Source organism: Bufo gargarizans, chromosome 4, assembly GCF_014858855.1.
Source record: "Bufo gargarizans isolate SCDJY-AF-19 chromosome 4, ASM1485885v1, whole genome shotgun sequence".
Classification (NCBI taxonomy): domain Eukaryota; kingdom Metazoa; phylum Chordata; class Amphibia; order Anura; family Bufonidae; genus Bufo; species Bufo gargarizans.
The window spans coordinates 282797122-282941300 of record NC_058083.1 but is presented as its reverse complement, the minus strand read 5'-3'; the positions used below and the strand labels follow the sequence as shown (position 1 = coordinate 282941300).

Here is a 144179-nt window from a genome sequence, read left to right as displayed (position 1 = left end):
ACAGGGACAATTTTCAAATCGCTCCCAGTCGCACAGATTTTAAACTAAAGTCACCAAACTTGGGTCACTTAGTCATGGGGTCAACGCGCAATTTGTTAGCACATTTCGGAGACCCGAAAATTTGGGCGGGGCCACACAGAACCAATCAAATTCTCCCCATTGACTACAATGAGACGTTCAAATTGCTACTCCTCCCACAGATTTAGGAGTATAAATACCGAACTTTGCACTCTTGGTCGGCACATACCCGAGTATCTTGCTTGTGCTTTGTTAACCGATCCCACCCTCCGGGCCCCTGGGGCGGGCCCCCGAAAACCTCTTTTTTCTCCCATAGAGTTTTATTGGAAAAATGCAAATGTTTGTCACTCATACAGCTTCGGAGTGAAACTCACCAAACTTGGGTCACTCAGTCATGGGGTCAACCTGGAAATTTCTGTCACATTTTGGGGACATTAAAAAGTGGGCGGAGCTACAAACAACCAATCAGATTTTCCCTATTGACTTCAATAAGAAACCTTTAAATTGCTGTCATTCTCACAGTATTTAAGCCAGAATACCCAAACTTGGCACCGTAGGTCATTGGGTGACTGGATTCAAAAAATAATGAAAAAGTGGGCGGAGTCTACAATGGCCAATCAAATTTCAGCCATTTGTTTAAATGGGAAAAATTCAAACTGCCGCTGCTCTTAGACTGTTAATGGCAGGTTTCCCAAACGTGGTACAGTTGGACAATTTAGGATTAGGATTAAAATTTTGAAAAGTGGGCGGGGCCAAAAACAACCAATCAGATTTCTTTCATTGATTTCAATATGGAAAAAAAAAAAATCAGAAAATTGAAAAATGCTGCCATGATTGATGTCAGGGGCTTCAAATCGCTGAAATCAGGTGATAGATTACTTTGGATTCAAAAATTTAAAAAGTGGGCAGAGCCAACAACAACAAATCAGATTTTCCCTATTGACTTCAATGAGAAACTTTTAAATTGCTGTCATTCTCACAGTATTTAAGCCAGAATACCCAAACTTGGCACCGTAGGTCATTGGGTGACTGGATTCAAAAAATAATGAAAAAGTGGGCGGAGTCTACAACGGCCAATCAAATTTCAGCCATTTGTTTAAATGGGAAAAATTCAAACTGCCGCTGCTCTTAGACTGTTAATGGCAGGTTTCCCAAACTTGGTACAGTTGGACAATTTAGGATTAGGATTAAAATTTTGAAAAGTGGGCGGGGCCAAAAACAACCAATCAGATTTCTTTCATTGATTTCAATATGGAAAAAAAAAAATTTCAGAAAATTGAAAAATGCTGCCATGATTGATGTCAGGGGCTTCAAATCGCTGAGATCAGGTCATAGATTACTTTGGATTCAAAAAATTTAAAAGTGGGCGGAGCCAACAACAACAAATCAGATTTTCCCTATTAACTTTAATGAGAAACCTTTAAATTGCTGTCATTCTCACAGTATTTAAGCCAGAATACCCAAACTTGGCACCGTAGGTCATTGGGTGACTGGATTCAAAAATTTATAAAAAAGTGGGCGGAGTCTACAACGGCCAATCAAATTTCAGCCATTTGTTTAAATGGGAAAAATTCAAACTGCCGCTGCTCTTAGACTGTTAATGGCAGGTTCCCCAAACTTGGTACAGTTGGACAATTTAGGATTAGGATTAAAATTTTGAAAAGTGGGCGGGGCCAAAAACAACCAATCAGATTTCTTTCATTGATTTCAATGTGGAAAAAAAAAATGCAGAAAATTGAAAAATGCTTCCATGATTGATGTCAGGGGCTTCAAATCTCTGAAATCAGGTGATAGATTAATTTGGATTCAAAAATTTAAAAAGTGGGCGGAGCCAACAACAACAAATCAGATTTTCCCTATTGACTTCAATGAGAAACCTTTAAATTGCTGTCATTCTCACAATATTTAAGTCAGAATACCCAAACTTGGCACCGTAGGTCATTGGGTGACTGGGGTCAAAAAAAATTAAAAAGTGGGCGGGGTCTACAACGGCCAATCAAATTTCAGCCATTTGTTTAAATGGGAAAAATTCAAACTGCCGCTGCTCTTAGACTGTTAATGGCAGGTTCCCCAAACTTGGTACAGTTGGACAATTTAGGATTAGGATTAAAATTTTGAAAAGTGGGCGGGGCCAAAAACAACCAATCAGATTTCTTTCATTGATTTCAATGTGGAAAAAAAAAAATGCAGAAAATTGAAAAATGCTTCCATGATTGATGTCAGGGGCTTCAAATCTCTGAAATCAGGTGATAGATTAATTTGGATTCAAAAATTTAAAAAGTGGGCGGAGCCAACAACAACAAATCAGATTTTCCCTATTGTCTTCAATGAGAAAATTTTAAATTGCTGCCATTTCAACATTGTTAATGGCAGGGTTGTTAAACTTAATATATTCGGTTAATAGGTGACTAGAATTCAAATGTTTTAAAGTGGGCGGGGTCTACAACGGCCAATCAAATTTCAGCTATATGTTTTAATGGGAAAATTTAAAACTGCCGCTGCTCTTAGTCTGTTAATGGCAGGATCCCCAAACTTGGTACAGTTGGACAATTTAGGATTAGGATTAAAATTCAGAAAAGTGGGCGGGGCCAAAAACAACCAATCAGATTTTCCCTATTGACTTCAATAAGAAACCTTTAAACAGCTGTCATTCTCACAGCACCCAAACTCGGCAAGGTGGGTCAGTGTGAGACAAAGGTCAAAATTTATAAAAGTGGGCGGAGTCTACACTCCACCCAGTTACTCCGCCCACTCCAGTTGTAAGCTACTGGTGGAGGCAAGAACACATCACACAATTTCCCCAGAAATTGTACCTTTTCTAGTTCTTATTCTTATTATAGCCAAATTTGCCACCCTAACTCCTCCCACAGCTTTTACACTACATAGACAAAAATTTACCAAAACGTGCAGATTGTTCCCGATCGGATTGCTATTACTTTGTGGAGCGATCCCACCCCCGGGGCCCCCGTGGCGGGCCCCGGAAGCCCCCTTTTTTCCCATAGACTTTGACAGGGTACATTTTCAAATCGCTCCCACTCGCCAATCTTTGACACTAAAGTCACCAAACTTGGGTCATGGAGTCAACCCGAAAATTTTGCGCTAATTTCGGGGACCCCAAAAAGTGGGCGGGGCCACACAGAACCAATCAAAATCTCCCCATTGACTTTAATGAGAGCTTCAAATTGCTACTCCTCCGACATTTTTAGGAGTACAAATTCCAAACTTTGCAGACTTGGTCGGCACCCACCCGAGTACCTTGCTTGTGCTTTGTTACCCGATCCCACCCTCCGGGCCCCTGGGACAGGGCCCCCAAAATCCACGTTTTTCCCATTGACTTTGACAGGGACAATTTTCAAATCGCTCCCAGTCGCACAGATTTTAAACTAAAGTCACCAAACTTGGGTCACTTAGTCATGGGGTCAACGCGCAATTTGTTAGAACATTTCGGAGACCCGAAAATGTGGGCGGGGCCACACAGAACCAATCAAATTCTCCCCATTGACTACAATGAGACGTTCAAATTGCTACTCCTCCCACAGATTTAGGAGTATCAATACCGAACTTTGCACTCTTGGTCGGCACATACCCGAGGATCTTGCTTGTGCTTTGTTAACCGATCCCACCCTCCGGGCCCCTGGGGCGGGCCCCCGAAAACCTCTTTTTTTCTCCCATAGAGTTTTATTGGAAAAATGCAAACGTTTGTCACTCATACAGCTTCGGAGTGAAATTCACCAAACTTGGGTCACTTAGTCATGGGGTCAACCTGAAAATGTCTGTCACATTTTGGGGACATTAAAAAGTGGGCGGAGCTACAAACCACCAATCAGATTTTCCCTATTGTCTTCAATGAGAAAATTTTAAATTGCTGCCATTTCAACATTGTTAATGGCAGGGTTGTTAAACTTAATATATTCGGTTAATAGGTGACTAGAATTCAAATGGTTTAAAGTGGGCGGAGTCTACAACGGCCAATCAAATTTCAGCTATATGTTTTAATGGGAAAATTTAAAACTGCCGCTGCTCTTAGACTGTTAATGGCAGGATCCCCAAACTTGGTACAGTTGGACAATTTAGGATTAGGATTAAAATTCAGAAAAGTGGGCGGGGCCAAAATCAACCAATCAGATTTCTTTGATTGATTTCAATGGGAAAATAAAAAAATGCAGAAAATTGAAAAATGCGGCCATTTTTGATGTCAGGGGCTTCAAATCTCTGAAATCAGGTCATAGATTACTTTGGCTTCAAAAATTGAAAAAGTGGGCGGAGCCAACAACAACAAATCAGATTTTCCCTATTGACTTCAATGAGAAACCTTTAAATTGCTGTCATTCTCACAATATTTAAGCCAGAATACCCAAACTTGGCACCGTAGGTCATTGGGTGACTGGGGTCAAAAAAAATTAAAAAGTGGGTGGGGTCTACAACGGCCAATCAAATTTCATCCATTTGTTTAAATGGGAAAAATTCAAACTGCCGCTACTCTTAGACTGTTAATGGCAGGGTTCTGAAACTTGGCACAGTTGGTCACTGGAGGACTGTGCCAATGTATATCTCATTTTGGGGACGCTAAAAAGTGGGCGGAGCCACAAACAACCAATCAGATTTTCCCTATTGACTTCAATAAGAAACCTTTAAACAGCTGTCATTCTCACAGCACCCAAACTCGGCAGGGTGGGTTAGTATGAGACAAAGGTCAAAATTTATAAAAGTGGGCGGAGTCTACACTCCACCCAGTTACTCTGCCCACTCCAGTTGTAAGCTACTGGTGGAGGCAAGAACACATCACACAATTTCCCCAGAAATTGTACCTTTTCTAGTTACTAGAATGAAATCCTCCGAGTCATGGTCAAACCTTACTTTTGTGCAGTAGACCCTGGGTTCCTCCTGGTGCAAGACAATGCCAGGCCTCATGTGGCCAGTGTGTAGGCAACTCCTGGATGACTAAAGGTATTGATGCCATTGACTGACCCTCACGTTCTCCAGACCTGAATACAATTGATAACGAGACACTCTGAATACGGAGTACACCCACACACTGAGTTTGCACACTGTGTTATCTGTGGTGTAACATAGGACTACAAGTGACATCTACTACATTATCTGTACTCAGAACATTATCACTTATTTGTAGTGAAATAATCTACCAATGAGTATGACCATGACCATGATGCCAGTACTACCACATAGCATAGTTAACACACCTAAACCCCTATAGGGGTTTTGCGTGTGACCCCAAGTGAACACTAGAAGAAAGTCCTGGTGAGTTTAACCCCTTCATGTACGGTGGATCCCGGGCTTTAAAGATGGTGCCAGCTCCGGTGCGGAGGAAGTGCCTTAGCTACTGGGCGCCTGCTGTTTCATACAGCATAATACGCACAGCTAATTTCTGTGATCGGTGGTAATGCCGATTGCAGACATTTAACCCCACAGATGCTGTGTTCAAAGCTCTTCGTGGGAAGGAACGCCTCCCCCTGGTGTTGATCAGGGAAAGCATTATATAAGTAATGAGCCTGAGTCTGTACTAGGCCTCCAGGTTTATTACTAGTGTTGAGCGAAGCGAGCTTCTTATGCTTCATCCAAAGTCATTTCGTTCAAAACTTCGGAATAATACTATACAGGGATTTGTCTCCGTACAGTATTAGAATGTATGGGCTCTGATGAGCCGAAGTTAGTTATTCACAAAATCGTACGTGACTTCGTTGAATAACTTCGGTAGTTGATTTTTGAAGTGGAAAACCACTTTAAAACATGAAAACGAACTCGGGTTCTGTTCAGACTAGTACCTCAGAACCGAAGCCAAGTTTTAAAGCGGTTTTAAGTTTTAAAGTGGTTTTACACTTTAAAATTCAACTACTGAAGTTATTCAACGAAGTCAAGCGCAACTTTGTGAATAACTAACTTCGGCTCATCAGAGCCCATACATTCTAATACTGTACGGAGGCAAATCTCCGTACAGTATTATTCCGGAGTTTTGAATGACGCCACTTCGGATGAAACATCCAAAGATCGCTTCGCTCAACTCTACTTATGACTTGTATATTACAATTCAGGACAGCAGGTGGCAGCACTGAATTGTAATAGCGATTTCTATATAGGATAATTGAGAAAATTCCATTACTCTATACGAATTGCAATCTGATGATTGCATGTTGTGGTCCACTAGGGAACCTAATAAAAAGTAAAAAAAAAATGTTTAGAAAAAAATATAAAAATTCTAATCACCCCCTTTCCCCAAAATAAAAAATTAATAAAAAAATAACATCATGTGCTGCGCTGTGTGCGTGCGTAAAACGCTTAAAAAGAATATCCCATACGGTGGATGGCGTAACGGGAAACCAAAAATGGCAGTTTTTTCATCCCTTTACCTCCCAAAAAACTGAATAAAAAGTGAATTAAAAGCATACACACCCCAAAAGGTATTAAAGGGGTTTTCTCATCATAGACAATGGGGGCATATCGCTAGGATCTGCTCCCATTGTCTTATAGGTTCGGGTCCCCGCACCTATATCGAGAACGGAGCCCCGTAAGGTGGTGGCTGGAGGACTCAGGTCCGGCCACCACCAAGCCTGCTCCCCATAGAAGTTAAAGGGGGCGCATGACCGGCCACTGCTCCCATTCACTTCTATGTGCTCAACGGTAATAGCCGAGCCAGTGCTCGGCTATTTTCGCTGGCCCCATAGAAAATTAATAAAGGGTGGCTGCGTCCTCCTTCCCTTTTGGGGCTCCGTTCTCGACATAGGTGCAGGTCCCAGCGGTGGGACCCGCACCTATAAGACAATGGGGGCATATCCTAGCAATATGCCCCCATTTTCTGTCATGAGACAACTTTAACAAAAACTAAAGATCATCTCGCAAAAAATTAGCTCTCAAACATCACTGTAGACAGAATATGGAGATTACGTTTTTTTTTCAGTATTAAAATACACGAAAAAGTATACAAGTGTGGTGTCAGCGTAATCATACTGACCTGAAGTTTTACTGGGCTGGGATGCAAAAAATGCCACTGCTAGAACATTGCTGGTGAGTTAGAATTTTATATTTAAAATATGCAGAAGTACTGTACTTCTTTAAGGGACTGCATTAGAGATGAGCGAATTTCATATTTAGAAATTTGTTCACGCTTTGTTTACTGGTAAAAGGTGAATTGCGTTATGGATTCTGTTACCACAGACCATAACGCAATTCTATGACGGAATGTATAACGGAATTCCTTTAGAGGCATTCCGTTATTCATTCTGTCATAATAGAAGTCTATGGCCTGCATAACGGAAACGGATGGATCCGTTATGCAGGATCCGTCTCGTTTCCGTTATGCAGGGGAGTCCTCTTCTGCATAACAGAAACGGGACGGATCCGTTTTGCAGCCCATAGACTTCTATTATGACGGAATGAATAACGGAATGCCTCTAAAGGCATTCCATCATAGAATTGCGTTATGGTCCGTGGTAACGGAATCCATAACGCAATTCACCTTTTACCACCAAACAAAGTGTGAACGAATTTCATAAGCTGATGTTCGCTCATCTCTAGACTGCATATTTTACTGACTTGGAAAACCCATGCTTGTGAGCACTTATTCACATAATAAATGCATCTTCTGAAACCGTACCGTGTGAAAAACAATTCCTGACTTTTTGACAATTTTAGGAACATTATTGCCAACTGTATAGGGTTGTATGCCTGTTCTAGTTAATATACCGCAACCTCAAATATAGTAAAAAAAAAAAAGAAGAGAATCCTGCTTCATGAGTTAAGCTTGCTGATGTGCTCAGGCTGAGGAAAGTTTAATCAATATAGAAACATGTTGCTATGGTAGCAGTAGCCCTAAAATTGGTGCTTATTTCAGTGGTTCAAGTACATGAATCTATTTTACAGTTTATCAAGCGCTGTCAGTGAAGTATCTGAATCAAAGGTTCCACTCAATGTTCTGATGGTAGACTCATTGGGGGACATTTATTGCTGGTCTTAATCTCTCCCCTGCTTGCTTTAGATGCACTGCATTTATTAAAGCGAACTTGTCACCTCTCAAAAACATCCCAAGCTGGCAGCAGTACCTTAGAGTAGCCAGCAGCATGTTTGTAACGATCATTTCCTTTCCTCACTGCGCCTGCGCCGAATACTGAACGGTGAGAAATTTACACTGCAGACACGGCCGGCGACAGGAGAGCAGCGCTGCCTGGCCCTGTCAATCAAGAGAATAAGGGCGTTAAAAGAGGTGGGCAAACGGAGCCTCTAGGAGCAAGTGCAACGCCCCCCCCCCCTGCTCCTAGAGGCTAATTAGCATATTATAATAGTTTGTTTTTAAAAAAAAATAAAGGCTTCAGGCAGTGAGATGGCACTAATATAGTTATGTTCAGCTGACATTAGCACATCGCTAATGTCAGCCAGCTTAATACCCATTTTTCAGGTGACAGAAAGCCTTTAAGAAACAAGTAGGTTTTCTTTCCATTTTTCTCACTGTCACATTCCAAAAGCCAGATCACCATAATGTGTTAAAAGCCCACTCCCAACATATATCTCGCCTGCTATCCCACTTAGACGACATTGACAACCGTCACCGTCGGAACAACCTACGGATCAGAGGGGTCGCGGAAACGGTCCAGCCTTGTGACCTAGAGTCCACTATTCAATAGTTATTCGGCTCCCTATTGAAAGGGTCCGTTACACTCCCTATCGAGCTTGACCGCATACATAGAGCCCTAGGGCCGAGATTGGTTGACCCGGCCAGGCCATGCAACATTGTGTGCCGTGTCCACTTCTATAAAATTAAAGAGGCCATTCTGAAAGCTGCCCGCCAAGCAGAGAAAGTGGAAATTGGAGGTTCTCAGATCCAAATAATGCCGGACCTATCCAAAAGAACACTTCAACTCCGCAGAGCGGTACGGCCCATCCTTACCCTGCTAAAGGACAACCTATAGATGGAGATTCCCACAGCTCCACGCAAAGAAAGATGGAAGAGCGGCGACAGGTCTCATCTCGTTGCCACAGGTCTCCCTTCCAGACTGGCCGACAGTCCCATCTCAGGTGGAGTTGCCAGACAGAGAGCAATTGTCTAAAGTGTCCCCAAGATCATCGAAGCAGAGGAAGACGTCATGACACCCTTCGATTTTTCCTCACTTTGTTTTATTTTAGCTGACTTCTCTATTGTTAACTTGCATCTGAAGTTAGGTTCTTGTGTTTGAGGAGTCCGCTATAGGGCCCTCCTTCGGGGAGCATTATGTGCTCCATGCAGCCCATGAGACGGCAGGAAGGCGGGTTACTCCCTAGGTTTATATCTACTTCATATGAGGTTTATATCTACTTCATATGAGGTTTATACCTGTTAGGTTAGTTAATACTATTGTTGGATAGTTTTGCTAAATTTAAATAAATCAGGTTCAGGGATGGTGGGTAGGCGACTTGCTTCGTCTGGGCCTTCACTTCTCCCTTTTCTTGTACCGGGTAGCTGGGTTACCCCTAATAGCTACTGGGTTACTTGATTAGTGCGCCATAAGTAGATGGCTCACAAGAGTTGTATGGTTTGTTTGTCTGTTTCCCCTGTTTTGTTCTGTCTACCCTCTCGTCTTTCCCTTCCCAATCCTTTTCCTGTGCTGCGAAGTATACGGTTGATCACCCATATATTGCTCTATTGGCTTCTATTAAGATTAGTTCTTATAATGTAAACTGCCTGAATGACCCTGCTAAGAGAAACCAAATATTGTGTAATCTTCATAAACAGAGGATTTCTATAGCCCTTCTGAAACTCATTTTAAGTCAGGTCGCGTTCCTTCTTGCAAAAATAGGTATTTTTCGAATTGGGTACACAGCACATACCGTGAGGCTAAATCCAGAGGGGTGTCTATAGCTATACATGAGTCGGTTCTTTGTAATATTTTAGGTACAGAGGTAGATAAGTTGGGTCATTATCTTTTCCTTAAGATGTCTTTTCACTCTAAGATGCCGGTAATAGCGAATGTCTATTTTCCTAACACAGGTCAGTCCTAGTTCGCTTCTACGGTATTTGCTGCTCTAGATGAATTAGTTGACGGTCTGCCGATCATTTTTGGTGGAGACATAAACTTCCCCCTAGATGCATCTATAGATGTCTCTTCAGGTAGGTCTTCTGCTCCTGCTGGGGCAGCCCGTGGATTTAAGAGAAACCCACAGTCCCTTAGATTGGTTGACATTTGGCGTATCCTTCATCCTACTGTCAGAGACTACACATTCTTCTCTGCCTCTCATAATAATTATCACAGTCTTGCCTACCTTCTTCACGCTCACTCCCTCTTGGATGCTCGCCTTTCAGCTGGTATTAAACCCATTTTATTTTCTGATCATTCCCTTACTTGCGTGACCTTAGACATAGGGGACCATACTCGTTCTTAGAGTTCTTGGAAACTTCAGGATAACAAACTCAGAGACCCGGTATGTGTGGCAGATATTAAATCTGTTATCTCAGACTTTGTGGAGTTTCATAAATCCGACCCTTCTAGTCCAACCATCCAATCGGAGGCTTTGAAATGTGTAGTGCGGGGTAGACTCCTCTTACATGCTTCTAGATTAAAGAAGATGAGATCTGAAGAGATAAGGTCACTATTACAGAAGTTGGCCTTACTGGAGCGGAGGCATAAGGGTTCCCTCTCTTCAATGGTGTACCAGAAGTTGTGTGATACACGTTTGGCTCTTAAGAAAATAATTGACCAAAAATACTTTTTGCGGTCGGCCATTTACGCCGCCACTTCTATTGCCCTACTTGAGTATATTGCCCATACTCATATTTTGCTATTATGCTGTTTCTCTGTTGAGTGTTTCTTAGAATTGATATTCAGGACAGGTTGTTGTACTTCATTTTGTTTTTCTTCTCCTTCTTATTAATAAAAAAAAACTTAACAACATTCCAAAAGCCATAACTTAAAAAAACAAAAAAAACTCTACTGGTTTAGCTGAGTGAGGGCTTGTTTTCTGCAGGAGGATGTATATTTTTCAACGGCACCATTGTGGAGTACATATACTTACTAATTAAGTTTCTTTAATGTTTCACAGGGGGAAATAGATAAAAACATTGGGGCACATTTATTAAGACCTGCATTTTAGACGTGCTGGCGGTGGATCCGAAGTTATGAAGAGGCGGATCCACCACCGCTTCTAAATGTAAGCCAGCCTCCTTACATTTTCTACACCTAAAACAGGCGTTCCCTTCCCCGCTCATGCCACGCCCACTTTTTTAGACCTGGTGTGAGCGGGATGAAGTCGCAGATTGCGGAGAAAAAGCCCTGTGCACTACAATCTGCGCCAAAAATACACCTAATATAGCGATATATATTGATGACTTATCCTAAGGATAGGTCATCAATATCTGATCAGGATGGGTCTGACACCTAGCAACCCTGCCGTTCAGCTGTTTGAAGAGAAGGTGGTGCTCCATGTGAGCGCAGCTTCCTGTTCATTACACTGCATTTTGTCTCAGAAGTGCAGTGTAATGACGAGTACTCGTTGTTGGACTGAGGATAGGTCATCAATATAAATTGCTGAACAACCCCTTTAAATATGGTACCTGTCACGAGGGTGTCAAGAGCCACGCCTGACTCCGTTGTACCCGGGGTCAGGAGGTCGCAGCGGTTGGCTGCACGCTCTATGTCAGATAGGGAAGTTTCCTTGTTGTAGCTTTCTGGGTTTGCTTTACAAACCCTTTTGGCTCACTCAGGGATCCGTAGCTCCTTCTCTCAGCTGTTCCTTGTCCAGCACTCCCAATCCTCCTTATATTCCCCTCTCACACTTCTCTGGTTGCCAGATATAGAGCTTCCTGCCTGGACATCTATTCTGACCCACTGGAGCTGTGTTGCTGCGTTCTCTGAGTGTTGCCTTAGAACGCTACCCTCCGGATCCCTGTTGGACCTTTGTGGACAATTGTTGCCGTCCACCTGGGTGTTTGTGTTTGTCTGTGTTTGTCTGTCCTCTCCCTGGTGTTTCCCTCTTAGTGCAGTGGTGAGGACTAGCGATCCCACCGGCCCGTTCATTATCTAGGGCTCATTTCAGGGAAAGCCAGGGTTTAGGCACGTGATCGCCGCACGGGTGCGGAACCCGTCTAGGGACGTCAGGGCAGGCAGGTGCCAGCTGCAAGGTGAGTTAGGGGTCACCACCTTTCCCTCTCCCTTGGGCAGGGCTTTCCCTGTTTTTCCTCCCTGTGCGTGTTGCCGGTCATTACATTATATCTGGCCCTTATTTTTGTGTAATAAAATTTGTGTAAAAAAAAAATAATTTTTTTTTACCTACTTAGAATCCAGTATGGATCCAATTGCTGCTCTGTCCGAACAATTTCATGGCCTGTCTTTGGAGGTGGCAGGATTGAAGGCGTCAGTCCTCCAGCAACAGCAGCAATTACAACAGACCGCAAGCCCAGCGGTTGCTACTGGTAACCAGGTTGTTGCGGAACCCAAGGTCCCTCTCCCTGACAGATTTTCTGGGGGAAGGGACAAGTTTTTGACGTTCCGTGAGGCCTGTAAACTATACTTTAAACTGCGTCCTTACTCCTCTGGTAATGAAGAACAGCGGGTGGGTGTTGTTATTTCCCTGCTGCAGGGGGACCCGCAGTCCTGGGCGTTCTCTTTACCTACTGATTCCCAGGCTCTTCGGTCAGTGGATGAGTTTTTCGGGGCCTTGGGTCTCATATATGACGACCCTGACCGAGTCGCACTGGCTGAATCAAAATTACGGAGACTCCTACAAGGAGAGCGGCCGGTAGAGGAGTATTGCTCTGACTTCCGTAGGTGGGCTACGGATACCCAATGGAACGACCCGGCTCTCAGGAGTCAGTTCTGCTCTGGGTTATCCGAAAGGGTTAAGGATGCGCTTGCATTGTATGAGACCCCCTTTTCCCTTGATGCAGTTATGTCCCTTTCTATCCGTATAGATAGACGCCTTAGGGACAGGTTGAAAAAACCGGAGCCATTGGTAACCCCTCCCAAGCAGCAGTTAGTCTGTACGGACATAGACGAGCCTATGCAGCTAGGAGGAACTACTCGTCAGGTCCGTCCTCCTGAGGTTCGCCGTAGGCGTGGGGGTTGTTTTTTTTGTGGGGAGAGGGGTCATTTCATTAACGTCTGTCCTTCTTTCCTCAGAAACAAAAAAACCGTCGGAAAACTACTAACCCCAGGCTGTGTGGAGGATGTCAGCCGGGGGGTATACGTTTCCTCCATACGTACATCGCAATTTGTGTTGCCGGCGGTTATTGTTTTTGGTGATAAGACAGAGACTGTTTCTTTCTTTCTAGACAGTGGAGCAGGGGTAAATTTGATAGATGCCCATTTTGCCCGCACTATGGGTTTGTCTCTCTGTACGTTACAGAGACCTATTCCCATATTTGCTATAGATTCTGCTCCTCTGTCTCAGAGAAACCTCACCCACATCGTTTATAATTTACACCTTCGGGTAGGGGACCACCATAACGAGATGCTCTCATGTTATGTTCTGGAGGGGCTTCCCACTCCGGTGGTGCTGGGCCTTCCCTGGTTGGTAGCGCACAATCCAGTGGTGGATTGGCAGGCCAGGGAGATATTGGAGTGGAGTGAGCCGTGCAGAGAAAATTGCTTAAATAGCAATTGCTTAGTCGCCTCCATAACTACCCTACCTACATTTGTTTCGGACTTTGAGGATGTTTTTTCTGAAAAGGGTTGTCAGAAGTTACCACCTCATCGTCCTTATGATTGCCCGGTTAACCTTATTCCCGGCGCAAAATTACCCAAGACCAGGTTATATAATCTTTCAGGTCCAGAGAGACAAGCCATGAAGGATTATATCTCCGAGAGTTTGGCTAAGGGACACATCAGACCCTCTTCTTCACCCGTGGCTGCAGGGTTTTTCTTTGTTAAAAAGAAAGATGGGGGCCTGCGTCCTTGCCTAGATTTTCGTGAATTAAATCGGATAACCATCCGAGACCCATACCCTCTTCCTCTCATTCCTGACCTGTTTAACCAGATTGCGGGTGCTAGGTGGTTCTCCAAACTCGATCTTAGGGGGGCCTACAATCTGATTCGTATTAAAGAGGAGGATGAGTGGAAAACAGCTTTTAACACCCCTGAGGGGCATTATGAAAATCTAGTTATGCCTTTCGGCCTGACCAATGCTCCTGCCGTCTTTCAACATTTCGTTAATGACATTTTTAGTCATCTAATCGGCAGGTTTGTGTTAATATACCTAGATGATATCTTAATTTATTCGTCTGATCTGAAAACACATGAGGAGCATGTCAGACAAGTACTACAGGTCCTACGGACGAATGAATTATATGCTAAAATTGAAAAATGTGTTTTTGCCGTTCAGGAGATACAATTCCTAGGTTATTATTTATCTGCGTCAGGTTTCCGTATGGATCCTAGGAAGGTCCAGGCAATTTTGGATTGGGATCTTCCTGAGAACCTCAAAGCACTACAACGGTTCTTGGGCTTCGCGAATTTCTATAGGAAATTCATTAAAAATTATTCGGTGATCGTAAAACCCCTTACTGACATGACTAGGAAGGGGACTGATTTTTCTAAATGGTCTGACGCCGCTAAAGTTGCTTTTTCCTCTCTAAAAGAGAGGTTTACCTCAGCACCTGTACTAGTCCAACCTGATGTCTCTCAGCCTTTTATTGTTGAAGTCGATGCATCAGAGGTGGGAGTGGGGGCTGTGCTGTCTCAGGGTCCGTCTCCTGGCAAATGGCGTCCTTGTGCTTTCTTTTCTAAAAAACTATCTGCAGCAGAACAGAACTACGATATTGGCAATAGGGAACTGTTAGCTATTAAACTTGCGTTTGAGGAGTGGCGTCACTTTTTAGAGGGGGCAGTCCACCCCGTCACTGTGTTTACGGACCACAAAAATCTGCTGTACCTCGAATCAGCTAAGCGTCTCACCCCTAGACAGGCTAGGTGGTCGCTATTTTTTACCAGGTTTAACTTTGTGATTACCTATCGTCCTGGGGTAAAGAATACCAAGGCTGATGCACTATCTCGTTGTTTCCCTGGAGGGGGTAATGTGAGTGATCCGGTACCCATTCTACAAAGAGGAGTAGTTGTCTCTGCGGTACACTCTGCTTTGGAGGGGAAGGTGTTAGAGGCCCAGGGGGACGCCCCGGTCTCTTGCCCCTCAGAGAAATTGTTTGTACCGTTGAACCTACGTCTCGAATTATTAAAGGAACATCATAATTCGGCACTTGCTGGGCACCCGGGTAGTAAAGCAACCTTAGAGCTATTGTCTCGTCGTTTTTGGTGGCCAAGGTTGCTTCAGGATGTATTGGATTTTGTGTCTTCTTGTTCTACCTGTGCGCGCGCAAAAGTTTCACATACACGTCCTGCAGGGTCTCTATTACCACTCGTCATTCCCAATAGACCATGGACACATCTGTCTATGGATTTTATCACTGACTTACCTTTGTCTGCGGGTAAAACAGTGATTTTGGTAGTAGTGGACAGGTTTAGCAAAATGGCACACTTTATTGCGTTACCCGCACTACCTAATGCTAAAACTCTTGCTCAGGTATTCGTCAGTGAGATCGTGAAGCTTCACGGGATCCCCTCCGATGTTGTTTCGGATCGGGGAACCCAGTTTATTTCTAAATTTTGGAAAGCTTTTTGTTCCCGTTTGGGGGTTCACTTGTCCTTTTCCTCAGCTTTCCATCCTCAGTCGAATGGACAGACTGAGCGTACCAACCAAAACCTGGAGACATATCTAAGATGTTTTGTGTCTGAAAACCAAGAGTTGTGGTCGTCATATTTACCGTTAGCTGAGTTTGCCATAAATAATCGCCGTCAGGAATCCACTGGCAAGTCACCTTTTCTCGGTGCATATGGTTTTCATCCCCAATTCTGTACTTTCAAAGAGGGGGGGTCTTCTGGGGTTCCCGAAGAGGAACGGTTTTCGTCATCTCTTTCATCAGTATGGCAGAAGGTGCAAGCTAACTTGAAAAATATGGGAGGTAAATACAAATGCATGGCTGATAAGAGACGGTCGCCAGGTCCGGACCTAGGAGTGAATGACTATGTGTGGTTGTCTACTAGGAATATCAAGTTGAAGGTTCCCTCTTGGAAACTGGGTCCTAGGTTTATTGGTCCTTACAAGATTGTAGCCATCATCAACCCCGTGGCTTTTCGCCTGGAGTTACCTCAGACTTTTAAAATCCATAATGTCTTTCATAAGTCGTTACTCAAAAAATATGTTCCACCTCTAGAACCGTCACCGCTGCCACCCCCTCCTGTTGTCGTGAATGGTAGTTTGGAATTTCAGATATCCAAAATTGTTAATTCTCGTCGGGTCCGCCGCTCTCTCCAATATCTGGTGCACTGGAGAGGTTACGGTCCCGAGGAAAGAATGTGGGTTCCTGCGTCTGAGGTAAACGCCGACAGGCTAGTCCGGATTTTTCATGCCTCTCATCCTGAGAGACCTGGTCCTGAGTGTCCGGAGGCCCCTCGTAGAGAGGGGGGTACTGTCACGAGGGTGTCAAGAGCCACGCCTGACTCCGTTGTACCCGGGGTCAGGAGGTCGCAGCGGTTGGCTGCACGCTCTATGTCAGATAGGGAAGTTTCCTTGTTGTAGCTTTCTGGGTTTGCTTTACAAACCCTTTTGGCTCACTCAGGGATCCGTAGCTCCTTCTCTCAGCTGTTCCTTGTCCAGCACTCCCAATCCTCCTTATATTCCCCTCTCACACTTCTCTGGTTGCCAGATATAGAGCTTCCTGCCTGGACATCTATTCTGACCCACTGGAGCTGTGTTGCTGCGTTCTCTGAGTGTTGCCTTAGAACGCTACCCTCCGGATCCCTGTTGGACCTTTGTGGACAATTGTTGCCGTCCACCTGGGTGTTTGTGTTTGTCTGTGTTTGTCTGTCCTCTCCCTGGTGTTTCCCTCTTAGTGCAGTGGTGAGGACTAGCGATCCCACCGGCCCGTTCATTCTAGGGCTCATTTCAGGGAAAGCCAGGGTTTAGGCACGTGATCGCCGCACGGGTGAGGAACCCGTCTAGGGACGTCAGGGCAGGCAGGTGCCAGCTGCAAGGTGAGTTAGGGTTCACCACCTTTCCCTCTCCCTTGGGCAGGGCTTTCCCTGTTTTTCCTCCCTGTGCGTGTTGCCGGTCATTACAGTACCATTCTGGAATACATATGACTTGGGTACTATTCTGGAATACATATGACTTGATAGCTTTTTAGTAAATTTTTTTGCAAAGGCGGGAGGAACAAAGACAGCAATTCAAAAAAAAATTTTTTTTATATTTTACAATGGTATGAAGAACAAGAAATATCGTGGCCGGCACTGCCACATGTGTCTATGCGATCACTAAAATAACCATTTGCACTGGCATTCAAGAAACTTCATGGTTGTGCTCTGTCGGTGATGTAGTCCTTATAGTATTTTGTATTGAGTAAAAAGAAAGCACCACGGCAGTCACCACCATTATTCTCAAATTGCAGTTGCAGTTGGTTCCATTGCTGCACAAAAGTAGTGGACGCGGACGATACACAGGTGCATGAATCGGCTACAGCTGTTTCGCACTGTCTTGCGCTTTGTCAATCTTGATGTATTTGGGGATATGCCAGGGCTCAGAAGGGAAGGAGCAATAACTTTTTTATTTTTTTGTTGACTGAGCGGTGTTAGGGCTTATTTTTTGCGGGGCAAGCTGTAGTTTTTATTGCTACCATTTTGGGGTACATTTGTCTTTCTGATCACTTTTTAACTCATTTTTTGGGAGGTGAAGTCACAAAAAACTTGTTTGGTTTCATTTTTCTATATATTTTTTTACACTGTTCACTTGATGGGGTAGATCATGGGATATTTTTTATAGATCCAGTCATTACAGATGCAAATATACCAAATATGTCTAGAGTTTTTTTTATGTTTTACACAATAAGAACATTTTTAGAAAAAAAAAATCATGTTTTTGTGTTGCCATTTTCTTAGAGCCATATTTATTTTATTTTTTTCTGGCTGTGGTCTTGTTTTTTTGAGGTGACATTTTTAGGGTGCATATCACTTTTTAACTCATTTTTTGGGAGGTGAGATGACAAAAAAAAGCTGTTTTGGCATAATTTTTATGCTGTTCACTTGATGAGGTAGATCATGTGATATTTTAATAGAGCCGCAATGAGACCAAATATATATATTTTATTTTATTCTATTTTTACAAATGTTTAAATGGGGGAAACTTTTCGTTTTTTTATAAAACATTTTATTATTTCTATTTTTATTTTACACTTTGTGTCATACAAGACCTCTGAGGGACATTTAACTTCCCCTTTTTTTTTTTTTTTTTTACTATTTATTTCTCCTGTAACTGGGACATAGTAGCCCCAGTTACAGAGGAAATACACCCCCAGAGAGGCTGTACAGCACTATACTATACTGTACAGCCTCAGCGCAGGGTTGATCAAGGCCTGTGGAAGACCCGGCAGCTCCTGCACTCCTCCGGCACCGGCGGTCACATGAACACCGGGCCGAGACAGGAAGCAGCACATCTCTTCCTTGCTGTATACACAGTGCTGTCTATACAGCGATCAAGAAGGCAGGGTAACACAGGAACGGTCCCTGCTTTGTCTCTGGGGTGCCCTGCTGTCACTGACAGCGGGCCCCCGGCACAGCAGCTGTACGATTAGCGTGCAGCTGCGATCTCTGAATAGACATTTTAAAACGTCCATTCAGAGATAAACCCGACCGCTCAGGATGTTTATAGACAATGGGCGGTCGGGAAGTGGTTAATATGGCTGCATTATTGTTGCGACACATGCATTAATGTTTCAAAATACGAATCCGAACTCGGGTTCGTTAATGATCATGGTACACGCCACGGACCCGAGTTCGGATTCGTATTTTGAAATATTAATCAGATTCTAACTTTTAGTTTCCAAATGAGCTCTGAAAAAGGTAAAATCTAATTGGTCGTTATTGGCAACTAAGCCAGTTTTCCTTTACATCAGTTTTGATAAATCTCCCCCAAAGAGTGTATTCGACCGGGAGTAAAAGTATACATGACTTATACATCAATTCTCTTGTATCCAACCCTTGTTTTGGTTAAAAAGAATAGATCAAAAGCTTCACCAAACTGGCTAAAGTGAATCTGTCGAAAAGTGATTTTGGATTGAAAATCCTGCATGTAAGAGATCAGCATATAACAGATGCAGTAAAATGTCTCTCATAGAGAACATGGTTAAAAACATAAGATGAGGTGAACTGCGGTAAATAGCAGGCAATTTATGAGAATTACTTCTGCCATCTGCTGGCAGCCATTGGAAAAGCGATAATGTCAGCACATGGCCCACAATTATTAATGCTGTGTCAGATTTAGAGAGCATACACAATCTAGAGCAACTTTAGTCACTTGTGTATATATAAGACCCCTTAATGACCAGCTACGTAATACTATGGCACTGGCAGGAGTTTTTGGAGGTCCAGCGTCATACTGTTCTTGCACTGTGATAACTCCAATCCTGGCCATTGAACGCCCAACTTGCGGCTCTCCAGCTGTTGCACTACTGCAACTCTCAGCATTCAGGTACGATGGATGTAGTTTTGCAATAGCTGGAGAGCTGAAGGTTGGAAATCCACAGTCAATAGTGATGGTTGCTACGCCAGCCAGGGGCCCCCCATTCTACCATGTACACATGCTAAATAGATCCTACTAGAGAGTCTAAAACATTGCCTGTCAGTAAAAGGACTTATTCACACCTCACTTATTCACGTTCTTTTACTGTCTTTGTGTGCTTTTTATGGACAGCACACTCATACACTGAATTCTAGATATTTATTTAGATGATTGTCCACAGGAAAACCATAGAAACATACACTACATGGGTCCCATTCGTGGACAGAACACATTCTTTTCGTTGGGTTCATGAAAATCACACATATGCTATCCATGCGTGGTTCGTTTTTCACTGATCTATTGCATAGAACATTTATATAAACTTTAAATAAAAAATCTGCCTGTTTTCTGGTACACAAAAAATGGATCAACCAGGGTAAAAAACAAAGACACTGAGACATGTCCGGAAATCAGACCTTTGCAGATAAGCAAAATGGTCCAAATGTTTGTGTTCGCAAAACAGTCATGGATGTGTGACTAAGGACTCATGCACACAGCCATTGCCCGGCCGTAGCCATATTATGACCCGCATACAGCCTGATCCACAATACACGGGCACTGGCCGTGTGCACCCTGCATCACGGATGCGGACCCAGATGCGGTGCGGTAGCACGGATTGGAAGCCCACTGAAGCACTGCAGTGTGCTTTCGACGTGTTTCTGTCCGTGCCTCCACACTGCCAAAAAATAGAATATTTTTTTACGGTGCCGGCGGATCACGGACCCATTCAAGTTGAATGGGTCTCGTTCTGTCCCGGCTGCCGCACGGATGTTGCCCATGCATTGGGGACCGCAAATTGCTTCTCTAGGGCCTCCACAGATTTTTCTATGGTGGTAACTCTGTCCCGAATTTTTGAAATATTGTCTCTTGTCAGGGCCACACCGGTCTGAATTGGCCCAAATTGAATAGAGGTGCTTTTAATTAGCTCCATTTTTTTTTATCGCGTCTACAATTTCACTCAAGGGTAAGGGTTCGCTTTTTGGCAAAGGAAAATCGTCGGTATTATCATCTCTCTCCACCCCCACCTCCAGTACAAAATTATGAGATGGTTCTTCCACAATGGATCCACCGCCTTTTTTCACATCCACCTACTTTATGTCCCGCTCTTGTAGTGGGCGCCTTTGAAGACTGTCTATTTCTGACCAGTTTTAACTGGTATGTATTCAGCAGCAGGGCCGTCTTTAACATTGATTGGACCCTGGGCAAAAATTTACTTGGGCCCCCTGGATCCCGCCTTCCCACACCTTAGCAGGCAATCACGCCCTCCACCACAACACACACACAAAAAATCCACACATCTGGTAGAGTACAGTGAATGACTGTAAATACTTCCAGTTCTGAAGACTCCAGCGGCAGCCGGGCTCAGGCTGGAAGTGGGCACCGCTCTGCAGGAAGGAGACCAGGGCTCGGCTCACCCTAGTGTTACAGTGCACCCCAGCACCCCACAGTATGCAGTATAGCACCCTATAGTATACAGCACCACACAGTATGCAGTTTAGCACCCCACACTATACAGTACCCACAGTATATAGTAGAGCAGTATAGCAGCCCACAGTATACAGCACCTCACAGTATACAACACCTCACTGTATACAGCACCCTAAACTATACACGATACAGCCCCCAACACTATACAGTACAGCAGTATAGCATGCCCCCCCCACACTATACAGCCCACCACACAGTATACAGGCCCCCACACAGTATACAGGCCACCCCCCCCCACCCCCACAGTATACAGCCCACCACACAATATACAGCCCATTACACAATATACAGCCCACCACACAGTATACAGCACCCCACTATACAGTAGTTTACAGTATATTAACATAACAGCCCCTGTCACCTTTTTCTGATGTAATCTTTACACAAAAAAGCTCCACAGTTAACTTCTGCAACACTCCACAGGACCTGTGATGACCTCATAGCCATGTGACCAGTAATTGCTAGGTTACTGGTAACATGGTAATGATGTCATTAAGGTCCTAGGGCAAAACTCATTAAGGTCCTAGAATTAAGATCATTAACACAGTACGATCATGATGCCTGTGTAGCCGACAGCCTGACACCCGGGGCAGTAGCTAGCAGGGCTCAAGAGGCAGCTGCCTTGGGCCCCCCAGGAGCAACTGGGCCCAGGGCAGCTGCCCCTTTTGCCCCTTGGTAAAGACGGCCCTGTTCAGCAGAACACCTATTTTGCTTTGGGGCCACCTCTTTAATGGGTCCAACCTCTGCATTTGCAGGCAAGAATAGGACATGTTATATCTTTTGCAGAATGTACATACGGATGCGGAAAGCATCCTTCTCTGCATTAGGTGCAAGGAGTAGAGAAGACACTGGGCAGGATAGGACCAGTTGGATCAAGTCTAAAACTCCTAGGGACCAACTACCCCAGCCAGGCGCACCCTGCTTTGGGCGGGCACCCACCGTAGCAGCAAGCTTAGGGAGCCGGCCGAGACATGTGTCCCAACCTGGATTCTCCAACCAATCCTATAGGCTCTAGTTTGGGCACAAGTGGTCAGGTTAAATAAATAAATAAAATAGTCTCTGGTATGTTGCCTTTTTCTGCGTCGCAGGTCCCAATCGTGAAGTGGGTACAGTTCACATAAATCTCAATCCTTTTTTCCAGTTCGACAGCGCTCCTCCAGAAGGCAGGAAAAACACCACTTTAGACTCCTTCCAATAATCCGTGAATATAGGGAAGCAAAAGGCCAAAGAAAGCAGCAGAGTCTCCACAATAGTGAAATACCATCACATAAACGGAATAACAGTATTTATTATACTCACAAAAGTGAATAGAAGACAAGCAGTATAAAATTGCATACAGCCGACCCGGGTTTCGCTTCGAAAAGCTTTGTCAGAGATGCCCCTGGCTGGTGCTTTTTCCTATAGTGTGCAAGTAGGGCCACCGGTGCTGGATTGCAGGGTGATCGTAACCATGGAAACGAGCAGTGTATAATGTGATGGAAAAATGAATCCAGCCAGCAAAGGAAGCAATATGGACAATCACAATACATTAGTGTCTTGTTTTAACTTCATCTACGTGATAAATGCTATTTGCTGAAGTGAGACAACCCCTTTAAATATACCACTTATTGTTGATTTCACACGTCATAATGAGGAATCTACAATAAGGGTTTGCTGTAAAATGTGTAAAATGGGAACTAAATGACACTGTATCCTTAATCAAGACTCCACTGTGTTTAGTGGGAGCGGAAGTACAAAACACATGATGGAATTTTATATGAGAACACTTAGGGGGATTATGATGCTAATAGCCATAATAAGCTAGTGAAAAAAGCTGTGAAAACACTCAGTATTGCCCATAATGTACGCTGTATAAAAGTATGCCCACAGGGCCCCAGTGCGTAATTTAGGACTAGAAGCAAGAGTAAAACAAACAACATAAACCATAATAAAAAGGAATAAACCATCAAAAAAGCCCATGCTGCTACTAGGGCACTGCATTTATAACATTAGGAGGAGAAAAGTGAGCATTAGAACTCTTGACTGCTAGCACGTGAAGGTACCTGAAAGGAAACAAACAGTGATGTTAAGCACGATCAGGTGGTACACCAGTCTTGACATCTGGGTTGCCCAGTAGGACATTCTTATAGAGGTAATGCACCAAATTCCACCTACGTATCTACGTAGGTGAGGGTGTCTTTTGGAGTAAGAACGACATAAGAGCTGGCATTTCTGGACATAAGCTTGAGGAGGAAGCCCCAATTATATTTGACTTGTCATGGAGGTAACTGGTTAAAACTGTCGACGTAGTTGAAGACTGGTAACTGAGAAAGCTCTTCTTTAACGCCTCTGATTTTAGTGTTATTCTGCCTTGACCTCTTGGTCAACAATATCGGTAAAGAATAAATCAAGGCAACTGGACGTACTGTAGATTTCTTGAAAACGTTTCACTCGTTCTTCCAACGAGCTTTCTCAATTCTGAGTGATTGTACAAAAATTATCTGGGAATAAATATGTAACTGAATCCACATCTGGTAATTAGACCCAGCATTGGGTCAAAGGTGTTGATTCCATTATCCTAATTGGCGTCAGTAGGTGATAAAGACTTCCCAGAAAAAGGTGTCAAGACAGCATTGTATGTGGCAGACAATAGATGTCTAACCCCGCCGCCTCTATTCAAGCTTGGCTTCTCCATTTTTACGTAGATGGGCTCCTTCACGCCTCGTTTGTACCAATCGGCCTCCTTATCCAAAACACGTACTTGACTGTCTTCAAAGGTGTGACCTGTTTCTTTTAGATGTAAGTACACAGCTGAGAGTGAAAGCTGGGTGAACCCCTCTCTGGATACCCCCCGGGTTTAGCTTGGCTGCCATTAATGCCAAATAATACATAACTAAATACATAACATTCTGAACTTAAAAATTAGACTGCTATGTTTGGTTAAAATGGCGCCTGTAGCTGAGTGTATGTGTGTGTATGTCCGCTAAAGGAATCCGCACCGTCGCATTTACAATCATGACATTTCTCACACAGGTACATTAGATGTCTGACGAAGCTGAGGCGAAACGCACGTCAAGGTTTTCCAGCCTGTCCTGTGCCTGCTGTTTCTGCCCTCCATCATGTCTTGTGGTATGTTGTAACTCTCCATCAGGTGCCTATGAGCTCTGTTCATAGCCTTCATTTGAAGGTTTGGTGCATGGGGTCTCACTTATTTGAGTATTCTATATAGACATTACTCTGCTTATGTTTTCATTTGTGTATTATCAAGATCCAGTGCCTGAGACTCAACTAGGGGCTATGCATTAGAGTGATGATGACAGTTACTATATTTTAGTGGTTAGTATTGTATACCACTGTCCTGCGAATCACCGTACTGCAAAATATATACACACCTGATAGGTGTTCCATCTTTTTGGCGGGCTACAGAGACACAATTGCCGGAGGACTGCGGCATCCAGGTTTTTTGCTGACTCTTCAAACTTTTTTTGTTATCTCTAATACCTGAATAATCATGATCTGTTTATTATGAAATAAAGTATATATTTTTTGAATATATTGGGCGTTCATTGGTTGTTTGTTTAACAACACTTTAGGTTTACATGTCATATATTTGGCCGCAAATCACGTTCCGTGGCTTCATTAAAGGGGTTTTCTCAAGACGCAGATTCATACTTACCTGCTCCGGCGCGCCGTCCACTTCCTGGTTTCGGCAGGGGGCGGGCTCCATCTTCATTGATGGCTTCTCCCGGCCGGGCCGCGCGCTGTACTGAACTCGCACGCCGAGTTCGCGCATGCGCCCTGGTGACTTCTTCCTGGCCAGTATAGTATACTTGCCAGGAAAAAGGCACTAGGGCGCATGCGCGGACTCAGCGTGCACGTTCAGTACAGCGCGTGTAGTGTACGGGAGAGTAATACCCCGTCACTACAGAAGGGTCACTTGGGTACTGTCGTTCCCCCTGTATTTATGGGGAGGTTGGTATAAAACATCTTGTCAATGTAATGCTATGTACTTCCTGTTACTGTGAAATGTGCATGTGCAGGCCGGCTAGGGTGTCATTCCAGCTCTGAGTCACTAGAGGGAGCTAGGGAACCCTAGTTTATATAAGGCCCAGTCAGGAAGTAGTAAGCAGGCAGACAGTGGGAAAAGGAGTCAGAGATGATCCTGTGTCTGAGTCAAGGCCAGGCTATGGGCCTGTGAGAGCAGAGCAGGCCTGAAGCCTGCCGACTAGGAGAGGGTAGTATAGGCCCTGTAACCGGGTTCCGGATCCAAGGAGAAGGTTCCCCTCCTGAGTCATCATCCGTTTTATCTGAAACATCATAAGCAACCAGCCGGGACACAGAATACCACAGAGGCCAATCTGATAAAGCAAGAGGTACTCAAGATAACAGAGGAGGTACTCAATAAGGATAGCTTCAAGGATAAGCCAGAGATAGGGCATTGGACCTTGGAGAATAATTCACATGTGGCAGGACCAGTCAGGAATAGTGTGCAAGCCGCCTGTACTGCATCTCCTGTAATCAACACTCTGTAAAGAACATTGCTAAAACCGGCCATTCTGTACTTCTAAGAACCAGCTGTATTCAAATAGAAACCAACTGTCTTTCATGGAACTGCGCTTCCAACTGCGTCCATGTATTATAATCACTGACATTCAGTAAAGTTCCAGTTTTGGTTGGCTATCCCGTGGTTGCTTCATTCTTCTACATTACTATACACGGCGTGTCACCGTTTAATTGACACTGGCGTCACGAACATTGAATACCTGCCTGTTCCAGTATGTGCCCAGATTTGAAGACGACAGTGGATCCCAGGTTAGTGGGTTAATCTGCACTACTAAGCCCAGCATACACTACTGACCCCCTGGGACACTGCTTCGCTCTTTTTGGCGTCACGAACAGGATCCGCATACTTCTGAAGTGCAGAGAAGTGTGAACTATGTGCTTTAACTATTCCACCACCGTATTGCAAGGACTGTAACCTTTATTTCTAAACCTGTGGATTACAATTGTGCCTGGGAGGAATCAGAGACGCTGTACTGTGTTGCGCTACCCCCAGAGAGAAAATCGTATTTATGGACTGTGATTTATTGGACTTTTCATCAACCTGCTTGCTGTCATTGAATTGCAGCATCAGGACATCTAAAATGGCCGCCGACGCCATGAGGCTTTTTACTGCGCCATCACGATGCACAGAGGCGCGAATATTTGCCGCCCAAACCCTCCAAGAAGGAGGAGGAGATTGTCCTGGAGCGCCACCCACCTTGAGAAGTGATGATGCGGCTGACTTCCCTGAAGAGTTACGCCTGGGAGGCGGGCCTCAGATGGAGGTAGACCGGCCCAGTGTGTGGGAGGAGCCAGTGTCGACTCTGCACCCAGTGAGAGAAGAGATGGCGTGCGCTGAGGAGCTGGAAGTTGAGACCACGTGTGAGTGGGGCGCCACTCCACCGGACTATCCCGAGTTAGAGGCATGGGACCCTCTAGCCTGGACGGCCACCTCTTGGGAACAAGCCATGGATTTGAGCATAACCCGTCCCCGGTCCCCACCGATCCGTCGCCGGCACGCGCAGTGGCCGACTATCATGGCCGAATTGAAAGCCGCGGTGGCTAAGAAAAACACCAGCCGGAAAAAGAGGTTCGAGGAAATGGCCAAGTCCATCCAAGGGGACTCCTTCCCGGGTAAGCCCCAGCTGGAAAGGCGCCGCGGGATCGTGGTGGCCTTTGATAAGGAGAGGGGATACGGGTTCATCCAGGAGTTGGGAACTGGCCGGGACTTTTATGTTAACCGGCGGTCGGTGAAGCGTCACTACCTCCCGGAGCATCTTCACACTTTAACCATGGGAGAGATAGTGGAATATACACCAGCCGAAAGCTTACGGGGCCCCTACGCTACCGCCGTCACTCGCCCGAAGGCGCCGGCTGAGACTTGGGACCCAGAGAAAGAGGAAATAAACCCGAGTGAGGCCGAGGAACCGAAAGATGGGCCGGCCCGAACCACTCACCGGCACAGTCAGATATATTTAAGCAGCCATGTCTTCTGGGAGCCTATCATCTTGCAGGGGCCAGAGGAACCATACCCCCCTCCCGATGCGGTGAGGCGAGAAGAAGAGAGAGAGAGGCTGGACAGCTGCCAGCGGGCGGAAGAATGTGCAGAGGCCCGACGTCAAGCAGCGGCTGCCACCGTTACCCCAGAGGCCACTGTCACCGGACCTCCGGTAGCCCCAATGACCTGCACCAAGGCTGACATAGAGGCTCTACGCAAAAGAGTTTACTGGGTAGAGGACCTCGGGTACGCAGGATGCGTGCAGTGGATCCCGTTTCCCAGGACGGATGCAGAAATGGAGGCAATGAAGGACAAGCCTCCCCCTTTAAAGATCGTCAGAGGAGATGGATTCCAGATGTGGCCGGCCTTACCAGAACAGTTGCTGCAAGATCCGTTCATCGACTCTTCATCAGAGGAGGAGTATGACACTCGTCTGTGAGTAGTCCTTTCTACATGTCTGTCTCTATAATGGCCGTTTTGTCCCTCCGTTTGGCAGAGTTGGTCAAGCTTGCTGCCAGTTATACACGGCCGGTGGCATTCTAACCGAATGATGGTGCCACTGTATACCACTGCTTCCAGCTGCCCATGTTGTGTTTGAGACATCCGGCCTGCTGCTAAAATCCCAGTTGTGCCTTAGTTTGCACTGTTTTTCCCTTTTTACCCCCATTTCAGGTTGAAAAGACATTTTTATGTCAGCACTATTTTAAAGGGTAAGCAGGACTTGCCAGGATAACATGGCCCGCGCGCTCACAGGAACGGAAGGTAAGCGAGTGGATCTCCAGCCTGCCAGCGGCGATCGCTCGCTGGCAGGCTGGAGATCCGAATTTTTTAACCCCTAACAGGTATATTAGACGCTGTTTTCATAACAGCGTCTAATATACCTCCTACCTGGTCCTCTGGTGGTCCCTTTTGTTAGGATCGACCACCAGAGGACACAGGTAGGTCAGTACAGTCCCACCAAACACCACACTACACTACACTACACCCCCCCGTCACTTATTAACCCCTTATAAACCCCTGATCACCCCATATAAACTCCCTGATCACCCCCCTGTCATTGATCACCGCCCTGTCATTGATCACCCCCCTGTCAGGCTCCGTTCAGACGTCCGCATGATTTTTACAGATCCGATCCATGCATCCATGGATCCGTAAAAATCATGCGGACGTCTGAATGGAGCCTTACAGGGGGGTGATCAATGACAGGCGGGTGATCACCCATATACACTCCCTGATCACCCCCTGTCATTGATCACCCCCCTGTCATTGATCACCCCCCTGTCAGGCTCCATTCAGACGTCCGCACGATTTTTACGGATCCAATCCATGTATCCATGGATCCGTAAAAATCATGCGGACGTCTGAATGGAGCCTTACAGGGGGGTGATCAGTGACAGGGGGGTGATCACCCTGATTACCCTGATCACCCCCTGTCATTGATAACCCCCCTGTAAGGCTCCATTCAGACGTCCGCATGCGTTCTGTGGATCCGATCCATGTATCCATGGATCCGTAAAAAATCATGCGGATGTCTGAATGGAGCCTTACAGGGGGGGTGATCAGTGACAGGGGGGTGATCACCCTGATTACCCTGATCACCCCCTGTCATTGATAACCCCCCTGTAAGGCTCCATTCAGACGTCCGCATGCGTTCTGTGGATCCGATCCATGTATCCATGGATCCGTAAAAAATCATGCGGATGTCTGAATGGAGCCTTACAGGGGGGGTGATCAGTGACAGGGGGGTGATCACCCTGATCACCCCCTGTCATTGATAACCCCCCTGTAAGGCTCCATTCAGACGTCCGCATGCGTTCTGTGGATCCGATCCATGTATCCATGGATCCGTAAAAAATCATGCGGATGTCTGAATGGAGCCTTACTGGGGGGTGATCAGTGACAGGGGGGTGATCACCCTGATTACTCTGATCACCCCCTGTCATTGATAACCCCCCTGTAAGGCTCCATTCAGACGTCCGCATGCGTTCTGTGGATCCGATCCATGTATCCATGGATCCGTAAAAAATCATGCGGATGTCTGAATGGAGCCTTACAGGGGGGGTGATCAGTGACAGGGGGGTGATCACCCTGATTACCCTAATCACCCCCTGTCATTGATCACCCCCCTGTAAGGCTCCATTCAGACGTCCGCATGCGTTCTGTGGATCCGATCCATGTATCCATGGATCCGTAAAAAATCATGCGGATGTCTGAATGGAGCCTTACAGGGGGGGTGATCAGTGACAGGGGGGTGATCACCCTGATTACCCTGATCACCCCCTGTCATTGATAACCCCCCTGTAAGGCTCCATTCAGACGTCCGCATGCGTTCTGTGGATCCGATCCATGTATCCATGGATCCGTAAAAAATCATGCGGATGTCTGAATGGAGCCTTACAGGGGGGGTGATCAGTGACAGGGGGGTGATCAGGGAGTCTATATGGGTGATCACCCCCCTGTCATTGATCACCCCCCTGTCATTGATCACTCCCCCCCTGGTAAGGCTCCATTCAGCCATTTTTTTGGCACAAGTTAGCGGACATTTTTTTTTTTTTTTTTTTTTTTTTTTTTCCTACTAAGTCTCATATTCCACTAACTTGTGTCAAAAAATAAAATCTCACATGGACGCACCATACCCCTCACGGAATCCAAATGCGTAAACATTTTTAGACATTTATATTCCAGACTTCTTCTCACGCTTTAGGGCCCCTAAAAAGCCAGGGCAGTATAAATACCCCACATGTGACCCCATTTCGGAAAGAAGACACCCCAAGGTATTCCGTGAGGGGCATATTGAGTCCATGAAAGATTGAAATTTTTGTCCTAAGTTAGCGGAAAGTGAGACTTTGTGAGAAAAAAAACAAAAAAAAATCAATATCCGCTAACTTATGCAAAAAAAAAAAAATTCTAGGAACTCGCCATGCCCCTCATTGAATACCTTGGGGTGTCTTCTTTCCAAAGTGGGGTCACATGTGGGGTATTTATACTTCCCTGGCTTTTTAGGGGCCCGAAAGCGTGAGAAGAAGTCTGGGATCCAAATGTCTAAAAATGCCCTCCTAAAAGGAATTTGGGCCCCTTTGCGCATCTAGGCTGCAAAAAAGTGTCACACATGTGGTATCGCCGTACTCAGGAGAAGTTGGGGAATGTGTTTTGGGGTGTCATTTTACATATACCCATGCTGGGTGAGAAAAATATCTTGGTCAAATGCCAACTTTGTATAAAAAAATGGGAAAAGTTGTCTTTTGCCAAGATATTTCTCTCACGCAGCATGGGTATATGTAAAATGACCCCCCAAAACACATTGCCCAACTTCTCCTGAGTACGGCGATACCAGATGTGTGACACTTTTTTGCAGCCAAGGTGGGCAAAGGGGCACCTTTCGGATTTCGCAGGCCATTTTTTACACATTTTGATTGCAAGGTACTTCTCACACATTTGGGCCCCTAAATTGCCAGGGCAGTATAACTACGCCACAAGTGACCCCATTTTGGAAAGAAGACACCCCAAGGTATTCCGTGGGGGGCACGGCGAGTTCCTAGAATTTTTTATTTTTTGTCACAATTTAGCGGAAAATGATGATTTTTCATTTTTTTTCTTTTTTCCTTACAAAGTCTCATATTCCACTAACTTGCGACAAAAAATAAAAAATTCTAGGAACTCGCCGTGCCCCTCACGGAATACCTTGGGGTGTCTTCTTTCCAAAATGGGGTCACTTGTGGCGTAGTTATACTGCCCTGGCAATTTAGGGGCCCAAATGTGTGAGAAGAACTTTGCAATCAAAATGTGTAAAAAATGCCCTACAAAATCCGAAAGGTGCACTTTGGAATATGTGCCCCTTTGCCCACCTTGGCAGCAAAAAAGTGTCACACATCTGGTATCGCCGTACTCAGGAGAAGTTGGGGAATGTGTTTTGGGGTGTCATTTTACATATACCCATGCTGGGTGAGAAAAATATCTTGGTCAAATGCCAACTTTGTATAAAAAAATGGGAAAAGTTGTCTTTTCCCAAGATATTTCTCTCACCCAGCATGGGTATATGTAAAATGACCCCCCAAAACACATTCCCCAACTTCTCCTGAGTACGGCGATACCAGATGTGTCACACTTTTTTGATGCCAAGGTGGGCAAAGGGGCACATATTCCAAAGTGCACCTTTCGGATTTCACCGGTCATTTTTTACAGATTTTGATTGCAAAGTTCTTCTCACACATTTGGGCCCCTAAATTGCCAGGGCAGTATAACTACGCCACAAGTGACCCCATTTTGGAAAGAAGACACCCCAAGGTATTCCGTGAGGGGCATGGCGAGTTCCTAGAAATTTTTATTTTTTGTCGCAAGTTAGTGGAATATGAGACTTTGTAAGGAAAAAAGAGAAAAAAAAAAAAATCATCATTTTCCGCTAACTTGTGACAAAAAATAAAAAATTCTAGGAACTCGCAGTGCCCCTCACGGAATACCTTAGGGTGTCTTCTTTCCAAAATGGGGTCACTTGTGGCGTAGTTATACTGCCCTGGCAATTTAGGGGCCCAAATGTGTGAGAAGTACCTTGCAATCAAAATGTGTAAAACATGGCCTGCAAAATCCGAAAGGTGCACTTTGGAATATGTGCCCCTTTGCCCACCTTGGCAGCAAAAAAGTGTGACACATCTGGTATCGCCGTACTCAGGAGAAGTTGGGGAATGTGTTTTGGGGTGTCATTTTACATATACCCATGCTGGGTGAGAAAAATATCTTGGTCAAATGCCAACTTTGTATAAAAAAATGGGAAAAGTTGTCTTTTGCCAAGATATTTCTCTCACCCAGCATGGGTATATGTAAAATGACACCCCAAAACACATTCCCCAACTTCTCCTGAGTACGGCGATACCACATGTGTGACACTTTTTTGCTGCCAAGGTGGGCAAAGGGGCACATATTCCAAAGTGCACCTTTCGGATTTCACCGGTCATTTCTTACACATTTTGATTGCAAAGTTCTTCTCACACATTTGGGCCCCTAAATTGCCAGGGCAGTATAACTACCCCACAAGTGACCCCATTTTGGAAAGAAGACACCTCAAGGTATTCTGTGAGGGGCATGGTGAGTTCCTAGAAATTTTTATTTTTTGTCGCAAGTTAGTGGAATATGAGACTTTGTAAGAAAAAAAAAATAAAAAAAATCATCATCATTTTCCGCTAACTTGTGACAAAAAATAAAAAGTTCTATGAACTCACTATGCCCATCAGCGAATACCTTAGGGTGTCTACTTTCCGAAATGGGGTCATTTGTGGGGTTTTTCTACTGTTTGGGCATTGTAGAACCTCAGGAAACATGACAGGTGCTCAGAAAATCAGAGCCGTTTCAAAAAGCGGAAATTCACATTTTTGTACCATAGTTTGTAAATGCTATAACTTTTACCCAAACCATTTTTTTTTTGCCCAAACATTTTTTTTTTATCAAAGACATGTAGAACTATAAATTTAGCGAAAAATTTATATATGGATGTCGGTTTTTTTGCAAAATTTCACAGCTGAAAGTGAAAAATGTCATTTTTTTGCAAAAAAATCGTTACATTTTGATTAATAACAAAAAAAGTAAAAATGTCAGCAGCAATAAAATACCACCAAATGAAAGCTCCATTAGTGAGAAGAAAAGGAGGTAAAATTCATTTGGGTGGTAAGTTGCATGACCGAGCGATAAACGGTGAAAGGAGTGTAGTGCCGAAGTGTAAAAAGTGGCCTGGTCATGAAGGGGGTTTCACCTAGCGGGGCTGAAGTGGTTAATAACCGTTTTTTTATTCACGTCTATGTGCCCAGAGATGGACTTCCTATGTGCAAGCCTCTGAGAGGTTGATTGGTTGATTTTATTATGGACTTATTTATTGTCATGGACTATCCTGGTTTTTTAAACATCCGCTGTGCCAGGTCAGCGCCCCCGTTCCAATCACTATCCTGAGAAGAAGAGAACGACGCCCCTTGTCACCGCACTTCACCTTTGCCAATTGGGTCTGATAAGAGTGTAAATGACATATATGTATGCATGCATGTGTCTTTCTCTATTTCAGGTCATGATTCCAGTTGGGCGGGCCCTGATGGAGTACGAGGTCGTACTCAGCTTAAAGCAGCAGGGTATGTAGTGTACGGGAGAGTAATACCCCGTCACTACAGAAGGGTCACTTGGGTACTGTCGTTCCCCCTGTATTTATGGGGAGGTTGGTATAAAACATCTTGTCAATGTAATGCTATGTACTTCCTGTTACTGTGAAATGTGCATGTGCAGGCCGGCTAGGGTGTCATTCCAGCTCTGAGTCACTAGAGGGAGCTAGGGAACCCTAGTTTATATAAGGCCCAGTCAGGAAGTAGTAAGCAGGCAGACAGTGGGAAAAGGAGTCAGAGATGATCATGTGTCTGAGTCAAGGCCAGGCTATGGGCCTGTGAGAGCAGAGCAGGCCTGAAGCCTGCCGACTAGGAGAGGGTAGTATAGGCCCTGTAACCGGGTTCCGGATCCAAGGAGAAGGTTCCCCTCCTGAGTCATCATCCGTTTTATCTGAAACATCATAAGCAACCAGCCGGGACACAGAATACCACAGAGGCCAATCTGATAAAGCAAGAGGTACTCAAGATAACAGAGGAGGTACTCAATAAGGATAGCTTCAAGGATAAGCCAGAGATAGGGCATTGGACCTTGGAGAATAATTCACATGTGGCAGGACCAGTCAGGAATAGTGTGCAAGCCGCCTGTACTGCATCTCCTGTAATCAACACTCTGTAAAGAACATTGCTAAAACCGGCCATTCTGTACTTCTAAGAACCAGCTGTATTCAAATAGAAACCAACTGTCTTTCATGGAACTGCGCTTCCAACTGCGTCCATGTATTATAATCACTGACATTCAGTAAAGTTCCTGTTTTTGGTTGGCTATCCCGTGGTTGCTTCATTCTTCTACATTACTATACACGGCGTGTCACCGTTTAATTGACACTGGCGTCACGAACATTGAATACCTGCCTGTTCCAGTATGTGCCCAGATTTGAAGACGACAGTGGATCCCAGGTTAGTGGGTTAATCTGCACTACTAAGCCCAGCATACACTACTGACCCCCTGGGACACTGCACGCGCGGCCAGCCGGGAGAAGAAAATAAGTCGTCTGCGCACGCGCGGCCACCGCGATTCCTGAGAAAAGCGGCGGCCGTAACCAGGGGAGACGGAAGACAACAGTCAGGTAAGTATAGGTTTATTTTTTTCTAATGGGTGTGGATTTGTTAATGAAATATATTTAGAAAAATGATCACTGTTAAATCATTAACAGATTTAACAGTGATCATTAAGATGATAATACCCCTTTAAAGTCTATGGGTTCGGAAAAAAAACGGAATGCATACAGAAATGCATCCGTATGTCTTCCGTATCCGTTCCGTTTTTTGAAGAACCATCTATTGAAAATGTTATGCCCAGCCCAATTTGTTCTATGTGATTACTGTATACTGTATATGCCATACGGAAAAACGGAACCGAAACAATGGATCCGTGAAAAACAGACCGCAAAATACTGAAATAGCCTCACGGTAGTGTGAAAGAGGCCTTATGCGAATGCTGTTTCCTCCTTCTGGGAGGCTGGGCTTCTTTATCTGGAGGCATCCTGGCAGCGGCAGCAGATGGACCCAACAGATGGGATTTATCTACATCTCTACACTGGGGTGAGGTGAGCCACCAATCAGTACTTACCTATGGTGCGCCTCTGTTTGTTTTACTTCTAGTATTTCTTAGCCTGGGCATTTTTACCGCATAATAAATTACACAATTCTTTTTACAATTTCACAATACGTTCTATAGAACATTAAAGGGGTTGTCCGGGTTCAGTTATAAGTGAGTGGAGCCCTGAAGTATTTCCTTGTCACTCTGCATCACAAGGTCTGTTTACTGCCGGTTATATATCGGGCTTCTCCTCACTATGCTAGGCGGAGACTTCCACCTAGCAATGAGTCCGGTGACGTCACTGGCACAGATGAGCTGGCTCAAAGTACAGCATAGCACCCGCCTCCAAAAAAGCCAAGGGCAGCGTTCTAAACCGCTCATCTGTGCCGGTGAAGTCTCCGCCTGGCATAGTGATGTGAAGCCTGGTACGTCACCGGCAGTAAACAAACAGAACTTGTGCTGCGCAATGCAACGTGAAAGGGGGAGCATCGGAGAAGGGAAATGGGGTAGTAAAAGAATAAAGAATAGCTTATATCCGGGTTCAGCCCCGAACCTGGACAACACCTGTAAAAAGTAAAACCTGTTCTGCATAAAAATAAAAAAATTAAAACCAAAATTCATTTTCAAAGACAATCACAGCAAGTCATTCAGGCTGTCCGAAAGCAAAACAGGTGGGTAGTGTTTAGCGAACTTGTGTTTTAAGTTCGGGTTATCGAAGAATCGCGTTATGGATTCCACTACCACGGACCATAACGGAATTTAGAATCCATAACGCGATTCTTCGATAACCCGAACCCGACAAGTTCGCTCAACACTATGGGTGGTTTTGGGGCATCCTGGGGCAGAGTTTACATGCCCTGAACAACTACAATGCAAGCCCTCATACAGCGATGTAATAAAAACGTTATGGCTCTTGGAAGACAGGTAGGAAAAATGTAAAACTTTGGCAAAATTGTCTGGTTCCTGAGGGGGTTCACGTCAGGAATTGTAGCCTGTGAGGACGGGCACCTCTCATTCAGTGCTGCCACCTCATCTGACGTCCACTGGCTCCACAAAGACCACATGGTAGCTCCGCCGACCCCCAGTCAGCAGGAAGCCGCGCCCACCCCTCTGCTGATGCACCCTATTGACTAATCACAGAACAGCTCACCAGATAAACATTTCAGGACCAGCCTTAGTAACCGTGGCTCGCGGTAGCTTGTGGGTAATGTAGTCCGGAGAGGCAGGAGGCGCCCCCTGTGCTGACTCTTGTGGACTACGGTTCCCAGTAGATCCTCGGGAGCTGAGGACGGCGCAGGTCGGAAGCTGCACGGCTCATGGTGTGTTCTTCACACGGCAGGATGGACTGGAGGAGCAGCGCTGGTGGTGGCTCCCTCTACTGTCCCGTGAGTGACAGCGCAGCCGTGCCCCAGGTGTGACACCTGACCTGCGCCGGCACTTCCTCCTTACCTGTGCACTGTCTTGTGTCGGGGACGCTGGAGACGGGTCATCTAGTGGGGGCTGCGCTCCCATAGTATGGAGAGAGCCATGGAGCAGCTCAATCGTCTGACCCGATCCCTGCGCCGAGCCCGCACCGTGGAGCTGCCGGAAGGTAATGCAATTATGTCATGGGAAGGGGACTGGCTGACTGTATACCTCATGTGTGTCCATCATGAAGTACCTGTATACCTCGCGTGTGTCCGTCATGAAGTGGTACCTGTATACCTCGCGTGTGTCCGTCATGAAGTGGTACCTGTATACCTCGCGTGTGTCCGTCATGAAGTGGTACCTGTATACCTCGCGTGTGTCCGTCATGAAGTGGTACCTGTATACCTCGCGTGTGTCCGTCATGAAGTGGTACCTGTATACCTCGCGTGTGTCCGTCATGAAGTGGTACCTGTATACCTCGCGTGTGTCCGTCATGAAGTGTGTGTGTGTGTGTGTACATCAATAATATAAAATATTTGTTTTTATCCTGTAGTAATTCTATATTATTAATGATTGATATGAAATGCTTTGTTGTGTATTTTAGATAATGAAACTGCTGTTTACACCTTGATGCCGATGGTAATGGCTGATCAGCACAGGTATGTGATGGCACGCCTGCTAGAATACTGCATCAGAATGACTGCTATAACGCTGGCTCTAATAATAAATGGCGACTGTATTATGTGATTGGCCTATTATCAGACTATAAGGGTATATCCACAAGGGATGAATACGCTTTGGGTTATATCCGTAACAGACCCGCTGCCAAAAATCTGCCATTGTGGCTGTATCCTAAGACATGCAAAGGGGGAGAGAGAGAGAGAGATATAGAAACACGGCGGCACTGCTTCCACTGGTATTGCCGTCAGTAGTTGAATAACCGTAAATGCGGTATAATATGCTTCACTGTGTGGTGCTCAGCAAAACAAGGATGCAGACTGTAGGTCACAATGCGAAGAGAAGATGTAACAAAGTTGCAGCACTCACCGGAATACTGATTACTTCTTTATTCAGACTTCCTTAGAAGACAGCATGAAGGATCCAGGGGCGGACACAATGTTGCAAGCGGCGATGGCCGTTTCGCGCGTGGGAATCGTGCTTCCTCAGGCCGATCCCACGGGCGAAATGATGAGAGACATCATGATGAGAGACACCCAAGTTCAGAGGACAGAAAACCAAATACAAAAGAAGTTAGAGAGGCTCACCAGGATCAACCCTGGTAAACCAGACATACTACCTGGTAGGGCTCATCATGCTGATTAAAACTATACCTTTCTTTTGTCTGTATAATAAACAGTTGCAGAGATATCAGCGTTTTTATTCATACGCAAATGAGCAATTGGAGCACCCAGAGGTGGGGCTGAATCGTCTGAGCACTGCTATGTAACACCCCCTGTGCTCTACACACTCTCCCTCCCTGTGATTGACAGGGCTGGACATGCTGAGGGCAGAGCTGTGTTCTAGCATCAAATATCATATACACTATGTACTATAGCTTCACCACACAGATCTGCTCCAAAAGCTAATCTTGATATTACTGCTTTATTCATCAGCACAATTTGAGATTATAACGACACCAGTAATATGTGTTAGCTTCTAAGCATGGCAAAAACAGACATTTCTGTGTGGTAATGTTATAGCTTGGTGGTTATGTGATTAGTTTTGCATGTAGAGATCCCAGGTTTGAATCTTTGGAGAAATGTCAATTTTTTTTCTTCAGATACATATATATATTTTAGTCCACATTTATCTCATAAAAAGTCTATGTCCTTATTATATTGAGTGTGTGTGTGTATATATGTATGTGTGTATATGTATGTGTGTGTATATATATATATATATATATATATATATATATATATATATATATATATATATATATATATATATATATATTGTATAGTGAATAAGTAGGTAATAGGTTTTAGCAAAAAAAAAAAACTCAATATAGTAAGGCCTTATGATTATATATTATTTATTATAGTTTAGCCTTATGGTTTTAAATAAGAGAGGAAAAAACCCTGAAAATGTACATCTTTTCTGGGACTTAAACCTGGGATCTCTACATGCTAGTAGAGCACTATACCACCAAGTTATGGCATTACCACATAGAAAAACATGTCTTTTCTATGCTTATCAGCTAACACATATTACTGGTGTCTTTCTAATGGTATATTGTGGCTGTGACTAAAGCAGTAATATGTATATTAGCTTTCTGAACAGTGTGGTGAAGCTATAGTACATAGTGATATGATATTGCTAGCACACAGCTCTGCCCTCAGCATGTCTAGCCCTGTCAATCACGGGGAGGGAGAGTGTGCGGAGCACAGGGGGTGTTACATAGCAGTGCTCAAAGGATCTAGCCCCGCCTCCGGGCGCTCCAGTTTTCTCAATAAAAACACATATATCTCTAAAAGCTATCATTTTAATCATTATGATAAGCCCTAGCATGTCTGGTTAGATAGGGTTGATCCTGGTGACAGAGCCTCTTTAACGTTATGTATAGAATAATGTGCCGGATGGTAGATATGTTTTTTTGTTTTTGACAGCCCACATCTGGGACGCCTGTATTTTTTGTCTTATTGTTTCTAATACCTTTGCATAAGGCATTGTTGAGTTCAGCAAATCTTAATATTGGGAGGACACTTGCACACTTGTGTGTTCTCTGTGGGAAGAGCAGAGTGACAGTCCAAGAATTTTTAGCAATGGGGGTGGACTGGCCTAGGAGCTGGCAAGTCCAAATGAAAAAACAAAAAAAAAAACCTGCCCATGCTGGCAAGTCCAAATGAAAAAACAAAAAAAAAAACCTGCCCATGCTGCTGCCCCGTTCTTGGTCTCTTCTGTCCCCTCAGGACCAGGCTGGGTCCCGTGACTGCTCTGGCCAATCACAGGCCTCAGCAGTTGCATGTGCTTGTATGGTGCATCACAGCACATTCAAGCAGGTGTGACCGCTGAGACCTGTGATTGGCTGCAGCGATCATGGCATCATGCTACTTCCTAGTCCTGCAAGGCCGGGAACGAGGCAGTGGTGGGGACATGTGGGGACTTCAGGTGACTGTTATCTTGTGTTATTATATATATATATATATATATATATATATATATAATTTTTTTTTTTTTTTTTTTTTTTTTTTTTTTTTTTTTATGGGCACCGGCTATATGCATTAGGGATTTTGACTCCTAGGCCAGACAACCCCTTTAACAGAACCTGAAAGGGGCAGAATTAGCAATTAAGAATTTTTGGACAGTCCTAAAAAGTATAGAAACCTGGGTGGACAAATTCTTGTGGACTTTAGACCAGGAATGCACCCAGGCAATAAGACGTTCCATAGACGTCAAGCAGGAGCAGATTTCTCTGTACATTGTAAGGGAGAACCTCTTGAAAGACAAATAAATGGACTTCCATAAACCATGTCGCTTTTGAAAACTCAGTGACGCTTTAATGACCGTAGTCCTGTTTTTGTAACCACTTAGGGGGAGATTTAACAATCTGCTGTAAAGTAGAACTGGCTTAGTTGCCCATAGCAACCAATCAGATTCCACCTTTCCAAAGTAGCTGTGAAAAATGAAAGGTGGAATCAGATTGGTTGCTATGGGCAATCCCTTTCCATTTCCGCTCTGATGCTTTCCAGGTTCCCCGACAGTCTCTACTCCCTGGTGCCTCTATAAATGTTATGGGTTACCTTTGATGCACCAGTGACCAGTGATTGGCTTACTGGTTACATTTACCTATGCAAGCTGGATCGGGGAGGTCAGCATGACTATACATTTTTTGAGCCATTCTGACCTTTTTTTTAATTTAATTTATTTTTTACCAGGCAAACCCTTTATCTTCAGTGATATTTCAGAAACGGCTGATCCTCCTACTTTGTACTCCCTACATACTGTACGGCACCCCACTTTTTCCACAACAATATAAACTCACAAGTGTGTGTGTGTGTGTATGTGTATATATCTATATATATATATATATATATATATAATATATAAATATATATATATATATATATATATATATATATATAAATGCAACATGTTCTAGAGCAGGAGGAGCTGGGCAGACTAATATATATAGTTTTATAGGAAAAGATTCAGTAAAATGTGTATATCAGTCATGTAAATTCCTGCTCATCCTGGGCTTGAAGTCCAGGAGGCGGAGCTATAAGTGATTGACAGCTACCTCTGTATACACAGTCATAGAGGGAAGGCTGTCAGTCACTGATAGGGCCATCTCCTGGTCTTCAGTCAGTGATTGACAGCTACCTCTGTATACACAGTCATAGAGGGAAGGCTGTCAGTCACTGATAGGACCGTCTCCATGTCTTCAGTCAGTGACTGACAGCTATCTCTGTATACACAGTCATAGAGGGAATAATGTCAGTCACGGGGCCGTCTCCATGACTTCAAAGACCAGAATGAGCAGGAATATAAATGAATTTATTACAAGTTTTACAGAATCTTTTCCTATAAAACAGTATATCAATCTGCTCAGCACCTCCTGTTCAGTGTGACAGGTTCCCTTTAAATATGTGTTGCCTGACTTTACTAGTGTAATATTACTTTTGTTAGTAAATCAAGCATGCTTTTTGTGTTTTAATCCATTTTACTATTTTTTTTTTTTTTTTTTTTTACTATCAATTTTTTATTCTTTTAGGTCTGTTCAGGAATTGCTTTTAAATTCTAAGTTTGATGTCAACTACGCCTTTGGAAGAGTAAAACGAAGTTTACTTCATATTGCTGCCAAGTAAGATATTTATTATTTATGCATTTATTTTCCATTTTATTTAATCTAAGCCAATTCGGGTAAGAAAAGCAAAGTATTTGCAAAGCTATTCAACTTTTTCCTCCGTGGTTAAAATGGAAAATGTGATTTAAGAGCATAGTTTAACTTAAACATTGTCACTTTTCATCAGTTGGCCTTTACAATCTTAAAGGGATTCTGTCAGCTAGTTTGAGCCTATAGAGCCGAGGACATGTGCCACTAGCACATCCACAATGTACATTTCCCATAGCTCTGAGTGCTTTAATTCAGTCAAAAAATGTTATTATATACATATACAAACTAGTAAAAAGGAAAGTTCAGCAGCTCTCCCCTGCCCTTCCTTCACCTGTGAGCACGGAAAGCCCGAGTCAGGCCCGGGGTAGCACAAATGCGAAAAAGGTTCCAAAAAATCTAGCTCCACTTCGATAAAGGAATCTTTATTTTGCTTGCGGTAAAATCTCATCCAAATTTGGTTACAAAAAGTCTTGTCTACGCGTTTCGGGCTACCAGAAACAATTCCAGCTCTTACTCATGACACAGTAAGACATTAAAAGTGGCACCTTATAACGGGGAACTGCACCTGTTTTCACTAATTGTGTTCACATGACTGCAAATACCCTCAAAAGAGTGCCACGCCTTTGAACAACTCTTCTCATGAAAAAAAAACAAAAAAAACGTACAATACATGGTAAAAGAATCTATGCAAGAAACACATAAGATATATACTGGCTAGGAAAATATTAAGATGTAATAAAAAGGAGACATTATGTTCATAGATATGGAAGCTGCGTGGGCTCTGAAGATGTGGATTATTGTTGCAAGATTAAATCTAGACGTTTATTCAGACCATCTGGTTGGCACGTATTTAATACAAAAATCCAGGAGGACTCTCTATTTAGTAATTTTCTTCTGTGGTCTCCTCCACGTTTGGGCAAAAAAACTCTTTCTATGCCCTGTACCACCATATCCGATGTGTCCCCACCATGGCAAAATGCAGACTAGCTGCAGATACTTGCGATTGCCGTGGTGGGGCACATCAGAAATGTGTTTGCGTATTCTGGCTTTGAGGGCATTGATGGTGCACCCCACATATTGCAGCTTACATTTTTTGCATGTAATTAATTAGGCTGCATGAGTTGTGTTACAGTTAAGGTATGATTTCACTTGAAATACTCTGCCATTTGATGCTGAAACAAAGGTCTTGGAGATAGATATATGCGTGCAACAGATGCACCTGTAGCTCCCTTTGGTCTTAAGCCAGACTGGTTGCGATTTTTTTTTTTTTTCTTTCTTTTTTCTTTTTTTTTCTTTTCCTGGTATAGACTAGGGCTGACATAGTTTGCGATTGTGGGCGCTCTTCTAGCTGCACATTGGACCCCATCTGCAACTATGTCAGTTCATTCCTTGTCATATGCCAGGACAGGAAAAAGTTTTTTTTTATAATGCAACATATTTGTTTGAACCCTGTACTGTATTGTGTAACAAACAGATTGTTCTTCCTGTTACTAATACTTTTAGAGTTTTTATTGTAATTTTTATTTCTGTTAGCAACTGCACTGTGGGGTTCACCCCCCTTCAGCACATTTTCCTGTCTTGGATAAACCAGGGAACCTCTTTCAATGGTTGAAACCTGTCGTTTTGCCTCCTCAACCTGTTTTGTGCCATAAGCTCTTTTATATAATCTGTGAGAGATATTTTCAGCCTCAATCATGAAGCTTTTTCCATCCGTGCAGTTTCTTCTTGCACGTATTATCTCACCCCTTGGTATATTGGCTATGACATGTTTAGGGTGACGAGATGTGGCATGTAGTGTGGTGTTCCCTGCCATGGGTTTTCTAGAAGTCCACGTGAAGACTTGATTGGTGGATGGATCCCCCCTCGGGCGCAAATCCAAAAATGAAACCTCCCGTATATTATGGTGGACACTAAAAGAAATAGTGTCCACACAGGAGTTGATATAACCGCAGAATGATGGTATGGCAGCCACATCACCCATCTAGCCTGGTCCTTAAAGACATATGGGAATATTACTGCAGGCCTGCAGGAATATGTACTTTTGGTGGTGGACTTCCTCCTCAGGCGTAACTTTTTTGTGTTTATATAAGTTTTATCTTCAGATATCGGGGGTGTCGATGGGGGGGCCAAGTTCTCTCCCTCCATAGCCAATATTTTTATGGCATGGTGGGAGAGGAGCTTTCTCCTCATCGACATCCACCCTTTCTGGCATTATATCAGGTGGTATGGCCGTTACATTGATGACCTGATCCTAATCTGGACAGGTGATGTGGTGGCCATACCATCCTTCTGCGGTTATATCAACTCCTGTGTGGACACTCTTTTAGTGTCCACCATGATATATCGGTCCCTCCACCGATCAAGTCTTCACGTGTACTTATAGAAAACCCATGGCAGGGAACACCACACTACATGCCACATCTTGTCACCCTAAACATGTCATAGCCAATATACCAAGGGGTGAGATAATATGTGCAAGAAGAAACTGCACGGATGGAAAAAGCTTCATGATTGAGGCTGAAAATATCTCACAGATTATATAAAAGAGCTTATGGCACAAAACAGGTTGAGGAGGCAAAACGACAGGTTTCAACCATTGAAAGAGGATCCCTGGTTTATCCAAGACAGGAAAATGTGCTGAAGGGGGGTGAACCCCCACAGTACAGTTACTAACAGAAATAAAAACTCTAAGGGCTCTTTCACACCTGCGTTCTTTTCTTCCGGCATAGAGTTCCGTCGTCGGGGCTCTATGCCGGAAGAATCCTGATCAGTTTTATCCTAATGCATTCTGAATGGAGTGAAATCCGTTCAGGATGCATCAGGATGTCTTCAGTTCCGGACCGGAGCGTTTTTTGGCCGGAGAAAATGCCGCAGCATTAATTACATGCAAAAAATGTAAGCTGCAATATGTGGGGTGCACCATCAATGCCCTCAAAGCCAGAATACGCAAACACATTTCTGATGTGCCCCACCATGGCAATCGCAATGTATCTGCAGCTAGTCTGCATTTTGCCATGGTGGGGACACATCGGATATGGTGGTACAGGGCATAGAAAGAGTTTTTTTTGCCCAAACGCGGAGAAGACCACAGAAGAAAGATTTTTGCATTAAATACGCGCCAACCAGATGGTCTGAATAAACGTCTAGATTTAATCTTGCAACAATAATCCATATCTATGAACATAATTTCTCCTTTTTATCACATATTATTTTCCTAGCCAGTTTATATCTTATGTGCTTCTTGCATAGATTCTTTTACTATGTATTGTACGTTTATTTTTTATTTTTATTTTCATGAGAAGAGTTGTTCAAAGGCGTCTTTTGAGGGTATTTGCAGTCATGTGAACGCAATTAGTGAAAACAGGTGCAGTTCCCCGTTATAAGGTGCCACTTTTAATGTCTTACTGTGTCATGAGTAAGGGCTGGAATTGTTTCTGGTAGCCCGAAACGCGTAGACAAGACTTTTTGTAACCATATTTGGATGAGATTTTACCGCAAGCAAAATAAAGATTCCTTTATCGAAGGGGAGCTGGATTTTTTTGAACCTTTTTCGCATACATATACAAAGTTTCAGGAGCCCAGTCACACCCACTGTGAAGGAGCCCTGCACCGCCCGCATCCTCAGAATCTCTTCCTTGCTCTCCCAACGTTGCACAGTTAGAGCTCTGTAATCTCGCGTATGCGCAAGTACGCCGCATGTTAGTTCCGGCATAGTGTTCCTTCCCTGTGCTGGCATCAGCCTCAAGTAATGAACTGCACATGCCTTAGCTGGCATGCACAAGATTACAGTGCTCTAAGGGCCAAACCCCGCTCCGGACAGCAGAGACACGGAGCATTAACATGATTGATAATGCTCCGTGCCTCTCTGTGATCTTTTTACTACAAAATCACAGTGACAACTTTATCTCACTGTGATTTTGTAGTAAAAAGATCACGGAGAGGCAAAGAGCCTCATGTTAACGCTCCGTGTCTCTGTTGTCCGGAACGGGGCTTGGCTCTTTCACGTAGCGGATTCCACGCACGGCATCTGCTCGTGTGAAAGAGCCCTTACTGTGCGACGTCGAGGGAGCAAGGTGGAGATTCCGAGGATGCCGGGCGGAGCTAGGCTCCTTCACAGTGGGCGTGGCTTGGCTCCAGAAACGTTGGTAACGGCCCTTTGGGCTCCTTACTAGCCTCATTTGCATATATGGTATATATAAATTATTATTTTTTGGACTGAATAATAGCACTCGTAGCTATGGGAAATGTATATTGTGGATGTGCTAGTGGCGATATAGCAGCACATGTCCTCCGCGCTATAGGCTGAAACTAGCTGACAGAATCCCTTTAAGGAGTTATGCTATGACTAATGTAAAAAAATGAAAATCAGACATTATATAGTGTATGACAGCCTCTTCTTAATAAAGCTAGAACCAGCCCTGTACCTCACATGGATCCAGAGATCTCCCCATTCATTGCTCTGCTAGATTTATTTCAAGCTGGCAGCTCAAGGGGAGTGTCTTTTCTTAGGGAGAGCTGTAAAAGGACATGCCTATAAGAAAGGACATGCTCCTGAGCTGTGATAGGGGGAGCTGTAGCAGGACATGCCCCTGAACTGTGATAGCGAGAGCTGTAGCAGGACATGCCCTCTAAAAAAGGACATGCCCCTGAGCTGTGATAGGGAGAGCTGTAGCAGAACATGCCCCTGAGCTGTGATAGGGAGAGCTGTAGCAGAACATGCCCTCTAAGAAAGGACACTCCCCAGAGCTGTGATAGGGAGAGCTGTAGCAGGACATGCCCCTGAACTGTGATAGGGAGAGCTGTAGCAGAACATGCCCTCTAAGAAAGGACACTCCCCAGAGCTGTGATAGGGAGAGCTGTAGCAGGACATGCCCCTGAACTGTGATAGGGAGAGCTGTAGCAGGACATGCCCCTGAGCTGTGATAGGGAGAGCTGTAGCAGAACATGCCCTCTAAGAAAGGACACTCCCCTGAGCTGGGATAGGGAGAGCTGTAGCAGGACATGCCCCTGAACTGTGATAGGGAGAGCTGTAGCAGGACATGCCCCTGAACTGTGATAGGGAGAGCTGTAGCAGGACATGCCCCTGAACTGTGATAGGGAGAGCTGTAGCAGGACATGCCCCTGAACTGTGATAGGGAGAGCTGTAGCAGGACATGCCCCTGAGCTGGGATAGGGAGAGCTGTAGCAGGACATGCCCCTGAGCTGGGATAGGGAGAGCTGTAGCAGGACATTCCCTCTAAGAAAGGACACTCCCCTGAACTGTGATGGGGAGAGCTGTAGCAGGACATGCCCCTGAGCTGGGATAGGGAGAGCTGTAGCAGGACATTCCCTCTAAGAAAGGACACTCCCCTGAGCTGGGATAGGGAGAGCTGTAGCAGCACATGCCCTCTAAGAAAGGACACTCCCCTGAGCTGGGATAGGGAGAGCTGTAGCAGGACATGCCCGCTATTACAGCTCAGGGGCATGTCCTTTCTTAGGGAGAACTGTAGAAGGACATGCCCTCTATCACAGCTCAGGGGAGTGTCTTTTCTGTGGCAGCTTTCTCCCTGTAACTGTCAAAGCTTCTTTCTATCAGTAGATATGACTGGTGGCATTGAGCATTTGTGACCATCTTAATAGATGGACATGCACATTGCTATACCGATTAAATACCAGGGAGCACCATTATAATGAATTACAGAGAATATCTCACAACTGGAACACTTTTGTAACAGAAAATAAATTACAAAAGTAACTAGATTTGCATGCTGAATTATTTGATGTTGGCAAATAAAAAATTATATGAACGTTTGTTGGAACTAGCTGTCCATCTAATGTATATACTGAAGCCCCAACTCTCCTCTGAAGCCAGGTATTGACAGGAAAGCCTCCCCCCCACCTAAAATGAGCCACTTTGAGAGTCAGGGAGTTAAAACTTTTAGTGGATGGCAGGATGAGAAATTTCTTTACAAAGGCATATGTGGCCTAATGATTGATAATGCCTGAAAACGGCCTTCAGACTGTCTGATTACAGTATTTTATTAGGGCGGTAGAGTGAAGAATCTGCAAATGTATGTAGCTTATCACGTCATCTGATGTTCTAGCTCGTCAAAAAGCAAGCGTCTCATCATTCACGGAACAAAATACAGACTTTTAAAAATGAAAAAAATAAATAAAAATCACTTGGTTTTATTGGGGCTTGGAACAAAATAAGGTGCTCCTACTGTTTGTCTATGGGCAATGTTCTCTCACTGACTTGGCACACTCTATGAACTATAGGTCACATCACCAGAATAGAGATTCCTCCACCTGACCCAGCACATTTTGGGTTCCTTCACAGTTGTATTTGGAAATATGGATGAAATGCAGATCCGCAGCACAGATTTTTTTTTAACATTTGTTCAATTTTTTTGTTTTGTTTTGTTTAGTACTTTTGTCTTTTTTTTGCGGGTGCTTAAAGGGAACCTGTCACCATGAAAGTGCAAAGTAATCTGCAGGAGGAGCTGAGCAGATTGATGTATTGTTTTATGGGGAAAGATTCAGTAAAATTAGTCATTTATGTATATTAAATTCCTGCTCATTCTGGGCTTTTACATCAAGGAGGCGGTCCTATCAATGATTGACAGCTACCTCTGTATACACAGTCATAGAGGGTAGGCTGTCAGTCACTGATAGGACCGCCTCCTTGACTTCCAAGCCCAGAATGAGCAGAAGGTTAAAATGTATAATTTGCAAGTTTTACTGAATCTTTTCATATAACATTATATATCAATCTGCTCAGCTCCTCCTGCTCTATAATAGGCCATCTGCAACTCAGACTCCGTGTTTAACATGACAGATGCGTGACTGAGCTCTCCTCAGTATAGGTCATCAATACCTAAATGGTGGGGGTCCGGCACCCTATTGAACAGCCGCTTGACAAGGATGCAGCCCAGTGGTGAGCATCGTGGCCTCCTTACAGCTTTCCAAGCACAGTTCCATCCACTGGATAGCCTCGGTACTCAGTATTGCAGTTGTATCCCATTCAGTTGAAAAGGACAGAGCTGTGCCTAGGCCATGTGAATGATGAACGTGATATCCCTGGCCTAGGAAGAAGCCACGGTGCTCGTAGGGTGCCCGCAGCCTCTTCAAACAGCTGATTGGCGGGGATGTCGAACCCCGACTAATGAGGTATTGATTACTTTTCCTGAGGATAGGCCATAAATATTAAACACCCAGAAAACCTCTTTAAAGGTGTCTCATCTCAGAAAATAGAGGCATATTGCTAGGATATCCCCCCATTGTCTTATAGGTTATGGTTCCACTGCTTGGTATTGGTATCCTCCAAGCGCTCTCCCCATAGAAGTGAACGGGAGCACCCTGTGCATGACTTGCCACTGCTGGCCTTTACTTCTATGGGCCAGACAGGAATAGCCAAGCCAGCACTCAGCTATTTTCGGCAACCCCATAGAAAATGAATGAATGGAAGGCGGCTGCGCATGCACAGTGCGCCCTCCACTGATTTTGGGTCTCCGTTCTTGATATACAGGTCCATAAATATTGGGACATTGACACAATTCTAACATTTTTGGCTCTATACGCCACCACAATGGATTTGAAATGAAACAAACAAGATGTGCTTCAGCTGCAGACGGTCAGCTTTAATTTGAGGGTATTTACATCCAAATCAGGTGAACGGTGCAGGAATTACAACAGTTTGCATATGTGCCTCCCACTTGTTAAGGGACCAAAAGTAATGGGACAGAATAATAATCATAAATCAAACTTTCACTTTTTAATACTTGGTTGCAAATCCTTTGCAGTCAATTATAGCCTGAAGTCTGGAACACATAGACATCTCCAGATGCTGGGTTTCATCCCTGGTGATGCTCTGCCAGGCCTCTACTGCAACTGTCTTCAGTTCCTGATTGTTCTTGGGGCATTTTCCCTTCAGTTTTGTCTTCAGCAAGTGAAATGCATGCTCAATCGGATTCAGGTCAGGTGATTGACTTGGCCATTGCATAACATTCCACTTCTTTCCCTTAAAAAAACTCTTTGCTTGCTTTTGCAGTATGCTTTGGGTCATTGTCCATCTGCACTGTGAAGCGCCGTCCAATGAGTTCTGAAGCATGGCTGAATATGAGCAGATAATGTTGCCCGAAACACTTCAGAATTCATCCTGCTGCTTTTTTCAGCAGTCACATCATCAATAAATACAAGAGAACTAGTTCCATTGGCAGCCATACATGCCCACGCCATGACACTACCACCACCATGCTTCACTGATGAGGTGGTATGCTTAGGATCATGAGCAGTTCCTTTCCTTCTCCATACTCTTCTCTTCCCATCACTCTGGTACAAGTTGATCTTGGTCTCATCTGTCCATAGGATGTTGTTCCAGAACTGTGAAGGCTTTTTTAGATGTTGTTTGGCAAACTCTAATCTGGCCTTCCTGTATTTGAGGCTCACCAATGGTTTCCATCTTGTGGTGAACCCTCTGTATTCACTCTGGTGAAGTCTTCTCTTGATTGTTGACTTTGACACACATACACCTACCTCCTGGATAATGTTCTTGATCTGACAAACTGTTGTGAAGGGTGTTTTCTTCACCAGGGAAAGAATTCTTCGGTCATCCAGGTCTTCCGGGTCTTTTGATGTTGCTGAGCTCGCCGATGCGTTCCTTCTTTTTAAGAATGTTCCAAACAGTTGTTTTGGCCACGCCTAATGTTTTTGCTATCTGTCTGATGGGTTTGTTTTGTTTTTTTTCAGCTTAATGATGGCTTGCTTCACTGATGGTGACAGCTCTTTGGAGTTGACAGCAACAGATTCCAAATGCAAATAGCACACTTGAAATGAACTCTGGACCTTTTATCTGCTCACAGTAATTGGGATAATGAGGGAATAGCACACACCTGGCCATGGAACAGCTGAGAAGCCAATTGTCCCATTACTTTTGGTCCCTTAACAAGTGGGAGGCACATATGCTAACTGTTGTAATTCCTAAACCGTTCACCTGATTTGGATGTAAATACCCTCAAATTAAAGCTGACAGTCTGCATTTAAAGCACATCTTGTTCGTTTTATTTCAAATCCATTGTGGTGGTGTATAGAGCCAAAAATGTTAGACTTGTGTCGCTGTCCCAATATTTATGGACCTGACTGTAGGTGCGGGTCCCAGCATCCTAGCGATATGCTCCCAATGTCTGTGATGAGACAACCTCTTTAACAATTTTTTTCTGGATGTTTTTGCAAATGTGAACTATATAAGGTAATGCACATACCTTCAGTATTCTAGGAAAGGTTTCCTCCTAACCTGTTTGATGGCCCTCAAGTTATGATGGTGGAAGACCTATTATGACTGTTCAAACTGTTTTCCTGTAGAACCGGTTGAACCAGTTGTACCTTTAGCAGACCTGTTTCACACATTTGCTGATATTCTGCCTGCACTTTTTCTATGTAACATAAAAAAAACATTATGGATACAACATTTCCAAGCAAACTATACAATAGAGATTTTGGGTGTCTTTAAAAGGCAGATTTAGACTATTTTCTGTAGACCATTGGTGCACTTTCATGGCATGAATGGTTGTGACAGATTTCAACCAATGGCAGATATCTGTCAAAAAGTTGATCTGTTGTCTTGGATTTTTTTTTTTCAGTTGTCGGATGCTGAAAAGTTGTTCTTGCTGAATGACAGATCTGTATCCTGTCAACGAAAATCCAGAGCAGGCCACAGATCACAGGCAAGATTGATCGGTTGTTTTGTCTGAATTGTCATTTTAACTTCCAGGATAACAACCTTCACAGACCAACCATGAAAGACAAGTCATTTAATTAACAGTCGTGTGAACTGCCTAATGTATGGCCAGCTTAATGTTATGGGCTACCTCCTAGCTTATGAAATTGCATTGGGAAGTGCTTTAGCGGATGAATTGTTACATGGCGATCATTCATATGGGAATGAACCATCAGTCTTATAGACTGGAGTGGTGGTCACACATACTCTGTATAAATGGACTGTCAATATGTATCTGTGGATAGGTGAAACCTTGTTCCACCAGGGCTAAGCATCTGATCAGTGGGTTCTGACTGCTGGGACCTCCACGGATCACAAGAATGAGGTCCTCCAGTGGTAGCATGTGTGCTGCTGCTCCATACAACTCTCTGGGACTGCAAGGAGAAGCCCGGTACAGGACTTGGTCCTGTCCGGCAGTCCTGTAGAGTTGAATGAAGCATCGCGGGTGGGTGTCTACCTGTTAGTTTAGTTTTTTTTATCTTCATTAAGCTGTTTGACATGTGACCCAGTTGCTGAGCTATACAGCTGTCATCTGAGCCTTCGCATAACAGGAGTCTGGCAAGATATTACATTTACAGCAGGCAATAAAACAATGAAATTTAAAAGTGGTACGTTAGGCTACTTTCATACTAACGTTTTAGTTTTCCGGTATTGAGATCCGTCATAGGGGCTCAATACCGGAAAAAAAATGCTTCCGTTTTGTCCTCATTCATTGTCAATGGGGGCAAAACTGAACTGAACAGAACGGAATGCTCCAAAATGCATTCCGTTTCTATACCGGAGAGCAAACCGCAACATGTTTTAGTTTGCTTTCCGTCCTGGGATACGGAGCAAGACGGATCCGGCATGACCCCCACTGCAAATCAATGGGGATCTGCCACAATCTGCCACAATAGAAAACAGATCCGTCTCCCATTGACTTTTAATGGAGTTCATGACTGATCCGTCTTGGCTATGTTACAGATAATACAACCGGATCCTTTCATAACGGATGCAGATGGTTGTATTATCAGTAACGGAAGTGTTTTTGCTGAACCCTGCCGGATCCAGTAAAAACGCTGGTGTGAAAGTAGTCTTAGTGAAGTCAAAATACAAAGTGATTTTTATTTTTTATTTTAAATTGTGAAATATTTTAGTAATGCATTAATCCAGGCATGCTCAACCTGCGACCCTCCAGCTGTTGTAAAAACTACAACTCCCACAATGTCCTGCTGATGGCTGTAGGCTGTTCGGGCATGCTGGGAGTTGTAGTTTTGCCGCAGGTTGAGCATGCCTGTATTAGTCCTTTTCAGTGCTGGATTATTTAACCTGTCTGTCTCTTGTCCTTAATATCTGGTGGTTGTTCTTCAGTTGCGGCTCTGTGGAGTGTTTAGTTCTGCTTCTGAAGAGAGGAGCCAACCCAAACTATCAAGATATCTCGGGATGCACACCTCTTCATTTGGCAGCACGAAATGGGTATGTGTGGAGGATTAGCTTGAAAGGAAGGTTCAGTTTTATAGAGTGAAACTTTTTCTTTGCCGTCTCCCCTGTTATATGAGACTGTTGTACATCAGCAACCTCCGGCACTCTGGCTATGTTGAAACTACAACTCCCAGCATGCTCAGCTCACTTCTGTAGGAGTTCTGAGAACAGCCAAGCAAGTGTACACGCTGGGAGTCATAGTTGGACCACAGCTGGAGTGTCGGAGGTTGCTGAATCGCCTAAGCAGTCCACTTCATCCTGCCCCCTCTCGCCAGGTGCTGTGTGTTCTCAGAGAGGAGTTTGCTGCAGGGTCAGGGCAAACAGTCTGTATACTGAGGACCCTAAGGCCACATGCACACAATGCTTTCCTCATGGATTGTCAAGCAGAGTGCCAGCTAAGGCTCCTTTCACACTAGCGTTCGCTGGTCCGCTCGTGAGCTCCGTTTGAAGGAGCTCACGAGTGGACCCGAACGCAGCCGTCCAGCCCTGATGCAGTCTGAATGGAGCGGATCCGCTCAGACTGCATCAGTCTGGCGGCGTTCAGCCTCCGCTCCGCACGGACAGGCGGACAGCTGAACGCTGCTTGCAGCGTTCGGGTGTCCGCCTGGCCGTGCGGAGGTGTGCGGATCCGTCCAGACTTACAATGTAAGTCAATGGGGACGGATCCGTTTGAAGATGCCACAATGTGGCTCAATCTTCAAGCGGATCCGTCCCCCATTGACTTTACATTGAAAGTCTGGACGGATCCGTACGAGGCTATTTTCACACTTAGCTGTTATATGCTAAAAATAATGCAGACGGATCCGTTCTGAACGGAGCCTCCATCTGCATTATTATGAGCGGATCCGTTCAGAACGGATCCGCCCGAACGCTAGTGTGAAAGTAGCCTAAGTAGATGAGTGTCCTGTGGTACAGAAATCTGCAGTATGTCAGTTGTTTGTGTGGATTTTCAGTGCAGATTGCAATTCAATGGGTGTAGTCTGGGGCAAACCCAGTAATGCATGCAAATCTTGGTGCGGATTCGGCAGCAAAATCTGCCTAGAAAATCTGCATGAGCTACACGGCCATGTGCATGTGGCCTAAACGTATCTTGCACTAATAAAACCTTACCACAGAGTAGACTGTAGGAATTGTATTCTGTACACCAACTACAGATTGGCGTGGTATTAAAAAGCAGGAAGTGCTCAACCCCATATGCAATGGTGCATCTATACCCGGGGGGGGGGGGGGGGGCAGATCCTGCCCTTGTGGTCCGCTGCTAATGGAAATCCCCAGCAAAAATGCATACAATGGAGGATGCCTGCAGCGGATCACAAGTACCACAATGGACATCCTACACAGGATAGCAAATGTGTGGATGTGACAAACAGTAAAAATAATATAACAAAAACAAAGACAGGTGCACTCTGCGGTCTTACTAACCTTCGTACTGGTGTAAAATTTAGAGATTAGCCAACATATCCTGCTTGGAGGACATGTCTTTGTTTTTGTTATATTATTCTGTACACCCAGGATTAAAGAGGTTGCCCAGTTCTTGAGGGGGAAGGAGCAAATGTTATAAAATAACACACAAAAAAAACGCTACTTGCCTCTGCAGTTCCCTTGCTAATCCAGTGCATGTGCCCCAGAAGTCACAAGTTGTGAGCCATCTGGGATGTGACCTTGACAGCCAGTAGGTGACCTCACATTCACGCTACTGCCACACTACCCGCTATTCAGGCAGATTATCACAAATGAGTGTTCATACAAATACTATAATACAGGGATGGCAAACCTGAGGCTCTCCAGATGTTGTAAAACTACAGCTCCCATCATGCCCGGACAGTCTACAGCTATTAGCCTACAGCAGGGCATGGTGGGAGTTGTAGTTTTACAACAGCTGGAGAGCCGCAGGTTGGTCATGCCTGCTATAATACATGGCTATAATCTCCCGGTGGAAAGGTGGTCGTTCATCACTAATTGGATCTTTCATGTGGTCACCTAAATTATCATGCTGTCTAAGCAACACTCTGCTGCCGGCGAACAGCGAATCTGTATGGGTACAAGCGATGGCATTAGCGATCACTTTTCCCCATACTTTGGAGGAGCTTGCTGCAGGCAATAGCAGTCTACTCCATTGATGAGCAGATGCTTCCTTCCCGACAATCGTCTAGTTAGTTTAGTAGTGTAAAGGGGCCTTTAGGGATACCAGTAAATACGATATGTGACCGCTGAGCCAATAAGGCATGACAGACTGGTGGGGGATTGTTGGAACATTTGCACTGGAATGGCGGGAATTTAAGAGGTTAGTGTTTTTTATTTAGTTTTTTAACATTTGCTTCTATTCCCCCCCCCCCCCACACTTTAAGAAGGCAAAATCAATTATTAAGATGCTTTATAAAATACATCATATTTGTAGATATTGGCCTGAACTTGTCTCAAGGTGACTATCTGAGAGAACATTTAAGCTTGTCATGTGTCTTCAGAAACCTATACCACATTCCTGCCTCAAAGTATAGCTGGGCAGATAGTCATGTCTAGATTATACCTGAGGTTGTTTGTAACTTACGGTACTATTAAAATTCTTGCAGGCAAAAGAAATGCATGAGCAAACTCCTGGAGTATAATGCGGATGTCAACATTTGCAACAATGAGGGCCTGACCGCTGTAAGTGATCGGTGTTGCTGAATACTTCTATACCTTGTTCAACTTTTTGGAACTCCTCACATATTGCAGATGCCACCATTGGTGTGAAACTGGACCAAAGCTAACCTTTGATTTACTGCGTACGCCTGGAAACACTGTTCACATTATATTACAGGGGTGTGGTAACCAGTAAACTGATCTTCAGTATGCTGCTATGGACCTTCAGGGTTAGATAGTTGAGTATGGGCATGGCTTGCAGAACAACGGAGTGGGTTCTGAGCTGATCCCAGTGACGTCATTAGGGTCTGGTGGCAGCAGGAAATATGACAGAGTGTGCTTGTTCCTTCTAACACTAAACTAAAATAGTGTTGACTTTCCTGAAGATGTGTATAACCTTCTACATGATCTGTGCTGAAGAAATCAGAAAATGCAGTACTGGCCTAAGGCTGCGTTCACACGGGCGAGATTTCCGCGCGGGTGCAATGCAGTAGGTGAACGCATAGCACCCGCACTGAATCCTGACCCATTCATTTCAATGGGGCTGTGCACATGAGCGTTTTTTTTCATGCATCACTTCTGCAATGCTTTAAAATCGCAGCATGTTCTATATTCTGCGTTTTTCACGCAGCCCTGGCTCCATAGAAGTGAATGGAGCTGCGTTAATAACGCATTGCATCTGCAAGCAAGTGCGGATGCAATGCGTTTTTCACTGATGGTTGCTAGGAGATGTTGTTTGTAAACCTTCAGTTTTTTATCACGCGCGTGAAAAACGCATCAAAACGCATTGCACCCGCGCGGAAAAAACTGAACAACTAAACGCAATTGCAGCCAAAACTGACTGAACTTGCTTGCAAAATGGTGTGAGTTTAACTGAACGCACCCTAAACGCATCCGGACCTAATCTGTCACGCTCGTGTGAACTCAACTGAAGTGATGGACCAGAGAAATGTGACACTTAGGCTGAGTTCACACGAGCGTGACGGATTAGGTCCGGATGCGTTCAGGGTGCGTTCAGTTAAACTCGCACCATTTTGCAAGCAAGTTCAGTCAGTTTTGGCTGCAATTGCGTTTAGTTGTTCAGTTTTTTCCGCGCGGGTGCAATGCGTTTTGATGCGTTTTTCACGCGCGTGATAAAAAACTGAAGGTTTACAAACAACATCTCCTAGCAACCATCAGTGAAAAACGCATTGCATCCGCACTTGCTTGCAGATGCAATGCGTTATTCACGCAGCCCCATTCACTTCTATGTAGCCAGGGCTGCGTGAAAAACGCAGAATATAGAACATGCTGCGATTTTAAAGCATTGCAGAAGTGATGCATGAAAAAAAACGCTCATGTGCACAGCCCCATTGAAATGAATGGGTCAGGATTCAGTGCAGGTGCAATGCGTTCACCTACTGCATTGCACCCGCGCGGAAATCTCGCCCGTGTGAACGCAGCCTTACATGATTGTTAAATGCAGGGTAGAGTGATGAACTACAGCAGGAGCACCCTCTTTTTTTTTTTTTTTTTTTTTTTTTCCCCTTGTCATGTTCCAAAGCTTGTGAAACTGATTCATTGGAAGCTACTTCCAAAAAGTGTCACTAGCAAGATGGTCCTCTTTCCCTGGGAGATACCTCTTTGCATATTATTTTCCCATGGAGCATTGCCACGAAGTCTCCTTACACAGCTGGTCTCTGTAAGGAGAGCCAGTACCCTGTCTAAGCTACACTTATGAGTTACAGAAACAGCATAGCACAGAAAGCTTAGTTGTTACCGTAAACGCAGCCACCTCAAGCAGCAGGGGTTGGGGACCCCGGGGACCCCCATTCTGTGTTTATGCTATTAATGGGGTTGTCCCCTTTTTTATTTATTTTTATTATTTTTTTATTTTATTTTTTATATTGATAACCTATTCTCAGGATAGATCATCGAGGGTGATGGGAGTCAGACCCCCAGCAATCTGATATAGAAACATTCTATGTTTCTATATCAGATTGCTGGGGGTCTGACTCCCATCACCCTCGACAATCGGCTGTTTGAAGAGAAAGCAGCGATTGTACAAGCCCTTCCTGTTCAAGTGAATAGGACGGAGCTGTCCTATAGAAATGAATGGGAACTTCATACTAGTGATTACACTGCTCGCTGCTGCAGTTGCAATGGCGAGTAGGTAAACGGTGAAGAGAAGGCAGTGCTCCTATGAGCACTGCTTTCTCTTCAAACAGCTGATCGGAGGGGGTGCTGGGAATTGGCCCCCTGCTGACTTTTTTATTTTATTTTATTTTATTTTTTTCTCATCCTGAATATGCCTTTAATACACTCACATGAATTCCCTGTTATTCAGCCTTCATAAGATTTCTGTTCAATTTAGTGAAGCACATTTAGATCTTGGCCCATTTCTTTCTTCACATGCACTGATCTAGATTTTTATCAGGGCTCATTGTGAGAAACGCTGGAGGTATTGTTGACCTTACTCTAGAGCTTATACCTTTCTGGTACTCCAGCTGTTGTGAACTACAACTCCCAGCATGCATACTTGTTTGACTGTTCTTAGAACTTCCTTAGAAGTGAATGCAGCATAAAGGGGGTTGTCGCAGGTTGCCGACCTAAACCCGTGTTCTGAGAGGTTTTTATTTCGCCATCTGTAGAGAAAGTGACAAGCTCCTTGATATCATGCTCCATTCAGCAGCAGGAGAGTTCTGAATCGGAATCTCCATTCAGGTCTGTTATTTGATGACTGGTTGGCGGAGAGACGCAAGATTTTACGGCACTACAGAATGTGTCCTATTCAGTGCTAAGGGGAGATGGCAATTTGCAAGTGACCCAGTATCTCCTGTATAATTTGGCTTGTCCTTATTGAGAAAAAGAGTGATACTGAAAGCTGTGTACAAGAATTGCTCCAGAGCACGGCGTGACTTAAAGGGGTTCTTCAGGCATGGTAAAAAAAAAATTCCATGCTTTCTTGTGGTAGAAATATATATTAGTTATTACTTGCCCATCCGTTACGCCAGCGATGTCACTGCCTCCGGTGCCCTCTCACACGCTCGAGCCCCATCTAGGTGCAAGCCTAGATGGGGCTTCAGCTACGTGATTGTAAGTGCTTGGGGACCCAAGCAAATGAGCCCGCAGCCTGTGCGAGTGGAGCGGAGGCAGACGGGTAAGTACTAACTAAACTATCCTTTTTCCACAGGACAGAAGAGAACATAGTTTTTTTTTATTATTATTTTTTTTATATTCATTTTCATGTCTCTCTTCCTAGATCCACTGGCTGGCTGTAAATGGACGGACCGAGCTCCTGCATGACCTTGTGCAGCACGTCAGCAATGTGGACGTGGAAGATGCTATGGGGCAGACGGCTCTGCACGTGGCCTGTCAGAATGGGCACAAGACGGTGTGTCTTTCTCTCTCTTATCTTTTGCAATGTCTTCTGCATGCCAGTAGAGATATGCACAGGTGCCTATTGGGGCACGTATTCCCTTCACCTATCTTCACATCTGCATTGTGAGCTCCGGCCTTTAGCTGGACAAAGTCATGCACGCCAGACTTTTTGTTCATCTGAAAGCTGCCATTTATGGCGGAAAGCGGCTGAATCCCTGTCAGATCCCATTGTGGTCAATCCGGCGGTTTGCTATGCCTGATGCAGTGAGCTCTGTCAGGTTCTTCTGATGGATTTCACACGTAGGTATGAACGTAGCCTGAGACGGCCTGGGGGACATTTGTCAGATCGTAAGTGACGCTAAGCACTATGATTATGCTGCTAGGACTTTGAACTCCAGTACATGGGGGCTCCTCAGATACCAAGTTTTGGTGCTTCGTCATTTGGAGGGTAAGCTGATCATAAAGTGCACACACGCAATGTATATGTCACGCTGCACAGACTTCGCTGTGGGGAAGAATATCCATAATCGATTTATGCAAAAAAATGTGTTTATGCTGCTCTCATGTGACAGAACTCTACGAATAAATTGAAGCTGTGCTTCTTGGATTGTAGACTGCTAGGGACATCTGCTGGCCAAACGCTGCAATTGTTTGGGCATGTGCTATTGTTTGACACTAAAGCAAAAACACTAGTGTAATTCACATTGATATTGTAAAGAAAAATCGTCATCAGGGTTTCAATTATTTATGGAAAAGATGTTAATCTTACATGTTGATTTTGGACACATGCACCAGTGTTCCCAGCGTGAGCAGTTCACCATGTCCAAGTCTGCTCTGCTTGTACGCCTGCCCACACATTTGGAAATACAGTGCAATTCATGGGGCAAAAAGGATAAGATGGAGAGGCTGAGTTTTTAAAATGATGATTATGACCTTAGATAAATTGGTAAAGTACAGTGTTTTGTAACATCTTAAAGGGAATGTTTCATAATATATAATTTTTTGAATTTTGGTGACTTTTTTAAAATTTTCCTTGTCCCTATCTATATTAAAAAAATAGTCCTCAAATCATGCAGTTTTCGGACTGGCCACTAGGCCTAAAATGCAGTATATCAAGGCCTCCTGTTCTTTGAGTGCAGCCACACGGGCCATAGATGCAACGGGCTGTAGCTGACTTTTGTGGGAGGTTTTTCTATGTCTGTGACCTGTACAGAGGTCAGGAGGGAGTAGACAAGCTGTGATATCACCTATTGTAAATGGTGAATCCTGTGTTACCTATAATGAGGTGATAATCTGTCATTGTGATTCTGCATGTGGTGATAATGAGATTGCTACTGAAACGTTACCTGTACAGAACAGAAGGTCTTAAAGGGGTTATCCAATCCCTATAGTGACCCGCAGAATGCCCCTCCTTTAGAGCTTACCTACCTGCTCCCTGGTACCCACGTCCCTCCGGATCGCTGCCCGGTCACCACTGATGCATCTCTCCGGGTGATGCTAGGGAGGCTGGTCACCGTCATGGCCTGCTTTTGGCTGTCCCCCCCCCCCCCCCCCCCCCCCCCGCTCCCCAAATACTGGATGTTTTGATCTGTGTGACAGGAAGATGTATAGGCGGCCATGCAGCGATCTGGAGGGACTATGCTGCTGGGGAGCAGGTAAGTAGGGGGGTCCAGGCTTTCTGGGGGTAATTACAGAAATTGGATAACCACCTTAACCATATTAGTAGGCCAGTGAGAGAACTGCATCATTTTAGATTAGATTTTTTTTGTAAATACAGATAGTGACATGGAAAATAAAACATCACCAAAAATTCTTAACATCATTTTTTTTTTATTTTTACTGTCATTTTAGTTTATTTTTAATGTAGTGTAGGGATCGGGAAGGTAAACATTTTTGTAATCTACTTTATTAGAGAAAGATGTGTGAAGAGTCTTTTTAGCAAAGCTCTGACAGCGTTGCTAAGAAGAGTCTGTGAGGGCTGAAGATGTCTACAGAGGCTTCCAGCCTTCCTCTTGTCACCACTCCACTCCCTGTCTATGTACATGTACCTTAATTATCACTGCCCTATCTGACTTGTTTCACACCGGCATCTTCAGCGCTCAGTAAATCGCTGAAGACTGGAGACACTTAGTACCACTCAGAGCCTTGCTAAGGGTACTTTCACCCTTGCAGCAGAGTGATCCAGGAAGCAGTTCTGTCGCCGGCAATCTGCATGCAAGCGGAATGCGTTTGAAGACGGATGCGGATCTGTCTTACAAATGCATTGCAAGAAAGGATCCGTCTCTCCGTATGTAATCCGGAGAAACTGATCCGTTATATATATTTTTTTTAAATTTTTACTGATCTGGCATTGCAGTATTTTAACGCATTTTAATACATTTTGAATGTAAATTAATGCTGGCACCTGATCCGGAATTTTGGACGGAGATAATACCTCAGCATGCTGCAGTATTTCCTCCGTCCAAAACGCCGTTCAGTGACTGAACTGATGCATCCTGAATGGATTTCGCTCCATTCAGAATGCATGGGGATGAAACTGATCAGTTCTTTTCCGGTATTGAGCCCACAGGACGGAACTCTATGGCAGAAAAGAATAACGCTAGTGTGAAAGTAGCCTTAGACTTTTTTTTTAAAACTGAAACGTCATTTACACTATAATTTAAAACATGATTTGAACAATAGATTATTTTTCTGATGACACATTCCCTTTGGGGTCCATTCACACGTCCGCAATTCTGTTCCGCATTTTGCGGAACGGTATTGTGGACCCATTAATTTCTATGGGACCACACTATGTGCTTTCCGGATCTGTATTTCCAGGTCCGCATATCTGTTCCTGAAAAAAAAAAATAGAACATGTCCTATTCTTGTCCGCAATTGTGGACAAGATTAGGCATTTTATATTATAGTATACCGTAACCATACAGTAACCCAAGTCTAATGTCAGGTGGGATCTGGTGTCCCAATTCCAATGCATTTTCTCCCATCATAACTCGTGTCTGAGAAAGCGTTGATTTATTTTTATTTTTTTAATATTTTTATGCAAATTAGCTGTTTGGTGCACTGAGAACATCACTGTTAAACCTTGTTGCACCAAAAGCTCCGCTCCTTATGTGTATCCCTGCTCTGCCAGCTTTAAGTGACTGGGCAGGCATGGGCATGTCATCTTCCTTGGCCCTGTGGTCTCGCTTGTGCATCGGTTCTTCGGGAATTGGCGAATGCACACTACAGCGCTCCTGGTTGGTAGGGGTGAAGTTGTCTATACTACACAGCCCTGTCAAGCATCACTGCTGTAATGTATGTACGCAGATTCCAGAAGAACACGGCCAGGTGGGATTGCATCTCTCCTGCCTTGCCCTGCCAATGAAAGTTGCGTGGCTGGGGCTCGGGGCAATAAGGAGTGGAGTTTTTGGTGCAGCAAGGTATAAGGGTGATGCCCTTTTTGCATCAAACAGCTCATTTACATATAAAAAAAAAAATCTATGATTTCTCAGGAATGTTGACACCAATCGGGAGGGAGAAAAATTGTCGTGCTCTGGTCTACTGATTGCGTCTGACACTAGGCCTGGATTATTATGGAGGTATTCGGTGAGAGATTCCCTTTATATAGTTATACAGTGGTTATTACTGTATCGGCTAACCTGCGCCACGGCTGGGATTTTGGGTACCCCTTGTACTTTATGCTAATTATTTGTCATCAGGTGGATCAGTTCTTCTTGACAGAATGCTGAACTAAGATGGAGTTATTCTAACCTTTTTTTTTTTTTTATATTTCTTTAATTGGTCTTACAATATTGCAGCATTGCATACTGAATGTCATATGTCTTCATGCTTGTATTTCTTTAATCTTCTTTAAAACAGACGGTGTTATGTCTATTGGACAGTGGAGCAGATATAAACAGGCCTAATGTGTCTGGAGCCACCCCATTGTATTTTGCTTGCAGGTAAGATGTCGGTGTGTGGGTTACATAGGCTTTATCAGATTACACCATATTGGCCCCTGCAGCCTTGTCTATCTTGACTGGTTAAATCGAAAGATGTATGTATAACTCATTACTCCAGGTCCCATGTATTTTTTTTTATATATTTTTTTTTTTAAGCCGTGGCAGTGGAATAGAGGGTAGAGCTCGCACTGTTAAGGAATGGCCACGCTCCTATGGGAACTTGAAATTGTGTTGTTTTCATTGACTGGACAACTACACAACGACATTTATGTCGCGCAACATTTTTTGTAATGATAGTCAATGGTGTCGCACTACAGCATGCGACTGGCTGCGACAGTTTCCCAAAAATCCAACTTGGATGGATTTTTGTGCCACTGTCACATCGCAGTGCGACACCATTGACCTACCTCCCAACTTTTTGGAGACACTCATGGTTCATTGCGTGAAAGATCCATTTTTCCTGTATATTTATACACTTCAATCGTTTTCTCTTACAAAATAGCGCAAAAATTATCTAAATATAGAAATGTTGAAAATTTTTAAATTGCATGAAATAATATACAAGGTGGGCTCTAATATTTAGATAGGAATAATAAATAATAAAAATCTATACCTCAGATCAAAAAGCGGGGCCTTTATGGAGCAAACGGGGACAGGGAGGGGTCTGCATTGACTATCACTACAAAATATGTCGCACAGTGTTGCTGTGACATATATGTTGCAGTGTAGCCGAGCTCTGAAGGAGGAAGGGCCAGACGGGGCAGTACATAGAAATTTTCTAAAACCGTGTCTATACAAACAAGCAGAACTCGTAAACAAAATCACTTAAAGAGCACCAGTCAGCAGGATCAATCCTATTAAACCAGGCACATTGCTTTGGTAGGGTTGATCCTACTGATTACAATAATACCTGGTTGCCTCATCTTTGCAGTGCTGGCCATGCCCCTTGCTGCACTTAAATCTTCATTTGCATAAAGAACAGAAGTGTTTTTTTTTGTTTTTTTTTCTTGGGATCGACACAACCTATTTTAACAAGACAGGATCACCCCTACCAGGTAGTGCTTGGTTTGGTGTGGTTGATCCTGCTGATGGGTGCTCTGTTGAAGCCAGACATTAGACTACTTCTTTTAACTTTTATTATATACCCTCTAATACACATCCAGGTCATCGACATGAAATAGACTTCAGATGTCAGTGACGTTGAGGTTCTCCTATTTTCCAGCTATTAAACATAAAAAATTTGGCGAAGTGATTCCCTGGATGGTTGCAGTGCTGGATCCAGAGCCTGGTCTTGGGAGGGGCACGCCCCCTGGCAATAGGAGATTATGGGGCCCCTGTATCCCTGCCCACCCGCAAGCCACACCCACAGAGCCCCACCCATATATCGCGCCCATACCTCTTACATCCAGTGACATCTCCTTTGATGTAGATGTTCTTTCTTCATCTTGTCCATTCAGACCAGACCGCCATGATGATTTTTTTCAGCCATCTCTGATCTCTGCAGAGTTTGACAGACAGACATCTTATTTTCTTACTTTTCCTCCTACCTTCTCAACATCCCATCATGCACCCCCTAATACTGAGATGCTGTGCCCCACAAAACCTATACTGTAGAAACAGATAAGGCTACTTTCACACTAGCGTTTGAGCGGATCCGTTCTGAACGGATCCGCTCATATTAATGCAGACGGTGGCTCCGTTCAGAACGGATCCGTCTGCATTATATTGTCAAAAAATGTCTAAGTGTGAAAGTAGCCTCAGACGGATCCGTCCAGACTTTTACATTGAAAGTCAATGGGGGACGGATCCGTTTGAAGATTAACCATAGTGTGTCATCTTCAAACGGATCCGTCCCCATTGACTTACATTGTAAGTCTGGACGGATCCGCACGGCCAGGCGGACACCCGAACGCTGCAAGCAGCGTTCAGGTGTCCGCCTGCTGAGCGGAGCGGAGGCTGAACGCTGCCAGACTGATGCATTCTGAGCGGATCCGCGTCCACTCAGAATGCATTGGGGCTGGACGGAAGCGTTCGGGTCCGCTTGTGAGCCCCTTCAAACGGAGCTCACAAGCGGACAGCCGAACGCTAGTGTGAAAGTAGCCTTAACCCTCTGAAAATACTAGTTACACACAGATGGCGCCCCCTTCAATAATTATTGGAACACAATGCTCTAAAAAAAATAACTGCACCTAGCAAATAGTGTCCCTGACACTAATAGTGTAACCATAATGTCCCCCAAACATAACTGTGATAAGCTGATACTGTGCCAGGGTGCCCCCACAGTAATAGTGCTCCCCAAAATCCCAACACTAGTAATAATTCTGGGCCACGGTGCACTTAGTAGTAGTGCTCCTACAGTGCCCCAAACAGTATTTGTGTCCCAGAAGTAATAATGCTCCCATAGTCCCCCAGTTGTAATAAAGCCCCCTTATAATGTGCACCAGTACAAAAAATGCTCCCTTGTGTGGCAGTAAAAAAAACAAACAAAAAAAACAAACAAAAAAAACCTCCTCTTAGTGCCCCCAGTAGAGTCAATGTCCCCAGAGTGCCCTCATGTGATCCAATGACCCCTACTGTGTGCCACAAAAAGAAAACACTTAGTGCCCCCATTTGAGCTAAGGTGCCCATAATGCCCCCATAATTTGTGCCAGTATAAAATACTCCTATATAGTGCCCTCAGAAGATGCCCCCATCGTGCTTCTTCCTGTCCTATATAGTGCCCCCAGAAGATGCCCCTATAGTGCTCCTCCCCGTCCCCATAGTTCCCTTCATAATGTGGCAGTATAAAATTCCTCTAGACTGTCCCACATAGATGCCCCATAATGCTTCTCTCCCCCTTCCCCATAGTGACACCAAAATGGGTGCCATTATTCAATGCCCCCATAGTGCTCTCCCCCCCTTCTCCATAGTGCTCCCCCATAATGTGCCAGTATATAGGGCCCCATCCCCCTTCTTGCCATATTGTACTAAAAATAATTAAAACAATAAACACTTATACTTACCTCCATGACACTGCAATGTGATGCAGGCCTCTTCTGGCATGTGTCCTGCTCTGTACGGCTCAGGCGGCGCCTGCACTGGCCTCTGATAGGCTGCAGGCACTAGGCCTGCAGCCTATCAGAGGAACGGGCAAGGGAGACTACTCTCCCCTACCCCGCACCGCTCATCTCTCCCTGCCACTGCCGCTGGAATAGTCAGTCCGCCCCTGGCTCTCACTATATTCTCATTGCCCCGTTCCCCGTTCCCCGTTTTCCCCCCCCCCCCCCCCCCCCCCCCCCGGATCAGCCAATGGGTGGTAGGAGGCCTCTAGGAAGCTGCTTTCACTTTGCTTTTGCAGGCTTTACTGGAAGCTTCCATATGTGCTTGGGGTCCTACTATACTGGGCCAGTGACCAGTGCCAGTCACTGATATACATCGCTTGTTTAAAGGTCTTTTACGTGGCCTGATGCAAAGTAAAAGGGGGACAAACAATCGTTAGTATCATTGCTTACTGTGCACGGGTCAATGTGCTGCAGAATAAATGAGGATTTCTGGGGCGGTTATACACCCCCCCCCCCCCCCCCCCATATAATTCGCCTAAGCCCTCAGCCCATGGATAAGGGACCTTATGGTGACATCTCTTGTCCATAGGCTTCAATAGTAAAGAAAACAAAAAACTCTATTCTATACAGCAGAAGAAAGTATACCAACACATAACAGATGGTGGTCAGAAGAGGGTGAATAGGAGCCTTTGGATAGACATTGTAATGGCGATAGGGGATGATTCAAGTTGACAGACCGAGGTGCATGTGTGAGGATCCATACCGGCTTCCCTTTACCTAGCTTCAGCCCTCCGAAGTTAATGGTTCACTTGCCGCCCATGATTCATATTATTGAATCATATTGAACATTACATGAAATGTAATAATCACCTCAAAGGTTTCTACAGGAACACTGTGCTGCAATTAAACTACAATGTGGAAGAGATGAAAGTTCTGTTCAACCGTGAGTCATCTTAAAGAGGACCCGTCCACTCTCCTGACACGTCTCTTGTAGTAGCTACTTAAATCCCCATGTAATAACAATTCTGGAGCATCTATTCTCATGACTATGTTGTCCCATCCCGGTGTTATTCCTGCTAGAAGTTATGAATGAATTGCTAGCAGTCTGCAGTAAGGGTACAGGTGGGTGTTACCAGTTGGGGGTGTGTCCATGCACAGTCTGACACCAGCAGCACTGATTGGACAGAGTCAGACACACCCGCTACTGGTAACACCCAGCAGTACCTTTACTGCAGACTGCAGATTTGTACGCTTCTAGCAGGAATAATACAGGAATGGCACAACATGGAGTCATAGGAATATACTAAACTGACAGGTCAGCAGGGGCGACAGGTCCTTTTAAAATACGTATCCTTCCATGTAGTCCATTCCATGTAACTTTTTGCTTGTTTTTGCTTTATAATGGTTGATGATAATCTTTGTTTTTTAAAAGGATCTTTCCAGGACTTGGATATTGATGGACTATTCAACACCGGCACACCCACTGATCAGCCGGTTCGGGCAGCCATCTGCGCCAGAAAGTATATAGTAGATGGAACAAGAGTACCGTTCACTGTGAAGAGACAATGATGGGGTCCTGTATCCGAGTTCCCATTCTAGTGAATGCAGGTGCCCAAAAATACACAGCCTTCCATCCTCTGTATGGTTTCCAGTGTCGGCACCTGCCCGAAACAGCAGATCAGTGGGGGTGTCGGACACCCACCGGTCTGATATTGATGGCTTAGTCTGAAGATCTGGCTACTTCTTTCTGTCCGTGTAGTCTCTCTCGGTTCCCGGTGTTTAGTATGCTAGTGGCGCATTGTTGTTAGATTCATGTATTGTCTTTTCTTGTACATTACATTTTTTTTGCTGCTGTTCACTGAAAGGAAATTACAGTAAATGCTTTTCTTGTGGAAGATAAGATAACCTAAAATTAATTTCTCCTCTAGCAGTAGCTTGTAAGGAGAAATAATCAGATAGATTGAGATTTTGTGTTCACATAGCTTCTGGTCAGATTATGATTAACATTCCATCAAGTGAACAGCTTGTAGCACAAATGATTTCTTTGTTTCCTGCAGCCATGGACAAAGAGATACGGCACAGATATTATTAGTGCGAGGCGCAAAGTACCTGCCGGATAAGAATGGTGTTACTCCACTGGATCTTTGTGTGCAGGTATGTCTTTTCATCAGAACTGCAGGGTCTCTTGCTATATATTTTATTTCTCATCCAATTACAAGTCAGACTCCTTTTTATTAACTGGATTCTTGATTTGCCAAATAAACTATATTTTCCATTATATTTCAATATAAAGCGAGCAGCCAGGCACTGGATTCTCAGCTGCCTCCCATTTATTTAATTGTTTTCTCCTTCTCTATGCCAAGGACGTTTCCATGACTGAGTCTGATCACTCCAGGTCCTGTTGAGCCTCATACGAATTGATACAATTCTGACACCTAAGTGGTGGCAGCAGCAGCAACATTTTTGGATGGACTGAAAACTAGTGAGCTCTTCATTCATAACTGGCATTGTCAGTTTATTCATATGTTTCCGGGAGCAATAGCAGAGTTCTAGAAAAAGATGCTCAAGCATTGGGATTTTTCTGACTATTTAAAAATATGCACTGATAAAAACATGTCAGGAGAGCTCACTGGTCTTCCTTAAAGGGGTTCTCCTTATATAAATATATCCCAAATACCTTTTCATTAGTTATAATGGCTCCTTTTGTCTAGGGAGTAATCATCAGGGGAAATAAAATGGCTGCCGTCCTATTAGTGCACACAAAACCTGTCCTAATCACACAGGAAGACAAGTTACTTCACAACACTGAACTTAAGAGCTGCCTCATCCTCCTCTCTGCTCTAATTGTCAGTAGAGCAGATGATGAAGAGACATGAGAGGAAGGTGGGGATATGGCTAATGAGCAGCAGCACTTGTATGCAGTCTCCATTACCACAGCTTCATATTGCCACAATCTGTCCTGTCCATCCTCTCTGTACTAAATTCCCCAGAGATTCGGCTAAAGTTCCTTTTAGCTGTAGTCAGGATCATAATCGCTTACCAGTAGGTCTCTCTTCCTGTTGTGAAGTAACTTGTCCTCCTGTGTGATTTTAGAACAGGTTTTGTGTGTAGTAATAGAATGGCGGCCATTTTGTTTCCCCTGGTGATTGCTCCCCATGAAAGGTATTTGGGAATATATTTATTATAAAGTAATATTTAAGCATTTTCAGTTTCTTAATTCCCAGAAAACCCCTTAAGGACCAGTGGGGTACATGTATGGCGGGCTGATCCGGTGGATGCAGGAGCTGCGACTGCCCATTCAGCAGCACGGACCCGGCAGTCACTGACGGGCCTCTGCTGCATACGCCAGCACAGGTGAAGAGAAAACAATCTCAGAATGGCTTGGATAAGTGAAAGCGTTTTAAAGTTATTACCACATAAAGTGACACATGTCAAATTTGCAAAAAATGGTCTGGTCCTTAAGGTGAAAAATGGCAGGGTCCTGACGGGATTAAAGGGGTTGTCAAACTTTAAATCAATCTTTGCCAGCGTTCCCCTTCCACGACAGACCTGCGGAGGAAAAGATACTTACCTGCTCCCTGCCACTGGGTTGCAGCTCCTTCAGTTACCTGCTTGTCATCTTCTAGAATGGACTGGAGGGGGTGTCGCAAGTGCCGCTGCAGCCAATGACATGTCAGCACTGTGCCCAGTCATTGGCTGCAAATGGCTCAAGTGCATTCAGTATTGACTGCAGCATCTGTGGGTTTAAACAACTAGGCTCTTAGTTAACTTAAATCCTGGCCATTGGAGTAGGGTGTCTGCAGTTTGTTACAGCATTGGCATTCACACACTGTAATAGTATAGGCGCAGAAATACCTGCTCCCTGTGCTGTACTATTATAGTGTGGTGCTGGAAGGGTCGCCCCTGAAGAAGCCCGAGAGCGAAACCTGGGTTTTAAGACTTTGATGTGCTTTTTAATAAGGATGTGTTTGTAAGTCGAATAAACCCTTTTTATATTTACAAAGTCTGGCAATACTTCACCATTGTGGCGAATCCTTCATCCCTATAGGAGAGTCTGGAAGAGGAGAGAAGCTGGATGGTGTTTTCAATGTCCGATGAAAAATAGCCCGTTGTGATTGACGAGGAGATTCATATTGGTGTACAGCAGCGCGGTCTGTTTGACTTTATTGGTGCAGGAAGGGGTTAAATCACATAAGTTTAAGCTTTGTAGTACGAAAAACACTTATTTTGAATCTACACCTTATAAACTTTTGGTCATAACTGGAGTCTTTTTAAGGTGAACCATTTACGTCATCCAAACTATTGCTGTTTAAATGGACGTTGGCTCACTGCTTATCCTAATTGCTCTAGATCAGGGGTCAGCAACCTCCGGCACTCCAGCTGTTGTGAAACTACAACTCCCATTCACTTCTATGGGAGATCTGAGAACAGTCAGGCAGGTGTGCATGCTGGGAGTCATATTTTTATCACACCTGATCCCTGCTCTAGATGATTAACTGGCTTATTCCTTGATTAATGTAGCATATGAAAATCATACATAATCTAGTACCTGACGGTCTCTTTGTCACAAAGCTAGATCCAGCCCTGTACCTCACATGGATCCAGAGATCTCCGCATTCATTGCTCCAATGGCTCTGCTAGATTTATGTCAAGCTGGAAGGTCAGGGGACATGTCCTTTCTGCTACAGCTTTCTCCCTATCGCAGCTCAGGAGGCAGTTGAAGGATGGAACTGAGCATGTGTGGCCATCTCAGCGAGGTGGATGGTAAAATAAGAAGCAAACAAACAGCAGGTGGCGCATTTTTATTGAATAGCTCAGTGGCTATCCAGAATTTTTAACGTATTACAAACGTAGTCTGATCCAGGTGCTGGTTTGAAAACTGCTGAATATTTTTCTTTGGACAACCCCTTTAACTACTTATTATTAATGTCCGCATAATATACAAAACTTGCTTGTGAAAATTGTAAAAGTGGTCTTTATCTTATTGCATAATGTTATTCTAAACCCAGGTTTAACTGAAAGCTCTTTCATTGTAATTTCTTATTTTAGGAGTGGTAAACTAGGGGTTTGTATGGAGACATACAATGCTATTGCACAACGTTTGCACTTTGTTTCAAAGCTGTATGTGAAAAAAATAAAACTCAAATGGCGTTCTCAAGATCGTCCATTATTATTGTGCGGTTTTTGATTTAACATAACTGGAGTTTCAGAACCAGAAATTCAATTACTTGGTGTTTTCCATTTTCTAGCCCTAACCTATATGTCATACAGTATTGATTCTGGTATGTTTTTTCTGGTAGGGTGGTTATGGAGAAACCTGTGACATACTTATACAACATCATCCTAGACTTTTTCAGACGTTGATTCAGATGACTCAGAATGAAGAGCTTCGGGAAAATATGGTAAAATTATAGGAATAATTTGGATGTTCATTACACTAATTCAAGTTATACCAATTTGTTTGCTTAAATAGCATTTCTCAATTTCATCCCGTTAAAATATTCTGTGCATCAGTTTTAGGGCTCATGCACACGAGCATGTGTGCCCCATGCCTGTACTGTGGACAGCAAATTGGGGTCTGAAATGCCTCCACACCGATCAATATCAAGTCAGTGGGTCCACATCCGTGATATGGAGTGCACAGGGCCGGTGCCAGTATATTGCAGACCCGCTGTATGCGGGCCACAATACGGTCATGGGGCACACATGGTCGTGTTCATGATCCCTTAAATTGAAATCACTAAATAGTCTGCAATTTAGAAACCCCCAAAAGTAGTCATGTTTCATCAGCTGCAGTAAAGATGGACACATGCCTTAGATCGCTGTCGCTTGTTCACCCTGGATCCCACCCATACACGTGCACACTTGGCTCGGTCCAGGTGCAGAGGTGCATAAGCTACTGACGGATTCTAAAATGCCCAATCTCTTTTTTTCTTTTTTTTTTTTTTTTCCTTGGCATCTGCTGTTGTGAGAGTTGGTGGCAACCCCATGCACATTGGATGGTTTTCCAGTCCCTTCAAAATCTGTGAGATCATCAATCGTTCATCTAAAGGCCCACTTACACTGATAGATTTAGCAGATGATTGTCAGGAAAGAAGTGTTCCTTCCCAACAATCACCTGCATTTAGCAGCGATCTCCTGCACAGAATGGGGAGGCACGATCGTTAATGCCATCACTCGTCCCCATACAGAATCATTGTTTGCCGGCAGCACAGTGCTGTTTAGACGGCATGATCTTCTGCTGAAAAATTATGATTTAGGTGTCAGCATGAACAATCTTATTACCCGATAAACTAGCAAAATGCTCGTTCATCGGGTAATCGGCGGATCGGCTTAAATGGGTATTCCCATTCTGACATTCATGGCCTATCAATAGGATAAGCCATAAATGTTCAATATGTGCGGGTCCTTCTCTGGAACCACTCCTATGTCAAGAACAGGGCCCTGTGCGCATGTCCATCTCAGCTATTTCCAGAAGTTCTATAGTAGTGAATAGAGAAGTATACTCTCCTCTGGTAATTTACATGCAGCATATCATCTACTATAACTTCTTTTTATACCTAATGCTATAATAAAGAACTTGGGTTTAGCAGTATTCCACCACCATAGCAGTATGGACATGGTAGTGGTTTAGGTTACTAAACTCCAGTGACTGGTTTCCTTCAAAAATAATTCTTCTAGAACTTTTTGAAATGTTTTTGAAAACTTTTTGAACAGTGAAATAATATAGGGATTCTGTATACTTTAGTGCATTATGTCCCTCAAACCAATCTTCTTGCTCACAGTTACGGCAGGTCCTTGAGCATTTGTCACAACAAAATGAAAGCCAGTACCACAATATACTTACAAGCCTTGCTGAAGTTGCCACTACAAATGGTCACAAACTCTTAAGGTAATGTTTGCTAATATTACAACAATAATCGTAATAATTTATTAATTTTAATAAGTGTATCATCAACCAAAAGTATTGTAGAAGAGTGTCCTTTTGGCATTATTTTGCCCTTATTTATTGAACTGAACTGTTGGGCTAGTTTCATGTGTCTGGGTCAGCGTTCAGTGGTACTCATCCACCATGAGATACCAGATTAGAATATTATTCCAAAGATAACCCTGCTTAAAATTTCTATTGCTGAATTATGTATGAAATGATCTTTATAGAGCTGTGTCATTGTATGCTAATTAACCTTGAGTCATGTGAGCGAAGCTGCTATGCTGAAGAGTCACCCAGGCTGGCTCCAAACCCCACCCGTTCAGGCTTCATTGACATCCCCCTTGCCGCTCTACTTAACCACCATCTCTTTCTATATCCTGCGGCATACTTGGTTCAGAGATCAAACCGGGGAAAATGCACCTTACTTCACTGCATATACCTCGGGACTGGAAGGCAACAAGATGTGGAGGAGGCTGGTAGTGATATAGAGCAGATGGGGAATGTCTTTGAAACTTGGGAAGGCAGATTTGGACACAGTCTGACTCTTCAGGACAATGACACACTTTGGTGTATTCGGTGTCTAAAGCCCCCTCCCCCCCCCAGAGTACAGGAGATTTTTTTTTATATTGTTTTAGAACATTTTTTAAGTTTTTAGAAACAATATAAATGGACCCATGAATGACAGCCGCAAACTATTGTATGAATTTTCCTCCAGTTAATGAGGACCTTTCATGCATCCAGACATTATAAACTAAGTATCAGGATATGTAGGGCATAGTGCAGGGATCTAACTGCACTTACAATTTTTTTTCTGGGCGTTGCTCCGTTCGCCCGCTGTGGCCCCCGTTGTATTCTCCCGCCTGTTATGCTAATTTTAGGATCGGAACAATGAGGAGGAGACTGATTCTTTCTCCGTGGGCGTCTCCTTCTCCCAGGCTGTAGCGCTGTCCAAACGCAGCGGAGAGCGTCACAGCCAGGGAGAAGGTGAGTTTTTTTTTTTGTTTTTTTTTCTCCCTGGATGTGACGTTCTCTGCTGCGATTGGACAGCGCTACAGCCTGGGAGAAGGAGACGCCCATGGAGAAAGAGCTAAAGTTAGCATACCAGGTGGGAGAATACAACGGAGGCCACAGCGGGAGAACGGAGCGGCGCCCAGAAAAAAAATAGTAAGTGCAGTTAGATCCCTGCACTATGCCCTACGTATCCTGATACTTAGTTTATAATGTCTGGACCCATGAAAGGTCCTCTTTAAAGTTGCAATAAAGCATAAATAGTCTTACGATATGTTCATAAATATGTTTCAGATTTGGAATTGGAGCAGAAGTGTCCTTCAGGAGACACTATTAAGATATATTTCCTGTCCTCTGCTAAAATGGAATATACACTCATTAACAGGAAAAGGAAATTAAATTAGGCACCCAGATAGAATTGTCAGATTTCTGTAAAACTTTGCATGCAGTTATGTAAGATATGTTAATGATTACAAATGTGGTCTGATTAGATGCTGGATCTTACCACAGGAGGGCACAAAAGCTTATAAAAATGCTCTCAGAGGCTTCTTTGGGTACTGTACCTATTGAGATTGTTGACTGCTAGACATGCCTCTACGGCATCCTCAAAGACATTTTGCCCAATTGACAGACTTTGAGAGGGGGCACCTCATTGGACTGAGAAAAACAGGATGGTCTTTTTGATGAATTGCCCGCCATCTAGGTCGTTCTGACCTTGCTTTTAGGAAGTGTTGGGAGTAGTGTGGCCATGCGAGGGCATGCTCACATGGCAAACAGGCTTTGGACGTCCCGGAGAGAACACAAGTAGAGAGGGTCATTTGATCCACTAAAAAGCACAAGCAGCTCCTGAAGTTTAATTGTCCGCCATCCAGACACAGGTGGCACCTTCATTCCTCATCCCTTTCTCTGCCCGGACCATTTCCAAGTGCTTTAGCAGAAGGAAATTTCGTGAAATGTCATAGCACCCATTACGTGTACTGTCTTTGATAGCCAGCTGTCGTCGCTTTAGTTTGCGATGGTGTAGTGAACTAGAAACCTGGACTGCTACGGACTGGAACTGTGGTTATCGACAAATCCAGGTTCTGCTTGGGATCTGACGATGGTCAGGTTCTAGTATGGAGTCCTTTTAGTGAGTGCTTCAATCCTGCCTTTGCTGTGGAGCGACACACTGCCCCAACTGCTGGCGTGATGATCTGGGGAGTCGTCACATACAACAGTCGGTCACACTTAGTAGTCATACAAGGGACACTAACAGCTCACCAATACGTGCAGGACATCCTGCCACAACATTTGCTGCCTTTCATTGCACGGCTTCCATCTGGTATTTTTTAGCAGGATAATGATGGCCCACACACAGCAATTGGAGATTTTCACTTGATCTTTGCTTTTACAGATATGTTATTAAAAGAAATCTAAAAATTCACTTGAAACTTTCCATCAATAGTCTTTCCAGTAGTTATGAAGCTCAAATGAAGAGTCTGCTGCGGATTGTGCGGCTATTTTGCCATGTTTTTCGCCTTGGGCCTTCTTCCCCCAGTAATGGAAATGACATGGGCTACAATGGAAACAAAACGCCAAGAAACCAGGTGTTCAAGGTCAGAAAAGTATATGACGTTTTTAGGAAGATAGACGTAAAAGAGATGAATGTGACAAAGCATGCACTCATTTATCACACCCCTACTGAACAGGACGTAAGTTTGGTTACTATCATGCATGCCCATTTTTAGTTTAGTTCAATGACTCTCCTTACATCTGTCAATCAACATGCCATTTTATACTTTACTGTACTTTACTTTTTTTTTTTTTTTTTTTTTTTACATTTTTCTTTTGTCTTTACAATTTTACTATTTAAAGCGAAGCTTCATTTTGGAACCCCTTTCTGGAATATGCTAGAGATGAACCTTTTTCAAAATAAAGGAAATTATTTCACCGAGATGGAGCTTTTCTTTAAATTTGCAACCCACTTGGTTTAACCTCATGGTTTACTGAATTTCTAAATTGTCTTGTATCTTTTATTATGTCTTTCCATACAGAACTGCATGATTGTAAACCCTTTCTACCCATGTTAAGTTATTTGCGGTAAAATTAAAGGGGATTTCATAGAAAGTCATCACATAACTTAAATCTAAGTTTTTATGTTAAACATTTTGAACTTTTAGTTTTTGTAATGTTTTTAATTTTCAGGATATATAAAAATCCTAAAATCCTGCAGTTCTCGTACGAACAGCTAAGCCAAATAGGCCCCTCTGTGGTCTGTACAGATCAGTTTTCAACTGTCACCCCCTTAAAATCAGACAGGATTACCATGATAGCTTATCTACTTTGCCGAAACCTCTGCACAGATAACAGAGCATACCTAGAAAACTCTTTCATAGAAGTCAGCGAGTCCCCTCCAGTCTATTATGTCTATTGCCCATGGTGACTGCTTGATCATATTATGTAACCTCAGCCTAAGGGTAGGTTCACACCTCTGTTCACTGCCAGACCCCTTTGACCATAATGGGATCTGGCTGGTTTCCAGCATAAGTGCCGGGTTTCAGAGGGACAAAAACCATGCTAGTTAGTGGGGTCTGGTGGTGAATGGCTGGATCAGGTGAACTCTGGCAGGCTTTCTGCATCCACAAATAAAGTAGTCTTTACTGTAGTAATGCTACATGAGCAAAACGTAATACTTGCTGTTTAACTGCAGAAACATTTCAGTAATACCTTATGCTGGTAGGCATGTAAATCCCGAATAACAGTCTTTACTAAATTCCCAAGTGGGCTTGCACTTTTTTTTCCTGTTTTCCCACATTCATATTATTCTGATTTTATTGATTCTTTATTCATTTTACATCATGTCATTTGGTGTCTCATAACAGTTTTTGTTAGTAACTATTAAGTGGTTTTATTTTAGCAGATGAAGGGAGTAAAATGTCTAGTGTTCCTAGACATTTATGGCATATCCACAGGATGTCATAAAAGTCTGATAGAGACGAGTGTATCAATTCATACAAATTGAATTTGTTCAGAAATCTGCCTTCTTGAGCAGCAACTGGCTGGGCCCACTACTTAACTGTTACCCCCCCCCCCCCCCCCCATCCCCTTGATTTAACCGGGACAGACCTCTCGCCTGGCCCTGTAATCCTATGCTGCGTATCTGCGCAAGCGCAGATGATCGGCTGCTGTTGCAGCAGCGATGTCGACCATGCATGCGACGCAGCACTTCCGAATGTAACAAGTGAGCATGCAGAGCCTCTGCCCTTGCGCGGATACTCAGAGCAGTGGTGCAGGATTGACAGGGCCAGGCGAGATGTCTAGCGCTGTTAATCACGGATGAAAGGGAGTCTGTTTAGCAGCAGGGCTATTCTCTTGCTGTTCAAGAGGACTGATTATTATTTTATTTTATTTTTTATGAATTCAATACATACAAATGATTACACTCAGATATTCTGATAGCTTTAGGTCCCAGTGGTGGGACCTGTATCTATCTTCTGAACAGGGGGTCCTCTTCACCTCAGTCATGCCTTGTGAGACAACTGTTGGCTGCCGTATTCAGGTGGACAGTGAATGAAGAGATGGCTGTGCATGCGCGTGACTCTCTCCGCTCCCTTCCATGGAAGTCACTGCTTGGCTAGCTTCAGCCTAAGGCCTCATGCACACGACCGTTCCTTTTTTTGCGGTTTGCAAACACGGATCCGCAAAAAAACTAAAGCCCATTGTAGAAATGCCTATTCTTGTCCTCAAAATGGACAAGAATAGGACATGTAATATTTTTTATTTTTTTTTGCGAGGCCACGGAACGGAGCAACGGATGCGGACAGCACACTGAGTGCTGTCCGCATCTTTTGCGGCCCCATTGAAGTAAATGGGTTTGCATCTGACCCAGTAAAACTGTGGCTCGGATGCGGACCAAAACAGCGGTCGTGTGCATGAGGCCTAATGGACACCTCAGTGGGTAAGTTGGTGGATTAGGAGACCTTATTCTGAAAATAGATGCGGACCCCACACCTATCTCCATAATGGGTTTTGACGACATAAAAAAAGTTTTTGTTACGGTAAGAAGTGTATTTCCCTTTTTGAAATGCACTAAATTTAGGATAATCTTTAGTATATTTAAACTAATGAGTACTTCCACAAGTCTGATTGACAATACCTGTACTAGCAAAATAGCTTCAAAGGCCGAGTGTTTTTTCTGAAGAGCTGGACCAGTATTAAGGGGTTTCTTTGTAGTTAATTATTGCATCACACTGATTGGCGGTGGTCAGTCAGATGATACCCCAAACAGTCACTACAGTGGAGCATTAGTAAAGCACACTGGGGCAGATTTACTAATCCTGCCTAAGGCCACATTCACACGTTCAGTATTTTGCTTCAGTATTCAACTTTGGAAATAAATGGGTCCTATTCTAATTTAATGGAACCCATGTATGATGCACGCTTGCCATTAGATGGCTATTTGGTGGGGATGGTGGGACTTGGACCCCCGCAATGACGACCTATCCTGGAGTTAAGGCATCATTTATCTTTTCCTGAAAAAAAACACTTTACGGGTGTCATTTTTGAACTCTGGAACGGATGAACTACAATGTGTGTCGCCACATTAGGTTATCTACCTTGCATAATTTGATCTTACTATTTATCCAGATGAGCTGATAAGCAATACTGAAAGCCTTTGATTTGCTGTCTTTATTGCAGCCTCTCGAGTTACTTTGGCATTCCTTAGATGAATGGCTTGTGCTCATTGCCACTGAACTGACGAGAAACAAGAGAGACTCTAGCAACATCGCTTGCATTTTACTCAAGCAAAAGCCATTGGATCAACAAGATTTTTCTCTCGATCATCAATCAACTTTTGGAGAGAATGGAAGCACAGAACATCTCTCAGTATCTCCGAGCACTGCGGACTTTGAGAACTGTGAAAATGCTGGGAAGCAGGAAGCTGTCGCAGATGGTCAGGATGTTATCTCAATGACCGCAAACAGGCTCAGCGCTGTCATTCAGGCCTTCTATATGTGCTGCTCTTGCCAGATGCCTCAAGGGTTTGTGTCTTTTTTTTATTTTTTGGGATATTAAATGTTGTGTGGCCTATAAAATCTCAATACGGATTGGAGATAGAACGTAAACTGTAAGCCAGGAATGGTTCTCTGTCTGGTATCTTTCTGTTTCCTGTTAAATCATGTCAGACTTTATGTATTTTTTTTTTTCACAACATGGGTTATCCCATGAATAATGTAAAAAAATGAACAAACATGACAACCTCTTTTTAACACAGCTAGAACCACCCCTGTACCTCACATGGATCCAGATATGTCCCCATTCATTGCTGCAATAGCTCTGCTAGATTTATTTCAAGCTATCAGCTTAAAGAGGACCTTTCACCTGGAAAAACATTGTGAACTAAGTAGCCTGACATATACAGCAGCGCCCGGGGATCTCACTGCACTTACTATTATCCCTGGGCGCCGCTCCGTTCGGCCGCGATGTCCTCCGGTATCTTCGCTCACTTGGTTATAGTAGGCGGAGACTGCCCTTGTTCTGCTGGGCGTCTCCTTCTCCTAGGCTGCAGCGCTGGCCAATCGCAGAGCACAGCTCACAGCCTGGGAGAAAAAAAAACTCCCAGGCTGTGAGCTCTGCGCTGCGATTGGCCAGACCTAGAGTCCTAAGTCTCCGCCCACTATAGCCTACTGAGCGAAGATACCGGAGGACATAACGGGAGAACGGAGCGGCGCCCAGGGATAATTGTAAGTGCAGTGAGATCCCTGGGTGCCGCTGTATATGTCAGGATACTTGGTTCACAATGTTTTTCCAGGTGAAAGGTCCTCTTTAAGGCTACATGCACACGACCATTGTGTGTTTTGCGGTCCGTTATTAAAATAACTGCCTATTTTTGTCCCGGAGCAACGGATGCGGACGTGCTGTGTGTGCTACAGAGTGCTGTCCGCATCTTTTGCGGCCCCATTGAAGTGAATGTGTCCGCATCCAACTGTGGCTCTGATGCGGACCAAAACAGTCGTGTGCATGTAGCCTAAGGGTCCTTTCTCAGGGTGTGTCCTGTCTGCTGCAGCTCGTGGCAGTTGAAGATGGAACTGAGCATGTGCTTCCGTCTCAGTGAGCAGGACAGAGAAATTAGAAAAAGAGCAAACAGCAGGTGGCGCTATACAGATGGATTTCAGTGAATAACTCACTAGCTATAATACATTTCTCATTACATGCAATTACAAAAAGTATTTAGATCAAGGTGCTGGTTTGAAAACGGTATAACATTTTTCATGGGACAGCATCTTTTTAAGTCAATATTGTAAATATTATATTTATAAGTGACACGTTTTGGAAATCACTAGATTACATTTTTATTATTAATCATAGCTAAAAAAATAAATGTGTAGAGATCAATGCCAAACAGAGATTTAGGTCCCTTCATAACTAAGGTCATGGGTTGCTTATCACCACATGGACAATATTTCCCCATGGATCATCTGTCCGTTCCAAGAGACCCACAACATTTTCTGCATTTGTCTTTTTTTTCCCTGTAAGACTCATTCATTTAAATCAGGAATGCTCAATCTGCGGCCCTCCAGCTGTTGTAAAACTATAACTCCCACCATGCCCTGCTGTAGGCTGTCTGGGCATGTTGTGAGTTGTAGTTTTGCAATAGCTGGAGGGCCGCAGGTTGGGCATCCCTGATCTAAATGAACAGTACTGCAGGATACAAATACAGCACACTGGCTACTTCTTTGTGCAGTCCATTTTAAAATTTGTTCTTGTTCCTGATGGTTTAAGGAGCTTTCTTTCGTCCGTCTGAAAGAGGCCTTAAAGAAATTTGAGCTTTTTGTCTGATACAGAGCTCCAAATCCCCTGCATTGACATATAAATAGACATGAGCAGATTGATTTTGTATGAATCGATTCATTCAGCAAAAAGAGTTCTTCAGCTGTGAGAGGCTGTCCCCGCTGATGAAGGAGATCCCTTCCGCTGCTTGATTGATGGGGTTTGAGATCTCGCCTGGCCTAGATAATTGCACGAGTGCGCTTCTGCTCCCAGTACAGCAGCTCTGCTGGGGCTACTGGAGCAGCGACTGTTCATGCACTGCTACGTGGATATGTAGCGGTGCGTCTCCGGTATTGGCAACAGAGTCTCTGTGCTTGCCCCCCTCAGAGCACCGGTGCAGTTGAGATGTCGGGCCCCGTCAGGTGGCAGGGGAAGCTTCTTCAGCAGTCTAAAGATGTGGCTGATGTTGGATGATAACTTTGTTTAGACTGTGTACGTATATACAACCTGTTAGTTGGCTTACAGACTTTTGGCACACCATAAACCACGTCCCTTTCTGAAAAAGCCACATCAATGCGTAGTGCATTACAAAAATTGTCTCCTACGTTTAATACATGTATGTGTAGATTCCTATTTAAATCAGTGGGCAATTAGGTGTTTTCTGGTGCAGAAAACATGCCGATATCTAACATACCCTTAATAGCATTCCACATGCAGTTATGTTGAAAATAGAAGGGCTTACACCGAGGTACAATTGGATGGATTGTTCTTGTGGGGTAAATTTCTAAGTATTTGTATGGTGTCTTCTGTAGGATGACTTCTCCAAGATTTATTGAATTTGTCTGCAAACATGATGAAGTTCTGAAATGTTTTGTCACAAGGTAGGTTTTAAAAGTAAAATTACTTAATTCTTTTTAGATATTTAGTCTATTATAGTTGATATATTGATGAATACATATACTGTATAAAAGTAAGAGTCAGCCAATTTAACTCTTTATACTAGTGGAATGAGGGTCTGGATTACAAGAGTTTACAATCTCAAATGGGGCAGGGGTGACCCGAGGTACAAGTGTTTGATTTGAACTATGGTCCAGCCATCTTTTGTACAAAACTGAGGAAGACACATAAAACTGCATGAGACTCAGATTATCCAGGTACCAGCAATGTAACGAATGTCACGTGAAGTCTGCTCTGTCAGTCTTAGGCCAGTTTCAGACAAGGGAGTTGACGGCGAGAAGCACGGACCATGTGAGATCATGATTTCCCATCCTGAACTCTGCTCCTGTAACGGGGCCTCGTGGATTTATATAGATTTCCCTACCCGACATCAGCTGTAATAAATTGTACTTTCATAATGCAGTCAGTACGAACATAACAGATGTTGGACAGAGATATTATAATGCAGTGAAGTCCCATCACAGGAGCAGAGTTCACGGATGGACATCACGCTCCCACATGGACCGTGTTTCCCTCAGTCAACTTGTTCTTCTGCTTTATGGCAGATACTGTCAAAAATACAGGAGAAAATACTGCATGATACTGCACTATGTTGTCCATTAAAATTGGAGACACTGTGATGGGAACCCAAAAGACACCATTGTAGTCAGTAAGATCCATCAGATGTGATTAGTTTTCATTTCATAACGGGCCTGCTGTTATTGCCATTGTTCTGCTCCTAGGATGGAGCAGAACAATGGACATAATGCAGGTGTGACTGGAGCCTTAGATAATGGCCCCTATACATTTTCCGAAAATGAAAAAAAACAAAACACAAACACGTCTTCGAGAAATAAAACCACACATCCATCACTCTTCACTGCTTCTTCTCTAGCGCAGTGTAGCTATACTTTTCTATCTTAGGCCTATTTGGTAACATGAATGGAGATCCGTTCTCCCTTAAGCTGTTTTAGATCAAAAGGGGGAACGGTCCGTGGCACAATATTTCCTGAAATAATTTCTCCGGTTTCTCCTAAGACATGTTATATCATAGTATGTTATCCATAGTTTTCAGATATGAATGGTCATGGCATCTGGTTATTCTGAATGGACTTTGTTAAAATCTTGTAAAATGCTTAAATGAGATTGAATAGTGACTGTTTACCTATGGAGGAAAGTCAGTTTTATTTTCTTTGCTCTGCAGAAACCCTACAATCATATTTGATCACTTTCATTTCTTGTTGGAGTGTCCTGAACTAATGTCAAGGTTTATGCACATCATCAAAGCTCAGGTTAGTATAGTTTATTTTCATAATTTCCACTTTTTATCTATTTATTTTTAATTAACCTTAAAGGGGTTGTTCCATCTGAACATTTACTACAGCTTAGCAGCAGGATATGCCATAAATGCACAAGTGTGGGTCCACCTCTTAGACCTGCTGCTGTCTCAAGAATGGGGCCCCCGCCGTGAATGGAGAGAAAGCCGTGCATGTGCAGCTTTCTCTATTCTCTGGTATTGACTTAAAAAAAAAAAAATTGCCTGTATAAATAAATGGTATTATAATACTGTACAAATAACTAGTACCACTATCAGGGGCGTACATAGAAATCACTGGGCCCCATAGCAAGAATCTGATTTGGGCCCCCTTGTTAGTGACCCATCGCACCCCTTAGGGTATGTGAAAATCTACTGCAGAGGTTCCAGCAGAAGCCTCTGTTGCAGATTCTGGCAGTACAAAGGGCAAAACAAGAATACCAAAATCTGATGGCAAGTGATTACCTGGCCTTACCTGATGAACTGTGCCCGCTGCTGCTGCTTTTTATATAGTGTGTCATCCTTCCCCCAAGGACTGTGCCTGCTGCTGCTTCACCTCCTCCTCAATACTGACTTACTGTTTGTGCTGCTGGCAGTGCGCAGTCAGGGCCTGGGGCAGATCTTCATGGAGCTGGACTGGAGACGCTGCTGGATCTGGTCAGTCAGGTCACAGTGCCATCAGAGGAACAGGACAGGGACATTTTACAACGTGCAGACACAGAAAAATAAAGGATTTTATCCAGTCACAACTGATGTTTTTGACTGCTGCAGAACCTCCTAATACACACCTCAGCTGCTGAAGAATCTCATAGTACACACCTAAGCTGCTGCAGAACCTGATAGTACACACCTAAGCTGCTGCAGAACCTCATAGTACACACCTAAGCGGCTGCAGAACATCATAATACACATCTCAGCTGCTGCAGAACCTCCTAATACACACCTCAGCTTCTGCAGAACCTCCTAATACACATCTTAGCTTCTGCAGAACCTCCTAGTACACACCTTAGCTGCTGCAGAACCTCCTAGTACACACCTTAGCGGCTGCCGAACCTCATAGTACACACCTTAGCGGCTGCCGAACCTCATAGTACACACCTTAGCGGCTGCCGAACCTCATAGTACACACCTTAGCGGCTGCCGAACCTCATAGTACACACCTTAGCGGCTGCCGAACCTCATAGTACACACCTTAGCGGCTGCCGAACCTCATAGTACACACCTTAGCGGCTGCCGAACCTCATAGTACACACCTCAGCGGCTGCCGAACCTCATAGTACACACCTCAGCGGCTGCCGAACCTCATAGTACACACCTCAGCGGCTGCCGAACCTCATAGTACACACCTCAGCGGCTGCCGAACCTCATAGTACACACCTCAGCGGCTGCCGAACCTCATAGTACACACCTCAGCGGCTGCCGAACCTCATAGTACACACCTCAGCGGCTGCCGAACCTCATAGTACACACCTCAGCGGCTGCCGAACCTCATAGTACACACCTCAGCTGCTGCAGACCATCATAATTTGATGGTAGAACATATAAGGCTTTGATCACATCTATGTTGGGGGCTTCATTCGCAGATCAGGTCATAAATGCCGGACACAATTTTATAGCCTGGCAGATGGAACCCATCAGATCCCATCATGGTCAGCGGGATCCGTCGGGTGTTGTCGTCAATGAAGTGCCAGATCCGGAACTACTGTGATTTTTGTTGATTTGTTCCTATGACGGCAGAACAGCACAGATGTGAGCAAAGCCTAATACACACCTGAGAAGCTGCAGAACATCACAGTAGTGACAAGGGAACTACAAGTCTCATCATCACATCCAAAATACTTTAAGCCATACATCCTCAAAAAGTGAATGGGTGAAACAACTGTCCATACACATCAATACCATGCATAACACAATCCACTCATGCCCATGGCAAAAAAAGTGTATAACTATATGCCAATAAAAATTACCAGACCGCATGAAATATAAATGTAATTTATTGACACAATTTATAAATAACAACAATTCCTACATGAAACCAAGTGCAGGAAAAGGACACCTCCACATCAGGAGACACAACTGGTGACTCAATCCCCATTATACATAATATTAAAGTGCAAGTGCATATAAGTATCTCATACATACAATGAACAGTCTATTTACCCATTATGTGTCTCTGGGATGGCGCCAGATTGTTGTTGTTGTTGGAAATTGGGGAACAACACAGGGAGAGGTTAAAGAGAGAGCTACAACTCCCAGCATGTCCCGGCTGTTATTATCGGATACAAGTGTATAATACACAGAGAGTATAAGGCCGGGTTCACATCGCTGTTTAGTTTTCCATACGTCTGATCGATCAGAAGAACAGAAAAATTTTAAGAAAAAACGTATCCTGTATTTCAAGCATCAGTTCTGCACATTTGGCATCTGTTTATGCCATTTGATTTGTTCATTTAGACAGAATAAAGTCCTGCACACAAAACTGAAAAATAAACGGTGATGTTAACCCAGCCTAAGAGAGAACTACAACTCCCAGCATGTCCCGATTATTATAGGACATCATCTAGTTGAACGAAGTTCTCGGGCAGCACAGCAACAATGATGTGTGGGCGGAGGGCCAGCGGAGACGATCCACCAACCATAAAATAATAAAAAAGGAGCTCCATGGCACTTCCAAAAAAATATGCAGTTTATTAACCAGTTAGCTTACAGTTCAATAAACTGCATATTTTTTGGGAAGTGCCGTGGAGCTCCTTTTTATTGCATTAGGTGATCGCTTCAAAAGGAAATAACTATAACCCCCAGCATAGCCAGACCTATTATAAGGCATCATTATACATTACAGAGAGGAGGTATAAAAGGAGAGAACTACAACTCCCAGCATTACTACTAGGGCAAAAGTTGAAATTACATGGAGAGGGATACAATAGGCCAGAAGAACTACAACTCCCAGAATTACCAGACTGTACTAGGGCATATGTTTAAATTACATGGAGAGGGATATAATAGGACATAACTACAACTCCCAGCTTTTTTAGGATGTAATAAGTTATCTCAGGACACCACTAACCTCTCCTCCAGGTACCACACAGAAGCTCCATAGATATCCCACAGGTCTTTCACCAGTCTCAGGTGCGGACCCATTCACTTCAATGGGGCCGCAAAAGATGTGGACAGCACTCCGTGGTCGTGTGAACAAGCCCTAAACGTGACATAAAAGTGTTGCAAATCTGCGTACATATGGTCAGTAGTCAGATATGACATTTGATCATTTTAATAGCGTACATGCAGCTCCTTCTTGGGGTCCTCACTCTTTTTATGTTTTCCTTCACCTTGTTTATGCTGAAACGAAAACGGTTCTTTTAAAAGCGTCTCTTCAGTAGCGGTGACATTCTTTTCTGTTGGTTATTAGATAGATGAGGTCTAGAATATTTTCACCAAATGACTAATAAGCATGATGTCCATAGCAGCATGTGTAGGATAGATGTCTTACCAGAACCTACAACAAGGATGGCTTTACACACCGCAGATTTTGTTGCAGAATATTTTTGTGACTAAAAATCATTTCCATTCATCCGAGTGAGGCTTCCAGAAATCCTTGTGTTTCCCACCAAAACAACCCCATTCAGATGAATAGAACTGATTTTCAGCCACAGAAATTTTGTGAAACAAAATCTGTCGCAGGTGAAAGCATCCTCAGGGCATGTTCACACTGCGGATTTTAAAAATCTGCCTACAAAATTCAGCACAGAATCTGCACATATTTTTCAGCCTTGGGCTACATTCACACGAATGTATTTTGTTTCCATGTTAGTTTTAAAAATAAATTATTATTATTTTTTGCTGACTGGATGAGGACCCATTTCAATGGGTCTGCAAAAAATTCAGACAGCACACAGTGTGCGGTCTGCATCCGTATGTCCATTCTGTAGCCCCCCCCCAAAAAATATAGAGCATGTCCTATTCTTGTCCGTTTTGCGGACAAGGATAAGCATTGTTACAATGGATCCGCAAAAATATCGGATGCAACACGGATGTTACACAGACATAATATGTATTTTTTGCGGATCCGCATTTTCCGGACCGCAAAATACATACGGTCGTGTGAATGTAGCCTTATAGTGTACCTGTCAATTTTTCCTGAGTCTTCATTTCAGTTTCCATTCTCCCACTGCTGCAGTCACAACACTTTCTATAAGGCTCCATTCACACGACAGTATGCGTTTTGCGGGCCGCAAAACATGGATCCACAAAAAATATGAATGACATCCGTGTTGCGTGTGTGTGTGTTTTTTTTTTTTTTTTTTTTTTTTTTTTATATGCATTCATTGTAACAATGCTTATCCTTGTCCACAAAACAGACAAGAAAAGGACATGTTCTATCTTTTTTGCGGGGCAACGGAACGGACATACGGATTCGGACAGCACACATTATGCTGTCTGCATTTTTTTGCAGACCCATTGAAATGAATGGGTCCGCATCCTATCTGCAAAAAAAAAAAGACGGAAATGACATGAAAACAAAATAAGTTTGTGTACATGAGGCCTATTTGTGTACATAGGCAGGGGGGTGTTGTTCCTGCTCCTAGAGGCTCCGTTCTCCCACCTTTTGTGCCTCCCTCCAAGTTCTGATTGACAGGGCCAGGCAGCGCTCACATCCGTCTGCCAGCCCTGTGCTCTGGTGAAATCTTGCACCGTTCAGCATTCGGCGCAGAAGAGGTAAGGGAAAGATGCTCGCAGGCTGCCAGCTTCCTCACCGCTCCTGCGGCGAATGCTGAACGTCGCGAGGGCCAGGCAGCGCTCTCATCTGTCTGCCAGCCCTGTGCTCTGGTGAAATCTCGCGCCGTTCAGAAAATCGGGTGACCGAAACCCTTTAACAGTTATTGATCTATCAAGGTTTAAACACTTTTGCACATGGCTATTTACCATTGCCGGGTCTGTCTAATTTAAAGAAAAAAACTAAACCTACGTTATTTATACATTTAGTCTTATTCTGATAAATTTACATAGATTAAAAATATATACAGTTAAAACCAGAAGTTTACATACACTACATAAAAAGACACATATGCATGTTTTTTTTCAATATCTGACATGAAATTTTTTGGTCAATTAGGATAACCATAATTATTATTATTTTCCAAATGCCAGAATGAGAGAGAGAGAGAGAATGTGTTAAGGCTTTTTTTATTACTTTCTGCAATGTCAAAAGTTTACATACACTAAGATTACTATGCCTTTAAACAATTCTGGACTGCCCATATGATGATGTCATGTGTTTGGAAGCTTCTGTTAGGTTTGTTGACAACATCTGAGTTAATTAGAGACACACCTCTGAATGTATTTAAATGCACACCTGAAACACACTGCTTCCTTGTGTAGCATCATGGGAAAGTCTAAAGAAATCAGCCAAGATAACAGGAAGAGAATTGGGGACTTGGGGAACGCTGAAAAGGCAGGTACGAGCAAGGCGACCAACAAACATGGCTCAGTTACACCAGTTTTGTCAGGAGGAATGGGCCCAAATTCCGACCAACTATTGTGAGAAGCTTGTGGAAGGATATCCAAAACATTTGACCCAAGTCACACAGTTTAAGGGCAATGGTACCAAATATTAATGAAATGTATGTAAACTTTTGACTTTGCAGAAAGTAATAAAAATGCCTTAAAACATTATCTCTCTCTCTCTCACACTCTCTCTCTCTCACACTCTCTCTCTCTCACACTCTCTCTCTCTCACACTCTCTCTCTCTCTCTCTCACACTCTCTCTCTCTCTCTCTCACACTCTCTCTCTCTCTCTCTCACACTCTCTCTCTCTCACTCTCACACTCTCTCTCTCTCACTCTCTCTATCTCACTCTCTCTCTCTCATTATGGCAATCCTTATTGACCAAAAACAGGAAAGGATTATTCTGATTTCATGTCGGATATTGAGAAAAACATGCACATTTGTCTTTATATAGTGTATGTAAACTTCTGGTTTTAACTGTAAAGTATATGTATAGATAAAAAAAGAGTGAGCAGAGCCTAACAATTGCCTATTATAATTCCTCAACCGGTATTGTAATATCATTTTAAAGCACCAACCGTTAATATAGTTCATGTGTAAAAGAAGAAATACCAACATTTCTAAGAATTATGTCTGAGACCTTGCAAACTATTTGCTGACAGAGCTGTACCTTAATTTGTTTTACATTTCAGTCTTTTAAGGAGCGCTGTGAATGGTTCTATGAACACCTCCTTGCTGGGCAGCCAGATACTGATATGGTGCACAGGCCTGTCGGTGAGAACGACATATTGCTGGTTCATAGAGGTATGGATTTTTTTATTAATATGAACTGATTTCAAATGTAATATTTTAGTTTTACAGAGAGCGTGATTAATTCTTTTACATCTTTAGATTCTATTTTTAGGAGTAGCTGTGAAGTGGTCTTTAAATCAAATAGTGAAAAGCTGAAGCAGGGGATTGCTGTGCGGTTCCATGGGGAAGAAGGCATGGTATGTCTTAGTCTTTTAGAGTATCTTAAAGGGACACTAAATCCTGTAAAAAGATATATAGATTTAATCCATAGTGCTCACACACAGCATTTTAGGAGAGCTCTTGCAGACAAATAACTTTCTGCTTCCCCCAGTCCTCTCCATCTTTGGCTACAGAACAGCTAGGTGCACATGCATGACCTCACACACTCAACAGGAGTAGCATTTACGCCTCCAGCTCAGCTTTCGGAGTCCCTACTCTGACTCCATATATAGCTAGGAGTCTCTGCTCTACTCTTTGGCTGACTCGATGTATGGTATCCTATGGTGACAGATGCCTCTGTATGACACCTATCTGAGGGAGTCATTTAATGCATAAGTCATGTGTATATGTTAAACATACCAAAGTTTAAAAAAAATTATTGTTGAGTCCAGCTTCCCATAAAAAGTTCTTTATTAATTAGGAATAAAATCCAGACATCAATTATATGTACAGTCTACCCGAGAAGTCTTTACAGGTGAGGGTTGCAGTTTTTACATTTATTTGCAATATGTTAAACACAGTACAAAAACGTGAGCAGAGCCTTACACGCTTCACTAATAGCAACTATCGCAAGAGCGGAAGATCTAATATATTTCTGACAGATGGAAAAGATTCCAGTTAGAACAGACATTTTCTCTCATTGACTGGCTACAAACCCTTGTCTGGGTTATATTTGTATAATCAGCATTTCTGTTTCTTGATTATATAGCGATCAGCGGCACTACATGTCTGCTACTTATGTCTCTGGACATCGCGGCTGCTTTGGCTAATGATGGAACACTGTAGTTGATATATATGCAGGATATGATTTGGATCAGTGTATCTACAATATGATTCTTGTAGATGTGAAGGCCTGTTTTGGGGGAATTTTTTTAATTTATTTTTTAGACTCGTACAAGCACCCTGTGAATTTGTGTGTGCACCTATGTCAATGTCAGTTCAGCTTTGCTGTTACTGTATGACCAGCATGTTTGCAGGTGAGGAAATGCTGATTACACAGAGGTCAGCAGTGCTACATGTGTGCTGCTTATTTCTCTGGACATCTTAGCTGATCTGGCAAAGGAGGCACGTTGTAGTTATATATAAGGAGCATGATTTCTATGAATGTGACTACAACATGAATCTTGTAGTCGTGACAGGCTGTTATTTTTTGGGATACATTTTTTTACTTGTCCATGTGCCCTCTTAATTTGTGTGCACCTATGTCAATATTAGTTCAGCTTTGCTGTTACTGTATAGTCAGCATGACAGAAACGCAGACAAGTTTCCTAACTATGGAACTATTTAGGAGTGAGGGATGGGGTTTTATCTTGGTAGATTTTATATTCTGCAGTCCATTACAGTTCCGCGTAGTGGTCAAACAGCTTTCCCAGAAGCCTGAAAAGCGCATGGCTATGGCACTGTTTGGGAATGAGGAGAAGGATTGATTTAGGTAGAGGTAGTATTTAGCAGTAGCTATTACAGCTCCACATAATTGGTTACCCAGCTTTCCAGGAACCTGAATGACAAATCTTTCTAGCTATGCTAGAGCATGGAGAATTTTTTACTGGGATTCTTTCTTAGCTTTCCCAGGCTCCTGGATAGCAAATCCAGTTAGGTTTTGTACAATAAAGGGGATTTACCAATTCATAAACGGGCTGATCTGGCATTCTGCAGTCTGGGAAAACTGGGTAACCATCTCTGTGGGGTGGTGATGGGGGGGGCATATTGATTTAAATAAAATGCACACAATGCCAACCTTATATATTGTGTGAATCTATCCTATGGTACCATAGGAACTTAATCTGTTGTCACCAATGCAGCTCTACAAGCTTGTCACCCAGCACTTCCAGAACCCCAAACAGCAAGTTGGTTCAGCTTTATGAAGGAATGTATCTCTACATAACTCTGGAATTCAGCAGTCTGGGTAACAAGTTCTGCAGAGATATATAAGGGAGGCCACATTTGGTATATTGTATACACTATATACGTAAATATGCTATCAAGACAACTGTGAGTACATACTATATTTATAGTTTGATCTCCAGAATACCTCCACATGTTACCCAGCATTCTAAAGCTGCTGAAAGGCAGAGCTGCACAATAAGGCTACTTTCACACTTGCGGCAGAGAGATCCGGCAAGCAGTTCCATCGCCGGAACTGCCTGCCAGATCAGGCAAAATGTATGCTAACTAATGGCATTAGTAAGACTGATCAGGATCCTAAACAGTCTTAAAAATGCCTGATCAGTCGAAAAAAATGCATTGAAATGCTGGATCCGTCTTTCCGGTGTCATCCGGCAAAACTGATCCGGCATTTATTTTTTTCAGTCTGCGGATGCGCAGAACGGAAGGACTGATCCAGCATTCAGGCATGTCTTCAGTTTTTTTTGCCGGAGGTAAAACTGTAGCATGCTGCGGTTTTCTCTTTTGCCTGATCAGTCAAAACGACTGAACTGAAGACATCCTGATGCAAACTGAACGGATTACTCTCCATTCAGAATGCATGGGGATATGCCTGATCAGTTCTTTTCCGGTATAGAGCCCCTGTGACGGAACTCTATGCCGGAAAAGAAAAACGCAAGTGTGAAAGCACCCTTATGCAGTGAAGGGAGGAATTATCATTACTTTGTAACTGGGTAGATTAGCTATTCAGCTGTATGTACTATGCCTGGTACTATGTATATACAACTGTAGCAAAACAAATTCAGCACCACAAACATAAGAACTAAAATGCACTGTGGCTGGCACTATTAACAAATCTATTTTGTACTAATTACTAATTAGAAGATTCTGTTAAAAAAAATGGCCACATTTCGCTGTGTAAGCATACATTATCCAGACTAAACCCACCCTCCTCTTCCTAAACTTCCTTAGGAATATGCACTAGCATCAGAGGGGTACGGGGGGGGGGATAGAAGACATGGCTGCAGTCTGAGAGAACAATGCACTACTTTTCTATAGAATTTTTCATGGTCTTCAAATGTCATATCTAATGAAACAAGAGCAAAAACCAAAGACACATAGGGAGAATATGTTTTGGTGGTGGTTATTTTTTTGAGTTTGGATTCTGTTTTAAGTTGTCCATTTAAAGTTAATCTTTCCAGTCATTTATGACAACAATAGCATATTATAGGAGAGAAGATTCTGAACTCGGGACCCCACCAGTCACAAAAATAGGAGTTCTTTGTCTCCATATAAATGGAACAGCAGTTGAGCATATACGCTTCCACTCCCTGCATCTTTATTGGATGACTGGGATATACCTGAGCGCTGTTCTCAGCTACGTATCGCTAGCAGTCACATATAGATAAATGGAGTGGCAGCGTGTATGCTTGATCACCTGTCCATTCATACAGGAGGACACTAGACCCCTGCTCTGGTGATTACCAGCCAATGGACCCGCACCAATTGGACAATTATCCACTGTTCTGTAGACATGTTTAGATCTTGGGACAACCTTTTAAATGGACTGTTCACCCCATTTGGACCTTGTCTATAGACTTCCGCTATCCCAGCATGCCTGGACCTGAGGTGGTAATAATACTTAATTGATCCCTGCCGCTGGGTTTCGGGCCTATCAATGCCCAGCCGGCTTTGCAGGTCACGGGTTTCCCTGCATCGACATCTGGTTTTAACGTGTGTCACGTGACTGCTGCAGCCAATGACTAGCTGGAGCAGTCATTTGTCACCCATGTGTCATGTCACTGGATCATGTGACTGCTGTGGGTAGTCATTGGCTGCAGTGGTCACGTGATCTGTATCAAACTGGATGTTGACGCAGGGACACTTGAGACCTGCAGAATCGGTGGGGCATCAGTGAAGAACAGGTAAGTATGATTACCACTGTGGGTCTGGACACGCTGGGTGGGGGTCTGTAGTGAAGGTCCCCAGGGGTGACCAACCCCTTTAAAGTATTGGGGAACTTTCAGACGGCAAGCAGGGAGACCCTCTGTTGTGTGGAAAATGTGTATTTATTTAGTCTAGAGGAGGGACATGAAGGGAGGACATGATCGGTTTGTACAAATATATTAATGGTCCTGTGATCAACTGTCCATTGTAAGATCAGCGTAAAGTCAAGAGGGAATCTTGTCTGGCTGGAATTAAATGGGTGTAATCTCCAGCAGTGTAAAGCTATAGAATAGTCTATATCGCTAACTGGTTTTATCGGATTGTAACTGATCACATCTTGTAAATTAATGTAGAACTTGGTCAACTTAGGACCTGAGCTGCGGCCCGGGAGCTGCAGGGCATTTAAAAAGTGTGGAAGGTTTTTTTCTTTATTTTACACTGCACCCTGCTCTCTGCCAAATTTTGGAAAACCCCCTTTAAACAGGATGTTCAAGAGCATAAATGGGTTGTATCATTGTAGACACTGGGGGCATATCGCCTAACGATATGCCGCCAATGTCTGATAGGTGTGGGCCCCACTTCTGGGACCTGCACCTATACTTGGAACAGAGCTGACAAAGTCCCTGAGGATGCACCACGCACGCGCAGCCGCCCTCCATTCATTCCTGTGGAGTGCTGAAAATAGCCGAGCAGCAGGCTTGGCTATTTCCGGAAGTCCTATTGAAATGAATGGGAGGAGCACCACGCAAGCACAGTCACCGCTCCATTAACTTCTACGGGGCTGGCGGAAATAGCTGAACCAGCGCTTAGCTATTTTCGGCGCTCCCATAGAAATGAATAGAGGGTGGCCACGCCGGCTCAGAGCACCCTCCAGGTCTTTGCTGACGCCGTTCTTTGGGACCTGCACCTATCAGACATTGGAGGAATATCCTAGTGATATGACCCCAATGTCTGAGATTGTACAACCCCTTTAAAGGGAACCTGTCACCAGTTTTATGGTGTCCTAACTAAGGGCAACATAATGAAAGTGACTGATTCCCTTAGCAAAATTCTGGGTCACTTTCTTTAATTGACCCAGTCAATCTGCCAACATCTTGTATTGAAAAGCTCCAGCTGATAATGATGAGTCATGAATATTTATGAGCTCCTGACTCTCCCCGCCTACATGCTGCTGAATGACAGTTATTTTCCATATGAATCAGCAGCAGGTGGGCAGGGGAGTGGCTATAGCTCTGAATTAAATATACGCTGGACTCACTGACCTCACGCTGGACTCAAATCAGCTCGTTAGCATGCGGCATCTTTGTGTGTATATTATGAGGTAACCATCTGTCACACCAGTAAGTCAATACATCTAAGGCACTTTTTAGTAGTTAATGATTGTATATAATTAGTTAGATTATAATCAAATATCCACATGACAGGTTCCCTTTAAGTAATTAAGCTAGCTATGGAAAATGTTATAAAAAATAAATAAAATCGACCACTATTTAAATCCCTGTGACTCCAGCGCTTATGCTCCTGTGGCCCCCACTTATTAAAATTCTACTATGATATGTCAGAAATTAAGGGGCTCTGCATCGGCACCCCCACTGATCAAACCTTTTGACGTGTCACTATGACATGTTTGTAAAAATGCAAGGTATCCTTTAACAGAAACTACTGATTTGCACCAGTCTGCATCCATGATTGTGTGATCCAAAGCCTACCACTTTGTCATAAGCAATTATGAAATCTCAGTTGTAACTTTTCTGACTACTTCTGTATATAAATTTGCATTGCAGGGACAAGGAGTTGTACGGGAGTGGTTTGATATTTTGTCTTCTGAAATCATCAATCCTGACTATGCTCTTTTCACACAATCTGCAGATGGTAGGTATTCACAGATGACTATGTGGTTACAATGAAAGGGTTGTCTGAGATTAGAAACATTTGGGAATATTCAGGGGATGGTCCAAGATGATGACTACTTGCCTGTTGAATCGCCTGCCATTCCATCACTGACGTATCGGTCTTCCCTGACTGTCTTTGCTTACAGCACTGCAGCGCTGGCAAATCAGCATCACCTGATGGTTACAGCCAATCACTGGCCTCAACAGTGTACCTTTTGAGTCCCTTGATTGGATGCATTTGTCACTTGTCAATTTGATGTCCTCGCTGCAGTCATATAAACAAAGACTGGTATGGAGCACTGGACCAGCAGCAATAATAAGAAATTCTTATTTTGTTATCTTACACTAGGTATCGGCAACCTTCGGCACGCCACCTGCTGTGAAACTACAGCTCCTAGCATGCACAATTACTTGGCTGTTCTTGTAACTCCCATGGAAGTTAAAGGGGCCTTCTGGGAGTTGTAGTTTCAGAACAGCTGGTGTGCAGGACGTTGCTGATCCCTGTCTTATACCATTCTCTTCCTATCCCCTAAATTCTGTTATGTTTGAATAACTTTTAGGGTATGGCCACACAGAGTTTTTTGGACGAGGTTTTGAGACAGATCTGCCTGCAGGGTTTTCAGCCAAAGCCAGAAGTGGATCCACCGGGAAAGAGGTAGAAATCCTTCCTTTACTTTCCCGATTCTTTTCTAATCCACTTCTGACTTAGGCAAAAAATCCTGCAGGCAGATCTGCCTCAAAACCTTATCCAAAAATCAGATCGGCAAGGGGTCAGACTCCTTTGCACCCTGTCGATCAGCTGGTTGAAGAGGAAACAGCGCTCTTCCTAGACCAGTGACATTACATTCCTCGGTCACATGGCCTAGGCTAGTGATGGCTAACCTCTGGCACTCCAACTGTGGTGAAATTACGACTCCCAGCATGCTGTACTCATTTCTGTGAAGTTGAGAATAGCCAAGCAAGTCTGTAGTGCCGGAGGTTAGCCATCACTGGCCTAGGCACAGCTCAGTCACATTCAAATGAATGGGCCTGTCTGCAATACCAATCATGACGCTGTACCTGGTAAGCTGTGAGGAGGCCGCAGCTCTCACCGGAGTTCCAGGAGTCAGGCCCCTGCCAATCTGATATTAATGATGTATCCTGAGGATAGGAGTTCCAGAAAAGCTTTTTCAATTGCTTCTATATTCTCTTGTTTTTCTTCTTGACTAGGAACAACTTTCCAGCCAAATAGTAACTCGTCAGTAAATCCGGACCACTTGAACTATTTTCGATTTGCTGGTGAAATCTTGGGACTTGCACTTTATCACAGACAGCTGGTCAACATTTACTTCACCCGGTCATTTTACAAGCACATCCTTGGTATGAACACCGACTTCTACTTTTCACAATGGTTGATGAAGTGAACTGGGCTAAGTATGTACTTGATGTCTGCAGCAATTTAGCTCTCGCTTCTAGCTAGCTGTTAGCTGTACATGGAATGCTTTTATTACTTAGTATGAACAAGGATAGACATGTAGACGTCTGTGTTTATTGCTGACCTTCTCTAGTTCTGAAGGTAACGTCTAGTTCACTCTGCTGAACAGTCATGCTTCCAAATGTCAACTTTTTTTGAATCCGATCTTATTTATTGTTTTTCGTATGAGAATAAAAATGAAAGTATACAACGATCACATTTATGGCAAATGTACTAGTACACATCAATTGTACACTGTCATACATTGATCAGTATAAAATCCCAATACCCCCTCTCCTAAAAAGGAAATGATCACTCCAATATATCAGTCGCCTGATATCCCATTTAAATATTACATCAATCTATTACACTAATAGCTTCTTATAGCATCCGTACCTCTGTGTTCCTTTACCTTAGCCCTCCAAATCCCCTAAGAACTATACCATTCCAGATATGCACCAATCTCTGAGATAACAGACCAGGGCCAGACAGCCATGTCTTCCACTGCTTCTCGAATTTCTTTTCAGTGCCTCTTTTTTAATATGAATGCCACTTTCCATGGAAATCATGTGATTAACCATGTTAAAAACCATTTCCCGAACTCTGGTTCGGTTCCAAGTGGTACCTTGGAACCGAACCCGAGTTCGGCAAAAGTTTGTTTTACAGTATAAATCAATTTCTGAAGGTATTATGTGAAGTCTCGCGAGACTTCACAAAGTAATAACTTTGGCTCATCGCAGCCAATACATTCTAATACTGTACGGAGCGCTCGCTCCTTACAGTATCGAAACAAAGTTTTATGCAAATCGACTTCGGCTGTTTCATCCGAAGTCTATTTGCTCATCCCTAATGTTAACCCATTCCGACTCAGTCCGAGGAGTCGGCTGTATCCAGTGCTTAGCTATGGATTTACCTGTAACATATAATAATTTAGTAATGGCTAACTTGTGATCTGTAGAGACTCTAAATGTCAACTTAGTATGTGCTTTATTGTAAAATATATGACTTGGTCATTTCTATTTATGTACTATGGTTGCTGCAAAAATATTGTGGAGAAAAAGTCCCAATTCCACGACCATTGTAAGGCTGGGTTCACACACTGCTGTTTTCGAATGCTTTACAATTTTTAAAGGTATACTTCCGTCAGAAAGTGATATCTTTTTAACTCCATATTCATCGACTTTCTTCATTCGGCAGTACTATGCCATTGAAAATTGAATGCAACAAAAATGTTGTCCTTGTGTAGCAGCACAGAGAGAGAAATTGTCAGCAGGGAAGCACGGTTATTACTCGCTATGCCATCGCTCATCCCCACGATCTGCTGCCTGCAAATTATAAGTATTTTTTAAGCATGTGAAAAGATTTGTATTGCTCGATGATCGAGTGTTTGCTCGTTCCTCGAGCAATCGGCGGCAGTATTGCACTTCCAAATGATCGCTAATGAGCGTTCATGCGAACGCTCGTTAGCGATTATTTGACGAAAATTCAGGCAGTCTAATACAGGATTTACAGCTGCTGCTAGGGTAAGATGTCACCTGCTGATATAATAGTAGTTGTAGAATTTAGGATGACAGTATAGCAGCTCTATTATTCTTTTGATAGACTCTTCTGTGGGCTTTTTTTTTTTTTTTTTTATCTAGGCCTATCACTTATCGGTGTGATACTCTAACTGAGTCACTCATCCCCCTTCCCTCTGTGGCTGCAGTTAATGGTCTGAGTTAGAAAGTCGAGCAAGGCTGTTTGCTAAAATTCCAAACAAAGGAGGAAGTTAAAGAGCCAGGACAGGAAGTAGAATATATGGAGTGACTTCAAAAAATATATCCAGAAAACAATCCACCCGTATTCTATCCAAACATAGAATATTCACAGAACGTCTGTTCGTATATGATAAAAACTTGATGGTAGCGCCCCTTTAAGGAAAGGTTTCCAAGTAGGAAAACTTAATTGTAAGATGTGAAGTTGCCTGTAAGAAGGGCTGATCTGCTGTATCATTCTGCTTCTTCAGGAGGGCCATTTTTTGTCTTTGAAGGAGGCTGATTGTAGGAGTGTATTGTATTAATAAAATAATAAGTTAGTGCTGTAAGAATTTCTGTAATGCTTCGGTGTGGGAATACGTTTTTAAAGGGTTATTCCCATCATGGAAAGTGATGGCATATTGTAAGGCTAAGACATCACTTTATGATCAGGAGTGGTGTGACCTCTGGGTGTCCATAGATCCTAAAAATAAAGGGTCTTAGATGCTGATTTTGTGTTGTGGCCCCTTCTGTGTTACTCCCGACTGCACATGGTAATGAGGCTGACCCCACTCATTCAAATAGGGACCGTGCTGCAGTTGTCATGTACAGCGGATGGCCAGAAAAACAATGGCATATGTTAGCGATATACCATCACTTTTTTTAAGGATAGGTATACCCCTTGAAGTTGGACATGTGCGATAAGTAAGGATGAGCGAACCCGAACTTTACAGGTTCGGAATCCACATCAGCAAATTGAGCTGTAATTGGTTTAACACACAGACTTCTCCTAATGCTGTTGCCAGTTATAGGAGGTGACTAGTACCGATGTAAGGCATAAATAACCAGCATACAGGTATATACAGGTATATAAATGGCAGGGAGTCCTTTTCTTTAACTGCAGTACATGAATTCTGCAGGAGAGGGCAGCCTTGTCCTATTAATAAACCTAACCTAGGAAATTGGACGGAAAGAAAGCTCTTCCTAAATATCTGCATGCTTTAATACTGCAGGTATCCCAGTAAATTATCAGGACGTGGCCTCCATTGACCCAGAATACGCAAAGAACTTGCAGTGGATTTTAGATAATGATATTAGTGACCTGGGACTGGAACTTACTTTCTCCGTGGAGACTGATGTGTTTGGAGCTATGGAAGAAGTGCCCCTAAAACCAGGAGGGGCGAGCATAGTTGTTACACAGGAGAACAAGGTGAGTGATGAGATCCGTGTCAAGATGTGCTTGTAAACCGTCTCTAGAAAGATACACTTCACGCTCTGATATCGTTCCGAAATGACTGTGCCAATTCCACTGGGGTCTGATATCTGTATGGAAAATTCCACACCTTTAGGAGTCTCTCAGCTGCCATTAGTCAGTGACATTACTAATCCATCATATTATTAACAGTGCTAAACAGTTTCTTTCATTGGCATTCCCTAAACATGAGCTGGGAGTTTGCCGGCTTTAGGCTTAGCGGAAAGTAGCTGGCAGAGAAGTTTCCGCAGATAACAGCCCATCAAGATGAGTTCCTCTGTTCCGATAAATTATACATGAATGCATCGCATGGTGGTGAGAGGTGGCACTCAATATTACTGGAATCTCTGATGTTATTTTGGGTACTGCGTTTCCCTGTATTAATATTTCTATTTAATCAGCGGCATGTTATCCCAACAGCATATAGCACGGAGTGAAAATGATGACAGTCTTCCATTTATTAGCTGCGTTTAGCAGAAATAATATGCATTCTGTGTCGCGGCGCTTATATCCATCATTTGTCACAAAGCGTCAGTGCAGAAAAATGTTTAGATTCTGCTCTCTGCCACAATTTTAATTATGAACATCCATTTTCCTATGACAAATGCACAGATTGACTTCCAGGGAAGACCCAGCCTTATGTTTCTGTAAATGTCTCCACTTTTTGTCTGGAGGAAAAAAAAAGGCAAAGCAGGAGAATGGTACATGATTGAAGACTTGGGTGATTTAGGGCTGAAGGCTAGGTAATGGTGTGTATGCTATTTTTCCTACATGTGTACAAATGCTGGGAAATTCGCAGCTATCAATTAGGTGTCCTATAGAAGGCATTGGTTACGTTAAGAGAAATTTAGATTCCCTTTCTCTGATGATTGCATTGTCTGACACCAGCTAAAGAAATGTTACAGGTCAAGCCTGGGTTGTTCTGGGAAAAGAATGCCACGAATATGTCATGTATAGATAGGGGGCAGGTGTTGCTCATCCATTTGCGTTTATGCCTTTATTTCTAATCGCCCATGGTTCCTTTTATTTATTTTTACTTGCATCTGACACTAGTTTGCCGCTGCGATCTGTCTGTCCTCACAATCCATTTTTAATGGCACGGCTTATAAGTGAAGGACATTAGAGCAGTGATTAGAACTGTTCTTCATGGAAACTATTAACCCAGACCACATCAGCAGCAGCACACATATGGATGGAAATGTAACGCATGTCGAAGGAATAGATCGCGTTCAGTTTCTAAGGGAACCAAAGCCTTTTTATTTTTTATTTTTTTCCTAGTTGCAGAGTAAACCTTTTTTATTTAGTTTTATATTAGGATTATGTTTTATTGTTGTATGCTGTATTTCCCCCTTTTTACAGCTCGTATCAGCTTTGTTTTAGGACTTTAATTGTCTACATTGGTTTCACGGCTTCATTTATGCTATTAGCCTTGACATTCGCTGAGCGCTTTTAAGATTACCACCCACTCTCTTGCTGCAATTCTGGCTGTTCTGCAGACAGACACTTCTGTTCGGTTTCCGGACTGTTTGGCAAATTCTTTTCTTTTTCATTTTTTTTTCTCGCCAAGGATCGCAGTAAAGCACATTTCATTAGCTGCAAGTGTCTTCCAAGACAGAGAGCATATAAGAAGACTACAGCATAAAGCACAAGCAATATTGTCATCGCGCGCGGCAGTTAAAAAATGTTGTGTGTGTGAATAAATATATATTTATGTATTATTAGCAAACTCTAGCGCAGTAAAGGTTGATATAAAGGAAATGAGATTACACAGCACATTAGTATATGCTTTATTCCAAGGATATCATTTTGAGATGAGACTTCAGTTTTAATTGCTATGCGTATTCTGGTAAAGACAGACATTCAATTAGCCTTGAATGTGGGAAAAACGCTTTGTATCCTTTGATGCAGTCATTTTCTACTTAGTGGCGTTCCTGGTAAAACAATTGATAAAAAGAAGCGCTGTTTCGTACCTGCTTGAATCCACCCTATAAACATCTTTGCTGCCTGTTTTCCTACAGTCTGCGGAGCACTGACCTCCTAACATTTGCTGGAGGGTAGCTCTGGCAATTTCTTTTTACCTTGTGAAATGCATATATCTGCAAGACACAGACATTAGAGAGAAAAAGAGCATTGTGTATTCTGCTTCTCATATGTTAGTGTTGAAGGATGTCGGGCTTCTAGTTTTATGTAGAACAATTTAAGATCTCTTGAAGCATGCAGTGCATTCAGAAAGTCTTCACATCCAGTCACTTTCTTCACATTTTGTTATGGCATTGTGCTAAAATAATATAAAATTTCTAGTTTTTGCCCATCATTCTAAACTCAATACCCCATAATGACCAAATGAAAACAGAATGTTCAATAAATTAGCATTCATTTTGAAAAGAAAATATTGCATGAACATAAGTATTCATCATTTAGTTGAAACACCTTTTTGGCAGTGATTAGAACCTCCAGTCTTCTGGGTTATACTAGCATAAGGTTTGCACACCTGGATTTGGGGAATTTCTGCCATTCTTCTCTGCAGATCCTCTAAAGCTCTGTCAGTTTGGATGGGGACCGTCTGTGGACAAGTTTTCATGTGGCTCCAGAGATGTTTGATTGGGTTCAAGTCAGGACATTAACAGAGTTGTCCCTAAGCCACCCCTGTGTTGTCTTGGCTTATTGTCTTGTTGGAAGGTGAACCTTAGGACCAGTCTAAGGTCCAGAACACTTTGGTTCACATTTTCATTAAGAATATTTCTGTACTTTGCTCCATTCAGCTTTCTCTCAACTCTGACCAGTCTCCCTGCCCAAGCCTCTGAACCCCCCCCCCCCTCACACACACACACACACACACACACACACACCATGATGTTACCACCACCGTGCTTCACTATAGAGGTATTGGACAGCTGATGAGCAGTTCATGGTTTGGAATTGGAGACAAAACATTCAATCTTGGTTTCATTAGGCCAGGGAATCTTGTTTCTCACAGTTTGACAGTTCTTTAGGTGTGTCTTTTACTGAGGTGAGGCTTCTTTCTGGCCACTGTGCCATAAAGCCCAGATTGGTGGAGTGCTGCAGTAATGGATGACATTCTGGAAGTTTTTCCCATCTCGCACAGGCCAGATCAACCTTAGTTAGTTTGGTGGGGAAGCCAAACTTCTTCTATTTACGAATTATGGAGCCCACTGTCCTATTGGGAACTTTCAGTTCAGCAAAATTGTTGTATCCTTCTCCGGATGTGTGCCTCCACACAATCCTGTCTCTAAACTCCAGAGGTGATTCTTTCCTCCTCATGGCTTGGTTTTTTTCTCTGATATGCATCGTCAGCTGTGAGACCTTCTATAAACAAGGCGGTTTCTTTCCAAACCGTGTCCAATCAGCTAAATTTACCACTGGTGGACTCTAGGTATAGATGAGCAAGAGAAATGGGAGCAATGTCATAGCAAAAGATCTCAATTCTAGTGTTAGTGACTAATTACTACTAAATAAACTAATTTTCCTGATGGTATAGGGTAAGGAGGAGGGAGGTTAATAGTGGATTTTATGGTAATTTAGGTTAGCAAATGGATTAGTGCCTGTTTCCATGGTGGTCTGGGACAATGAAAGGGGTTAGTAGCTGCTTGGTTTGTAGTCTTGGGTAGTGGAGGAGTTAATGGTCATTTCCTTGTAGTTTAGGCTTAGTCAGCCAAAGCCAGATGTGGATCCAGCAGTAAGGAGAAGTAGAAATCCTTCCCATTCCCTGCAGGAAAAGCTGGTATCTGCACAGACGGATCCGCACCTATAATGCAAACGCTTGTATCCGTTCAGAACGGATCCGTTTGCATTACCATGAACAAAAAAAAACTAAAAAAATAATATATATATATATATATATATATATATATATATATATATATATATATATATATATATATATATATATATATTATTTTTTATTTTTTTTTCCAGGATAATTCAAACGCATCCGTTTTGACTTACACTGAAAGTCAATGGGAGGCGGATCCGTTTTCAATTGCACCATATTGTGTCAGTGAAAACTGATCCGTCCCTATTGACTTACATTGTAAGTCAGGACGGATCAGTTTGGCTCCGCATCGTCAGGCGGACATCAAAACGCTGCAAGATGCGTTTTGGTGTCCGCCTCCAGAGCGGGATGGAGGGTGAACGGAGGCAAACTAATGCATTCTAAACTGATTCTTATCCATTCAGAATACATTGAGGCTAAACTGATCCGTTTTGGGCCGCTTGTGAGAGTCCTGAAACGGATCTTACAAGCGGACCCAGAAACGCCAGTGTGAAAGTAGCCAAAGGTATATGTTATACACTCTGCTCCTCTTCTCCCCTGCTTCAGTATTTGGATATACAGTATGCTTTATCGTTTACTTGGTTCCTTGAACAGAATGGGTTTATTATTGGGTTAGGGTACTTTCTCACTAGCGTCTTTGTTTTCCGGTATTGAGTTCCGTCACAGGAGCTCAATACCGGAAAAGAACTGATCAGTTTTATCCTAATGCATTCTGAATAGAGAGCATTCCGTTCAGGATGCATCAGTTCAGTCCCTGTTACGTTTTTTGGGACGGAGAAAATACCGCAGCATGCTTCAGTTTTCTCTCTGGCCAAAAATACTGAACACTTGCCAGAATGCCGGATTCGGCATTAATTTACATTGAAGTATATTAGTGTCTGATCCGGCTTTTAGGTCTGCGCATGCGCAGACCTTTAAAAATGCTATTTTCTTTTTTAATACAGGATCCGTTTTTCCGGATGACACCGGAGAGACCGATTTTGGCATTTCAATGCATTTGTCAGACGGATCCGCATCTGGATCCGTCTGACAAATGCCATCAGTTTGCGTCCGGATTGCCGGATCCGGCGGGCAGAATCCTCTGCCGCAAGTGTGATAGTACCCTTAGAAAACTCATCCAATCCGTGAACCCCATCCCCCCCCAATAAAATCATTACTGTGAAAGATGTCTCTTACATCTCCCACCTCCATACTAGGAGTTGGTCTGTAATATATTTCAAATAAGGTTTTGCTCTGGTAAATTGTCACAAGTACGTTTAGTTGCATCTAATCACAACACTAAAACTCCCTGTCTAGGTGCCTTTTTAAAAGAGTTGTTCAGAATTAGAAAAACATGTCTGCTTTCTGCCATAAAGAGAACACTTATCAACAGGTAGTGTACGGTTGCAACTCAAGTGAGATGCAATACCAGACACTGCCATGGACAGATGTGGTGCTGTTTCTGGAAGAAAGGAACTGTGTTTTTCTAATTCTTGAGAATCCCTATAAATGGAGTTTGTTTCTTCCAAAATGTGTTTCAAAGTAAACATACCTCCATGTTCGATAGGTGCCCCGAAACATAGCCATACCTTTATTTTAAAACTCTCATCTGCTAAGCTTAAGAAATGGTGCTTTTCATTTTTATGCAAATATGGTATACGATCACTGTTGCGGTATGCTTACTTTGAAACTGATTTTGGGGGTTCTGTTTAAAAATCAGAACCATGCCTGTCCACGGGTTGTATGTGGTAATAAAGCTTAACCCCATTCACTTCAGGGTACGACCACACAGTGTGGTCGTGTCTGTTGCGATGTGGCCTCTCTACTGTCAAGTACTACATGGCTAGAAGGGCCACAGTGGACTCACGGTAACTAACTAGGACCGCACTGTTTAGTTGGTCTGCATTGTTAATAACCGCATCGCACCCGCAATATTAACGATACAGTCCGACTAAACAGGGCGGTACTAATTATTAATTGGCTCTTATAGCTGCATGGCAGTGCAGCTGCATCGTAACTGAAATGTTTAGTTTTCTAAAATATATATATATATATATATATATATATATATATATATATATATATATATATATATATATATTTATATTAGTTCACCATTTTTATTTCTGGAGTGCCGCTCATTTTTCCTAGAATATTCATCAGGGAAGTCAGTCCATTCCCTTTGGGACGTGCACCCGTTTTCTCATTTGGGAGCCAGTGCCGCCATTTTTCTTTGTTATTTATATATATATATATATATATATATATATATATATATATATATAATCTCATTACATACAGTCTATCAGGTCTGTAAATATTAGCACGTTGTTATTGCTACTGTTATTCCTACACTATTGATCTGATCTGCTATTTTCAGGATAAATACCTATATATTTAGTCTGCAAACCAGTACATACCTAGTCCGGCTCAGATCTAAGAAGCAGATACATTCAGTGTAGGTAATAATAAGCTAAACAGCCAGGAATACCAACTGAAACATAATTGCATATTGCACCTAGAAAACCCCTGAGTTTAGCATATAGCACTGTATAATCATAAAGATATACCAGAATTAGCCATCAATAACTTTAACAATTAAGAGGCCAATGAAAACAGGTATTTTATATTATAAAAAAATCCTTGGACAGTGCAGGGTACAGAATATATCAAACTGCTGCGGATGTATTTGGCTCTCTGGTAGCCAGAAGTAGGAGGTAGCTGGAAGTATGATTACAGGATCAGAAACACAGGCGTTGTCTGTAGTCTGTTACCATGAAAACGCAATATTCTTTAATATTTTTAAGTAAGAGTATTATCAAAATGAATATATTTTTCACTGGAGCAATAAATAAAAAGTGAAAACCTAAGATGGATCCTGATGCCAAGTAATCACTGAATCTGTGGATCTCTTTGTACTATGGTTTTGTGCACCTTGTTTGTTGGGATCTGTTACATTTACATATACAGTATTTAGTGTTCCCCCTGCATTGTAGCACAGGAAAAATAAGTTGTATTAAAAAGGTAATCTTAGGAACAATTTTTTTATTTTATTTATTTGAAAATTTTTATCTTCATTTTCTTGGTATTCATCAAATAACCAAACTTTTAAGATTTTATTTTGAATTTGCTGCAGTTTCTGCTTTGAAATAATAGTGCGTGTGTATATATTTGAAGGCACTCAGTTATCTGATGTTGCACAGAATAATCAAATGTGAATTAATGCATAAATAATTTATTGCCACATAAAAAAAAAAAGATTTAAAATAATACATAAAACTATGACATAATAGACTGAACATTAACCCTTTGTTGTAGTGATTTACAGGCTCATAGTTATAGAGCAGTAATGTCCTGTTATACTGTGAGGGTACAACTCTCGATCCTATAAATAAGACTCAAATACCCATAATAACAATAAGTTGATAATATTAGTTGTCCTCTATATTAAGGAAATTAAATATGAACCATGAAACACTACTATTGATGTTTATCCTGATCGTGTATAATGCCGAAAATTGCAAAAATGACAAAAATCAAATGTCCATAATTGTTCAATAAAAAATAAAATAGATGATAGTATTATCTCATGTAATGCTATTTATAGTTGCACTGGTAAGTGGATCAATACTATGTTGAAAGTAGTTTGTAACTCTTCTATGATAACATATATAATTATAGGAACTGTTCGTATTGACTCAGATCACTTTGTCTAGTTATAACAAACTTGCAATCTACATTACCGATCCTTGTAACAGCATGCCGTCTTTATATCCGGATTAAGGCTAGGTTTCAATGGCCGCTGAGCCTGATCGGCTTTGCTTGTACAGCGTCCCACGTGTTCGGGAGCTGTTGCTTGGATCGGCCGCAAGCTCTTCATGGCCCAGTGGGAGGAGGATGTGGTTTGAGCTAAGCTGGGGACGAGTCTGGTACTCTGGCGTTGTTTATATAGACATTTCATTTCATCTGACAAGATGCAAAGGATGATTTACATACCTTTCTTCAAGAAATTAATACAAACAAGAGAAATCTTGGTTTCACAACCAGTATAAGTAGAACACAAGTGGAGTTCCTAGATTTAATTATAAAAATTGATAATCATAAATTAACATGTAGTACATACCATAAACCAGTTGTGAAAAATAGTTATATCTTATATTCAAGTTGTGGTAGATTCATCTCTTGAAAAAGTGAAAGCTATGAACAGAGGTTTTTATTTATTTTTTTGACTAAAGATGACTACCTTTTCATGCACAAAATAGGAACATACAGAAAATAATCAACAAACATTGGCACCACCTTTTAAGTGACAAAGTTAAAGGATCTATACTAACTCCCCAAACAACATACACCAAAGCTCCAAACCAAGTTTTAAAAATTGCACCTACAAAGCGAAAAACTAACGGGATAAAATCTAATTGGTTGTCCCTAAATGGTTTCTATAGATGCGGAAGATGCAGCAACTGCAGGATCACTAATTTCCTATAGAAATATGTTCAACACATAATACTTACCAATTTGATATTAAAGATCACCTGACTTGTGATTCAACCGATGTAATATATATTTTACAATGCCCACGTCGCAAAAGAATATATACCGTATTTTTCGCCGTATAAGACGCACCTAGGTTTTTGGGGAGGAAAATAAGAAAAAAAATATTTTTAACCAAAAGGTGTGCTGTGGGTTTGGTGGGTTTGGAACTAGGTGGTCTGTGGATGGCACTATTACTGGGATCTGTGGATGACGGACACTGTTATGGGGGGATCTGTGGATGACGGACACTGTTATGGGGGGATCTGTGGATGACTGACACTGTTATGGGGGGAACTGTGGATGACGGACACTGTTATGGGGGAACTGTGGATGACAGACACTGTTATGGGGGGATCTGTGGCTTTCACTGTTACAGGGGGATCTGTGGCTGGCACTGTTACAGGAGGGGATCTGTGGATGGCACTGTTACGGGGGGGGATCTGTGGATGGCACTGTTATACATGTGTCATCCACAGACCCTCCCAGCCCATAACTGTGCCATCCACAGATCACCCGCCGCTCCAGTATACTAATATAATATGTCTTATTCAATTAATAGTTATTAAATATGCCTCTTTATTCCTAAAAGTACCTTAAATCCTAAGCGCTTCAGTACAATGCCGGCAGGCCGGGCAGCCGGCGCGGCGCGTCACTCACTGACGTCACTTGCCTGTGCCGCCTGCTTCATTCATAAAGTAGGCGGCGCAGGCACGTGACATCAGGGAGTTATGCTGCCGCCCGCCCGGCCTGCATTGTACGGATGCGCTTAGGATTTAAGGTACTATTAGGCATAAAGGGGCATATTTAATAACCATTAATTGAATATGACATTTTATTAGTACACCGGAGCGGCGGGGCGGGCCTTTAGTACAGTGACTGCACCGCCCCGCCGCTATTGCCGGCCCCAGCTCCTCCTCCCAGTCCCTCCCCGAGTCCTCGCTTGCTTTACATCGCTGCCAGCGATGTAAAACTGACTGCATTCGCCGTATAAGACGCAGGGGCATTTCTCCCCCATTTTGGGGGAAGAAAAAGTGCGTCTTATACGGCGAAAAATACGGTAGGTAGAACAAAACGAACACAAGTAAAGGATAGTGGAACATATTACAAATATCAAAAAAGGTTTGGAACAACATTCTGTCTCTAAACATTTTTAGTGACTACCATAATAAAGATCCCACTCAGCTTATTTTCGCAGCTTTTGAAAAAATTAGACGACAACGGAGAGGTGGCAACCACATAGCTAACATGTCCAGAGTAGAGTCCAAAATAATTTTTGAATTGGATACCATAATTCCAGCGGGCTTGAATGCAGAGATGGAGCGGTTTGGTTTTCTGAGATTTGGGATGGGTGCCAATCTGGGACGGGACATCGAAGTCCGGCTGTGTTACCAGCACTTTGATCTCTCCTCCTGGGTAGGCCCCCATCCCCTCAATCCCCTCATATCTATGAAAAACAAGTGAAAAAAAGTCAAAAAGAAAAAGGAGAACAAAGAAAAAAAGATAGAGGAGGAAATAAAACAATAGCATATGTATATTAAATATACAGGGGTATTAAGATAATTGAAGGAAGTATGATTAGTTGTCTGCCAGAGAACTATGAAATCTTTGAATATTATATATATAATACTGTAGGTTTTGAATTATTCTATAGATTGACACCTTATTATGTATTTTTTTTTAAAATACACAGGACCAGAACAACCCATCTAACTATCGTTCGAAAAACGCACCAATAACAGATGCTTTTTTGGTTTGCTGTTTGATATACATGTCTATTCTATTCAATATTATTTACATTTAAGACCTCCTTAGTTTTGTTATAGGTGAATTATACATATTTTGTGTCTATATACATGATATTAGATGTCTTTGTTCAACATAAGGGTTGACTATTATGTGGGATATTAAGTGGCGAGACCACCTCATCGGAGAAATTCAGTCCATGTTTGTATGGGGACTAGGTACCACCCCCCCCCATTAAGAAATCACCCTTTAAAATGAAGCAGAAAAATGTCCACCGAGGAAGGAGCTCGATGCTCCGAAACACGCCTGGTGTGTTCTTTTAAGCAGTGGATCGGATACTTGATTCTACATAACGGATAACTGTATACCAGCTACGTTCATGCTGGTCCTCTGCGGCCAAGTGATTCAAAGTAAGCTACAGGCACACTGATTCCTTGCGGCCAGTCCAAGCAACAGCTCCTGAACACGTGGGACGCTGTACAAGCAAACCCGATCAGGCTCAGCGGCCATTGAAACCTAGCCTTAATCCGGATATAAAGACGGCATGCTGTTACAAGGATCGGTAATGTAGATTGCAAGTTTGTTATAACTAGACAAAGTGATCTGAGTCAATACGAACAGTTCCTATAATTATATACACAAAGGAATTCTATGTTGTTATCATAGAAGAGTTACAAACTACTTTCAACATAGTATCGATCCACTTACCAGTGCAACTATAAATCTGATACAAGGGGCTATAGATTGGACATTTGTTCACTATATACCAGCGGCACAAATATAAAATGAAGCGTCTGATGTATTCAATATCCATAAATAGCATTACATGAGATACTATTATCTATTTAATTTTTTATTGAACAATTGTGGACATTTAGATTTTTGTCTTTTTTGCGATTTTTGTCATGTCATTATGCACGATCAGGATAAACATCAATAGTAGTGTTTCATGGTTCATATTTAATTTCTTTAATATAGAGGACAACTAATATTATCAACTTATTGTTATTATGGGTATTTGAGTCTTATTTATAGGATCAAGAGTTGTACCCTCACAGTATAACAGGACATTACTGCTCTATAACTGAGGCTGTAAATCACAATCACAAAGGGTTAATGTTCACTCTATTATGTCATAGTTGTATGTATTAATTTTAATCTTTTACCCATTTTAATTCTATTCGATGATTTTTAATGTGGTAATAAATTATTTATGCATTAATTCACATTTGATAATTCTGTGCAACATCAGATAACGAAGTGCCTTCCAAAAAAATAATAATAAAAATTATATATATATATATATATATATATATATATATATATATATATATATATATATATATATATATATAATATACTATTATTTCTGCTCTATAATCGACAGTGGGTGTGTTGCGGAGAGTGCACCTAAACTGTAGATCTGGGTTGGTAGAGCCACTCTGACAAAATTTAGATATTCATTCTGCTTTGAAATAGGTGAAAATAACAGTGGAAGTCCACAGCATAAAATGACATGCTGTGGATTTTAAATCTGCACCGCAGGTCAGTTTTCTTTTCAGTTATAATATAATGAGAATGCCACAAAATTAGTTTTCTGTTCTGTTGATCTGCTTTCAAGGACATTTTACTTAGGGTTGAATGAATCTGAAGGGTTTCTCTGTCTTGGAGAAGGAGCTTCAGAGAAGACTGACCAATCACATTGAGTTTTACAGAAGTTAAAGGGAGATCACATGACCAGTCAATTCGCTAAGTCAGCTTGTAGAGGAAGCTGCTAAATAATGTCTTCTAAGAGGGTGTAACATTGATGAGCAGCCATTGCAAAAATTCTGAAAGATTGTAGCGTCATTGACCTCCCACCGGATATACACATGTGGACAAAGTTGTTGGTACCCTTCCATTAAAGAAAGAAAAACCTACAATGGTCACTGAAATAACTCAAAACGGACAAAAGGAATACATATAAATAAAGGAATACATACAAATTTACTTAAAATCAACTAATGAAAATCAGACATTTGCTTTTGAATTATGGTTCAACAGAATAATTAGAAAAACAAATAAAAAAACCTGGCCTGGACAAAAATGATGGTATCCCTAGAAAAGATTGAAAATAATTTTACCATAAGGATATGTTTAACTAAGATGTGTCCTGTAATTAGGATCACAGATGTCTTCAAACTTCAGTCAGTCTGTCTATTTAAAGGGTAAAAAGTAGTAACTCTGCGGTTTGTTAATAATGTATAAAACAAACTAATGAAACTGGCCTGGACAAAAATGATGTCCACAGGTATTTTGGTCCACTCCTCGTGAGCAAACTGCTCTAGCTGTCTCCGGTTTGAAGGGTACCTTCTCCAGACTGTATGTTTCAGCTCCTTCCACAAATTTTCAACAGGATTTGGGTCAAGGCTTGCAAAGGGCCACTTCACAATAGTCCAATGCTTTGCTCTTAGCCATTGTATGTTTTTAGCTGTGTGTTTTGGGCCATTCTCCTGTTGGAGGACCGATGACCTGCGACAAAGACCATGTTTTCTGACACGCTACAAAATGCCTTCATAGTCTTCCTGCATAGATTCCAAACACCCTGTGCCAGATGCAGCAAAGCAGCCCCAAAACATAACCAAGCCTCCTCCATGTTCCACATTAGCTACATTGTTTTTTTTTCTTTGTATGCTTCATCTTTGCATCTGTGAACGTAGAGCTGATGTGGCCTGCCAAGAAGCTTAAGTTTTGTCTCGTCTGTCCAAAGGACATTACCCCAGAAACTTTGTCTTGTCAATATGCATTTTGGCAAATTCCAGTCTCACTTGTTTATGATTTGCTTTCAATGGTGGGTTTTCTCCTTGGTAGTCGTCTATTAAGTCCACTTTTGCTAAAATAGTGACATATGGTGCAATCTGACACTGATGTGCCTTGACCTTGGAGTTCACCTCTAATTTCTTTGGAAGTTGTTCTGGGTTCTTTGATTACCATTTGTATTATCCGTCTTTTCAAGTCATCAGCAAATTTTCCTCTTGTGACCATGTCGAGGGAGGTTGGCTACAGTCCTGTAGAACGTTAACTTCTGAATACTATTGGCAACTATAGTAACAAGAACATCAACTTTGTTTGGAGATGGTCTTATAGCCTTTATCTTTTTAACATGTAAATCTTTTCATCTGTAAATTTCTTTAATCTCCTGAAACATCGCTCTCATTTTTTATTGGTCCATGTTCAGTGTGTACAGTGACTGCTTTTGAGCCCTTTAAAGAGGCAGGCAGACTGATTACAAATTTTTAGACACTTGTTATGCTAATTATAGGACACACCTTAGTTTAACATGTCCCTTTGGCCAAGTTATTTTCAATCTTTTTAGGGGTACCATCATTTTTGTCCAAGCCAAGTTTTATTGTTTTTATTTTTTTTATTTTTATTATTCCGTTGAACCACAATTCAAAAGCAATATCTGATTTTTATTAGCTAATTTCCAGTAAATTTTTATTATTACTTTTGTTCTTGTTTTGGTGACCATTATAGGTTTTTCGTTCTTTAACAAATGGGTACCAACAATTTTGCCACGTGTGTGTATATTCTAACGTTCTGATATGAGGTGTGCAGAAGCATAGAACATAATTTTAGCGACAATCAGAATACTATCATGCAGATCTCCGGTTCTTTGTCTCTTAATGGCAGTATGTTTGAGTCACTGAACCCATAATACCTGTTCTAGACAATAATACATGTACTGTAATTGCAGTTTTGTGGGCCAGTTATACAATATGTGAATGTGCTCATACACACTACAGAGCATTGTATTCTGTTTTTACCTTTTTGAAGCATTTGCTGTTTTACTTCTCAGGTCCATTCATACAGTATTTGTATTAATCAGGATCCTCGCCTTCCACTAGATGTCACTGTACCTCTGCATTTGTACTTTTATCTAATATCTGCCAATTTTACAAAACTAATCTTATTAAACAATATTTAGGATGCATTTATGTGTATGTTCAGTAATTTGCAATGGTGTTTAAAAAAATGATTAAAAAATAATTTGTTGTACGCATTAATGCAGTACCTAATATGCAGCAGCCTTGAAGCCTTGTTACTGGCAGCAAGAAAATTATGAAATTATGCAAGATGGAGAAGCTGTTGTGTCTCGGAATGTAGTTTGATAGTTTTTTGCTTACTGCAAAAAAATAAATAAATTACAAAGCCAAGCTTGATGTTAGATGAAGGGTCACTTTAGTAATGAAACACACCGCAGTCACATTGATGTGTGTCTCTCTCTCTCTCTCTCTCTCTCGCTCTCTCTCTCTCTCTCTCTCTTGCTCTCGCTCTTTTTTTCTTTTTATGATTCATTTTTTTTTTATGATTATTTTTTTGTATCACAGGCAGAATATGTCCAGCTTGTTACTGAACTTCGCATGACAAGAGCCATTCAGCCACAAATCAATGGATTTTTGCAGGGGTTCCACATGTTCATACCACCTTCTTTAATACAGCTTTTTGATGAATTTGAGCTGGTGAGCTTTTTACTGTTTACTTTTGTTTTTATGCATAGACATGGCCTTCTGTTCTTATTTTTAGTACTTTAGTATTTTTTTTTTTTTTTACATTGTTACATTTAATAGTGGTAAATACATTGCACAGTCCCTAACAATGTTGGTCTTTTTCTCCTCCTTTTCATGCATTAAGATATTTGCACTGTCCTGAAGTCCTAAAATAATGGGGCAGGTTTACTAATGCTCTAATAGTCTAAAATTTAGACAGTTAAAACTTATGGCTCCTATACCCATTAGTGTATTGTCGGCCAAACCCACTGACAGTCTAATTTCTATGGGGAGCTCCTGACTCTGACAGATGATGTCATGTAGAGAAGGATCAGATTAATATAATTTTATTTTACCTGATCCTTTTGTTCTCCCAGATGATGGCCGCTGTCAGAAGTGTCTGGCGCCAGCTTTCTCCTATCTCATCTTAGGCTAGTTTCACACTAGTGCTAAAATGTTTCGGTAGAGGAACAGCCTGCTGGAGTTCATTGTGTCCGGTATTTGTCCAGCTGAATCTCTGCACTAATGCTGGAAACAGGCCACGTTCACCCAGGGTCGCTGAATGCGATGAACTCCTCTGCTGAAACAGCCTGCCAGAATATTTTAGATCTAGTAACTAGCCTTAGGCATCACATACATGTTTGGCTGAACCAAATGTGTACGTGGAAGACTGGAGAGAGTCGAAATTGTTGCGCCAACAGCTATTGACAGTGTATGGCCACATATAGCTTACACAGTCTAAAGATGCCCCAGGTTTATCACAGTGTCTGATGCTGGATGATACATTTTCGTGTATCTTTAGGCTGTCTAGGCTAAGTTTGTGCTTCCATTAAACTGGCCATACAAAGTTGGCGGCCTTCATTAGGTCCCCAGCTGCCATGAAAATCTAGTGGTACAATGCAGTCACATTAGGGAGGGGGTTAATGGGGTGTCAGAGGAAATCACTCTGACTACTTGGATAAAGCAGTCACCATTGGCCAGGGAATCTAAGGGGATAAATAAATAAAACAAAGTATACATATTAGGTATCGCCGCGTCTGTAAGAACCTGCTGTATAAAAATATTACATGACCTAACCCCTCGAAGTGTCAAAAAAAAACTCTATATATATATATATATATATATATATATATATATATATATATATATATATATATATAAATAATATATATAGACACACCTTCTCATTCAAATAGTTTTCTTTATTTTCATGACTATGAAAATTGTAGATTCACACTGAAGGCATCAAAACTATGAATTAACACATGTGGAATTATATACATAACAAAGTGTGAAACAACTGAAAATATGTCATATTCTAGGTTCTTCAAAGTAGCCACCTTTTGCTTTGATTACTGCTTTGCATTCTCTTGATGAGCTTCAAGAGGTAGTCACCTGAAACAGTCTTGAAGGAGTTCCCAGAGATGCTTAGCACTTGTTGGCCCTTTTGCCTTCACTCTGCGGTCCAGCTCACCCCAAACCATCTCGATTGGGTTCAGGTCCAGTGACTGTGGAGGCCAGGTCATCTGGCGCAGCACCCCATCACTCTCCTTCATGGTCAAATAGCCCTTACACAGCCTGGAGGTGTGTTTGGGGTCATTGTCCTGTTGAAAAATAAATGATGGTCCAACTAAACGCAAACCGGATGGAATAGCATGCCGCTGCAAGATGCTGTGGTAGCCATGCTGGTTCAGTATGCCTTCAATTTTGAATAAATCCCCAACAGTATCACCAGCAAAGCACCATCACACCTCCTCCTCCATGTTTCACGGTGGGAACCAGGCATGTAGAGTCCATACCTTTTCTGCGTCGCACAAAGACACAGTGGTTGGAACCAAAGATCTCAAATTTGGACTCATCAAACCAAAGCACAGATTTACACTGGTCTAATGTCCATTCCTTGTGTTCTTTAGCCCAAACAAGTCTCTTCTGCTTGTTGCCTGTCCTTAGCAGTGGTTTCCTAGCAGATATTCTACCATGAAGGCCTGATTCACACAGTCTCCTCTTAATAGTTGTTCTAGAGATGTGTCTGCTGCTAGAACTCTGTGTGGCATTGACCTGATCTCTAATCTGAGCTGCTGTTAACCTGCAATTTCTGAGGCTGGTGACTCGGATGAACTTATCCTCCGCAGCAGAGGTGACTCTTGGTCTTCCTTTCCTGGGGCGGTCCGCATGTGAGCCAGTTTCTTTGTAGCGCTTGATGTTTTTTGTGACTGCACTTGGGGACACTTTCAAAGTTTTCCCAATTTTTCGGACTGACTGACCTTCATTTCTTAAAGTAATGATGGCCACTCGTTGTTTTTCTTTACTTGGCTGCTTTTTTCTTGCCATAATACACATTCTAACAGTCTATTCAGTAGGACTATCAGCTGTGTATCCACCTGACTTCTCCACAACGCAACTGATGGTCCCAACCCCATTTATAAGGCAAGAAATCCCACTTATTAAACCTGACAGGGCACACCTGTGAAGTGAAAACCATTTCAGGTGACTACCTCTTGAAGCTCATCAAGAGAATGCCAAGAGTGTGCAAAGCAGTAATCAAAGCAAAAGGTGGCTACTTTGAAGAACCTAGTATATGACATATATTTTCAGTTGTTTTACACTTTTTTTTGCTTTTTTTGTGTTAATTCACAGTTTTGATGCCTTCAGTGTGATAAAGAAAACTCTTTGAATGAGAAGGTGTGCATCTGTAACAACCTGGTCTATAAAAATAGCACATGATCTAACCTGTCAGATAAACATTGTAAATAACAAAAAATAAAAACTGTGCCAAAACAGCTATTTTTTGTTACGTTGCCTCACAGAAAGTGTAATGTAGAGCAACCAAAAATCATATGTACACTAAAGTTTTGAAAATTGCAAATTTTTCCCAATTTTTGGTAACTTTGGTATTTTTTTATAAATAAAAATGAAATATTTTGACTCAAATTTATGAGTATCATGAAGTACAATTTGTCAAGAGACAACAGTCTAAGAATTGCCTGGATAAGTGAAAGCGATTTAAAGTTATCACCAAAAAGATTTGCTAATATTGGCCCGGGATTTAAGGTGAAAAGTGGATCTGTACTGAAGGGGTTAATGAGGGATTCTTCAGCTACAAACACTTTGCTGGTCTATCCATTCCAATGTGGCTGATTGTTGGAGGTCACACTCCAATATCCTCTCATCAGCTGAATTGAGACACTTTAGTTCTCTAGCAATGTACTCTTCATTATTTACACATACACATCACTGTACATTTGGTTGTAGGTATGCCTGGTAATGCACCTCACAGCAGCATACGACACTGAGCTGCAGCACTAGGCCCAGCCACAAGTAAATATATGGTCTTGTGCCTGGAAAACAGCAAATGGAATATGTTGCTTGCTAGAGCACCACAGCCTCTTCAATCAGCTGATCGGCACCCGGCCTCAGTGGTATGGATCCTGCCGAACCCTGTCAATTAACCCTTCAGGTGCCGCGATCAATGCTGATCACGGCACCTGAGGGAGGGTTTGGCTACATCGCTATTCCCTGTCATTGAAGCAGACACCCACCACCTAGATTTGTATTTAGGGGCTAGTTATTTTCATTGGTGGCGCAGTGGCCTTGACCCCCCAGTATTATTCTCATTGGTGACGCAGTGGCCAACAGTCCCTCCTCCTCAGTATATTTATTGGTGGCAGTGGCAGCTTCCCCCTTTCCCAATTTTTATATATAAACAACATAAAAACAAACATTTTAGGTCTCAAAAAGTCTGAACTGTTAAAATATGCCCTATGTGGTGAACACTGTAACAAAAAAATAAACATGCAATTCGCCTTAGGATGCTTTTGAGAGAAATGCATCTAGCTGTGTAGCTGAAACAAGGAATTTGGGCTTCCCTAAAGTCTCTTTCAGCCATAACTGTTCCTTCATAGTTATGATTTTGCAAAGAAGCACCGCCACAGCAAACTTTCCTGTGAAAACTCACGTATGCTTTAAGCATGAACCACTAAAGAACGCTGACCAGGAATATTTGATATTAACCCATCTCTAACGTAGGTATTTAAGACCAGTTACCAGTATCTTTTTGAGCAAGGCAGGCTTTTGATGCGTGCAATGCACTGACATGTAAAACATGTATGCCTTCTTTTATCCACGTTCATTGATTTGTGTTCCCTCTTTACATAGAATCTTTCATCACAGTGCATTTTTATCTATTAAACGGTGTGATGCCGCCGTCATCTAGTATGTTATGAAATAAACAACAGTGCTTTGAAAGAATAAATGTAGGTTATTTTTTTTTCTAGATTGCTATAATCAGCCCATAAATTGCCCAAGCCTCCTGTTTTGTTACATAACCTGTATTTTCCTTTGCAGGCTTTATGGTGGTTAGCACAGTACGGCATTCCTGATATTTTTCCTCTGGCATCCAGCAGTCATATGTACAATAGTACCAACAATGTATTATCTATTATCTTTCTGTGCATATTCCGAATTGTCTTCTAAATGTAATCTACAGAGTAAATAAATCCAATGTGCTGTGAAGGGCCCCAGTGCAAATAAGCTTTTCTGTAATTGCAAGATAGGAAGCTAGCATTGCTGCACATAGCGCATCGCAAAGATACACATTATTAACTAGCAAAAGATAAATATGCACAGTCAGTCCTCTTAATTTCCTAATACAATTCTGGAGCACATTGTGGCCCTCGCAGGGGGACAAATAAGACACTTATTAATTGTTTACATTTATTATCTGGATTATAGCACACATTTTACATGGAAATCAGTTTGCAATGGAAAGACTAGAGTTGCACTGTGCAATTTAACATCTCACTATATATGTGCTGGCTCTGAGCTTTTGAAATCTACTTCACATTAATTTTTTCTCATAGTCTTTGATATTTCGGTAACATGCATGTCAGTGCTGTTATTGCAATTTTAAATTACACTACAGAGGCATTGAAAATGAAGGAGGAAAGCTCTAGAGCTGTGCCATGTACTTATTTGAGGACTAACACATTTGTTTGAATTATTAAATAGGCTTGCTATATCGAGTTGTGCACCAGTAAGCTCTTTTTTTGGGTCACTAGTGATGTTCCACTGTCAGCCAAGATGTGGTTACTAAGCTGGATACGTGTTAATTCTTTTCTAATCGTGTCCCAATTCTCCACCAACACAATAAATACAAAGAATTTTTCTACCTATCAATCACTTTCTAGCGCAAGCAATGAAATGGGTTGCTGTACAGTTTGTGCACATGTTCTGTTTTTAATTATTTGCAGAGTGAATGGTGTCGGTAGGACGTAGAGTCATCCATGTGGCATGCGGAAACAACAGCTTTCAGGCTGCCATTCCTGTCACTTGTCTGTCACAGTTCCTTAGCGAAGAAGTCCCATAGTGTGTTCATTGTTTGGACATTTATCACCCTGTAAAGATTTATTTCCAAGTTAATTGGTAAATAACAGTTGATGATTTTGTAATCTTAAGGAACTTCTTCTGTCCGGCATGCCAGAAATAGATGTGAATGATTGGATGAAGAATACAGAATATACCAGTGGATATGATAAAGAAGATCAAGTAATTAAGGTAAATGTTTCAGTTAACAGGTATGTATTTGTTTAAAGAGATATTCCAGGTTTTGAATATTGATGGCTTAGCTTCAGGATAGGCCATCAATATCAGATTTGTTTAGAAAATGGTGGGCACTCTGACATTCAGTGTTGGTGCTCAGCGGTAGGTACATTTCACCATTATAAATTTTGCCAAAGAGTTACTTAGGTAAGTTACAGTTTATTTCCATCCGGTTAGTACAAGTAAAACACAGCCAATGTTTCGGTTCAGTCCCGGAACCTTATTCACGGCCAGTGTGTCCTAAATTAATTCCTGCTGGTTGGCAGCATCCTATGTCAGTATCATTTCTCTCTGTGTTCCTTTCTGACCAGTTATTGTTTTCTTGCCACCGTATAATTTTGGCTCAGATATTACAGCATTGTGGCTCAATATCACTGTTGCCTTGGACCACTGTGGTACAGGGCTCACATCTGGCCTGTGCCAACATCTCCATGGAGTTTTTCTGCTCACCATTATTAAAGCCCTACGTTCCAGTTCTCTTCTGCAATCTTTCAGTCCCCGTCTGTAAAGTTCCGGATGGACAGGGCAACGTGCATAACTGAAACCAATGACTGGCCTCAGCAGTGATGTGTCCCGAAGCTTCACGTGACACAGCAGCGACATGCCACCTAAAAAAAGTTATAGGGGTCAAAATTTGGCAACTAAAAAGTAAAACAGATTTTTTCCCACTTTTGAAATTATTTTTTTTGTGCCAGTAACAAGAGCCCCCCCTTAAATGTGCCAGTAATAATAGCCCCCCAAAAGTGCCAGTAACCAGAGCCATCCCAAATATTTGCATTGAGCTGTGTATACAGATGGTACAGTATATATGGAACTTACTGACTGTGCTGCAGGGTTTAATACTATAGGAAGAGCAGAGCCATGTGTGGTACTAAAGGGTTAATCTGGGGTAATGGGGGGGGCTGCACTTAGTGAACCCATGCAGGGGTTAATACAAGGTTATGGGGGGGCTGCACTTAGTGAAGCCATTTAAGGGTTAATACAAGGTTATGGGGGCTGTACTTACTGAACCCATGCAGGGTTTACTTGTAGGATGCAGAGAAGTTGGTGAAGCCATGCAGTCATGCAGGGGTTAATCCATAGGACGCCTGCAGTGAAGTTAGTAAAGACCAGCACTGTATAGGGGGGTCTTACAGTGAAGTTCCTGGGTCTGGCTGAAGCCTGTAGTCCTCCAAGCTCTCCTCTTACCACATGTTGCTGAGCGGCTCCTGCTCCAGCCCCCATTCTCCAGCACTGCTGAGGGAGCGTCTGCCAAGCACAGGGATGTGGAAAGGTGTACACAGCCCAGGCACTGTTATCAGCTGCCAGGGAGGACCTGGCTTTTTATCCATTCCCTTACAACTGGCCAGTAATGTGATGGCGCACGCAGGCAGGAGGACAGCTTGCTTGTGCGTCCCCAGTCTTCCTCTGAGCAAACCGGTAGACGTGGATGCCTAGCAACCTGATTTTAATCTCTGGTAACAATAGCCAATACTGGGGACAAAAAAATGTGGCTTTTAGGGGTTATTTATTAAACAATCAAAAATTAAAACCGGGCCAACAAGGTGATATTAATCACCAAAATCAAATAGTCAAAAAAATAAATAAATGCGACAGTTATCCTTTAAACAACTCCGCTGGTAAACCATTCAGCCCGGGGGCTTTTTCATTCGGGAATGATTTAAGCTCCACCTCTAGTTCGGCCAATGAAAAAGGTCGATCTAAGTAGACCGCACATTCCACTGAAAGCCGCGGGGTAGTGATCCCGGCAAGGTAGTCTGCAATAATTTAGGAGCCTGCTGCTCCTAAAATTTTTGTAGTACGTATGGAATACCGCCAGAATGTCCGTATCTGTCGCGACCAAAGATCCATCAGGACCCTGGATGGACAAAATTTATTGGACCATCCTGTGCCCTAACGACCCTTGGCAGCAGTCTGCCACAACTCTCCCCAGCCTCAAAGTATTTTTGCTTAAGGAAAAAGCATCTATTATCAGTGGTAAGAAGTAGATGTTCCTTTAAGTCTGTCTGCACCGTCACCAGCAACGCCTCATGCTCACGTGAGGGATGTTCAACAAATCTCTTTTCCGTTTCCATGACTAGGTCCTGGAGCCGTTTTTGAGTTTCCCTGGACCTTTGTTTTATGGCAGCTAATCCGCTGGATGTATAATCCATGGATAAATTCCTTGCATGCATCCCACACTACTCCCATAGGTGCCGTCCCTGTATTGTTAGTAAAGAATACCCGGATCCCCTCTGTGACACCCTTCCCCCATCCACCAGCTGCAGCCAAAAAGGGTTAAGCCTCCACGTACCGACTCCAAAAGGTCTCCTTACACCCAACTAGAGCGCTACCTGTTTAGGGGAATGGTCAGATAGACTTCTCGGCAGATAGGCAGCATCCACCACCAAAGACAGCATATCTGGGGATCCTATAGCCAGGTCAATCCTAGAGAGTGAATGGTGAGAGCTAGAAAAACTGGAGAGCTGGTGTATATTCGGATTCCTCACTCACCAGATATCATGTAGATCCATCTCTAGTAGTACATTGGCAAAATTAGTGTCTCTATCCGCACCCGACCCTCCTATCCTGTCCAACTTTGCAGATGGACAAATATTAAAATCACCTACTATTAAAATGGGACATGGAGGAAGCTCCTCAACATATGCCATTATCTCCTTCGGCACTTCGCTAATATAGGGGGGAGGGATATATACCGCCACCAGGAAAAAGTAGGAGTGATAACGGGCACAATGCAGGCACACATATCTACCCATAGGATCTATATGAGACGAGTGGCATAGTAAAAAACTGGCATAGTAAAAAACTATTAAAAACATATTTTGAATAAACAGTAAGCAAATTTTCTCCTCTAACCTGCCTCCTATATATTAGTCTGCAGTGTGCAATAGTTAGGCAAATCTTCCCCCATAATACGACCAGAATAGACTAAGGCAAACATATATATTCTAGCAAAATTATCCTATCTCTTGCGAACCAGTAATGGGCATTGGTACAATTTTTTACAAATATAGTATTGCAAAGATAAACCACAGTGATAAGACCAGAGAAAAAAGGAAAAAAACAAGGAAAAAACTAAATCAATATATTGCACATATCAGGCTCGACCCTCGACCCGGGCAGGATCCACCCGAGTTCCGGGAACTTATAGGAGACATATTTATCCAGTGTTCGCTGAAGCTTTAAGAGAGCGCTCATTGGTTTCCACCCACTGCGCCGCATCCATTGGTGTCTCGAATATGCAGACTTCTCCATGCGCCACCACTCGCAGCTTGGCCGGATATCAAAATTGGATGAGGGGGGGCACAGGTGGCAGAGCACGGAATGGCACCCTATGTTCTCTTTCAATGGCAAACACGCCTGATAGAGAGTCCTTGCCAAATTTAAGGGTCAGACAATCTTCAAAAAACACCACTGGGTCAGTTCCCTCAGTCTTTTCATGGACCCCAATCACCCTGAGATTATTTCTGTGTGACCTATTCTCTAGGTCGTCGGTTTTGGACATCAATACAGACACATTATGAATAATAATGCCAAGGTCTCTCTTCACTGGGGGTAGCTGATCTTCAATAGTGCCCACTCTGTCTTCTACCTCTTTGATCCTCTCATTCACTTGCCTGAGGGCTTGCCTGATGAGGGAGACATTTTCCTCTAAGCTGCCCATGTTGGTATTAAGAATAAGTAGTGAGCCACTGCAATGTTTCACAGCGTTAAAGATATCCTTGATAGTGGGCAACTCCATCAGTGTAGCTGGTGCCTCAGATGAAAAACATGCATTTCTACCCAGGTGGGCCGCGACCTCCACCGCGGCGCCATCTTGACTCTGAGTTGCTGGAGTCCCGACCTCACTTTGCTCCTTCTCCTCCTTGCCTGTGTGTGTCATTTCGGCACTGGAGAAAGCAGCCTGGGTTCCGTATAGCTGAATAGTTACGCTGCAGACTTAGGAAGCTGTAGGATAATAGGGAAGCAGGATAGGAGTCTTTCAGCTCTGCATCCGCTCACATGCCTGACCAGGCCACCCCCCAACAAAAAGTAGTTTTTAAATGATGATTTCAAGAGAAAAAAAAAACTCTCTCAAACAACCCGACCCTATGTGAAAAACTGATTTAACCACAGTTTTTGGAAAGCAGAGTTCAATATCACTAGCCACGCTCAGAATCAATAAATCACTTAAATAGAAGTGATTTAAATATCATGCCCCCGTTTGAAGAAATTCTATAACAAATGATAGTCATTTGACATCCATCAGTCTAGAAAAGGTTACAAAGCCAGCTTCAGTACTCCAGCGAACCATAAATGGAGAAAACATGGAACAGTGGTGTACCTTTTCCAGGAGTCGCTGGCCTACCAAAATGACTCAAAGAACACATGGACAACTCATCCAGGAGGTCACAAAAGAACTCAGAACAACATGTAGAACAGCGCAGTCCTCACTTGCCTCAGTTAGTCAGAAAGAGACTGGTATCCATGGGAGAGTTCCAAGGTGAAAACCACTGATGACCAAAAAGAACACAAAGGCATGTCTTACATTTGCCAAAAAAAATAAAAAAATAATCTACCGACTGACGAGACAAAAGTGGAACTTTTTGGAAGGTGTGTCTCCTGTTACACCTGGCGTAAAACTAAAACCGCATTTCTGAAAAAGAATATCTTACCGACAGTTAAACATGGTGGTGGTAGTGTGATGGTCTGGGGCTGTTTTGCTGCTTCAGGACCCGGATGAATTTCTGTAATTGGAACCATGAATTCTGCTCTCTACCAGAAAATTCTTAAGAGAATGTCCTGCCATCAGTTTGTGATCTTAAAGGGGTATTCCCATCTCAGACAATGGGGGCATATTGCTAAGATTTGCCAATATTGTCTGATAAGATATCTAGTGATATGCCCCAATTGTCTGAGATGGGGATACCCTTTTAAGCTAAAGTGTTCTTCAGCAGGACAAAATTTGAAACACAGTAGGAAGTCCATGGCTGCTCGTGGTCGCAACCACAGCTTTGAGCAGGTGTTATTACATCAAAGCCATCCCATTCTCTTCAATAGGATGGCTCATTCCTATACACTTGAATAGGAACTAACCATCTTATTGAAGTGAATGGGACGGTTGAGATGTACTGTAATTACATCTTCTCACCGCTGCTGTTGCGACAGCGAGCAGGTGAACAGTGAAGAGAAGGCAGTGTGTACCTTCTCTTCAACCAGATGATCGGCGGGGGGTGTCAGGAGTCGGACCCTCGCCGATCTAATATTAATGGCCTATCCTGAGGATAGGTAATCAATAAAAAATAACCTGGACAACCCTTTTAATAAATGAAATGTTCATTTAAAAACTGCATTTTTGTATTTAATCAGGTCATCTTTGATCATTTGAAACATTTGTGTGACAAGTGTGTGTATGTTTGTGTGTGTAGCGAGTTATAGCGTTCGATATGTGTATACTGTATTTAGTTATATGTACTTCTGTTATGTTTGTTTCTAGTGGTTCTGGGAGATTGTACAAGAACTAACGCAAGAAGAAAGAGTGTTGCTTTTGCAGTTTGTAACAGGCAGGTATGTAAGACTCTTCCTGTTACGATTTTATATAATCTATATGTTGAATGTGCACTTTATAAATGAAATGTCTGGAAGCCATAAATCCACGCTTCTTGTCTAGAGTCATTGATCTTCTTGCTCTGACACTTTCAGTTGTGGTTGTATTAACCAATTTATTATTTACAAGAAATTATAATACTCGTGTACTGGCTGGATTTACTATCACATTCAGAAAACAAAGGTTTAGTTTTATGATTATCTACCTAATCTAGTCTTTGTCTGTCTAGTCCTGCCAATCATTGTATATCTGACCCCTGAGTATAATGATACTGTGGTTTCAGCTGCCTGGTCGTTATTTTTTTTTTGCCTTTTTATATTTCTATTAACACATAAATCTGCCTCCTTCCTGTGGTTCAGTCTATTTCTGCGTGTTTCCTCATTACGATCTCATCTCTGTCTAAGCATAGCTTTAGTACCACTTCAGTGAAGAAAAATCATACGTTCTTTCCCCTGGCTGCACACCATAAAATTAATTCAATGGATCTGGTAAAACAAATGCATGTATGATTGCAGCTTTTAAGATTCTGGAATATCTGTAAGAATAACTGAGAAGCCTTTGTCTCCTGCTCTATATCTGCCTTGCAGTAATAATGGAATTGCTTGAATTCTGATAGCTGCATTGTCTATGAAGCAGTACTGTTAGTATGCATAAAAATAAATGTAAGGCTAAAGACTTCACATGGATCTCATACAAAGAGGTCTGCCAACGGCTGAAAAAAGTCACTTTAAAACCTTTTGAACGATGACCTATATGAATGGCCAAATGCTGTAGTAAAATCCCTATATACAGAGAATGTGTGTTGAGTAATGCTCTAGTGGACCAATGAAATGTGCAGGTTTGCATTAACCTTCCTTCAGATGCTGTGCACCCGTATGCCATTTTATTGTAAATGTAGATAATAGTTGTAGCTGTAGATGTGAAAAAGCGGCAAGAGCATTGGAAAGTGTAAATCATATCATGTATTTAGCGCTCACTCCTAAGATCTCACTTAAGCCTTTTGGGAATAAAATAAGTGGTTAGAAAGATCATGATTTGTGTTCAGATAGTGCAGCCTTTCATTGTGTTTTCCCTTCAAAGAAAAATGATAAAAGGAAGTGTCTAGGTCTGATTATTTCTTAAAATGACACAAATTTTGGTTTAATATTGTAACTCGTTTTAATGTATGGTATTTTATTGATACTATAATCTTAAAGGGGTTGTCTGGGCTTTTTCTATTGATGACCTTTCCTTTAGGATAGGATAATATGTGTCCGACACCCAGCACCCGTGCAGATCAGTTGTTTGAGGAGACGGTGAGCTCAGTGCGCGTGTGACGTCTCCCTTCTCTCTTCCTGCTCTCCGCTGTATGTCTATGGGACAGCAGCAGCAGACGGGAAAAGAGAAGGGAGCCGGCATATGTGCGCTGTCTCCTCATACAGCTGATCAGTGGGAGTACCGGGTGTCCGACCCCGGCTGATCTAATATTGATGACCTATCCTCAGGAAGACCGGACAAGCTCTTTAATGGTTTTTAAAAGATGATATACAAAATTTATTCTGCGACTTAGATATTGATGGCCTGTCCTCAGGATAGGTCATTAATATCAGTTCAGTGGGAGTCCAACACCCAGCGCCCCCACTGATCAGCTTTTTCAGCACCCAACGGTGCCAAAAACGATACAGTGGATTTGAGCCTCCATCAACTGTGTAGTTTCTGGTGCCAGCGTACAATAGCTCAGCTATTTCACTTGAATGGGTGCTGAGCTGCAGTACTCCAACATGACTGCCGCACATTGGACAGAGCCTTCTGCTTCCAGCTCCAACCACTATATAGTTTCTTGCCCGAAACAGCTGATCAATAGGGGTGCAGTTTGGCAGACCCTCATCAGTCTCATATTGATTTCCTATCTTGAGGAATGTCCATCAATAGCTACGTACTTGACAACCCCTTTAAAGGAGAAAATCATTCTCAAAGTGATCTTCTGTTATATCATAGAGATCATTACAGAAGATTATATTGTTGGTGTCAACTTAGTTGTTGGCTTTCTCCTTCTTTTGGAGAAGTTAAATCTGCAGTAAAAAGTCAATAGAATGAGCTTATTGTGGATCAGAATCACCCACAACATGCTTATTTTCTATGCAGAAAATTTCAGCTTCATGTGGGTGGCATTTTTAAAACCCCATCCACGTCTACAGGTGCATCTCAATAAATTAGAATTTCATCAAAAAGTTAATTTATTTCAGTAAATCAAAAAGTCACATGCATATATAATATAGATTCATTACACACAGAGTGATCTATCTCAAGTGTTTCTTTTAATCTTGATTATTGCTTACAGCTAATGAAAATCTAAAAGTCATTATCTCCAGAAAATTTGAATATTGTGAAAAGGTTAATTATTATAGACTCATGGTGTCACACTGTAATCAGCTAATCAACACAAGACATCTACAAAGGTTTCCTAAGTCTTCAAATGGTCCCTCCGTCTGGTTCAGCAGGCTACACAATCATGGGGAAGACTGCTGACTTGACAGTTGTCCGTAAGATAGTCATTAACACTCTCCACAAGGAGGGTAAGACACAATAGGTTATTGCTAAAGAAGATGGCTGTTTACTGAGTGCTATATCCAAGCATATTAATTTAAGTTTATTGGAAGGAAAAGGTGCGGTAGAAAAGTGTACAAGCAATAGGGATACCTGCAGCCTTGAAAGGATTGTCCTAAAAAGGCCATTCAAGAATTTGGAGATTCACAATGTGTGAACTGCGACTTGAGACAGTGCTTCAAGAGCCACCCCACACAGACGTATCCAGGACATGGGCTACAACTGTTGCATTCCTTGTTTTAAGCTACTCATGACCCAGAAACAACAGCTCCTTACCTGGGCTAAGGAGAAAAAGGACTGGACGATTGCTCAGTGGTCCAAAGTCCTGTTTTCAGATGAAAGTCAATTTTGCATTTTATATGGAAATCAAGGTCCCAGAGTCTGGAATAAGAGTTGAGGCACACAGGTTTCCCTGCCTACTTCTGTTGCCCTACCTTCTGTCAATTTTGACTTTCCTACAGCATGGGGCCACTTTAAGTTCCTAGTCTGCCCCTGTATGTTGCCCATGCTGACTTTTATCATCACCGATAACACAGGTCATTTGCTAGTTGAAGTAATAGCTGCAATTTACGTAACGTGAAGATCGTTTCAAGTGAACATTTGCAATCGGAAAACTTCAGCGTTTGATTTGTCACTTGCCTCATTTCTTAGTTGACTGGGTTTCAATTTATTTTCTCCTTGTTTACTATGTTTTCTATAATTCTTTTCTGTAGTTTCATGTTACACATGGGTTGCAGCAATAATATGCATTTATGTCAGCATGTTCATGTGCTGCCATTATTACACTGTATCAGACATCTACATATGTAATAAGTCATGGTTTGTTTGTCATTTTTTTTGTTTAGTTCCAGAGTGCCTCATGGCGGTTTTGCATATATCATGGGAGGAAGTGGGCTACAAAATTTCACTATTGCGGCTGTGCCATACACATCAAATCTGCTTCCAACCTCTAGTACATGGTATGTTCAGAATTTCACAGCTTCAGTTGCATGTTAGAGTGAAAACATTCATTTTGTATGTTTCAAATTCATTTTAATCACTTTGTTGGTGCGACTTTTCTCCTTTGTCACCTTTATTTCATATTACGTTTCAATAAACATGTACCTACTTTTACATCTTAAAGGCAATTGGTATAGTTTTCTTCAGACAGCTGGGCAGAATCAGAGAAAATGCTGCCAGAAAATGCCGGCTTATGTGGGCTTTTGTCTGGGCTTGTTTCAAATGGCCGTTTAAGTGATGAAGCTAATTGTGCCTTCTTGCCAAGAGGAGATTGATGCATAGTTTTATGGGAAAAGATTCAGTAATCTTTTGATTTATGATTCTCATTCTAGGCTTATCAGTCTAGAGGGTAGTATCACTCAATGACTGACGGCTCCTACATGCACCCTCACATAGGGAAGGCTGTCAGCCTTTGGATTCAAACCTCCCAATTCAGTCATAATCCCAGACTGAGCAAGAGTTTTTTAAAGAGCGCCTCTCCATTCTTGGGGGATCATCATGAAGTAAAAGGAGACCAAATTCCTAAACCATTTATCGTGCTAGACTTTGTTATATTAGAAACAATAGAAGATGATTCTCCTGTATATTATGGAGCAGCTAGAGGAGAAGACAGCTTGTTAATCTGACTAGTCTGTCAGTACAGATACAAGTAATCACGTCGCTCACAGTTACTCTACCACGTCCTTCACTTGTATGGCTGCTGGCATTGTGTGTATCTAGCCAAATTTAAGGGCCCTTTACACGGGCAGACAATTGAATAGATCATCTCTAACCAGCGTTGCTAGTAAAGCTGGTTAGCGATGATCTGGCGGTGTAAATACACTGCCAATTACCCAATGTACGAGCTAAATGCTCATTCATCAGGTAATTGTATGTTTTGTGCAGCACAAACTATCATCGTTTCCCAGTGGCAGATGGTCCTGTGTAAACATCATGTGCTCCCGGGAAACTACGAGACCGTATGGAGCTCCGGAGGAGATCCGTGCATTTAAATGCAGTGGTCTCTTCCGTTGGCATTCAGCAGACTGTCAGGAAGGAACGCTTGGGACCATTAGATTGACACTTTTCAAGCTGCATTCCCCTCCTACTGGACTCCATAATCTTTTTAAATGGATGATAGAATATTATTTTATCTGATGTATGGTTCAGGCTCCTAGCTAGAAGTGAACACATCGGGCAAGCAGAGTAAATCCCTTTATCTCCAGAAATCTACTGCCAATATATGGTAATCAAAGAGGATATGCACTGGTCACGGTTACAGACCTTGTTATCAAAAGATCACCAGAACGAAATCTCTGTATTGTCCATTCCTAGGTTTGTATATTGTAATCGGGTCACCACTGAGCAGTCAGTTTTCCAAACTGAATAACCGCCTATGTTTGTTAACCCATGTTGGTATGTAATTCACCCATTCAGCTATGTTCTTGTTATACAAAGATGCCTAAATTTGCAGACCATATTCCACGTGTGGCCTGACAAATTATTTGTTTAGAAGGAAAACTAGTGGGGAGACTTAAAGGGAACCTGTCACCAGTTTTATGGTGTCCTAACTAAGGGCAACATAAATAAGTGACTGATTCTCTTAGCAAAATGCTGGGTCACTTTAATTGACCCAGTCAATCTGCCAACATCTTGTATTGAAAAGCTCCAGCTGATAATGATGAGTCATGAATATTTATGAGCTCCTGACTCTCCCCGCCCACCTGCTGCTGAATTACAGTTTTTTTTTTTCCCCATAGGAATCGGCAGCAGGTGGGCAGGGGAGTGGCTATAGCTCTGAATTAAATATTTGCTAAACTCAATGACATCACGCTGGACTCAAATCAGCTAATTAGCATGCGACATCTTTGTGTGTATATTATGAGGTAACCATCTGTCACACCAGTAAACGAATACATCTAAAGTACTTTTTAGTAGTTAATGATTGTATATAATTAGTTAGATTATAATCAAATATCCACATGACAGGTTCCCTTTAAGGCTTTTTCAGTTATAGGGAAAGATACGGGGGTTAGAGGAGAGGGCAGAGCCTCCATAGCCCACCACGTTTACTATAATGTATGGCAAAATCTGGATTAAATTACTACTCAAGTCTATCAGTCCCTAGCTGGCATAGATTTGAGTTTCTGAGGCTCGGAGAGCCAGATATGTGCCTTATTTATTTATACATTATTTATGTGCCTCTTAATAAATTAGGTGCATCTCATTCCAGTGCACTGAAGATCAAGACTGGCATATGAAATGCCGGTCATGATAAATGTCTACCTATGTTCTTTTCATACATATTTCATACATACATATTTTGATGCATCTATTAATTTTATTTGCCTTCACAGCTGATTAGAATTGTTTTACTGTCCACACATATCCCTAAGTCTTTTTTTCAGTTGCAGTTTTTACCCACTGTTTTTCCATTTATTGCATAAATGTATATTCTGTTTTCCCAGCCCAAGTGCATAACTTTACATATATCCACATTTAAACTTTATCTGCTGTTTCTTTTCCCAATTCCTGTTTTCCTAAATCCCTCTGTACAACCCCAATTCCAGAGAAATTGGGATGCTGTGTAAAATGTAACTGAAAATAAAAACAGAATGTAATGATTTGCAAATATCAGATTCCTATTTTATTCATAATAGAACAGATATCGGATGTTAAAAAGTTACCATTTCACAAAAAAACTTAACTAATTTATAACTTGATGGCAGCAGCACATCTTCAAAAAGTTGGGACAGGGACAACAAAAAGCTGAAGAGGTAGATGATACTAATAAACCGCTGGAGAAGCCATTTGCTACCGAGTATAAAAAGAGCGTGGTAGAGAGGCTGAGTCTCTCAGAAGCAAAGATGGGCAGAGGTTCACCAATCTGTGAAAACGTGAAACCATTTCAGAAAAATGTTCCTCAACGTAAAACTACAAAGACTAAATATCCCATCATACACAGTACATAATGTCAAAAGATTCAGAGAATCTGGAGAAATCCATGTGCCCAAGGGACAAGAATGATAGTCAGTATTAGATGCTTTTGATCTGTGGGCCCTCAGACAGCACTGCATTCAAACGGTTATGATTTTTAGAGACGCTGTCAATTTTTCTGGGAAGAAATTCCTTTAAAATGGACTGAGGCAAAATAGAAAACTATTTTGTGGTCAGATGAAACAATATTTGAAAATCTTTTTGGAAACCATGGATGCTGAGTTCTTCAGACTCAAGAGGAGAATAACCATCCAGTTTATCAGCACACAGTTCAAAAGCCTGCATCTATGGTATGAGAATGTATTACTGCCTATGGCGTGGGCAGCTTACACATCTGGAAAGACACTATCAATATACACTCCTGATCAAAAGTTTAAGACCACTTGAAAAATGGCAAAAAAAATCAAATCATATTTAGCATGGCTGGATCTTAACAAGGTTCCAAGTAGAGCTTCAACATGCAGCAAGAAGAAATGGGAGCGAGACAAAATTTTTTTTGAGCATTCAATTTAATGAAAACATAATGAAAACAACAAATAAACTGAAACAGGCTGTTTTTCAGCTGATCAAAAGTTTAGAACCACACCTCAAACTAACCCCCCCCCCCCCCAAAACAGAAATCCAACTTCCAAACATGAACTCCACCGTTATTGTTTATCACTTCAAAAATTTGTTTCGGCATGCTTGATGCAAGAGTTTCCATGAGGTGAGTGGGAACATTTCTCTAAGTGGTGAAGACGGCTGCACGAAGGCCATCTACTGTCTGGAACTGTTGTCCATTTTTGTAAACTTCCCTTGCCATCCATCCCCAAAGGTTCTCAATTGGATTTAGATCAGTGGAACAAGCAGGATGGGCCAAAAGAGTAATGATGTTCTCCTGGAAGAAGTCCCTTGTCCTGCGGGCATTGTGTACTGTAGCGTTGCCATATTGAAAAACCCAGTCGTTACCACACAGACGACATCTGGACATAGACAGCGGCTGTTTGACTCCCCTTCACTTCCTGAAGCCCCATTGTTCCACTGAAGGAAAAGGCACCCCAGACCATTATGGCGCCCCCTCAACTGTGGCGCATAGAAAACATCTCAGGTGGGATCTACTTGTCATGCCAGTAACGTTGGAAACCATCAGGACCATCAGAGAATAAAACTTTCTTCCACCTTTTGAATGTCCCATGTTTGGTGCTCTCTAGCAAAGTCCAAACGAGCAGTTCTGTGGCGTTCAAGGAGACGAGGTCTTTGAAGACGTTTTTTGTTTTTAAAGCCTTTCAGTCTCAGATGCCGTCTGATGGTTATGGGGCTGCAGTCAGCACCAGTAAGGGCCTTAATTTGGGTCGAGGATCGTCCAGTGTCTTGACGAACAGCCAATTGGATCATTTGGCTCAGTGCTGATGATATTTATTTGGGTCTTCCACTTGACTTTTTTGTTCCATAACCCTCAGGATCATTTAAGATATTCAAAATGACTGTCTTACTGCGTCCCACCTCAGCAGCGATGGCGCGCTGTGAGAGACCCTGCTTATGCAGTTCAACAACCCGACCACGTTCAAAAAGGGAGAGTTTTTTTGCCATAACAACGTGTGACTAGAGGTGATGCTACACAATAGTAGACATGGCCCTGTCCCAACATTTGAGATGCGTTGCTGCCATCACGTTTAAAATACTTTTTTTCATGAAATGTAAGATGTCTCACTTTCAACATCTAACATATGTTCTATGTTTTATTGTGAATGGGTCTATGAGATTTGGAAATCATTGGATTCTGTTTTTATCTTTTTTTGGAATTGTAATACTTTAGTGTTGATTACCTTACAGAGCTTGCCATCGTCTGCAAACTTTGAAATTCCTCTATGTAAGCCCTTTAGGGTCAGTATTAGGCTGTTTCTTTTTAATATGTTTATTAACAATCTTGTAGTGACCCAAACCTGAGACTGTACCATTAATAACCACCATCTGTTTCCTATCACGGAGTCATTTTTTAACCCATATACACATATATTTTCCCCTGATCACCAACAGGATTCTCTATATATAGCCAAAGGTTGTTACATTCTCAAGATCCTTTCCTTAGAAATTAGTGGTGGTCCAAGATCATAGACTTCACCAATGTGATCTTTTTCACGTGTATCTTTGACATATCAGAAGGATCCTTCTTTAATTGCTTTAATTAATAAGTTACAGGTTGTACTAAATATGGTCCCATAAAAGTTTATTGCAGTCTGCTCGACATGCTGCCTGCAGACTAGACTTTATATTCAGTGTAACAAGTGCTCATGTTAGGCTACTTTCACACTAGCGTTTTAGTTTTCCGGTATTAAGATCCGTCATAGGGGCTCAATACCGGAAAAAAACACTTCAGTTTTGTCCTCATTCATTGTCAATGGGGACAAAACTGAACGGAATGCTCCAAAATGCATTCTGTTCCGTTTAGTTGCGTTCCCAGACAGGAGAGCAAACTGCAACATGTTGTAGTTTGCTTTCTGTCCTGGAATGTGGAGCAAAACAGATCTGGCATGACCCCCAATGCAAGTCAATGGGGACGGATCTGTTTTCTCTGACGCGATCTGCCACAATAGAAAACTGATCCGTCCTCCATTGACTTTCAATGGAGTTTATGATGGATCTCTTTTGGCAATGTTAAACATAATACAACTGGATCCATTCATAACAGAAGAAGACGGTTGTATTATCAGTAACTGAAGCGTTTTTTTGCTGAACCCTGCTGGATCCAGTAAAAATGCTAATGTGAAAAGTAAAGTAGGCCTAAATCTGTGCTACAGAATCACTTTGAGGTTGTGAAAGAATGGGGAGAATTTTGGCAAACCTTAAGCCTCCTCTCTCCTTCTCCAGGTCTGCGATGCTCCACAGGGATCCTTCGATGTCGACATCCAGTTTGATATCGCCACAGCCAATCACTGGCTGCCGCCAAGACCGGCTCCCTGTGCTGAATTACAAATGGTTACATAATTTAATGGGATCATGTCTCTTCCACGGGCCCCCCCCCCCCCAACTCCCATTCTTGCACAACCTCTTTAAAGGGAGTCTGTCAACAGTGGATCTGTTTTACAGTCCTTCCCCTCTTCTCTGAGTGACAGCTATAGTGGTCTCCTGGATGGATACTACAGCTGTCACTCAAGGGGGTGGTGTTATGAAGCAGCGCACCAAAGATAGCACTTCACCGTGAAGCATTACCTACTGGGCAGTTGCGGAAGCAGAATAAAATTTAATCTTCATACTAATTCTAATAATAAAAACTCAGCAAAAGGTATGTATGTCCTGCTCTTCCTGGCCCCTATCTAGCGCTGTCAGCAGTTTTGCATGGTCAGAACTACTGACAAACTCCCTTTTAATACATGCAAGTGTGGGAATATTGCAATATTGTGGTACCTTCTCCACATTTGTTTTCTATGTATTCTTTTTTATTTATTTATATTGGTGAATATTTTAGGCAATGACTTAACCTTTTCAGGATTTTTTTCTTCTTTGACTAGTATTTGACGTATTTCACAACAGTTGTCTGTCATCTTTAGACTTATTTAGAATGCTGGTTTGTGTCTTTTAGTATCAATATGCTTAAATTGCCTGAATACCCGAGTAAGGATATCCTTAAGGACAGACTTCTGGTGGCATTGCACTGCGGAAGCTATGGTTACACAATGGCATAATGAAGAAAGAAAAACTCATCTGACTACTGATGTGCAATTCAGAGTGGCAGAACCAATTTCAAAATCTGTCAAGAGGAAAACAGGCTAGATACTGCCCACGGGCAGGGCTGACTTTCAAAGATTTCTAAAGTACCTATTTTCTCCTAGATTAAGTGTTTGTGTGGATGTGTGATTTCAAAAGCTGGAAGAAAAAGCTGGTCTTAGCATCGCAACGGGAGAAGCAAGCTGCAGTTTATAAAGGAGAAAAATTTTGTGTTTTAGGCCAGTTTTATATGTTTTAGGTTGTGTGGTGTGTTTAAATGCTGAATCAATTTGCTTTTAATCTGTTTTTAGTATTTTTATTAAGGTTCATTTATTGAGGAAGCGTGCGTGTAGCGTGTGTTGTAAAGTCTGCAGCTGTAATTGTCTGTGCTCTGCACTTTTACCATTTTAGTGTACATATGCAGTAAAAGTGAATTGTTTTGTAATCCCACTTTTCCATTTCCAAAGGTTGTATCTTTCATTTTGTTTATAACCATTTTTAGCTGTATCTTGCAGCAGGTCAGTTTCCACATAAGTTATTAAGCGACTCATCTGTTTTTCATTTTATTGCCGGCCAGGAAATGGACAGTCATATTTTATGATTTACTCCCGTTTGTCCTTTACGATTACACCTTTTGGTCTGTTCAGTTTATACATTTGTTGTGCAAAGTATCTGAAATGTATTTTTGTACAAACGAGCTTACAACAATAAAGTATTTTATAAATTGCATTTGATACATCATCACAATATGCAAAAATGCTTTCGTTGTGTCTTAACTCCTGCGGCAGATCATTAATGTTGTACTAAAGATCACAGATGATTGAAAGTGGCCATGCAGCCACAAAGGCTCTTTAATTGAAAAGATAAGAGCAGTATCAGTAAGCCTCAGTCATATTAAATCAAGAGTATAATTGGTGTGAACACAATACATCGGAGTGGCCATTTTATAGCCGTCCTAATAAATCAGCCACGGCCAGGGAAAGCACTGTTCTGTTGGTTTCAAATCAAAGCATTCACTGGTGTTAATACAATATTGTGTTTGTTAGGACATTTTAATGCTTGCCCTCAAGCAAACTACCTACTGCACTGGTTTCTGAGAAGTTTCTCTGCATTGTTCAAAAGTCTACTCATTCATTTTAAGAAAAATCTAGATTTATGTCCGATACAAACATTTATTACTGATGCTAAAATATGAGGAGATCCTGGCAAGTCATTCTCATACATAAAATTAGAAAAGTCAGGTCAGATGAGAAATTGTTAATTTTGAGTTGACATATAATTTGGATTGCTTCTGGAAAAAAAAAAAAACTGATTTATAAATGCATGCGGTTTAATATCTTCCCGTAACTCCCAGGAGTATTTTTTTTTTTCTGCTTCTCTCTTCGCTAAATACAGAATCTAAACTGAGATAACATGTCCAGACAGCAATTGTAGATTGTCAAGCTGATAAACATTGCGGTGAGGGGAAATTCCTGCAGTAAGAATCCAATTAGATAAATAGGAATAGAAGAGTAGATAAAAGATGAATATTATTGCTTAGGAATTCATTTTCATTTTCAATAGTCTAATGCTGAAGCTTCTTTTCAATGGCAGTCAGAGTTAAATGAGGACTGGAGTCATTTGTGGTTTTCCATATGAGACATTTACATATCGCTATTATAAGGTCATAGAAGAGGACGCTTGCTAATTGCCATTCCTGTTACTTTGGTTTAGTACCTTGCTGTTACATATTGTGGATTTAGGCTTTTGTTTCTGTCCTTCAATGTGAAATTTTTCATTGATGGTGGTAAGTCGATTGCAAAACCTACTCAAAGAATGAAGGATGTTATATTAAAGCTGTGTTTATACCTGCACTGGAGGCTTTGTGGCAGAGTCTATCAAAAATAGCAGGAAAACAACGCAGCACACCATGAGTGAAACATGAAGGACCCTATCAAAAATATTGTGTATACCCAAAAATCACTTAGTCAAGAACCACTATAAAACTATTCTTTATTTGAACATCACATTAAAAACAGAGTCCACACAACATCTGTGAAACAAATAAGTGAGGGACTACTGAAGAAGGCTAGAAATAATTGCATCCACAATAAGACCAACAGGCATACATTGGAGTAATCTCATAAGATTTGCCTACTAACAAAAAGTAGGTCCTAATGTACATAAGTCCTAACCGTTGTTTAAAGTTATAGACTCAACATAAGGACAGTATGTAGGCCGATAAGTGTAGCTACCACATCAGTGTCCCTTACCCTACGCATTTCGCCATCAGCATTTGTCAGGGGACCCCGGATCCTATTGACTATAATGGGGTCTGTTTGCTTTCCATTCGCGGAGGGGTTCTCCAGGAATTAAGAAAATAAAACAATACTTAAATTACTTTATGAAAGGTATTTGGGAATATATTTATAATTAGTCTAATGGCTCATTTTGTCTGGGGAGCAAGCATTAGGAAAAATAAAATGGCCGCTGTCCTATTAGTATACACAAAACCTGTCCTGAATACACAGCAGGACAAGATGCATCACAACACTGATCTAAAAATCTGCCTCATCCTCCTCTGTGCTCTACTTGTCATGGATTATAATCCTGAATACAGCGAATAAAATCTTCAGCTGAATCTCTGTAGGAATGGAGTTCATGAGGAGACATGAAGTACAGAGAGGACAGACTGTGGTAATGGAGACTGCATACAAGAGTTCTGCTAATTACCACATCCCCACCCTCATCTCTGTACTTTGTTTGCTCCTGAACGCCATTCCTACAGAGATTCAGCTGAAGATCATAATCCCTGACTAGTGGGGCGTGAACTGGCTATGGAGGAGTGAGGACGCACATTGCTCCAGCTCCTACCTCGGACCCGCTGAGAGACCTAAAACCGGAGGCACACCGCATCTAAAAAAAAGCACAGTATGGGACCCAAAAGAAAGAACAAAGGACCCCTGTCCCTCAGTCAGCCCGACTCCTCGCCTGCGCAGGACATCACACGATTTCTGGCTCCCGACCCGCACAGCATAGCTCCGGCGCCATCTTGCTGCACGCCGCACCAGTCCGGTCACGAGGAGAGCAGCAGAGCGTTACCTACACCCGCAGGAATGAAGACACAGACGGGGACTCCGGGTAGAGCATCAGAGGCTTCTCTCGGCTCAGCACTGGACGCGGAGGTAATAGGGGTACAGGCCATGGGGGAATCACCTTCTTCCCTGCACTATCGCCACAGTCCAGAGAGGCGGGAACCCGCCATCACCTCTTCTGCTGTATACATGCAGGAAGAAGGAGACTGGGATCTGTCCCTGGAGCAAAGCCGCCAGGTGTCTACTCCCTCACCACCTCTGGCACAATATGCTTCTCCCTCCCCACCTGCCAGTTTAATACATGAGGCAAAACAACATTGCGGCGCCCCTGACCTCTTAAGGCTGCAGGACTTGCTGGCTAAATTGTCGTCTATCCCCACCAAAGACGACATGGAAACCTATATCTCCAGACTGGAGCAGGGTTTTAAAACAGAAATACATAACATCAAGAATGAGTTAATTGCCCTGAACGAGAAAGTAACAGAGGGTTCTGTGACACATCTATCTGCGACTCAAGACAAACGGTGCTGAAGTTGAGGCTCACTCTTTTCAATTACTATATTTGGCGGATATGCTAGACGACGCTGTAACAACATACGTGTCAGAGGACTGCCCGAGGCCATACATGCAAAAGATCTGGACTCCACCTTGCGGCACATTTTTAATAACCTCCTACAGGTGCCCCGAGACAGTCCCCTGGAGCTACATAGAGCGCACAGGGCCTTGGGGCCTAAGCCGGATAACCCAGATAGAACCAGAGATGTCATATCCGGGTTCACAGATACCAACTCAAAAAGGCCATAATGAAAGGCGCCAGAGAAGCTGGTCAAGTAGCATTCAATGGGATACAGCTCCAAAATCTGGTGGACTTATCCCGGCTCACACTGCTCAAAAGAAAGGCGCTTCGGCCCTTGCTATCCGTCCTTCAGCAGCGGAAAATTGCATATACTTGGGGCTTTCCTTTTCGCCTACAAGCTCGCATAAATGGTCGGACAGTCATACTTCGCCACCCCAGAGATGTTTCGTCCTTCTCCGCGACCCTGGGTATTTCACCGGTGAGAATCCAGGACTGGCCATCTTTGCCAAGCGGCCCGATGGTCGAAGTCAATCCACTACCTCAAAGGGCGACTAAACCTCCTAGACAAAGATATCGCCCCACTACTGGGAGCCGATGACCACTTCGTAGAATAATGAGGACTGGACAATCTGATCCTACCTCGGATGAGGTTATCGGAACCTACCCTTGTAATGCCCCTTCTACAATCTGAGGGCAATTCTTAATCTGCAGAGGTTTGACCACTTGATCCGTACAGATGACAAGAGCGACAATCCTCAGCATACATCCCATTGATTGAAATGTTCTTAGTTATGCATTCAGTGTTGATTGACCTATAGTTTAGTTACTGCCAGATGATTTCCCTAGGGGCCCCTTGGGCCTCAAGCAGTGTTATACCAGCATGTCAAAAAGGGGATTGATGATCATTATAGTGGTCGCTTCATGCAGGGTTTCAAATTAGTCCCTGATGATATCAATCTGCCTTTCTGTAACTGCAAAGCATTGAATTAGCAGCTAGTTAATGTTATTCTGCTCCTATGTAACATTGTGGTGTGCCCACCATATGAGTATTCAGTTACTCTCACCTTTTTCCTTCTTCTTCTGTGTCTCTCATTGCTGGTTCGGGGGGAGCGGCTTCTCTGTAGAAAGTTCGCTTCCGCACAGGGTATATGTCCCTTCTTGTGGACACTGCTGTCTTTTTGGTGTCCACACTAGACGTATCTACTACCCTCAACTTTCTTCATCTATTTTCTGTTCTGACTGTTCTACTTCCTTTCTCTTGGTCCTTCCTTACGCCTTACCCCTTCCTGGTCTCCTACTTTCCTGTCCCTTCCACCCCTTAGCGTATCTTAAGGCAATGGCAGCGATAAAGCTGGGGTCTATGAATGTAAGGGGCTTTAGCACCCCGCAAAAACGCTCCCAGATCCTTTATCACATGCACAAACAGAGTTTCCATATTATTATTGCAAGAAACACATTTCAAGAGAGGCCACCTACCCTCTCTCCGGGACCGATATTACACACCGTGGTACCACAGCCCAAGCTCAGATTCTAGGTCTAAAGGAGTTTCAGTGGCTGTCCATAAGTCTTTCAGGGGGGAGGTGACCGATATAGAAACAGATGAAGCTGAAGATACAGGGGATTATGTTCACTGTGGTCAACTGGTATCTACCCAATCATAATCAGATTTCTACTTGCAGATCTTTCCTAGAACGCTTGTATGACTTTGTGGAAGGTCAGGTGCTGATCGGCGGGGACTTCAACTTAACAATGGATCCTGCTGTAGACTCCTATGCTAACTCGGGTAGTATACCCGGTAGACAACTGAGGTCTCTTCGATCTTGCCTTCATTATCTCCAGCTTATTGACGTCTGGAGAGTTCTGAACCCCCAAGGTAAAGATTATACCTTCTATTCTACACCCCACGATTCTTATAGCCGCATAGACTTGTTCCTAGTTAGCCACCACACTTTAGCCTGGGGTCCGGAAGCTGCCATTGGTGATATCTTATTCTCTGATCATTCCCCAGTATACCTCTCGTTTGAATTGCCAAATTCGACCTTTAAGCCATTTAAACGACAATCTCCTTAAAGATGCGGTATGTGTAGCGGACATTCAACAGACCATTAAGGATTTCCTGCTTGACCATTCCTCCGATGACACATCTACTCCAACACAGTGGGAAACACAAAAATGTGTCCTCAGAGGAGTCTTCATCAAACATGGGTCCAAACTCAAAAAAGAGAAAGCCCACAAGCTAACAGCATTATTGACAAGACTCCATACTTTAGAATTACAACACAAACGGACTTTAGCACCTGACGTCCATGTAGAATTGATGACAGGGATTCTATTAAGTCGTTAATAGATCAGAAATATAAAAGCTTCTTGGATAGAGGAAAAAGATTCTTCTATGAATATTCCAATAAATGTGGCAGACCCCTGGCCCGAGCTCTCCATCCGAGAACAGCACAAACTTTTATCCCGTGCATACGAACCTCTACCGGTCATATGACTCATAACCCCGTAGACATAGTGGAGGAGTTTCGGTCTTATTATTCACAGTTATATAACATTAAGGGTCAATACTCGGACCTTCCTGCCTCCTCATTAAATTCCCAGAATGAAAAGTACATTTCTGATACGGCTCTCCCTACCATAGTTGATACCAACAGAGATTTGCTGGAAGCGGATTTCACCGTTTTGGAGATAATATGTGCCATCCAGGACTCTCTGTCTGGAAAAAGCCCAGGCCCGATGGCTTCACACCGGCCTTTTTTAAACAGTTTAAAGACATCATTTCCCCGGTTCTGACTAAGGTTTTCAATAGTATCGACGCAAATTCACGTTTTGTCACCCAATCATTAGAAGCCCATATCAGTGTAATCCCAAAGCCCGGAAAGGATCCCACTCTCGCATCAAACTACAGGCCCATATCCCTACTTAATTTAGATATTAAACTGTATCCCAAGCTGCTCGCTGAGAGGCTGGCTCCTCTGCTCCCTCGGCTCATACACACTGACCAAGTGGGATTTGTTAGGGGTAGGTAAGCTAGAGACAACACGTTGAAAACTCTCCTGTTAACCAATGCGGCTAAACACACTGGTTCCCCTTTATGCCTATTATCAATCGATGCTGAAAAGGCATTTGATAGAGTACAATGGCAGTTCTTAAGGAGGAATCTAAGACAAATTGGGTTGGGCCCTAAATTTATGGACAGGATACGAGCACTATACTCTACCCCCATGGCCAAAGTCAGGGCTAACGGTATATTGTCACACGTTCTTCCCATATACAACGGCACGAGACAGGGGTGTCCTCTCTCTCATCTACTGTATGTAATAGTAATGGAACATTTGGCTAATGCTCTTCGCATGAACCCTTCAATACAAGGCATTAAAATGGTAGGAACACACTATAAAACTGCATTGTATGCAGACGACCTCCTTTTATACATAACCCGACCGCGTATCTCTATTCCCTCCATTTTGAAAGAAGTTCGAGCGTTTTGGCCATCTCAGTAATTTAAAAGTTAATTATTCCAAATCTGAGATCCTGAACGTTTCCATTCCGCAGGGAGAATTCACCGACATACTTACCTCCTTTCCATTTAGACACCAACCCTCTTCTCTAAAGTACTTGGGAATCCAAATACCGGCAGATATTGACCTTCTATATAAACTGAACTACCTACCCCTCCTGGACTGTACCTTAAAAGACCTGAATAACTATAGCAAAGTCGGGCTTTCTTGATTTGGTAGAATGAACGTTCTGAAAATGGACATCCTGCCAAAGTTTTTATACATTTTTCAGACTGTCCCTCTAACCACACCTGCTATATTTTTTCGTACCATAAAATCTAAGATTCTTAGGTTTATGTGGGGCTCCTTAAACCCCAGAATCAGTCTATCCACCCTCCATAGGGCTAAGTCCGATGGGGGGGGCTGGTCTTCCGGATCTCAGGCTTTATCATTAAGCATCCATTATTACACGAATTGTGGACTGGCATTTTCATCATACAGCTAAACAGTGGGTTCGTTTGGAACACTCCTTATATCCTATCTCACTTAAACATGCTCCATGGATTGAACCGGAAGTACGCCCACGAGTCTCCAAAATTAACACAATGGGATTTGTTCACTAATAAAGGGATTGGCTCTAGGAGGAATAGCCCCCTAATGCCAATATTCTGTAACCTGGCATTTTCAGCTAGCGCCAACAAAGTGTCTTTCTTGGGTTTACAGGCATCTACAGACCCCCGATTTTTTTCATTTGCTAGCAGGCACTCCATCGCCTTCATTATCTGAACTCACCTCGAAATCCCCTACAGCCCAGTTGTCCTGGCTAGAATACCAGCAGATGAAATTGTATATTTAGTTTGATTATGTATAAATGCCGTATCCAGGATCCATGAGATACAGATCTTGAATACAGTTAAGTGCCTAGTGCACAGGAACGGATTGGCCATAGACCTTACAGGGAAATTTCCTGGTGGACGGATGCCCAGGGGGCCTCCCAAGCCCTCCTCTCTGCCGCTGGCCAGGTACATAGTAAGCTTTCAGTGGTAATTAACACTGTGAGAATCAAGTACTCATATACCCTGCCAGCAACATGCCCTCCTGAATTCAACTATGTAAAGCATCTCACGTCCTAAGCACTCTGCTCCATATCTTAATCGGAGACAATGGGAAGAGGAGGAGAGAAAATGGCCTCTATTCATGGCCAACACAGAGGGGCAGCTTTTGGGGCAATATATTAGGCGGCAGTGTGGTATATGGTATTTTGCGCTATAGTAATGCTAACCCCCCCTTTTGTTGCTCCACCTCCTGTCAATTTAGACCATCCTACAATATGAGGCTACTTTTAGGTATTTTTTTCCAGGGCCACTTTAGGTTCTCAATCTGCCTCTGCTTGTGCATGAACCCTTGGTTGCTTCAAGCTCCAGTAATGGTCCCAACTGTGGTCCCGATGACATCCCAGCAGCCAGCCAATGCAAATTGAATTTAGTTCCCTACAGATTAGAAGAGGATGGTGCCGTAATCTGAGGAGGCTTTCACAAAGTCAGTGTTCGGGTAGTGAATTCCATCAGTGATTTGTGAGCCAAAACCAGGAATAGAACCTCCAAAGAGATATGGTTTAACCCCTTAACGACCCAGGACGAGAATGCTCATCCTCAATAGCCGGCACTTAGTGCTCGAGGACTAGCGTTCTCGTCTTGCAGTCGTTCCTCCCCCCCCCCCCCCCCTGTGTGCGGTCCCCCCGATCAGCAGCAGGGATCCGGCGGTTACTGACAGCCAGATCCCTTCTGCATCCACCAGCATCTGATTTTTTTGAGCATTCTATTTAATGAAAACAACAAATAAACTGAAACAGGCTGTTTTTTAGCTGATCAAAAGTTTAGGACCACACCTCAAAAAAAAAAAAAAAAAAAAAAAACCAAAACAGAAATCCAACTTCCAAACATGAACTCAGTAATGAGTAGCTCCGCCGTTATTGTTTATCACTTGAAAAATTTGTTTCGGCATGCTTGATGCAAGCGTTTCCATGAGGTGAGTGGGAACATTTCTCCAAGTGGTGAAGACGGCCGCATGAAGGCCATCTACTGTCTGGAACTGTTGTCCATTTTTGTAAACTTCCCTTGCCACCCATCCCCAAAGGTTCTCAATTGGATTTAGATCAGGGGAACACGCAGAATGGGCCAAAAGAGTGATGCTA

The 144179-nt window shown here is 42.7% G+C and overlaps 1 protein-coding gene across 4 annotated transcripts; it reads left to right on the top strand.

Annotated features, from left to right (window-relative positions):
- The first annotated feature begins 36009 nt into the window (after positions 1-36009).
- Positions 36010-135575, top strand: HACE1 (HECT domain and ankyrin repeat containing E3 ubiquitin protein ligase 1). 4 transcript variants are annotated; one of them, XM_044289566.1, is made up of 24 exons: positions 36012-36371; positions 36792-36846; positions 40902-40991; positions 52129-52233; positions 54810-54885; positions 58103-58234; positions 62083-62165; positions 67264-67360; positions 70507-70608; positions 71992-72098; positions 74590-74740; positions 77823-78166; positions 80708-80776; positions 82036-82123; positions 88345-88456; positions 88544-88641; positions 94279-94366; positions 95596-95745; positions 98586-98782; positions 113246-113377; positions 118859-118957; positions 124479-124549; positions 128021-128134; positions 134710-135575. In XM_044289566.1, exons 1-24 carry the CDS (start codon positions 36296-36298, stop codon positions 134810-134812), a joined length of 2739 nt encoding a protein of 912 aa, XP_044145501.1. In that variant the 5' UTR covers positions 36012-36295; the 3' UTR covers positions 134813-135575. The 4 variants fall into 4 exon arrangements, 3 of the variants coding, with proteins under 3 accessions (XP_044145501.1, XP_044145500.1, XP_044145502.1); XM_044289565.1 differs by having other exon boundaries at positions 74590-74836; XM_044289567.1 differs by lacking the exon at positions 36012-36371 and adding an exon at positions 50642-50725 and having other exon boundaries at positions 36815-36846; positions 74590-74836.
- Positions 135576-144179: the final 8604 nt, after the last annotated feature.

Coding starts and splice junctions, on each gene's coding strand:
- HACE1 (XM_044289565.1), top strand. CDS start 36,296: ATGGAGAGAGCCATGGAGCAGCTCAATCGTCTGACCCGATCCCTGCGC. Junction 62,166..67,263: donor CCATTGTATTTTGCTTGCAG/GTAAGATGTCGG, acceptor TGTTTCCTGCAG/CCATGGACAAAGAGATACGG. Junction 94,367..95,595: donor TTTCACACAATCTGCAGATG/GTAGGTATTCAC, acceptor CTTCTTGACTAG/GAACAACTTTCCAGCCAAAT.